General features: G+C 41.4%; 1 protein-coding gene across 4 annotated transcripts; it reads left to right on the top strand.

Annotated features, from left to right (window-relative positions):
* The first annotated feature begins 22,110 nt into the window (after positions 1 to 22,110).
* On the top strand, positions 22,111 to 122,380 carry col18a1a (collagen type XVIII alpha 1 chain a). Of its 4 annotated transcripts, none has more exons than XM_034187061.1 (40): positions 22,111 to 22,701; positions 25,511 to 25,594; positions 31,328 to 31,381; positions 57,177 to 57,255; positions 58,457 to 58,519; positions 63,449 to 63,579; positions 67,685 to 67,711; positions 70,140 to 70,346; positions 71,082 to 71,108; positions 71,243 to 71,305; positions 71,391 to 71,468; positions 72,769 to 72,819; positions 73,029 to 73,151; positions 73,300 to 73,362; positions 81,860 to 81,904; positions 82,450 to 82,572; positions 87,379 to 87,450; positions 88,478 to 88,504; positions 91,248 to 91,346; positions 92,399 to 92,434; positions 92,690 to 92,770; positions 94,935 to 94,970; positions 98,771 to 98,830; positions 104,746 to 104,823; positions 105,037 to 105,072; positions 105,227 to 105,280; positions 105,549 to 105,620; positions 106,596 to 106,670; positions 107,090 to 107,120; positions 107,470 to 107,523; positions 107,607 to 107,641; positions 110,105 to 110,236; positions 110,412 to 110,559; positions 113,550 to 113,614; positions 118,179 to 118,307; positions 118,476 to 118,508; positions 118,613 to 118,963; positions 119,790 to 119,987; positions 120,098 to 120,213; positions 121,232 to 122,380. In XM_034187061.1, the coding sequence occupies exons 1-40, from the start codon at positions 22,126 to 22,128 to the stop codon at positions 121,443 to 121,445; spliced, it is 4,026 nt and encodes a 1,341-aa protein (XP_034042952.1). In that variant the 5' UTR covers positions 22,111 to 22,125; the 3' UTR covers positions 121,446 to 122,380. The 4 variants fall into 4 exon arrangements, with proteins under 4 accessions (XP_034042952.1, XP_034042951.1, XP_034042954.1 ...); XM_034187060.1 differs by having other exon boundaries at positions 31,328 to 31,399; XM_034187063.1 differs by lacking the exon at positions 58,457 to 58,519.
* Positions 122,381 to 141,429: the final 19,049 nt, after the last annotated feature.

The following is a 141,429-nucleotide window of genomic DNA, read 5'->3' as shown; positions in this document are numbered from 1 at the left end:
TCACACATAACACGAAAGACGCAGAGACCAGAAGAAAATCCGCAAACCAAAAACGAAATGGGGAACCGCAAAACATTCCACCTGCTGTCAGGAGGGACGCACGGTCAGACAGGTGTGCACGATACTGTGGCGACAGTTTCATGCACGCTCGTGTTCGTGCGCATGAACACAGTGCAAGTACGTGGAAAGTCGCACACAAAGCAGCGGAACACAAATTAATAAAACACCATAATTTATAAGACTTAACCCTCTGGAGTCGTTTGACGCGGATCTGTGTCAAAAGTCACATGACCGAATAAAGTGTTCCTGCCACCAAATTCCCCATGCTTTCAGTTTCAATTTGAATGTTTGTTGAAAGTGCAGTATTCAACCTTTAAACCAGTTTTTAAATTTTGTTGATTGACTCAGTAAAACTTGAATATGATAATAATTTTCGGAAGGTTTTTGCTTCGTTATTACGGTAATATGTGTGGAGCTGGACTTCTCTCTCTTTCTGTCTTTGCTTTTCTGCCTGCAGCAGTTTCAAGGTGAAAGAAACCATGATGGTCCCTTTATGATTTGGTGTTAAACGCATGCTCTAAACTAAACCAAACGTATTTGATTACAGAGGGGCTGCATTCACCGCGCGCATGTTTTCCTAATTTCTCTGCTGTGGCTGGGGTTGGGGTGGAGGGTGAGAAAAAACATATTCTCCTTTATCATTGGTGGAAAAACACATGACGTAAACCAATCAAAACCACCATTTCCATGTGGATTGTTGGTGGACCCCACATGGGATTGTTCTTGAGGAAAAAAAAAGCCATCCATCATCCATTTTCTTCCGCTTTATCGGGTCGGGTCGGGGGGCAGCAGCTCAAGCAAATCCCCATCCACACACACCTCCCCCAGCTCCTCCGGGGGAACCCCAAGGCGTTCCCAAGCCAGCCGAGAGATGTAATCCTTTCAGCGTGTCCTGGGTCTCTCCGGGGCTCCTCCCAATGGGACGTGCCTGGAACACCTCTCCAGCGAGGCGTCCAGGGGGCATCCGGAAAAAGATGCCGAGCACCTCAACTGACTCCTTTCGATGTGGAGGAGCAGCGGCTCGACTCCGAGTCCCCCGTGTGACGAGCTCCTCACCCTATCTTAAGGGAGCGCCCAGCCACCCTGCAGGCAAGTTCTCGCACTTAGAAATCATGGAGGGTCTGAAATCTTCATCTTAGGTGTATGTCCACTGTGAGAGACATAATCTAAAAAAAAAAAAAAAAAAAAAAAAAATCTGGAGATCACAATGTATGATTTTTTTTTTTAAATAATTTATTTGTATGTTACTGCTGCAAAAAAGTATTTGAACACCTATGAAATCAGTGTTAATATTTGGTACAGTAGCCTTTGTTTGCAATTACAGAGGTCAAACATTTCCTGTAGTTTTTCCACCAGGTTTGCACACACTGCAGCAGGGATGTTGGTCCACTCCTCCATACAGATCATCTCCAAATCTTTCAGGTTTCAAGTTTCAGCTTTCTCCTAAGATTTTCAGCTCAAGTCTGGAGACTGGCTCGGCCACTCCAGGACCTTGAAGTGCTTGTTACGGAGCCCCTCCTTAGTTGCCCTGGCTGTGGTTTGGGGTCATTGTCATGCTGGAAGACCCAGCCACGATCCATCTTCAGTGCTCTGACTGAGGGAAGGAGGTTGTTTGCCAAAATCTCACAATACATGACCCCAGCATCCTTCCTTCAATATGGTGCAGTCGTCCTGTCCCCTTTGCAGAAAGCACCCCAAAACTTAAGCTTCCACCCCCATGCTTCACAGTTGGGATGGGTTCTTGGGGTTGTTCTCATCCGCTAAACACGGCGAGTGGAGTTGATACCAAAAAGCTCTATTTTGGTCACATCTGACCACATGACCTTCTCCCATGCCTCCTCTGGATCATCCAGATGGTCACTGGTGAACTTCAAATGGGCCTGGACATGTGCTGGCTTGAGCAGGGGGACCTTGCTACCCTGCAAGATTTTAAACCATGACAACATCATGTGTTACTAATGTAATCTTTGTGACTGTGGTCCCAGCTGTCTTCAGGTCATTGACCAGGTCCTCCTGTGTAGTTCTGAGCTTTCTCAGAATCATCCTCACCCCACAAAGTGAGAGCTTGCATGAAATCCCAGATCGAGGGAGATTGACAGTCATCTTGTGTTTCTTCCACTTTCTAATAAATAATCATAACAGTTGTTGTCTTCTACCAAGCGCCTTGCTTGTTGTCCTGTAGTCCATCCCAGTCTTGTGCAGGTCTACAGTTTTGTCCCTGGTGTCTTTAGACAACTCTTTGGTCTTGGCTATGGTGGACAGGTTGGAGTGTGATTGATTGAGTGTGTTGAACAGGTGTCTTTTATACAGGTAACAAGTTCAAACAGGTGCAATTAATACAGGTAAAGAGTGCGTAATAAGAGGGCTTCTTAAAAAAAAATTAACAGGTCTGTGTGAGCTAGAATTCTTGCTGATTGGTAGGGGTTCAAATACTTATTTGCAGCAGTAACATACAAATAAATTATTAAAAAATCATACATTGTGGTTTCCGGCTTTTATTTTTTTAGATTACGTCTCTCACCGTGGACATGCACCTAAGATGAAAATTTCAGACCCCTCCATGATTTCTAAGTGGGAGAACTATTTTATATATATATATATAAAATCTTTGTTACAGCCTTACTTTAAAGCCAAAAGAAACACGGCATCAGGCCAAAACATGGAAGCGTGTAGAAATGTACCTGAGTCAGGGCCAATGCGCCAGGTTCCAATTGCGGCCTCTTTTGGCTACCCTGGATCTGTTCAGTAATTCTGCCCTTCAGCATATTTGTAAAATAAAAATACTACTCTATCATTCTGGGAGGGGGATTTGTCCGTGCCATCAGTCTTATAGCCATCATTATTAACTACCAATACTTCATTAATTTGTCATCAAATGTCAATATAATGCTAGTATTAATATGTTGCATAACTTGACAATTAGGTAACAGTTCAAAAACTGTTTTAATAACACTAACCCAAAATCGTTATCAGATCAAATCGAAATGGATTGAATCTAACTGAATCGAAATAATTATTTCTGAATCTTAAGAATTGGAATGAAATCAATTCCTGAAATTTGAATCGATCCCAGCTCTACTTTTGAAACTTTATCAACTCATATGAATTGTTTTTTGAAATAGGAATATAAATTCACATATGTATGTGTGTGTATAGTTCTACCTAGAATTTTATTACTTGTAGTTCGATAACATTATCAGATGGACTATGCACATTCACCCTCATCTGAATCAACCTGCACTTATTATTTTCACAGACCATGGGTGAACGTCCCACTGCTCTATGGGATACATTCTGTTGCTAGAGCCTGTGCATGCACAAATACAACTGTTAACTGATAAACAATGATTAAAAAGTGCTAAACATAACTGGCAGGTATCCCAATACCCGCCCACTGTGCATAAAGTGATAATGTCATATCATGCGCAACCCAAGAACTGTCCGCAGACGATTACAAGAAAGGCGAGAAGTGTGTGTTGGTACCAATATGGATATTCCGGATGATTTTATCATGGATAGTCCGACAATGAACAGCAGCCAAAGCAGCCAGCTTGATGAGGACACACTGCCGAATTTGGAGAGCAGTGCGGTACCAGCCAACACGGCAAAGTTAAAGTGAGCCAACTTTTTATGTATGCATTTGCTGAGTGTCGTGTGTTTTGAAATGACACTAAATATTGTTAATGTGTTGTGTATCTCAGTAAGTGATAATAATGCAAATAACATGCAGTTGTCATGCAGTATGCATTTTTAGTCTCTCTGTCCATGCCCAGTCACCCGCAATGACAGATATTCGCCCGCGTCTAACTCGTGCGAATATCCGTCATTTTGGGTGACTGGGTATGGATGTTGGGCCTCTGAAAATGCATACCGTCCTCCAAAAGCATGTTATTGTATTAGTATTGAAGAAAAGTTACAGTACCATCCCCAGCCACATATTCTATTTTTTTCTTTAATTCCAGTTTTACTTTTCCATATTTTGTATATTTCATTCCTATTTGCCCACATATTGGGCCTCATTTTTCTCCTTGCAGTTGCTACCGTAACCTGTTAGCTGTTGCATGAAGTCAACCTCCAGTGAGCAGAGTGTGCCAACAATTACGTGACATGTCTAGTGTTCAGCAGGTGGCAGTCAAACTAAATATAAATTCATCCACAGCTGTTCATAATTTTCTATAATCTGTTCAGCATCCTTTAGTCATCCAGCAGGTGGCAGACATGTGTATGGGATGTTACATAAGCAAAACAAAGTTGCTTTTCTAAATGATTTGGTGTGTCAAAGTTCACCACAAATCAGTTAGTTCATCCTCATTATGCTCTATGTTTAATTTGGTGAGTTACAAAATAATATTTGTTGTTTCTGAATTATTGTTTCCATAAGCTGGTTGGAATGGCCCAAACTACTTACCACTCTCATTTACTTATTTGTTGTCCAAGCTTTCACACTGTTACAGTACAGGAAAATCAAATATCAGCACTAAACATTTGTTTGAAATAAGCATTACAATACAATGCATATAGGAAAAGTTGACCCAGAATGCATTGTTTCATCAGCATCCCTTTTTTTTGCATGCATCATGTGTGCAGATGAGTTCATATCAGTCTCTGTCTGTGTGTGCATAGAGTCTGGAGTGGCTATAGGGAAGGGTAGATGAAGAGGGAGCCACATGCTTCACCAAGGCCGTTGAAATCCTTCTGGAGGAAAAACAGCGGGGCATTGTGACCTTCGGTAGCTCATAAGGCTGCCATGATTAGGTTAGGCAGAGAGACACAGAATTCCAATATGGCCTCTCTTTAACCGTCCAGATCCAATTGTGAATATTCACTGGTGTCCCACATCAATTCCTTTGCAGGGCAGGCAATTGTTCTAAGATGGTTTCCAACTTGTGTTTAAGTTCAAAAGTTAATGCAGTCTGAGATTGTACCACCTTGCCCACCTCGTTAATCATGACGGACAGATGTGGGGTTGTGGATTTGGTAGCAGCCGTCTTGCCAATTTTCTGGTAGGTCAGGGTAGTGCATAATCCAAGAAGCAAAAGACCTCCTACCATAAAGGCAAATAAGAATAAATCCTTGACGTCTTCCACAGAGAGTGGTGCCAAGCATGCGATGCGCCATTCCCAAGCGCTGAGAACATAGCCCACAGGATAGGTTCCATCTGGGCACGTAGAGTCCCCCAGCACTGATTCATTGTTGAAAAAATGGTGTCAATAGTGTTGAGAGACCAGCTGATCAATTCCATGGTTATTCCAAATATAGTTCAAAGAATACACAGTCTGGTGAAGTTGGGACTTTTGAAGGTTGGGCCAGAGGGAAAAACACAAAATTTGAGGAGAGAGGAGGAGATGTGACCGCCCTCTGGGATGGTATGGGGGTGTGTTAGTGCCCATGGCATGGGCAACTTACACATCTGTGATGGCACCATCAATGCTGAAAGTTACATCCAGGTTTTGGAGCAACACATGCTGCCATCCAAGCAACATCTTTTTCAGGGACGTCCCTGCTTATTTCAGCAAGACAATGGCAAGTCACATTCTGCACGTGTTACAACAGCGTGGCTTCATAGTAAAGAGTGCGGGTACACAACTGGTCTGCTTGCCATCATTGCCCCATTGAAAATGTGTGGCACATTATGACACGCAAAATACGACAACGGAGACCCGGACTGTTGAACAACTGAAGTCATACATCAAACAAGAATGGGAAAGAATTCCACCTACAAAGCTTCAACAATGTCCTCAATTCCCAAACGCTTATTGAGTGCTGTTAGAAGGAAAGGTGATGTAACACAGTGTTAAACATACCACTGTCCCAGCTTTTTTGAAACATGTTGCAGGCATCCATTTCAAAATTAACAAATAATAATAAAAAACAATGTTTATCAGTTTGAACATTAAATATCTTGTTGTTGTGGTGTATTCAGTTGAATATAGGTTGAAGAGGCTTTGCAAATCATTGTATTCTGTTTTTATTTACATTTTACACAACATCCCAACTTCATTGGAATTGGGGTTGCATATTATTTGCTAACCAGACGAATGACTGACTGAGTGCAAATCTCAAAATATAATAATAACTTCAGTCAAAATAAGACTAATAATAAGGCAAAGGCTATATGCCCAACCGTTGGGCAGATAAATATAATGTCTTATCTTATTCGCCCAACCATGATCGTGTATTTCACACGTTTTGTGCATCTAAACTATGTTTTTTACACCACTTTTTAAGGCTCTATTGCAGCGTATGTTTGACACATTTAATGGCGCCATCTTTAATTACTGTGAAAACACCGCAATGGAAAACAGACAAACTTCATAAGCATTTTGAATGGAAGCCTGTTAACAACGACGGAACAGTTTTTGAACAGAATGCTGCTTGTTGGCTGTAAGATGGTGTTAGTTTGACACTGTTCCCTGGGTGTGATGGGCCAAACAGAACCACTTTAGATCACAGCTCCTCCGCAGGCTGTGAACCCTCCCGCAGCTGGCGAGAAAATATCCGCCTTTTTTCCCTCCCGCGTTGAAACCGGAAGTGATCTTACAAGCGCACTCATTGGTCTGTTGTGGTTGGGTGTATATGCTCGTGAATTTACTTTATTGACCCAACAGTTGGGCGTATAGACACTCCGTAATAATGACCCCTGCAGTGGCCTGTATGTGACCATATGTGGTAGGAAGAATTGGTTCTATTTGACCATGTGGGCATTACTAAACGCCAGATATTTCATGTCTCACTAGGAACAATTTAAGGATTACAGATGTTGTTTCAGTAGACCTTAGTCATTTTTCTGTCTCTCTTCAGTCTTGTAATGATGTATTTTCAGCATAACATTATTTTAAAAGTAGGATTGTTGACATTTTTCGCAATCATGATAATTTCACCAGTAATTTATGGAACTTGTGTGAACTTTGACGCTCTACTACACATATCCTTTTTTTGTGTGTTTGTTGAGTTAAAGACGTGTGCCCTTGGGGATTATTTAAATTGTGATGGTCTGTTGTCACAAGCACACATTTTCTGGGGCTGTCCAGATGTCCAAATGTATTCCCATGTTTGGTGCCGGATGCTGCGCTTTCCATCATTATGACTACTCTCTCCCACTGTATATAGCTTTATCAACTGGTCTGACTCCCTTACCTGGAATCTCAGTGTTAGGAAGTAGGGAAAAGAGATCAAACAAAAACTGTGCATTCTTGGAAATTACAGTTTTGCTTGTTTTCATGGAGGCATTGGTTTTTGGAAGGACAATGTGTAGTGTTTTGAGAATATTGTGTACCTGTATCCAGGAGTCAAATTATCACCTTTTTATTTTATTTTTTCTTTAAAAAAGAGCATCTTTGATAAAGTATGCCAAGAACTCAAAACTGTACTTATTCTGATAAACATAGGATTGAATGTGTGCTACATGACAAATTGTACTTCCATTATGATCCATATAGAGATTCAGCTGGCATATTGCTGGCTCTTTGACTGACATGTGCACCCTTTTGCTGTTGTGTGCAGTTCAAGTTTGATCGAGGCCTGCTTTACTAAGGGTCCTAGCTCACTGGGCTGCGACAGCCTGTGAACGGCAACTGCAAGGGAAATTGCTTGGTTATGCGTGACCTTTGCTGGGTGGTGCTCTTCCCTCACTTCACTCACAAGGTGTCGCCAGTGTTGCGCCTGGATTTTGAATTTCTCACAGTTGGCAAGTCAACAAGACTCTTCCCAGTTTGCTCCCAGAGCCATCACTGCTATCGTGCAATCTTTTGAATGTAGTCGCTGCGACACCTAACATGAGAGATTCATGAGAGGACTGTGGGAGGAGTTGTGGTGGCGGTGGTGGGGTGGTGGTGTGTGTGTGTGTGTGTGTGTGGGGGGGGGGGGGGGGTGGCCACATGCACAAGCTTTGGGGGAGCATGCCACATAGCTGAGATGGTTGGGAAGGAACAGCCGCTTCTGGAAGTGGCCGAGCTGCTGTCTGCTTGGCCCAGTTGCTGGACACCAGACAACACACATGTAATGCCTTTTTTTGGGGGGGGAGCACAAGTCATACAGTAGCAGAGCGCACAACACTAGGTCATTTTGAATCCATTTTGGTCTTGAGCACTCTCATCTTTTCCATCTCTGTCTTCCTCGCTCTCTCATTCTCCCTCTCACCACTCTCCTCCCCCTCTCTCTCTCTCGCTCTTTCTCTGAGGACGTGCAGTGGGAGCCTTGATGTGCTTGTTGTGAGGAATGCCAATGATAGATATCTTTCATTAAACAAGTACACACTCCTCAGTTCCACGCCATAGTGCGCATATGTCTTTAAACCGGAGAAATTCCTTCTGCTAAATGCTGTGCTCATGGATATATGACGTCATATGTCCACCAGAGCCAAAACGCAGGAGGAGGAGAGGATGTCTGTGCCAAATCAATGTGCAGATTTACCTTGGACCTGGTGTGGAGACTCCAAGTGAAAATAAGGAACAGCCAAAGGGACTTAGAATGTTATTTGAAAAATAAATGAAATTAAATGAAAGGACACACACCCCTGAAGTGCTGCTGGATCACAGATCAGAAGCTGTCCCTGAACAATCACTGTGCACAGAATTGGAAGCCAAGGACAAAAGGAACATATAAACTGTAGATTATATGTTGGACATGGAAGATAGGACACAGATCCAGCAGGGACAATCGTTCTGCAAATCGTTGAGTGTGCTGTTCTATATTATTATTATTATTTAAATTTATTATCGTTTTATTATTATTGTTTTTATTTTGCCATTATTGGGAACAGTGGAGGGAATTTCCACAGTCTATTCACATGGATAGCAAGATAATGCTGCATACAAACATGTCATTTGTGTTCAGCTGCAAGTGGTCGCTTCACTAAGATACTAACTGCGACACATACTCCACCAGGTGATAACATGACATTGAGCAGGTGAAATCACCTAGTGGAGTGGGTGATTTCACAGAAAACCTGCACCCTCTTGGCCTTTTCTGGAATCGGTTTGAGACCTCTGCATTAACAGAATGTAGACGAGGATGCTATATATGAAGTGTCATAGCTTTAGGAGGTTGAGATGTTGATTTTGTGAATAGTTTGATCAAGTCCTCAGTTGGATTTTTGGAGCCAACCTTGAGATGCAGCAACACTGTCAACTTATTGCTGATTCTTACTAGTGCCGGTGCTTGTCCCTGGATTCCTTAGCATGAAGCTGATGAGAGTCTCCAACTCACCGTAGATGGGACCACTAGTCCCATGCAGGTTACTATGCAGGAGATAATGCAGGGGAATTGTCTTGTCCAAGACAAAGAGAATAGCATGACTAGCAATCAAATCCCAGTTCTACATGTATTACAGGTCCTGTCCTACTGAGGTCCCTCTTCTATTATCACACCTTAAAAATTGATCTGCTAACCAAATGTTTTATGACCAGCTGTGTATATTAAAAAATAAAGAATTACACAGAGTAATTATTTTTCTTCAGTACATAAGTTGCAATAGGGGGATTGCATGTGCCAGTGCACATTTTTATTATTTTTATTTAACCTTTATTAACCAGGTTAGTCCCACTGAGAGACCTCTTTTGCAAGGGAGACCTGGGCAGTTATAAAGTTTCCAATTCACCTAACCTGCGTGTCATTAAATGTGGGAGGAAACTGGAGCACCGGGGGTGGGGGCACACAAACACAGGGAGAACATGCAAAACTCCACACAGAAAGGCCACAGGTGGGAATCGAACCCATGACCTTCTTGCTCTGAGGCAACAGTGTTAACCACTAAGTCACTGTGCTGCCCATGCCCAGAAGTAGCCGTCGCACAATGCATTTTAAATTTTGGACCCAGAAGATGTACCTGGAGCTGTTATTATTTTACCACTTGAGGCAGTAACAGTAGTGGACCTAAAAAGATGGTTAAACTGCAGAATTGCAAATTTAAAGGCAAGAAAAAGGATCTGATAGGTTTAAGTTCTGACTAAAGGTGTCTTGACACTTTATGAATTTGATCTGCACACTGGTGCGCAATCTGCTGTGCCAAAGAGTAAACTCGCTGTAAACCATTGTAAACTGTGAATGGCTGCTTGCAAATGCACCAAGAAAATTAAAAAATGTTCAAAATCTCTGTCACGCTTTAATTTTGTGAACTACATGTGAACATTGCAAAAACTATTCAAAACACTGAGTGTTTTTGAGTCTTTGCTTTAGCGTATCACCTCACAGCACACTGCAGCACATCTGAACGATTATGGCGAGATGTTAAATCTATCATAAACATAATTTTACAGACACTAAAAGAAGGAAGGGAAATCCAACTGTTTTACCAAGCCATTGCAATATAAATATTACAAATTACCTTTTAGATGATTGCAAATGCGTTCTCCACATCATGAAGTGCAGCTGTGGGAAAATTCCTCTGTGATCCAGAGTAATTACAGGTGGTTTCATCAGCCAGCTCTGAGAGCAAATGATTAATCCGCTGCAAAGTAATTATTTTATACAACGCAGCATCCAGCAGCACAAAGTGCAGAATCCAGTGGAACACAGTGGGTCGCATTGGCGTAACGAATTGCACGGTAGTGCAGGGGTTAAATGCGTGCAAGTGTCAAGGTGCCTTAACTTGCTTCTACAAGTACCTTATGAGTGATGGAGGTAAATTGCATGTATGTTCATAAAATGCTTAATATTATAATACTGGGGAAGTGATGGTCTGGTGGTTAAGCGTTATCATCTCACGCATTATGAAAATTCAGAGCAGGTGTGAATGAAGTTACATGTAGCTTTAAAAGAGCTTGTCAGTTTCATTAGGTCATGTTACCATCAACATCACCACTGTTTGTGTGGCATGAAGACCTTAATTCTTCATTCTTTTTGTGTTTTTTTTATTAATATTTTGGTAACAAAAAAATTCTGTGCTTCATGACAGTATTTCAGGATGTGTATATTGTCCTAAATTTAAAGCATATCGTGGCTTTTCACTTTGGGGAACGTGGCCCAACAGTCAGCTGAAGAATTCTGCAGCATTCTTAAAAATGGGAAAGACCGAAGTAACTAATATAAGCAGCAGTCAAATCAGAGGTGTAAATGAGAACTGCTACATGGTAATTTGTGGTGTTGTGCAACATATGTCACTCTCTGTAGGGTACAACGCAGCAGGGCGAGTCATGGTGAAACAACTTGTATGATTGAACCACAAAACATTGCTGAAGGGCAGGCATGATCCTGGTGTGACTGTTCGTGCATGCGACAGTCTCTTTCGACCAGGAAGGACTGGGTTGATATAAGTAATACATAAAAGAGGACGCAATACAGAAGCAGGTGGTTAAATAAAAAAGAAAAAAATGCCACAGGATTTGAACCTGCACGCTCTGATTACCATATGGAACGTTACCACTGCACTACAATCATTGTCTTGTAACAGGAGCGTGAAATGGCTAAAATCAACAAGCAGATAAATGTATTTTCTAAAAAAAAGAAAAAAATGCGCTGTGATAACTGAGCACACAGCGTTTGGTACAGCGTATTTCTGCTGATACATGACTGAAAGTGGCATATTTGTTGCACTGTTGGCTTGTCCTGGTCTGTTCATGGCCCGACACGTGTGTCCTGTCAGACATGACATTCAGATCGCCTGCTGCATTTCCAATGAACTGACAGTCCATTTCTCCAGCCCGTCTCAAAAGTAATATATGTTTTTATGTATTTCCATACAAGCACACACAAGCGTCTGTCTGTCAAAACATGGGATGTGTGCTGCAGGTGTGATGTCCAGAGCCAGAGATGTCTCAACAGCTGTGGGCAGCCAGCCCTGCCCCCTGTCCTGTCAGCGCACAGACCAAGATATCACTCTGTGATCAGAGACGCCTTGCCTGCAAGGGGGGGGGGGTCGTGAACCACATGCACACGTGTTTTGGGGAGAGCCAACACTCTGGCACGCCACATGTGCACTCAGCAACTTCACAGTCATGGGACACTTAGACAAATTTCACTGCCAGCTCGACAGTGATTGTCTGCAGACTGTTTTCATGATAATAGTACCAATGGACACACATTTTCTAAGTGCTTTGCAAGTGGTGCATAGAAGAACAAGAACAACCCCAGGTTTCTTTTCAGCACTGTAGCCAGGCTGACAAAGAGTCAGAGCTCTATTGAGCCGAGTATTCCTTTAACTTTAACTAGTAATGACTTCATGACTTTCTTTGCTAATAAATTTTAACTATTAGAGAAAAAAATTACTCATAACCATCCCAAAGACATATCGTTCTCTTTGGCTGCTTGCAGTGATGCCGGTATTTGGTTAGACTCTTTCTCTCAGATTGTTCTGTCTGAGTTATTTTCATTAGTTACTTCCTCCAAACCATCAACATGTCTATTAGACCCGATTCCTACCAGGCTGCTCAAGGAAGCCCTACCATTAATTAATGCTTCGATCTTAAATATGATCAATCTATCTTTATTAGTTGGCTATGTACCACAGGCTTTTAAGGTGGCAGTAATTAAACCATTACTTAAAAAGCCATCACTTGACCCAGCTATCTTAGCTAATTATAGGCCGATCTCCAACCTTCCTTTTCTCTCAAAATTCTTGAAAGGGTAGTTGTAAAACAGCTAACTGATCATCTGCAGAGGAATGGTCTATTTGAAGAGTTTCTGTCAGGGTTTAGAATTCATCATAGTACAGAAACAGCATTAGTGAAGGTTACAAATGATCTTCTCAGACAGTGGACTCATCTCTGTGCTTGTTCTGTTAGACCTCGGTGCTGCTTTTGATACTGTTGACCATAAAATTTTATTACAGAGATTAGAGCATGCCGTAGGTATTAAAGGCACTGCGCTGCAATGGTTGAATCATATTTATCTAATAGATTACAATTTGTTCATGTAAATGGGGAATCTTCTTCACAGACTAAGGTGAATTATGGAGTTCCACAAGGGTCTGTGCTAGGACCAATTTTAATTTAAAATTATTCTTCTTACTTATAAGGTTTTGAATAATCAGGTCCCATCTTATGTTAGGGACCTCATAGTACCATATCACCCAATAGAGCGCTTCGCTCTCAGACTGCAGGCTTACTTGTAGTTCCTAGGATTTGTAAGAGTAGAATGGGAGGCAGAGCCTTCAGCTTTCAGGCTCCTCTCCTCTGGAACCAGCTCCCAATCAGATCAGGGAGACAGACACCCTCTCTACTTTTAAGATTAGGCTTAAAACTTTCCTTTTTGCTAAAGCTTATAGTTAGGGCTGGATCAGGTGACCCTGAACCATCCCTTAGTTATGCTGCTATAGACTTAGACTGCTGGGGGGTTCCCTTGATGCACTGAGTGTTTCTTTCTCTTTTTGCTCTGTATGCACCACTCTGCATTTAATCATTAGTGATTGATCTCTGCTCCCCTCCACAGCATGTCTTTTTCCTGGTTCTCTCCCTCAGCCCCAACCAGTCCCAGCAGAAGACTGCCCCTCCCTGAGCCTGGTTCTGCTGGAGGTTTCTTCCTGTTAAAAGGGAGTTTTTCCTTCCCACTGTCGCCAAGTGCTTGCTCACAGGAGGTCGTTTTGACCGTTGGGGTTATGTGCAGACGCGAGTTGAGGAGCGCGACCAGCGTCTGACTGAACCCAGCGCTAAAATAACCAGAAAGCGTTCCAAAAACAAAACAAATTTATTTCCCTTCTGTGCAATAACTGTGTACAACATAAATGTGCGTTGTCTGGCAAGGTGAAGGACAGCGCGCTCCTCGGCATCGCCCAAATGGATCGAAGCCCGATGCTTCTGGACCCAGACTCACCCGCCGAACACCCCCAGGTGGACACGACAAACTGACTTCTGTGAGGAGGGAAAAGGTGAGGTAAGTCAACAGCTACAAACAATATCCTTCAAAGGCATACACTATCAGCAAGCACATTCAGGTCTGAATTTAAGCTTTATGTAAATGAGCAGCCTCTCACAACAGGTGGAGGATCATCATTCCGTACGCCACGGCAGTGAGAAGCGAGCTGCACAATTCTCATCAATGTTCAAATTACTGCGTAACAAATACCAAATTACTGTTAACATTTATTCAGACAATCATCAACCTCTGATGTGTGCTGACAGCATGTGTCCCTCACCCGTCCTCCTTCACAGGCACGATGTGTCAAACCCAGGCGCGGTCCTCAGCGTCTCACAAACGAACGTCACAAGTCGAGTTCCCGGCAATTCTGCTCGAATCACTCATGGCTTAAATCAGAACGCCATCTCATTATCTGCTTCAGCTGAAAGTCTTAAGTTTGCACGTGAGCATCATCCACAGGTGCTGCAAGTCATTAGGCCTGCACGTGAACATCCTCCACAAGTGCAGCCAATAATGAGGGTGAAGGACTCTTCTGCCAGCAACTTCTCCACAGACAAAAAACCAGTTTGCATACCACCTGAGAGCAAGAAAGAAAACAACACCAAATGTCCAGCCAAACCCCCCAACACAACAACAGTTGGGGTTTTTTCCGTAATTATTGTATGGCTTTGCCTTACAATATAAAGTGCCTTGGGGCAACTGTTGTTGTGATTTGGCGCTATATGAATAAAATTGATTTGATTTGATTTGATTTGGTGTTAGATGATCGTGCATGTCAACTGGAATTTGGCTGACACCTGCCGCGAGAGGGTTCAATGGGCTCACACAGCGCACACTGTGTCCTTTCAGCCACTGGTGTGTGCAGATAGTTGTAGCAACAGGTGTAGAGGCGTTGGGAGCAGCTACAATTTTACATGTTTGCATACAGGTCGTGCTTCATGCGCACTTTATGTGCAATTCGACCAAATTCACCCTATGTGTGAAGTTGCCCTTAACATGTCTTAATATCAAGCACAGGTGACTTGGCTATGAGAATAATCTTAAATATTAAAATATTTCAACCACCAATGTTGTGGTACATCAATATGCTTAAATCGTACCGCTTGTATTATTATTATTGTTTGGATATTAAGGTCAGGAAGACATGCCATGAACAGCCAGAAGGGTTTGGGGCATGGTTGGTTGTTCAGACTTATTGACTTTTGGGCCAGACAGAAATGATTTGATCAGGGTAATCATCTTGCTAATCTGTTGGATAGGAAGTTACTATTATTATATTTTTTTACTCTCATGCATGCAAGCCAGATGCTACAGCTGTCTTAGATGTTATCACCCTGGCACCTGTTACATGTTGGACTGTGGTTAACATAGAGGATTGAAGCAAAAGCCGTGTTGTTTTAGTAGGGTTTGATCAAGGGATATTTAAGAGCTGTCATTTTCTTTTTTATACTTTGGCAGGACTGATGGAAGCATATATCTCACCTCTCCATGAATGACTTAATCATGTATATTGATTTTTAGTATTTTTCCACATATAAGTTTATTAAATTATTGCAGTCTTCCTCTCTGCCATTTCCTGTAATTTTTTTCTTTCTGATGTTGGCTAATGATGAGATATAAAATATATCCTTATTATTCCTGAATTCTCAGGGTGTTTGGGTAACGGTTATCCTTGTGAACCCTGGACGATTTATGTTGTGATTTAGTAGGATATAAATTTAATTGAACTGAATTGAATACTTTCTTGATTTTTTGCTGGATTCATACTTCTTTGTAATATGTTTGCTCGTTTAAAAAAAAATCTAGTAGACTCTGTCATAAATCTTCACAAATGTCGGTGGTGAGTGGAACAGAGGGGGTCTGCATAATTAATGGTGGAAGTATTTTTATTGCCGCCTTGTGTACAACTTGACTGGGTCTTCTCTTTGCTCAGATTTTGTAGAAAGCATTTGCCAGTCCTCACGCAGAATACAAAATGTTCAGACTCGTGTTTATGGTTGTTCAGCAGGCAAGAGGACTGCGAGTTCAACTGATTGCCTCGTGTTTTTGCTCTCAACATAGCCAGCTGACAGCCAGTGCTCAGGGCAGTGGGGAGGCTTTGAACCCAGTGATAGAACTTGTGTGTGAGTCACCAGGTGGTAACCCAAAGCATTTCTTCAAAGATTTCCAAACTATGTCGCGTGTTCTGCCAAAACAGTGATTTTCTTTTTCAGAAAAAAAAAAACAAAAAACATAATTGATGGGAACCTAAAAGGTTCAGTTGAAGAAAAATCTAAAAAAAAACAAACAAAGCAGCTGAGTATCACATTGCTCTTTGTGTTGCTTTTATTTCCAAAATGATTCAGATTTGAATGCCGTGATCTCACCAGTGTTGCCAAGGGTGATGGCCTAGCTATTGGTTCTAGTATGTGTGGAACCATGATCTATAGCAGCTGGCACAGGTCTCAAGGGATGTCTTCAGGGATATTATTTATTGATATTTATCTCTACTGTTGTGCAGAAACCATATTGACAGATATTTTTGTATTTTTAAAATATATTTTTTCAGTCACATAATACTCTGCAAAAACATTTTTACACGTTTAATGTGTGCTCACCTCAGTCACTCAAGATAAAGGGGAAGTTTGACATTTTTCAACATTTGCAATATTTTTAGCCATTTTGAGTTACATTTTCACTTGGGACAAAAACAGAATTAATCTATATATTGTTGTTCTATATATCTATATATTGTGCAAGTTGTTCTTCTGGAATAAGTTTCATTACTGGCACATTACTGAGTTACACTGTCACAGGCTAAATGGTTAATTGATGTAATGACATAGGTCAAGAAGAAAACATTCTGTAACCACTTCTTGTTGCCATTGAATAGATAAAAGTACCATTCAAAAGTGTCCGGTAGCGTGGAGTAGCTCCCTATGGAGGTAAGCATGTGCAAATTTACGTCAATATTGTCAGTTAACTGTTTAAAATGTCCAGTTCTACAGTTTGTTGCTTACCTTAGCCGAGCCATCCTCTGCAGTGATGCTGTACACTGTGACTGCAATTCATCTGCTGTGTCTTATGCCGCATTCTCACCAGACCGACATGAGCGACGGCGGAGGACAGGTTGCCATGTAATCCCTATGGAAGGACGCGTTGTGGCCCACAAAAGTCGAAGCCATGCAATGGGATGCGATGGACGCGAATGAAGCGACGCAAATGAAGCGATTGTGAGCAATAGGGGCGTTTGTGGCGCGATATTGCGTGCATTGCGTCGCGTCGCTCTCTTCCCAAGTTGCAAAAATCTGAACTTTTTCATAATGTCATGCCGCGATGACCAATCAGGGACTGATGTAGTGACGTGGAGATGTCTGGAGTTTATACTTGGTGTGGACATGTCCTGTCTCTGGCAGCCAGCCTGTGAGCAGGACTTATGTCCCTTTTGTCCTTTATTTCACAATTATGACAGAGTTTGAAGGGAGAGCGAGCAGCAGTACCGCAGAAGCAGCAGCCAGGTTCTTTTTTTTTTTTACGTGCACGCACGAACGAATTGTCCGTGAAGATAATTTTATTAACTACACAGATGTATAATAAAACAAATGGTGACTGGTTTATAACACAGTTATGACAGAGTTGGAGGGGAGAGCGAGGAACTGCAGTGGCAGAAAGTTTTTTTTTTTTTTTTAATTGTTCACATGTGTGCATGTGAATGGGACAGGAGGTCCTCAAACTGGGTCCTGGAGAGGTGGACGTACCGCTGAAAGCGGCAATCATTGAGACGCAGCTCCTGCAGCAAATAATGAAACTACCTAAATTGGGAACATCTCATGAGGATTTGTGAACCCAGGATGGTGCTGCTGTGACGTATGGCCCCCCCCCCCCCCCCCCCCCCCAGCTGTTCCACAACAAACAGAGCACAGCATGTTGTGAAAGATGTAGTGACACGGACCCACAACAGGGGGCGTAAATGAACGGACAATAGAAGGAGTTAAATGTTGAACACTTATCTGTTGTGAAATGCCACAACCAACGAAGAAGGAAGCAGAGTTAGTAGAAATAAATTACAAAGTCAATGGATAAAGGTGTCGTTTGGGCATGCTCCGAACGATAGGAGAACCGGCCCGTCTAGAGAAAGAACCGTAACCAGTCAAAAACGATTTCCTCCGCCACCGACCCGAAGGATACGGGAGCCGGCCAGGTTCCCGAGTCACCTCATGTGGCCACCGTCTCCCGCAGGTGTCAGAATCTGGTACTGCTGGCGAAAGAGCAAAGACAGATCAGTGTGGTTGGTGGTGTACACCCAGTAACAACCAACGAATGGGAAAGTCCACCTCCACCGTCAAATCACCAGACTCGTGCAGCTCCTGTTTAACCAATTATCTGGTTGGGGTGTGAGGCGAAGCCGTCGCTAATCACACCAATGCCAATCCAGCAGATAAGGAAACACCACAGGAAACGGGCCTGCAAAAAGAGCTCAGATATTTGTCAGAGTTGACGATAGCTGAGAAGTTACCTCGTAGAAGAACGATATCTCGGTGACGTGGTGGAGGTGTCTCACTGCTTTTAATCCGGGTGAGTGCAGATGATCGGTGACAGCTGTCATAGTTGATGAGTGACAGCTGTCACCTCGGCTGTTCCTGTGAGACGGCAGCGCCCCTATCGTGCCTGAAAGCCCACATTTCAGGCAAGGCGCCCTCTGGTGGTGGCCAGCAGTACCTCACTCTCTTTGGCGGCCACACAACAACAGCAACTCGCTTGTGTGATCAAGGTCCGCCATGTTTGCTTCATGGCAGGCGGAAATGAAGCTCCTCCAATTGTTGATCCATTGGGGCAAATTTTTGCAGTGAAGCAGAGCGATACACCGTGCGATGGTGGCGCGTCCATCGCCAGGTGAGGGAGGCGAATTTGTGGCGGTTGCGTGGCGTCCGGTGTGAACGCGAGGAATTACAGAACAAGCATAAGTACACTGCTATAAAATAATATAGTGGTGCCTTGTTGGACATTAGAACTAGAAATTGAATATAAAGACACTTACACCAAGCTCATTTCAAGCCATAAATAACTTCAAAACCACATGTATGTTAAGAGCAGAGTTGCCCATTTTTTGTTTCATTTGAAGGGTCACAGGTAAATGTGGATGGAGGGCTAAAAGTAAATATTCTGTGAATTTTATGTATTGTGTTTTATAGAAAATTAACTTTCTAAATATACAATCCAAAATCAGAAAAAAAAATGCTGATTGCATTTAGCACTTTGTCATATTGCTATTCCATCTCACAACAAACACTTCAGTCATTTTGGCATGAACACTAAGCGTTGAAGTTTTTGGGTGTTATTTTGTTTCATTCCTTCTGTAAACACATTGTCAGTGTTGCCTTTATATCATTTTAAAATTCCCCACACATTCTATATTAGGGACAGGTCAGGACGGCAGGCAGGCCAATACAATATCTGTATTGTCTTTTCCGCAGCCATGTATAGGCTTATGGGCCCTTTTATTCTAATGATGTACACGATGAATGCTTTTGTTGTTACTGTGTTAAAGCTATATGGCCTTGGAAAGGTACATACATTTTCAGAAAGTTCACCAAATTAGAGGGCAATCATTCAAATTTGCATATGTTAAAAGCAAAACCTTAAAAGCTGCTCTTACTACATAGCCAGTGTTTATTCATGATAATCTAACATTAAATGCAGAGGTGTTGTTGCTTAAAGCTAAAGGGCCTTTCAAATTTCATAAAATGGAGAAAATTTTGTTTCTACTGAAATCCAAGCATATAATATCTATGTTATAATAGCCAAGTGTCCTCCGTGTGCATGTATGCGTGCATGTGTCTGTATGGCTTTGATCACAAATAAACTGGGAAACAACCGTTTGGTATGTTTGATGTATTTTGGGTCAAGGATGAATGCTGCAAAAATGGAAAATTGATCGGACTAAGATTTTTGGAGAAATTGGGGATATTAGCTAACAACAGTGAACAATAGACGTTGTGCTGCAATACACCAGGGGAATTCTGGGTTTTGGGGTTTTAAATGTTTTATAAAATGGTTTCATGTTAGTTTAAAAGTGTTGTTAGTGTTACTGATTTATTGTGGTTTTGTAGTTCATTGGGTTTGTAGGTTTAGTTAAGTGTCATGTTACCATTACCATGAGTGGGAAGTGCAGTGCGTTTGATGTTTTCGACCACTGTCCTCTGTTTGTTGGTGTTCTGCATTCTACTTGGGGCAGAATACAGAAAAGACAAAAAAAGTCTGGCTCGGTTTTGTTCTTCTGCGCAGCTTGCCACAATATATTAAAAGCGAAGTGGTGTCCTTGTACATGTATGCATGCATGTGTTCAACTTCAGTCACAGACAAACTGGGGAGAGCTGACATTTGTCTTTTCGTATTCTTTTGAATTTTGGGTCAAAGATGAATGCCGCCAAAACAGAATGTTGATAGGACTAATATTTTTAGACAAACTATGGATATTAACCAACACTGAAAAATGTGTGTTGATAATTACATTCTGGTCTCACACGCCATTCCAGCAGGGGGCGGTAAATCATCTATATATTAAAAACGAACTGGGGTCTGTGTATGTGTATGCATGCATGCATGATTTTTTTTTTTAGTAAGTAATAATTGTAAACATGTTAAAAATACATTGATGACACAAGAACGTGAAAACACTTATTTCCATTGTGGTCCATTCAAAAATCAAATGACAAAAGTAATAATAAAATAAGCAATTCATAAATACATTAAGACAGTAAAATTAAGATTAACAAATTGCATAATTAACAAGAAATACAAGGGTTGAGTTCTTCCTCTAAAATCTAATCTTACATTAACATAAGATTTCATGTAATTCGCTTTCAAATCTACCAAATGTTGGTCATAGCATGTGATCCCTTAAATTTCTCCAACTCAAGGACAGTATCATATTATGAATCTATTATCTAAATCAGGGGTATTCAACTCATTCCAGAAAGCGCTGAGAGGGTGCAGATTTTCTTTGCAGCCACCCATTCCACCAGGTGATTTCACTGATTAACTGATTCCGTCTGCTCAATGTGATGTTAATCAGTGAAATCACCTGCTGGAGCGGGTGGCTGCAAAGAAAACCTGCACCCTCTCGGCTCTTTCTGGATCGAGTTGAATACCCCTGATCTAAATGACAAGGAATAAAATTATGGTGGTGCCAAAGAAAACTGTTTTTATGACTTAAATCTTAACAAACCCAGTGAGCACAATACCTTTAACAGACTGCAGGGAGTGGACTCACATATTTAGGCTTTTTTCATGTCTATGAATACGTTCATTCTATCTTTTATTATTTTTTCAAAGGTTTGTGTAATTTTAGTTACTGTTGTTTTTTGTTATTTTTGTTTTGGATTGATTTGTTTTTTTGGTTGGGGTGGGTCATTTTTGGAAAAATACTGCAAAGGCATGAGAAGGAAGGTGATGGGGACAAACACCTGGCCTGGCAATGAATCTCTTGGGTCATAGTGAAATGCTCCTTGCAGCATATGTTCATTGGCCTAGCTTGTCCAACACAAATGTTCCTTGAAAAGCTATTATCAAAGGTATTAAAAATTTGACAAGTGCTCAAAAATGGTTTTTATTTTGATGTGAAGGTTTTCTCATGTTCATCAGGGGCAATTGAGAAGGTTTTAGCCTTACCCAGAAAAAGTATGATGTGGTTGGGGGAGGTGATGGTCTAGTGGTTAAGGTGTTCAAATCCCAGCCTGACTGGAAAATCACAAAGGACCCTTGGGCAAGGTCTTTAATCCCCTATTGCTCTTGGTGTGTAGTGAGTGCCTTGTATGGCAGCACCCCCACATCAGGGTGAATGTGAGGCATTATTTGTAAAGTGCTTTGAGCGTCTGATGCAGATGGAAAAGCGCAATATAAATGCAGCCCATTTACCATTTATTTTTCCATCATTTGAATTCTGAAAAACCACCATTTCTCCAATGAGTGCCAAGGTTTTGGCTCACTTTGGAGAAATGTTGGTATCTCAGAATGCATGCCCTGCCTATCCTGCGTCAGACTCAAACTTCTAAATCACTCCTTGTACTATGAATTATGTGTTTATTTTGTATTTATCTTGTCTTTTGCAAACCGTGTCACTGATATGAGTGTACTACTAGTGCAAAGAGAACTCAAAATAGAATAGTCTTATACGAGTTACAACCGTTGTTGTTGCATCCACTAGACCTGTTCAATCAACCACCAAAACCTATTAATGCCTTGTCTAACTTCAGTCTATGACATGCTGCCCTCCCTTTTAACACACATTGAATTATGTGGTCTCACATCATGTTTCTCTTCCATGTAGAACAAAGTGGAGTCTCCCTGCTGCAGCTGATTGGGGATCCTCCACCAGATGAAATCACTCAAATCTATGGTCCCAACAATATTCCAGGCTACGTATTTGGTCCTGATGCCAACACAGGACAGTTGGCCCGCACCCACCTGCCCAGCCCCTTCTATCGAGACTTTGCACTCATCTTCCACCTGAAACCAACCACTGACAAGGGTGGCATCATTTTCTCTATCACAAATGCCGAACAGAGAATCATGTATGTGGGTGTTAAACTGTCAGACGTTCAGGGTGGCAACCAGAATGTCATCCTATACTACACAAAACCTGACTCGCAGCAGTCTTCTGAGGCAGCCAGGTTCCTCGTGCCCTCCATGAGGGACACATGGACTCGTTTTGCCATTGCTGTGAAGGATGACAAGGTGATGTTCTACCTCAACTGTGATGCAGACGCTCAGGTGATGCGACTAGAGCGGAACCCGGATGAGATGGACCTAGAGCCCGATGCTGGGGTCTTTGTTGGGCAAGCTGGGGGCGCTGATCCTGATAAATTCCTGGTGAGTACACAGTTTGACTGTGTAAAATCAGCCTATTAAAAAATAATGGGAACAAAGTATAATGTAGAAAACTATACAGTACTATATTTGAAATATCAAAGCTCTGCCATGGTAGTTTTGCAATGCAGCCAGTATTCGGTTTCACAAAAATTCTACCCCCTAAAACCAAAAAAAAGGTGGTGTTGGTGGGGCAATATATACAGGGGGTATAAGAGGAGGTAATTAGAGATTTTAAAACTACATTGTATTTGTCAATTATGTGGTTGACCCCACTTTGTTAATTCGGGTAGTTTTAAACAAAGGATTTGCTACTGCCGATATATAATACATCAAAGCCATTAGTATGGCAAAATGGGTGGTATCATCTTTAGAGTTTGCTCACAGATCTCTAGTTTTGAACTGTCATAGACCCGGAGCTCCTACAGTGTCATGTTTGGGGAAAGCTGAGCATGTTTTGCTGTTTCATAGTCAAACGTGAAACAGAATCTGTCATGCCTGACTCACTCTTATGACTTGATTGGTCAAAATTGGCCTCTCTAAACCATAATATAAATACCTCTATTGCCTCATGATCTTGTTGGCCATAGTCTCCAAGTAACTGGAAGGCCTGACCACTTGGAAATAATTGCTGTCCGTTGGTTTTACTGCCTCAAATCCCAGTAATTGAGCAAAACTAATGACCCTAAGCAGAAAATAGATGCTCACCCACAATTTAACTGACCTGTGAAACCAAGCACTTAAATAATGCCCCTCATTATTTTGTGCATACAACTAATTATTTTGAAAGATGAAACATGTCAAGTAAGATAATGTCATTTCACACACACATCTTCAACCCGCTTTTCTAATATCGGGTCACAGGGGGCTGGGGCCTGTCCCAGCAGTCATAGGGCGTGAGGCGTGGTGCACCCTGGACAGGATGCCAGTCTGTCGTCAGTCTGTCGCATTCACACTCGCACTCACACCTATGAATAAATTAAAGTTTCCAGTTCACCTAACCTGCATGTCTTTGGATGTGGGAGGAAGCCGGAGCACGCGGAGGGAACCCACGCAAATGTAGGGACAACATGTAAACTACACACAGAAAGGCCACAGGTGGAAATTGATCCCATGACTTTCTAATAGTGCTAACGATTAATCTACAGTGCTGCTCAATGGCATTTGACATTAAATAAAAAAATCAAATGCAAAGATCCAAACTGATAATAGTTAAACATAAGCTTTGTCACCAGTCTTGGTGGAAAAACGTGTAATAACTCATAATTGCTTGGGTACTTTTCAGGCTTAAGTGATTATTTGCCTACCTTTAGATCAGCAGTCACCAACCCTGTTCCTGGAGAGCACCTACCCTGCATGTTTTCCACGTCTACCTACTGAAGTCACACCTGATTTTTAAAACTGGGGTTTTACAGCTCTTGATTGGCTGACAACACCTGATCAAGTTAATTGCCTGGAAGTGGAACAGGGACAGTAAAGGTACCTTGACCCTTGCACAAACTTGATCCCTGCACTGGCATGCAATCTTGAGTAAACTCATCATAAACTGTTGTAAACTGTGCATGGCTGCATGCCAGTGTGCAAAGAAAATTTTGAAATGTTCAAAATTTCTGGCGTGCATAAATTTCTCACCACTTGAGTGAACTAGCTGTGAACATTGTGCAGCCTGTTCAAAAACACTGCATGTCAAAGCGTCGTGAATACTTTCTAAATGCACTTTATGATTATGATTTACTGATAATTTAACCAAGTGATAATGAAATAATCATAAAATAATCAGTCAACTAATAAATAATTGCTACATAACAGCCTAATTAATGAAACAAAACTGTAATCAATAGTTAATCGATAACCAAAAAAAAAAAATCATTACTTTCTGCCCAAATAGTTTTACATTTTAATTTTGTCCAAATTGCTTGTCTTGCTTTTGGAAATTTCACTTTCTTCCCAGCTGAAGTTTTCATCTTATTTTTCCACTCTCTATTTGTTTTGATCCTTTGTATTACAGAAATTTTCCAAAGATCCTGTTGTTTGATGTTTTGTCAGTAAGATGTAAATGATCAAAGATTAATTTGAAAAAGATCTGTTCTCTGTGGTTTGGACTGTTATGTGCATCTGAGTGCATGGCCCAAAGTTAAATAGTTCTGTTGATTAAATTTTTCACCTAACTGAATCCCCAGCAAGACAGATTTGTATCTACATATTTGCACAATGCATTTATAAAACAGGCTTTATTTTTCTTTGCTTCTCAACCATCAAAGTCTTGAGCACTAAAATAAGCAGCACTGATATTTTGGTCGTTTTTTTGGTCCTAAATTGTATTTGAGACCAGACTGACTTTGACTGTGAGAACATCAACATTTAAAGCTCTCAGTTCCAGAGTGATCATAACAAGCTGTCTCAATAAATTAAATGTTAAAAGTGGCAACATTATAAGGTCATTGAGCCTTTGCTGTTTATCATCAAAGTTTAAACAGAAAAAGTTTGGAATATTTTTCTCATGACGTAAATGTTTTAAGAGTCCTCTTCGTGCCACATTTGTGGCCTTTCATGCTGCCTGTGAATCTCCAGTATGGAAACATACATCAGATAATGTGTGTGGGACAGAGACAGCAGCACTTCACAGGCAGACGCTCAAAGCAGAGACATCAATAAACCCTCTGATTATGGGGAATTCCCTGAAAAATGTTAACAAACTCTATCAGCAAGATTTGAGATAAGTACTTGATACTCATTTGTGAACACATACAGTTCCGGTGTATTAGTCAGTATATCACAAATGCCAAAAGACCATGTCTGTGTTTTGTAACAGGGGGAGATTGGCGAGCTCAGGGTGGTGAGAGACCCCCTCGCTGCTGAGAGACACTGTGAAGAAGATGAAGATGACTCAGATATAGTGAGTATCAGCTGTAACTATTGTCATATTTTGGAAATAATTGGCCCCTTGTAATTTAATTACCATAATTCTTCTATGTGGGAAAACCTTTTCAAAAAAATCCACAAGGCCGCTTAGTTAGACTTCATTTTTATGTCATTAATAAATACAAATATTATAGTGCAGTATGATAAACCCGTCCTTTGTCTATTGCATCATAAGTTATACAGCTTTATGGTGAAGTGGAGCAGAAAAGGGATTTCTAAAAACTAAGATGTGAAATTTCAACTAGTTTGCTAGAAGGCACATGGGAGACTTCAGCCTCGATTTGATCTGAGTTCTGTTAAATCATTCTTGGTTTCACTTCAATGTGACATTGGTGATGCAACAGACAAATTTTGCACCTTTCCCAGTTCCTCCAGTTGCAGCCACAGAAGCCTGTAACTCCTTGTCTGGGTGTCTTGATGACTCCTCATTCATCTCTTTCTTGCACTTTATTTCAGAACTGCCTATCCCAAATAGATTTAACAAACAGTACCATGTGGTTGGTATGTCTTAATGATGGATATAAATGAAGTACAAAACACATTCAGTGAATGGAAAATGTTCATGTATCCATCTCCTGACTTGTCTAAAGAAAACTGGGGCTGGAAAAGTGACCATTTTGTGTTGACTGCATGGCATCAAATAGTCTTTGTGTACGTCATCAGACTGTGTGTGCTTGATACCTTCATGATGTACAACTTGCTTTGACATACTGCCTTTTTACTTACTATATTTAAAATTAGTCTGACCTTAAAGAGATTAAAAAAAATTCTTGCCATTTTTTTTGTGAGATCTACTATTAAATATTATCTATAATTTATTGCTGCCAGTTACATTATTAATGAGTTGTCATTATTTTTTTTAACAGATACTAGAGAATAGCCATTTAAGAGCTGATTCTGACTACCCACACTAACACAGGTGTCTCACTGCAGCCCACCAGCAGCCATCACTGTTATTTGGCAAAACATCATCTTCGCAGCTGTTCTGTCCGCTCATGATCAAAGAACCACAGTCTCATTCTTCCAGACAGAATATGTTTTAAGATTTTACTTCTTGCTATCAACATGTCTTCAAATGCTGTTTGGATAAAGTGGAAAAATACATCCAAAGTGGAAATGACAGGTTCCTGATCTGTGGTTGTGCCTTTCATCTCAGATAATAATCACACACAGTTGTTTTCCTCTATAAAGAAACTGTTAATGTACCAGGTTGTCTCCTGTCCTTCAAAGGACTCAAAGAAAATGTTAGATATAAGAATTTTGTATTGGAATTAATGCAAAGTTGTTACATATTTCCCGACTGACCATCTAGCATTTGCTTCCTACTTCATGGAAGTAATGCCACTATGCCCTACAACTAGTAGTTATTGGTCTTTGTGAATTTCCATGTAGCATGGCTTCGTCTTTGGTGCCATGATCCACTGGAGAAATGCACAAGTAAATGGACAGGTCAAACACAATGAGAACCAAAGAGAGGAAACACCATTGATTAAACACAACAAGGAACAAGAGAAAATAAAGTCAGACAATGACTAGCAAATAAACAGACATAGCACAAACTGACACAGCAGGAACAGAAACACATGACCACTTCAACAAAAACAGCACATATAAGTCAGCAAAAGCCATGGCAATCAAAGAAGAAAACAGACATGAAAACCATGTTTGGTTCCTTTATATTGTAGCAAGCAGAGGAATGTTTCATTCTGAAGTAGAATCAACAAGTGCAAGAACTTCAGGACAATTGTAAATAATTCTGATTTACATTTTAAAGATGCAATTTTTGGGGGCTTTGTGTTTATAATGTGTGGTGTTAAAATGCAGAGATGTGTAAATGGTAAATGGACTGCATTTATATAGTGCTTTTCCATCTGCATCAGACGCTCAAAACACTTTACACATCAATGCCTCACATTCACCCCAATGTCAGGCTGCTACCATGCAAGCACCCACTACACACCAGGAGCAACTAGGGGATTAAGGACCTTGCCCAAGGGCCCTTAGTGATTTTCTGGTCAGGCTGGGATTTGAACCTCAAGCCCAACACTTAACCACAAGACCATCACCAATGTGTAGCTTACACATTGGCATTAAATCGCACCTGAGTGAATGTTTACTTGTTCTGGTGTATTTTCTGTCCGTTGAGGAACAAAGGCCATACTCTTGGTATCTCTTGGCGTATGAGACGTGAATCAAACCCCCTGTCCACATGCCTCCTGTTGGGTTACAGTTAGCTTCCCAATAGAAAAAAATAGCAAAACAACAAACTCACGTGATAATCACCAACTCCAACCCAATCCATCTGCAAGGATACATGGTCATCCTGGAGTGCATTGCCCACCATCCTGAGGTCAGCATCATCAGGATAATCTGGAACACAATTTTGGACGGTTCATAATTTTGTTGTTGCAGAAGGTCATTATGCTTCTCCTAGAAGTGGGATAATCATCCATACATTATAAACAACAACACTCCACAAACCAGCATCAAATATGTTTAACATCCTCATTGAAGACAACTTTGGATGCTGTAGCTCCTCTGAAAAAGAGAGCTTTAAATCAGAATTGCCTGACTCCGTGGTATAACTCACAAACTCGCAGCTTAAAGCAGATAACCCGTAAGTTGGAGAGGAAATGGCGTCTCACTAATTTAGAAGATCTTCACTTAGCCTGGAAAAAGAGTCTGTTGCTCTATAAAAAAGCCCTCCGTAAAGCTAGGACATCTTACTACTCATCACTAATTGAAGAAAAAAAGAACAACCCCAGGTTTCTTTTCAGCACTGTAGCCAGGCTGACAAAGAGTCAGAGCTCTATTGAGCCGAGTATTCCTTTAACTTTAACTAGTAATGACTTTGTGACTTTCTTTGCTAATAAAATTTTAACTATTAGAGAAAAAATTACTCATAACCATCCCAAAGATGTATCGTTATCTTTGGCTGCTTTCAGTGATGCCGGTATTTGTTTAGACTCTTTCTCTCAGATTGTTCTGTCTGAGTTATTTTCATTAGTTACTTCATCCAAACCATCAACATGTCTATTAGACCCCATTCCTACCAGGCTGCTCAAGGAAGCCCTACCATTATTTAATGCTTCGATCTTAAATATGATCAATCTATCTTTATTAGTTGGCTATGTACCACAGGCTTTTAAGGTGGCAGTAATTAAACCATTACTTAAAAAGCCATCACTTGACCCAGCTATCTTAGCTAATTATAGGCCAATCTCCAACCTTCCTTTTCTCTCAAAAATTCTTGAAAGGGTAGTTGTAAAACAGCTAACTGATCATCTGCAGAGGAATGGTCTATTTGAAGAGTTTCAGTCAGGTTTTAGAATTCATCATAGTACAGAAACAGCATTAGTGAAGGTTACAAATGATCTTCTTATGGCCTCAGACAGTGGACTCATCTCTGTGCTTGTTCTGTTAGACCTCAGTGCTGCTTTTGATACTGTTGACCATAAAATTTTATTACAGAGATTAGAGCATGCCACAGGTATTAAAGGCACTGCGCTGCGGTGGTTTGAATCATATTTATCTAATAGATTACAATTTGTTCATGTAAATGGGGAATCTTCTTCACAGACTAAGGTTAATTATGGAGTTCCACAAGGTTCTGTGCTAGGACCAATTTTATTCACTTTATACATGCTTCCCTTAGGCAGTATTATTAGACGGCATTGCTTAAATTTTCATTGTTACGCAGATGATACCCAGCTTTATCTATCCATGAATCTAGAGGACACACACCAATTAGCTAAACTACAGGATTGTCTTACAGACATAAAGACATGGATGACCTCTAATTTCCTGCTTTTAAACTCAGATAAAACTGAAGTTATTGTACTTGGCCCCACAAATCTTAGAAACATGGTGTCTAACCAGATCCTTACTCTGGATGGCATTACCCTGACCTCTAGTAATACTGTGAGAAATCTTGGAGTCATTTTTGATCAGGATATGTCATTCAAAGCGCATATTAAACAAATATGTAGGACTGCTTTTTTGCATTTACGCAATATCTCTAAAATCAGAAAGGTCTTGTCTCAGAGTGATGCTGAAAAACTAATTCATGCATTTATTTCCTCTAGGCTGGACTATTGTAATTCATTATTATCAGGTTGTCCTAAAAGTTCCCTAAAAAGCCTTCAGTTAATTCAAAATGCTGCAGCTAGAGTACTGACGGGGACTAGAAGGAGAGAGCATATCTCACCCATATTGGCCTCTCTTCATTGGCTTCCTGTTAATTCTAGAATAGAATTTAAAATTCTTCTTCTTACTTATAAGGTTTTGAATAATCAGGTCCCATCTTATCTTAGGGACCTCGTAGTACCATATCACCCCAATAGAGCGCTTCGCTCTCAGACTGCAGGCTTACTTGTAGTTCCTAGGGTTTGTAAGAGTAGAATGGGAGGCAGAGCCTTCAGCTTTCAGGCTCCTCTCCTGTGGAACCAACTCCCAATTCAGATCAGGGAGACAGACACCCTCTCTACTTTTAAGATTAGGCTTAAAACTTTCCTTTTTGCTAAAGCTTATAGTTAGGGCTGGATCAGGTGACCCTGAACCATCCCTTAGTTATGCTGCTATAGACGTAGACTGCTGGGGGGTTCCCATGATGCACTGTTTCTTTCTCTTTTTGCTCTGTATGCACCACTCTGCATTTAATCATTAGTGATTGATCTCTGCTCCCCTCCACAGCATGTCTTTTTCCTGGTTCTCTCACTCAGCCCCAACCAGTCCCAGCAGAAGACTGCCCCTCCCTGAGCCTGGTTCTGCTGGAGGTTTCTTCCTGTTAAAAGGGAGTTTTTCCTTCCCACTGTCGCCAAGTGCTTGCTCACAGGGGGTCGTTTTGACCGTTGGGGTTTTTACGTAATTATTGTATGGCCTTGCCTTACAATATAAAGTGCCTTGGGGCAACTGTTGGTTGTGATTTGGCGCTATATAAATAAAATTGATTGATTGATTGATTGATTGAAATATGAATAAATAACACTGTAAACCCCATTTATTTCCCCGTTATTTACAGTTCTTCAAGACATTTGCACTTGCTGGTTCTTGGTGAATTTGTCTTCTGTCCAACACAATATGGTTTGGTTTAAGGCACCAACTTACCAACAATATTTTGTGCATTTATGAATTACAATATGCCCATTCCAGTGTGTGTGTGTGTGTGTGTGTGTGTGTTTAGGCTAGACTTTGTCAGACAGTACGTGGGCAATATGCACTTAAAATGTGTGATTTTTTTAATGCCTCATAAATCAGAAATTTAGACTTGTAGACATGCTAAATGCATGTCTACAACAAGTCTAAATTTCTGATGTGGAAAGAAAGTCTCTAATGTGCATAATATATTGCTTCAGTGTGAAGATATTGTGAGCTCCAAATTTAGAAAGAATTTTAAAAATACAATTTCTAGCAAGGTCTAACTCAGCAAATATGGAACTGTAAGCCAAGCAGTTAAAGACAGAATGGCTTCGAACCATGCCTGAAATTTTCAAGCATTTAGTATTTCTAAAATCTGACGATTAGACATGGAAGTGCCCTGCTTATAAAACATAACAGTAACTACAAAGAGTTTATGATCATTCAGTTGAACTAAATTTTTCAGATACTACAGGTTAGCAGCTGTCTCCATATCGGATAAAAAGTGGAAGAGCTTGTGGAAAGACAAAAGCTTTGGAATTAACTTTCAGTGTGTGACTGGTCTCTTCAGGCTTCAGGGGAAGGAAGCGGCTACAGAGAAATAACACCTGCAAAACCTGCTGTGGAGAAACATGAATGGACGGTATGTAACATCTTCTCTATCATTTAAGTTAATATTTTAAGGATTTGAAGAAAAATCACATGGTGCTCTTCTCACAGTTAAAGCCCTGTTTTAAGGAATATATAGTTTCAACAGATTTGTCATATCTGTGGGTCTTTTTATTTGTACAGGCACCAAATCATAGGTGCCTCATTCATAAAGTGATACAAAAGCATGATTAAAATTTTGGCAAAAGATAATCAACTTTATTAAAATGTGCACATCAACACAGGCATATAATTTATAATGTCACAATGTACTTGTCAATATGTGTATATAGAAAATCTTTAATCCTACTCTCAACACTGGATGATTGGCTGTAAGTATGCAATGCAAAACATTGAAAGAATATGTGAGGAAATTACATATCCAGCTGTTCCAGTGTGACTGAGCTCCAACTGCAGCCTTCTTCAGCCTTTCAGTGGTTCTGTAGTGTGTGCCACATGTTGGCGTACCAAGCAAAGGCATTATTTTAATGGCTCTCCTCGTCACTGTGGGTGCCACATGGCTTACAACAGAGATATCATATTTTCTTGACTATACTTTGCATTAATTCTACATGTTTGGATGGTTCTACAACTTGTATTTCAAAAGCATACTCTACGAACACAAAATGGCACCATCTAGCCTGCTCCCGTACACTGGTCTGAATGGGGAGGAGGGGTTGGGTCTGAGAGAGGAGCCCCTACTCAATACTCAACTTCTTTGCACTTAACAGGACATCTGCCACAGAGACAGACAGCATTTATTTAGGGCCCCATCACACATAACACGAAAGACGCAGAGACCAGAAGAAAATCCGCAAACCAAAAACGAAATGGGGAACCGCAAAACATTCCACCTGCTGTCAGGAGGGACGCACGGTCAGACAGGTGTGCACGATACTGTGGCGACAGTTTCATGCACGCTCGTGTTCGTGCGCATGAACACAGTGCAAGTACGTGGAAAGTCGCACACAAAGCAGCGGAACACAAAATTAATAAAACACCATAATTTATAAGACTTAACCCTCTGGAGTCGTTTGACGCGGATCTGTGTCAAAAGTCACATGACCGAATAAAGTGTTCCTGCCACCAAATTCCCCATGCTTTCAGTTTCAATTTGAATGTTTGTTGAAAGTGCAGTATTCAACCTTTAAACCAGTTTTTAAATTTTGTTGATTGACTCAGTAAAACTTGAATAATGATTAATAATTTTCGGAAGGTTTTTGCTTCGTTATTACGGTAATATGTGTGGAGCTGGACTTCTCTCTCTTTCTGTCTTTGCTCTTTTCTGCCTGCAGCAGTTTCAAGGTGAAAGAAACCATGATGGTCCCTTTATGATTTGGTGTTAAACGCATGCTCTAAACTAAACCAAACGTATTTGATTACAGAGGGGCTGCATTCACCGCGCGCATGTTTTTCCTAATTTCTCTGCTGTGGCTGGGGTTGGGGTGGAGGGTGAGAAAAAACATATTCTCCTTTATCATTGGTGGAAAAACACATGACGTAAACCAATCAAAACCACCATTTCCATGTGGATTGTTGGTGGACCCCACATGGGATTGTTCTTGAGGAAAAAAAAAGCCATCCATCCATCCATTTTCTTCCGCTTTATCCGGAGTCGGGTCGCGGGGGCAGCAGCTCAAGCAAATCCCCATCCACACACACCTCCCCCAGCTCCTCCGGGGGAACCCCAAGGCGTTCCCAAGCCAGCCGAGAGATGTAATCCTTTCAGCGTGTCCTGGGTCTTCTCCGGGGCCTCCTCCCAATGGGACGTGCCTGGAACACCTCTCCAGCGAGGCGTCCAGGGGGCATCCGGAAAAGATGCCCGAGCCACCTCAACTGACTCCTTTCGATGTGGAGGAGCAGCGGCTCGACTCCGAGCTCCTCCCGAGTGACCGAGCTCCTCACCCTATCTCTAAGGGAGCGCCCAGCCACCCTGCAGAGGAAACTCATCTCGGCCGCTTGTACCCACGATCTCGTTCTTTCGGTCATGAGCCAAATCTCATGACCATAGGTGAGGATCGGAACATAGATCAATCGGTAAATCGAGAGCTTTGCTACTCAGCTCTCTCTTCACCACGATGGTCCGATACAGCAACCGCATCACTGCAGACGCTGCAGTGATGCAAAAAAAAAAAAGCCACCAGAGACAAATGATGCCTCCAAATGGCCAGCAACAGGAATGACAAAGTATCAGGCTATTCCAAAGCCAATCAATACTAGACAATAGTTTTGCTTTGGACAGGAATTGTTTATCTGAGTGGCACAAATATAATTTGTGTGGCATGTAAATTGTTGTACAAAAAAAACACCTGAAGCAGTCGTGCATTCTAATGCAAATATATGTATATAACTTTGTTTTGCTACATTTTTACACATTTTTGAAATTTACAATTTGTATTTGCATTCTAAGTTATAAAAAACGTTTTACATGAATTTAGGTTCCCTGTGTTAATATAGAATGTCAGAATGGAAGAAAAACTGTAAAGTCACACAGCTGAGGTTGTGATGAAAAAAATTACACCAAACAAGGAAAAGTTTACATTTTTTTTAAGTTGAATTATGAAGGTAAAACCAAAAGTAGTCAAAGTCGCCCAAATATACCCAAGACTCCAGAGGCTTAATTCCTGTTATAAACAACAGAGTTAGCCTCCACCTAGATGTACACCAGGAAGTAATGAAATAACGTGGATCACTGTTCTCCCTTTTATGTTTTACATAAATTATCTGATGCGCTCCTCTCATGAAGACATCAGCCGGGCTCTTGTCCCCTCAAGAGCTGGCGCTCATGTCATGAATGCATCAGCCGGAATGGCGTGTTCAGCGCGCAGTGTTCTGCTGGTGACCGCGTTGCAAATGTGATATCTGTTTTAATTATTACAATGTGGGGAAATCCAGCAGTGACGTGCGCCTTGTGGTGATTCTCAGCATGGCACAATATTCACCAGCGTTGCGGTGCGCTGATGCAGCGGTCAGCTGAAGCGATATGTTTTAATTTATTACCATATGAGGAGAGTAAGCTGACATCCGCGCTTCTTGGTGTAGTTATGCAATGTCATATTCTACCAGCCACTAGAGGTGTTTTCCCCAGCTGTGACTTGTGAGTACAGATATCTTAACAGCTGCAGGTCGCAGGGGGACATGCTCCCCCTGCTTTGTCTGCGGACGTTGCTGCTGTGGGGAATAAAAAAATAAAAAATAAAAATAAAAACCACACACCATAAAAGAACACCGCAATTTATTATATTTAATTACTCTTATCGAGCAGACAATAAAAGTATGAACCTTCTGTTTCTCTGTATATTATCATAGATGTACAGTCATGAAATGACATGAATGAAGCAGTGCGCTCTTATCATGTCCACATATGCTGGTCCAGCCGGTCCCGCGTGTCCAGTCAGCGGCGCATCATGTGGACCATAGCAGACATGACATAGACATGACATTCAGATCACCAGCTGAGTGTATACATGATCTGATGGTCCATTTCACCTGGCACAGCCTGTCGAGGTGCATGCTGTGTGGTCGCTGCAGCCTGTCGCAAAGCTAATATATGTTTTATGTATTTCCACATGAGGACAGCAGGTAGACACACGTGCCTCATGGAGGACAGTTGTAAGGTCATGCCCTTCAAAACACAGTACGTGTTCTCCAGCTGTGATGCCCTGGTCCAGAGATCTCAACAGCAGCGCCTTGCGCAGACACACCCATCTGTACGTTCAGCCCACAGAACAAAGTGTCACTCCCCTTTTCTTTGCTCTGTGATTATTTATTTTAGTTATTTGTTATGTAATTGTCTATGTAGTTATTGTAGTAATTATTTATATGTCTGTCCTTCCTGTGGTCTTTGTGTTTTTAATGTAGCACATCGTTGTACAGACTGACCCGTCATTTGCAGCTGTCAGTGAGTGGCTGGGCTGCAATCAGCTGAGAGGCGCTGTGCTATGCTGTGCGCACTCAGACGTGGCTGGTCGGTCCCTATGTGATCATGTCTGTACTTATCAGCATTTCATGCAGGGGGGAGCAGACACTCTGGCACCCTACATGTGTGTTGCTAGGTTATGACACACTTGTGTGTCACTTAGATACTTTTCACAAACAGCTTAAATGTGGTCGCCTGCTGTCTACTATCATGCCGGGAGTGCAAATACGCCATCTTTTCTAAGTGCCCGTCGAGTAGTGTTGGATGTTCATGTGTTCATGTGAATTTGGCAAGATACCTGCCGAGAGAGGGGTCGAATGGGCACTCGCACGGCATTCACTGTCTTTTGGCTGCATGTGTGCATGAATGGTTGTGGCGACAGCTGTACGAGGCGTTTGTGGTGGCTCAGGTTTTTCATGAGTGGCAAGCAATTTCTCCTTTGTGCACCAGTCATCATCAATTGTGTTATGTGTGAAGGGGCCCTTTGTGAGGTAAATATCTACTTATTTAATTCTTGGTGCCTCAAAAAATAGTTGCAACATTAATTACATCGTTAGCTACTGCTTGCTAATGCAGAGTTTATGTCATAAAAGTAAGTCCATTCAGCTGCTCCCTTGTTTGCACTCGGGGTCACCACAGCAGATCCAAGGTGGACCTGCATGTTGATTCTGGCACAATTATTTACGCCGGATGCCAGAGGTGGGTCGAAGTCACCGTCAAGTCATTCTCAAGTCACCAATCTGCAAGTCCCATGTCAAGTCTCAAGTCAGCCAAAGGGCCGGTTATGGCCCGTGGGCTGTAAAATGCTCAGGTGTGCTCTCAATTGGCTGTAGGTGTGAATGTGTTTGTCTGTCTACATGTGTCAGCTCTATGAGAGATATTCATTGTCCATGGATTCTTAGGCTGTCATTATTACACATTTTTTTTAATGTCTTATTTGAAAATGTATCTGAAGATCATATCAATTGAGAGTGAGATTGGCAGAATGGCAAATCAGTGTAAATCCCTTGGTTTTTGGTTTTTAAGAAGCAAACTGAATACATCCATTGTTGTAGATAGCAAGACACATGCTCTCCTTAAGTTACTCAGCACTTTTAACAAGTGCAAACCTATGCCTCAAGGGAGATTAAAAACTGCTGAGTTAAAATCTGTAAGTTGAGCTGCTTCTATCTTATTCATTATTGGTAAAGGCATTTTAATAAAGCATTTCTCCCTTTTCACACTAGTAAAGAAATTCTTTTAAGAGCCTTGTCCCGCTCAGATGAAGATCATCAAAATTCCACTGCATACTGAAAATGTTGATGAATGCTGTAGGAGCATGGTCAAAATGTTTTCAGGTCCATATTTCCTCTTGATTTATGTCCCTGCCATGTTCTCACAGTGTCTAATTTCTTAGCGTGCACAATTTCAGATGTGTACTCCACCCAATTCAGTCTTAGAATGTTCTTACTATGAACAGTCACATTGCACTATGCGTGTACCATGTTGTCATTCCATCCATCCTGTCCTTAATAATACTGCACCATATGCTGTGCTTTTTCATTCTCTCTGCAAGTTTTCTTGTCCACAACTAGAGTTAGAAAAACAGCTTTTCTGCCAAATGTGCCCATCTCAGTTTAAACACACACTCAAATATGCATGTCTGTGCAGGCAGGTATGTGTGCATATGATTCAAAGGGAACCTCATTTTGTACAAGGAAATCAGGAGATTTCTTTTTATTGCGGTGTTTCAGCAACATGGACAGCGACTAAAATACTGTGTCACAAGCATTCCACACATTGCTGCTGGGCTAGCCCATTAGCGCAACACTTGTACAATGTCATTGAAGATCCTACTAGGTTTATTTATGTCAATGCAGTCATTACTACACCCTTATTCAGTGCTTACTGCATCCTGATTCAACCAGGTCCTCATTAGGTATTTTTTGAACATTGTCAAAGTTTCACCACATCCTTCATGTTCAAGGAGACAATACCATATCTGTATTGGTTTCCACTGGGCTCCTACTATGTTTTACATGTTGTTACTGTGCTCACTCATTTTTTTTTGTGGCCATAGTGGAAACATGGCTGAGTGTGAAGGGCTTTACTTATAATATGCACTTTTAAAGGTTTTAGTTACTCAAACACTGAGGCAGTTTGAATAATGGCTGTTTATAAGGCTTATTGTGAGGTTTTGTTATTTTTTTTTTTTTTTACAAATTTAGTAAGTAACCATATAATGAAATAAGGACCAATTAAAAAATGATTTTATTTTTAGTTTAGCTTTTTTCACTTCTCTCTTTTCTCTGTGCACCCTGTCTAGCTATCTATTTTTTTTCAGCACCTTGCAGATGACTCTTGGTGTATTTGGAGCTGCATTAGCTGCACACACCTGCACCACTGGCTGTTCTGTTTCCAGTACTGCAGAAAACCCTATTTAATATACTAAGAATTTCATTTATTAAAGGTTTGCATGTATAAGAACATGCTCAAATGCCATTACACTCAGAAATGCACATGCTTGCTGATTTAAAAACATTTGCATTTCCCTGTATGAATATGTAATTTGGGTTGTGTCCACATGATAGCACAAAATTCTGGGAGGGAACATGCAAATAGGTGAAGTTTTGCACTAGCAAAACATGATTTTTCATGGTTAAAAGGAAATTTAGCAGGTACTGATTGCATTTGACAGACAACTGACAGACTGCAGCACAGATATACCACCTACATAGAAGAAAAAGAAGAAAAAAAAAACATTCATTGCAGTTGTTGGACATATATAAAGATTTTTTTACTTTTTAATATTTTAAATAATGTTTTGCTTCATGTTTGTTTCTTTAAAAGTAAATGCCTCCATGTGTAACAGGTGGACCAAAGTACATTTTGGGGCAAATCGCGGTCATTACAGTCAATTATGTTTCATGCTGTATCACACAAATAAACATGCACATTCCAGGGTGTATGAGAGATGATGCACACACATATGTGTGTGTTGCATGTGCATTCTACAACTGAAGCACACACAGACACCTGTGCACACAGAGCTGTGCTTTCTGTCAGCACACAGCCACCTGTCTGTGCATTCTACCACTGGGTACAGCTACCTATGTGCACGACACAGCTGTGCCTTTTCCCTCACAGACTCGGAGCTGTGTGTGCAGCATGCACAGGTAGATGTGTGCAGTAGTAGAATGCATAGACAGCTGTCTGTGTGCTGGCAGACCACACAGATCTGTCTGTACAGTTGTCAGTCTGTGCTTCACAGGCAGAACAATAAACACACACACACACAGACATATATGTTGGGATCTACTGGCCAGTAGATGGCAGTGTTCATGGCAGCTAAAAGTGATGAGTCACTTAAGGCCCGGTCCCACTGGCGTTTAGGAGGATTTGCGTATGAATTGCGCACAGAATTGGTTCATATTCGCTAAATGTCCGCAATATCCGTGAAACATGCTTGTATGAGTCGGCCGACACCCGCACACATCTGCAATTATCCGCAGAGGCACATTTTTCTGTTGCCAGGATTTTTGAGCTGCAGAAAATTTTGGCTGCAGATGACATCCGCCTTACATACTCAATACATACTCAATCTATGCGCTGTATATCCGCCGTTATCCGCTGATATCTGCAACTGACGGGGTATTGCGGCTTGGCAGCGGACTGGGACAGTGTGTAAAAGGGATATATTGCGTCCCTATCACGTCCACATCACAAACTAAAATAAGATATAGTGACTGCATACAAAGTGACCACGAATAAAGCCGTTGTATTATGTCAGCTTTGCATCTGATTTGCGGACAATTTGCGAATGCACAACAAACACTCCACGTAAACCCAAAGTACCATGGCAGACATTGACATACCTGCCAGTCAGTGCCAGTCCAGCTGTGAAAACGTACAGATGTTGTTATGGATCCCCAAAAATGCCACCCAACAACATAAAGGCGCACTGACATGAGCATGTTTTGCTTCACGCAACAGCATGACCTGTGGCCTGATGATCCCACCCGCTGTGTTCGCAGCCGGACGCCGTTCTTTGTTCTACCGGCTGCCACGCGCTCTGCACTGGACGCAGCGTGTATAAAACGATTATTTTGTGGCGGATTAATCATGTTTTCTGCAAATTCGCCATTGAAAAGGGCTCTAATCACTTTCTGAAAGACAGAGGAGGCTGCAGCCCGAGCTGTTCGCATGCGCGCGCACGCGCGCCTGACAAGCTACAGAAAGCATTTTGAGCCGTCTCAAAAGGTAATTATTTGACTTTTTACATTGTCAAGGCTTGATAAAACAGTTGTGTGTTTTTTCCTTCTTGTCTGCAGCTGTTACAGTATTTATTCCTATGTTTATAACAGATTTAACTTCTTGTTATAGTCGTTCAGACAAGCTTCGCTCTGATGCCATCCGCTGACATCACCACTCGCCCTGTTCACTGCTTGTTTACTCCAATCAACTTGTCCAAGTCCAGCAGTTGCTCCAGAGGCTGTGGTGTTTTTGTGAATAATGATGCCGAAAGGCCCGAGCGCACTTCATTTATGACCGCAGTGCACATGCCGTGCATGTGCAACATTTGCGCAATGCATTGTCAATACATCTTCAGCTGCTCCCTTGTTTGCACTCGGGGTCGCCACAGCAAATCCAAGGTGGATCTACATGTTGAATTGGCACAGGTTTTACGCCGGATGCCCTTCCTGACGCAACTCCACATTACATGGAGAAATGTGGCAGGGGTGGGATTTGAACTCGGAGCCTTCTGAACTGAAACCAAGCCACTTGGTCACCACCTCTGCTGTCAATACATCTGTAATACCTCCATGATAATCACAATGTGTCCGATCCGTTTCCTCAGTACATGCGTTTTATACATCCGTGACTGTCATATATTCGCTGTACATTATTAATATATCTGTAATTCTTACTGAGACATCTGTCATTTTTGGCCACTTTTGTTGCGGACGACAATGAACGTCCAACATTTGTATACTCAATTCATGCGCAATTAATCCCCTCCCCAGGCCTTTAGCAAACACAATTTTCAGTTTTCAAATTGCCTTTTTTTACAAATGAAAAAAAAAAGACATATTTACACATACAGATTTATTTGTATAACCCACCAGTATATGGTTATACTGGCCAACCAACCACTGATGTCACAAAACTAATGTTTCCATAATGCATTACGGCGTGTATGTCTAAACGCTAAAACCTTCAAAATTAGTGCATTATTTTAAAACTAAAACATATAGCTGATATTTTCACTTTGTAAAACGACAGCCGTGACATTAATTTCAATAACTTGTCTGGAATTAGTTTGTTTGAAATTATAACCATAAGACAAAACTGTCTGCCTGTGCATGACTCCAGTGATATCCTGGCAAGATAAAGCATCTTTCCTTTCTCTCTGGTAGTCAGCTCTCTTCTGCCTGCAGAGGATAGAGCTCTACCATTCATGGCTGACTGTCTGCTATAAAACATATAACAGGCAAGCACTAAAATCTTTGATTTCAGACTTTACAAATGTTATTAACTGTTAAGCTTTATTCCCTACGCCCGCAAAAATATGTTAGCGGTCTAAAAGTTATCAGAACTAAATTCATCGGAAGCTAATTGGTCCACTGATGGTTTTCAAAGTTATCTGGAAAGCTAATCTGCTAATGAAATTATTAGCTTCAATAATTAGCAGTGAGCAGATTAGCAGAACTGTGCCCACCACTGTGGGATGATGCACACACGTCTGTATATGCTATGTGTGTGCATTTTGGTGTGCGTTACTGTGCAAATGGAGCACGGGTAGAGAGACAGGTGTTGTTAAGCCGGCAGAATGCAGTATAGCTGTTCAGCACTTTGCTTAAATACTGTGGATGGAAGATTAAGTAAACTTTGGAAATAGGGGATTGCATTTTCTTTTCTTTTTAATTGCCAATGTGTGAACATGTAGTTATATTACACAGATCGAGTGTAATGATGTGCAAGACATATGCCTACAAGTGAACGTACTCTTGAGCTACAATTATTAGAAGACAACACATGGGGTCACATCTGGATTTAAGGAAATTCTCATTTAGAGTGAGAGCGGTGGATACATGAAACAGCCTGCCAGAAGATGTAGTAACAGCACCAAGTGTCATCAGGTTTAAAAATACATTGGAGAAATGTTGATGGTAAATATAATATAGACAGCTAAGCATTAGGTAAATCAACAAAATAAATAAAATACAATCTTAATTCCAGTGAAATTGGGACATTGTGTGAAATGTAAAAAAAAAAACAGAATACAAAGATTTGCAAATCCTCTTTAACCTATATTCAATTGAATACACCACAAAGACAAGATATTTAATGTTCAGACTGATAAACTTTATTGTTTTTGTGCAAATATTTGCTCCTTTTGAAATGGATGCCTGCAACACGTTTCAAAAAAGCCAGGACAGTGGTATGTTTACCACTGTGTTAGGGCCCTGTCCCACTGGCGTTTAGGAGGATTTGCGTATGGATTGCACACAAAATTGGCCCATATTCGCCGAACATCCGCAATATCCATGTAACATGCCTGTATGAATCGGCCGTCATCCGAACACACCTGTGATCATCTGCAGAGGCACGCATGTCCGCAGCCAGGATTTTTGAGCTGTTCAAAAATCTGAATGCGGATGACATCCGCCTTACATACTCCATATATACTCAATTCATACACAATACATACTCACTGTATGCGCTGTATATCTGCCGTTAGCTGCTGATATCCGCAACTGACAGGGATTTGCAGCTTGGCAGCGGACCGGGACAGTGTGTAAAACAGACATACAGTATATCATGCCTATCATGTCCACATCACAAACTAAAATATGCTGTAGCGACTGCATACAAATTGGCCACGAATAAAGTGTTTTTATTACATCTGCTTTGCAGCTGATTTGCGGACAATCTGTGAATGCATAACAAACACGTCATGTAAACCCAAAGTATTATATGTGGCAGAAAGCGACATACCTGCCAGTCAGTGCCGGTCTGGCTGTGTAGATCCACAAAGACGTAGCTGCTGCAATTGTGTCTCCCCCAGGACTTTTATATAACTCCAACAAAAGGAAGATTTGCTGTTTAGCCACAAGTCCCGCTGAAGTCTGTTTTCTGTGACACGCTCAAAAAAACAACAAAAAAACACCATCTCACACCCTGAGTGGCTTCCCCCCTCCCGCTCCCCAAACTCATGAACAATTAACCCTTGCATGACAAAATGAACAATAACTCTGTGATCAACTTGTGCAAGTCCAGCAAATACTCCAGAGGCTGTATTGTTGGTGTGAATAGTGATGCCGAAAGGAGCGAGTGTGCTTCTTTTATGACTGCAATGCAGATGCCGTGCACGCGCAACATGTGCGCGATGCATTCATAATACACCCGTAATACTGCCGTGAAAATCTCAATGTGTCGGATCAGTTTCCTCACTACATGCGTTATATAACCGTGATTGTTCATAATATATTCGCTATATATTATTAATACAACCCCTGGCAATAATTATGGAATCACCGGCCTCGGAGGATGTTCATTCAGTTGTTGAATTTTGTAGAAAAAAAGCAGATCACAGACATGACACAAAACTAAAGTCATTTCAAATGGCAACTTTCTGGCTTTAAGAAACACTATAAGAAATCAGGAAAAATAATTTTGGCAGTCAGTAACGGTTACTTTTTTAGACCAAGCAGAGGGAAAAAAATATGGACACACTCAATTCTGAGGAATAAATGATAGAATCACCCTGTAAATTTTCATCCCCAAAACTAACACCTGCATCAAATCAGATCTGCTCATTAGTCTGCATCTAAAAAGGAGTGATCACACCTTGGAGAGCTGTTGCACCAAGTGGACTGACATGAATCATGGCTCCAACACGAGAGATGTCAGTTGAAACAAAGGAGAGGATTATCAAACTCTTAAAAGAGGGTAAATCATCACGCAATGTTGCAAAAGATGTTGGTTGTTCACAGTCTCACAGTCAGCTGTGTCTAAACTCTGGACCAAATATAAACAACATGGGAAGGTTGTTAAAGGCAAACATACTGGTAGACCAAGGAAGACATCAAAGCGTCAAGACAGAAAACTTAAAGCAATATGTCTTAAAAATCGAAAATGCACAACAAAACAAATGAGGAACGAATAGGAGGAAACTGGAGTCAACGTCTGTGACCGATCTGTAAGAAACCGCCTAAAGGAAATGTGATTTACATACAGAAAAGCTAAACGAAAGCCATCATTAACACCTAAACAGAAAAAAAACAAGGTTACAATGGGCTAAGGAAAAGCAGTCGTGGACTGTGGATGACTGGATGAAAGTCATATAGAATAGAATAGAATAGAATAGAATAATTCTTTATTGTCCACCGATGTGGAAAATTGTCTTCGGCTCACCAGCACAAAAAAGACAAAAAAAAAACAGTCATTAAACAGTCATACAAACACACGAATAAAACAAAAATCAGATACATAAAATACATGGAAGTAAAGGAAGAAGTAGAATAAGACCTAGTAAGATAAATAAAACGTACAATAAGATCTAATAAAATCAAATAAAACAGAAGTAAAGCAGTTCAGGTTTTATTTGTGGAGTGGTCACTTTTTTGAGTTCATTATGGTGACGGCATTTGGTATAAAAGATTTTTTAAAAGAACCTTTGGCCAGAGGAGCTCTGTAGCGCCTCCCAGACTTCAAGAGCTCAAACTGACAGGACAGAGGATGAGAGCTGTCTGCCAGGACTCTCTCAGCTTTCCTCCTCATCCTGTCAGTGTAAATGTGGGCCAGAGTCTTCTGGGGTTTTCCCACAATTTTCCCCGCCATTTTTACAATTCTATTTAATTTGTCCTTACATTTACAACTCAAGTGACCAAACCAAACACAAAATGAAATGTTAAAATACTCTGAATATGTGCAGAATACACAAGCTCTAAAATCTGCGAATTAACACCAAGACAACTCAATCTTCTGAGAAGACTGAGTCGCTGTGAACATTTCTTAAAGATAAAATCAGTGTTTTCAAAGAAGCTCAAGTGACTGTCAAGAACTGTTCCAAGATATTTAAAAGTTTCAACCGTTTCAACAAGCTGGCCATCGAGTGAAACTGGCTGCACGGTCAGTTCTTGCTTTGTGTGAAAAACAAGCTCCTTTGTCTTAGACACATTGATTTCCAGCTGGCTGTCGAGACACCAAGCTTCAAGAGCCTTAGTGTGGTCAAGATAGGAGGCTTCGCCAGAGGAGTCACATTTCTGTAGCAGGCCGACTAGGGCCATGTCATCCGCGTATTTAATCAGTTTACGAGGGCTGTCCATAAAGTATAGGTCCTTTTTATTTTTTTCAAAAACTATATGGATTTCATTCATATGTTTTTACGTCAGACATGCTTGAACCCTCGTGCGCATGCGTGAGTTTTTCCACGCCTGTCGGTGACGTCATTCGCCTGTGAGCACTCCTTGTGGGAGGAGTCGTCCAGCCCCTCGTCGGAATTCCTTTGTCTGAGAAGTTGCTGAGAGACTGGCACTTTGTTTGATCAAAATTTTTTCTAAACCTGTGAGACACATCAAAGTGGACACGGTTCGAAAAATTAAGCTGGTTTTCAGTGAAAATTTTAACGGCTGATGAGTGATTTTGAGGTGATACTGTCGCTTTAAGGACTTCCCACGGTGCGAGACGTTGCTCAGCGCTCTCAGGCGCCGTCATCAGCCTGTTTCAAGCTGAAAACCTCCACATTTCAGGCTCTATTGATCCAGGACGTCGTGAGAGAACAGAGAAGTTTCAGAAGAAGTCGGTTTCAGCATTTTATCCGGATATTCCACTGTTAAAGGAGATTTTTTTAATGAAAGACGTGCAGACGGGTCCGCGCGTTGGGACGCAGCCGACGCGGTGCGGCGGCACAGGAAAAACACCTCTGTGTTGATAACCATTTGTAAAATCCAGGCGGCTTTTGATTGCTTTCAGTGAAGTGAGTATATGAGAAATTGTTTAACAGCTGGACGTCTCGCACCGTGGGAAGTCCTTAAAGCGACAGTATCACCTCAAAGTCTCTCATCAGCCATTAAAATTTTCACTGAAAACCAGCTTAATTTTTCGAACCGTGTCCACTTCGATGTGTCTCACAGGTTTAGAAAAAATTTTGATCAAACAAAGCACCAGTCTCTCAGCAACTTCTCAGACAAAGGAATTCCGACGAGGGGCTGGACGACTCCTCCCACAAGGAGTGCTCACAGGCGAATGACGTCACCGACAGGCGTGGAAAAACTCACGCATGCGCACGAGGGTTCAAGGACCTATACTTTATGGACAGACCTCGTAAAGTTTGTGTCATTAACTGCAAATTTGTTTGTAAAAAGAGAGAAGAGCAGAGGTGAAAGAACGCTACCCTGTGGGCAGCCAGTGCTTATGATGAGCTCTCCTGACAGAATGTTGTTAGCACAAACTCTTTGAGGGCGACAAGACAGAAAGTCTCTAATCCAGAGCATCAGGCCCTTTTCAGCATTTAAGTCAGCCAGCCTTTTCAGAAGAATATGTAATTTTGTAGAATTAAAAGCTGCACTGAAGTCTACAAACAAAACCCAAGCATATGCTTTAGCAAGTGAAAGCTGCTTTGAGATCATGTCCAGCAAGATCAATCCGGCATCATCAGTACCTCTGTCCCTCTTATAGGCAAACTGCAGAGGGTCTAGTTCACTGACCACTGTGGTGGTCAGGACGTCAACTAACACTGTCTCCATAGTTTTACATAATATGGAGGTTATGGCAATGAGCCTAAAATCTTCAGGTTTGCTTGCCCCTGGCTTTTTTGGTATAGGCCTTATTATGGAGAATTTCCAAGATTTGGGCACTCCTGTGACAAGAAGGGAATTAAACAATCTGGAAAAGACTCCTTTTAATTGAGGAGCACAGTCTTTGAGTAGACGGGCTTTCAGGCAATCTGGGCCAGTGGCCTTGTTTGGCTTCAGTTTAGAAAGACTTTTAGCCACGTCATCCTCAGTGATGGCTGTGGGGGCTCCTGCAGGAAGATTTTTACAGATCTCATCACATTTCTGTTTATCATCCACGAGAAACGGTTTAACTCATCAACAAAACATTGATTAATGGTTGTAAGAGCATCACATTTCTTACTGGTTTTGCCCATCAGTGTATTTAGACCTTCCCAGGCTTGTTTTATATTGCCACTGAAAAATTTACTTTCTACTTTATTCTTGTACTCAATTTTTGCCTTAAATATATTCCCTCTCAGCTGTCTCCTTTTTTCCTGCATTAATTGCACATTACCAGAGCAAAAGGCTGCCTTCTTTTCATTAAGACAGATTTTCAATTGTTTGGACACCCAGGGTTTGTTATTTGGGAATATTTTCACAGTTTTAGTCTCTGACACGTTATCCTCACAGAACTTAATATAAGATGTGATGGTGTCAGTGAGTTCATCTCCATCCTGACAGGATTCAAAGAAAATGTCCCAGTTTGTTTAATCAAAACAGTCTCTGAGTTGCTCTTTGCTTTCCTCGGACCACACCTGTACCTGCTTATTAACTGTTTTAATTCTTTTGACCACAGCTTTGTATTTAGGCAAAAGATGAATCACATTGTGGTCAGATTTTCCAAGAGGCGGTCTGCATACTGCTTTATAAGCCTCTGGGATGTTGCCATAGCAACGGTCAAGCGTCCGATGCAGACGTGTCGGACAGTCTACATATTGCTGTAGATTGGGCAAATAGTCAGACAAATTGCAGGAGTTAAAGTCACCCAGAATGAAAATGGGCTGGTCAGCAGAGCAGGTGAGTGCATTATTATAGCTCTCTGCTATTCTCTCTCCTGCTGCGTCGTCATTTGGACTGGGCGCGTATACGAGAATGACAGTGATCTGTCCGAACTCCCGCGGAAGATAAAAGGGTCTAAAAGATACAGTCAGTATCTCATAGTCAGGTGTACATACTTGCTCTTGTATGCTGTGTTGAGTGGCCCAGCTGTTATCCACAAACAAACACAGACCCCCTCCGATGGATTTGTGCGCAGTGCGCGCGTCCCTGTCTGCTCTGACAGCGGTGTAGCCTGACAGGCTCGGTGTATCGTGATGATCTTTAAGCCATGTTTCCATCAAACACACAAGATTACTCTGTCTAAATTCACTGTCATGCTCGACTCTCAGCACAAGTTCATCAAGTTTATTGCTTACCGAGCGGACGTTAGACAGAGTGATGACAGGCAGCGGGAATCTGCTGCGGCGTCTCCAGAGTCAGTGCCTCACGCCTCCCCTGGAGCCACGTTTTTTCCTCTTCCCCAGACATTTAAGAGGCTGTCGGATTTCCTGACAGTCCGCAGGTAGACAAACTGAAGGAACCCCACCAGGTGAGCGAATTGACAAAAGATGCTCTCTGGTGTAGGTAAGGAAGCTTTGCTGGCTTGTGAGGCAGCTCCCGTGCACAAACGCTGATAGGCAGAAAATGATCCACAGCAGTGCGATTTTCATTGCGACGATAAGGTCCAAAGTGCAAAGTGCAGTGAAGTTCTGACAGATCACATCCACATTAAACCAATGAACTGCTTAAAAAAAATACGTTAAAACAAATTTAATAACGCTAACAGACAAACAGTGAAAGAAACAGTGAGCGCAGGGTCAGCAGCAGGCCGTGCCCCCGGAAGTAATATACATATACATATATTCAGTGTTGAATCTCGAATCTGCATTGGGCAAGGTGATGATGCTGGAACTTTTGTTTGGTGCCGTTCCAGTGAGATTTATAAAGATGACTGCCTGAAGAGAACATGTAAATGTCCACAGTCATTGATGATATGGGGCTGCATGTCAGGTAAAGGCACTGGGGAGATGGCTGTCATTACATCATCAATAAATGCACAAGTTACGTTGATATTTTGGACACTTTTCTTATCCCATCAATTGAAAGGATGTTTGGGGATGATGAAATCATTTTTCAAGATGATAATGCATCTTGCCATAGAGCAAAAACTGTGAAAACATTCCTGGCAAAAAGACACATAGGGTCAATGTCATGGCCTGCAAATAGTCCAGATCTTAATCCAATTGAAAATCTTTGGTGGAAGTTGAAGAAAATGATCCATGACAATCCAACCTGCAAAGCTGATCTGGCAACAGCAATCAGAGAAAGTTGGAGCCAGATTGATGAAGAGTACTGTTTGTCACTTATTAAGTCTATGCCTCAGAGACTGCAAGTTGTTATAAAAGCCAGAGGTGGTGCAACAAAATACTAGTGATGTGTTGGAGCATTCTTTTGTTTTTCATGATTCCATAATTTTTTCCTCAGAATTGAGTGAGTCCATATTTTTTTCCTCTGCTTGGTCTAAAAAAGTAACCGTTAGTGACTGCCACAATTTTTTTTCTTGATTTCTTATAGTGTTTCTTTAAGCCAGAAAGTTGCAATTTGAATTGACTTTAGTTTTGTGTCATGTCTGTGATCTGCTTTTTTTCTACAAAATTAAACAACTGAATGAACATCCTCCGAGGCCAGTGATTCCATAATTTTTGCCAGGGGTTGTATATCCATAATTCATACTGGGACATTTGACATTTTTGACCCTTTTTGTTGCGGACGACAACGAACGCCCGTAATTTGTGTACTCAATTCATGCGCAATTGATCCTCTCCCCAGTGGGACAGGGCCATTACATCACCTTTCCTTCTAACAAAACTCAATAAGCATTTGGGAACTGAGGACACTAATTGGAAACAGGTGAGTGTCATGATTGGATATAAAAGGAGCATCCCAAAAGTCTCAGCCATTCACAAGCAAAGATGGGGTGAGGATCACCACTTTGTGAACAACTGCGTGAAAAAAATAGTCCAACTCTTTAAGAGCAATGATTCTCAATGTTCATTGCAAGGAATTTAGGGATTCCATCATCTACAGTCCATAATATAATCAGAAGATTCAGAGAATCTGGATAACTTTCTACACTTAAGCGGCAAGGCCAAAAACCATCATTGAAAGCCCGTGACCTTCGATCCCGCAGATGGCACTGCATTAAAAACCGACATCACTGTGTAAAGGATCTTACCGCATGAGCTCAGGAACACTTCAGAAAACCATTGTCAGTTAACACAGCTTATCACTACATCTACAAGTGCAAGTTAAAACTCTACCATGCAAAGCGAAAGCCATACAGTAGTGTGCAGAATAATAGTAGTGCTATGTGACTAAAAAGATTCATCCAGGATTTGAGTATATTTCTTATTGTTACATGGGAAATAAGGTACTGGTAAATTCAATAGATTCTCACAAATCCAACGAGACCAAGCATTCATGATATGCACACTCTTAAGGCTATGAAATTGGGCTGTTAGTAAAAAAAAGTAGAAAAGGGGGTGTTCACAATAATAGTAGTGTGGCATTCAGTCAGTGAGTTCGTCAATTTTGTGGAACAAACAGGTGTGAATCAGGTGTCCTCTATGTAAAGATGAAGCCAGCACCTGTTGAACATGCTTTTCTCTTTGAAAGCCTGAGGAAAAAGGGACATTCACGACACTGTTCAGAAGAACAGCATAGTTTGATTAACAAGTTGATTGGAGAAGGGAAAACTTATACGCAGGTGCAAAAAATTATAGGCTGTTCATCTACAGTGATCTCCAATGCTTTAAAATGGACAAAAAACCCAGAGACGCGTGGAAGAAAACAGAAAACAACCATCAAAATGGATAGCAGAATAACCAGAATGGCAAAGGCTCACCCATTGATCAGCTCCAGGATGATCAAAGACAGTCTGGAGTTACCTGTAAGTGCTGTGACAGTTAGAAGACACCTGTGTGAAGCTAATTTATTTGCAAGAATCCCCCGCAAAGTCCCTCTGGTAAATAAAAGACGTGCAGAAGAGGTTACAATTTGCCAAAGAACACATCAACTGGCCTAAAGAGAAATGGAGGAATATTTTGTGGACTGATGAGAGTAAAACTGTTCTTTTTGGGTCCAAGGGCCACAGACAGTTTGTGAGATGACCCCCAAACTCTGAATTCAAGCCACAGTTCACAGTGAAGACAGTGAAGCATGGTGGTGCAAGCATCATGATATGGGCATGTTTCTCCTACTATGGTGTTGGGCCTATATATCGCATACCAGGTATCATGGATCAGTTTGGATATGTCAGAATACTTGAAGAGGTCATGTTGTCTTATGCTGAAGAGGACATGCCCTTGAAATGGGTGTTTCAACAAGACAATGACCCCAAGCACACTAGTAAACGAGCAAAATCTTGGTTCCAAACCAACAAAATTAATGCCTCGCAGATGTGAAGAAATCATGAAAAACTGTGGTTATACAGCTAAATACTAGTTTAGTGATTCACAGGATTGCTAAAAAAGCAGTTTGAACATAATAGTTTTGAGTTTGTAGCATCAACAGCAGATGCTGCTATTATTGTGAACACCCCCTTTCTACTTTATTTTTTACTAATAGCCCGAATTCATAGCCTTAAAAGTGTGCATATCATGAATGTTTGGTCTTGTTGGATTTGTGAGAATCTACCAAATCTACTGGTACCTTGTTTCCCATGTAACAATAAAAAATATACTCAAAACATGGATTAATCTTTTTAGTCACATAGCACTACTATTATTCTGAACACTACTGTACATCAACAACATCCAGAAATGCCGCCGCCTTTTCTGGGCCTGAGCTCATTTGAAATGGCCAGACGCAAAATGGAAAAGTGTGCTGTCATCTGATGAGTCCACATTTCAAATTGTTTTTCGAAATCATGGACGTTGTGTCCTCCAGACAAAAGAGGAAAAAGACCATCCAGATTGTTACCAGCACAAAGTTCAAAAGCCAGCATCTGGGATACTATGGGGGTGTGTTAGTGCCCATGGCATGGGCAACTTACATATCTATGATTGCACCATCAATGCTGAAAGGTACATCCAGGTTTTGGAGCAACACATGCTGCCATCCAAGCAACGTCTTTTTCAGGGACGTCCCTGCTTATTTCAGCGAGACAATGCCAAGCCACATTCTGCATGTTACAACAGCATGGCTTCATAGTAAAAGAGTGCGGGTACTAGACTGGCCTCCCTGTAATCCAGACCCGTTGCCCATTGAAAATGTGTGGTGCATTATGAAGCGCAAAATACGACAACGGAGACCTCGGACTGTTGAAAAACTCAAGTCGTACATCAAGCAAGAATGGGAAAGAATTCCACCTACAAAGCTTCAACAATTAGTGTCCTCAGTTCCCAAACGCTTATTGAATGTTGTTAGAAGGAAAGGTGATGTAACACAGTGGTAAACATACCACTGTCCCAGCTTTTTGAAACATGTTTCAGGCATCCATTTCAAAATGAGCAAATATTTGCACAAAAACAATAAAGTTTATCAGTTTGAACATTAAATATCTTGTCTTTGTGGTGTATTCAATTAAATATAGGTTGAAGAGGATTTGCAAATCATTGTATTCTGTTTTTATTTACATTTTACATAACTTCCCAACTTCATTGGAATTGGTTTTGTATAAATAAACAAAATCAATAAAACATACTGCTCTTGAGTACTGAGTTGTCATCCATGTATATTAGATTTAGGTAAAGACATGCCTTGCACCTGCGTCCAGTAACTTAAATGGCTGATTTAATTTAATTGTGCCTTACAGCCATTAACAGGTGTAAAATCCTCATTTACGTACTGCTGTCTATATCACATTACCACCCTCTATCAGTTTCACATGTACTCTTCATAAATCACTTGCAAAACTGTCTCCACCCCAGTGTACAAAAGTTTGGATTGCCCACACAAATTACTTTATAATTGCATATAAAAGAAATATTAAATTAATACAGGTACATGAATTATAGAAAGTACCGCACTTTGTTATACATGCATGTATGCAAGCACAGTACACCTCATCCATGAATCCACATCCTCTTTAGAAAATACTCACAAGTTACATTTTATTCGCGTAACCCAGTGAAGGACTTGTTCTGTCATTTTTTATTAATTTAAACTTGAACCAAGTTACAATTAAACGTGAAATATGCATTTCATATGTGTGTAAAATGACAAATTCATAACCTACTTTATTTATTTATTTATTTACTTTTTAACTGTCTGTACACCAACAGGAAACTCAAGTGAAATATATTTTCCTTGTTCTGTTTACATTTTAGTGGCCTGGTTTCTCCATCTTATACTTTCCTTGTTGTAAATAGCACATAGTCAACCTGAGTCTTGAGAACATTGCGAGCTTCAGAGCAGTCTTGTTAACTGTTCCCACATAAATCAAATAACTTCAGCTTTTGTTGCATTTCCTAAAAGGAAACAGCCACATCACCAAACATTAACTGGGCACGTTATACGTACAAATATGTACAGATGGAAAAGCATAGTAGCTTTTCTTCTTATACACATTCCTTTCCTTTCTGTGTAATCTTTCTCTCTTCCCAGTGTTGTCTTTTGCCATTTCTGTCCTTATCTCTCATCTTGTCACTCAGTCTTCCTTCCTCTCAATCTGCTTTGTCTCTTCCACACTCAAACAAAATCATGTTCTTACAATACTTCTTCCCACCCTCAGAAATAAACATGTGGATTGTAATGCTCCACATCCTCCCTCTTGTGCCATTGTGCACACATGCACCCACTGCACACCCACTAACAATTACAGTGGTGAGTTGGAAAAACCAGATGTCATTTGAATTTGATTTGATCCACGTCAGAGGTCCCTCTGCCTCAAGGCTCTGCTTTGTTATTCTGACTGGTTTCTCAATTACTAATGTGCAGGAATGGATGGGGGTGGAAGGAAAGTTAGAGACAGAGAGGGCGAGTTCTTGGTACCTCAAGTCAAATATCTCCACTGATGTCCTCACTGACGCCCTGCCACTTTTACGTCTGCTCAGTAGGCCTTGATTAACAGCTGGCATATAATGTCTACTTGTCTGTGCTTTTCCAGCTGATGTCTGCACACAGGTAGTATGTAAACTGCACAGTTGTATGCCCTGTGTAATTGAAGCAAGTTTGGGCAGATACAAGATATAGGGAGAGTTGTAAACAAGGAACTTTCCGTTTTGTCAGCCTGCAATTCTGTTTCATTCACGATACAACTCAAAGAAAAAAAAGTTTCTTGTGCAGAACTTCTATCATGATGACATTCACATGGTTTATTGATGGCTGCTGCAACTACAGCTTCTTGTCAACAGTTGTTTTCAAGCGTCCGCAGTGTTCAGAAACGACTATGAGGCACCTGAAATATAAGCGTGTGTAATTTTACAGCATGGAGATATTTAGGAGCTTTATATGTTCATTAGTGTTGTAACAGATAAAAGCTGCATAAATTATTAAATTAATTGCCAGCTATTTTGGTAATTAGTTAATCATTTTGGGTCTCTTTTTAAATGTCCAAATTGTCTGATTTCAGCTTCTTAAATGTATTTTCTGTTATTTTTTATTTATTTATTTTTTTACTTGTTTCTTGATTACTCTGAGAAAAATAACTATCTTTAGATTGTGAACTTTTTTTTTGAAATAATAAGTTCAAAAGTAAGGGCCCCTTCACACATAGTATGAATGTGGTCGAATTGCGCATGAAGAAGTGTAAAATCAGAGCTGCCTCTAATACCTCGTACATCTGTTGTTACAACTATCTGCGCACACCAGTGGCTGAAAGACAGAGTCCATTCGATCCCTCTCATGGGAGGTGTCGGCCAAATTCCAGGTGACACACACGAACATCAAACACCGCTTGCTTGACACTTGCCATTCACACTATTAGCACGACAGCAGTCAGCAGACAATCACTTTTAAGCTGGCGGTGAAATTTGTTTGCGTGACCCCATGACTGTGGAGTTGCCGAGTACACATGTGGTGTGCCAGAGTGTCAGCTACCCCCACAACATATGTGCGTTTGGGTCGCGCGCTCCCCCCCAAACACATGCGTGCATGTGGTTTGCGCACCCCCGTGCAGGCGAATCAGACATTTCCACATCAGCATCTCAGGTGACTTTGACCTGCTGTGTCCTTTGCAATTTAGACCAAAGAGTTTTAAAATGAAGATGGGGTATTTTTCTGTTTGTAATTACATTAAACTAAATATAGAAATGTCTTTGATTTTATTAATTCCCCAACTGTACATCATAAGTGTATTGACTTGCTTATTGGCAAAATTGCTGCAGAGATGGACTTGACTTATTGCAGAGGGGGCTGCACACTCGGTCATTGAATCAGGTGGCTGCATAGTTCAAATCCATCAACGGGCCTCCCACCCGTTATCTCTAGCTGTGGTGCACAGATGAGTGAGTGGACAAGCAAGGCATTCTTACCATATGAACAGATACATCAACTTAGAACAGCCAATAATGGATCTGGCCAAATTCATCACATTTTCAATGCTGTGCAACACAGCAGGTAGGAAAACTTCCCACAGAGGACAGTGGTTAATTATTAATCACAGCTGCCCCCCTGCATTCCACCAATCTGACATTCTCCATCCCACTACTCCCACACTCTCAGGTGACAAATTTGAGGCATGTCTCTGCTGAAGAATGAGTAACTAATGGGTGGTGCAGAGGTTGATATTATTAGAACCCCCCCCCCCCCCCACACACACACACACACACAGTGCCTCCCCCCTTTATATTTTTTTTAGCACCGAAGCATTTTTGAAAAACGGGAATGACCTCTTCTTCCACCTCCCCCACCTTTACTCTCTTCTTTGGTTCTCTCAGACCTGATGTGTTTTGAAGTTATGGAAGATCTTTTACAGACCTTTGCCTGTCTTTATTTTGTCACCACATGCAGATCCTCATACAAGTGGTAATGTAGCAGTAGATATGATGCTTATCTTCACTTCTTATTCAGAAAACCAAAGGGGAACAGCACACAAGAAAGACACAAACCTCCAAAAGGAGAATGTGATCAGAAGTTAGGTGGGTTGCGGTTGCCGAACATATAACCATCCTGTTTGTAGTCTTGTAAGCTCAGTTTTATCCTAGATCACATTGTAACTGACTGTGGTGTTACAGCTGTGCAAGGACATTTTGCATCTGAAATCTAGATGAATATATCTGTGGTGAAGCGTGAGCACGTTTTACCCTCATAAAACTACAGGTCTATCTTGATCTTATTGCTCTGGTAACTGATCATCTTTACATGTTCAATGAAAAAAAGGATCTTTTACTCACGTGGCACACATTTTACTGAGAGTGATAAAAGTAATAATTTACTGTGTGTGTACTCAGAATAGGTTGCATTTGATTGAGATACAAAATAAAATATAGTTCAGACAGTTTAATAGTTTAATAATTATGAACCTTTGTGTGTGTGTGTGTGTGTGTGTGTGTGTGTGTGTGTGTGCGAGAGAGAGAGAGAGAGAATTTTATATTTTATAATTGTAGTTCCTTTTTTATTTTTCATCTTGGCAATAAAGGAGAAAAAATTCAGTTGTTTTCCCCCAGTATCACATATTTAGTGGAGCACAGCACTGATTTTGTGAATGTAAAAGACTTTAATGAAACAGTAAAAAACTAAAAAAAAAAAATGTTGAAATGAACAATAGTCTGTTCAGCCAAAGAGCTGTAACAGATAGAAGCTGTCTGGGAGACATTTAAACAAACCATAATTCCTGGGAATAATAACCTGTCAAAAAACTTTATTACATCCGCCAAGGATGTAATAAAATTTGTCTCTGCCTGTCTGTCTGTCTGTCTGTCTGTTAGCAGGATTACTTCCAAACTACTGCACAGATTTTGACAAAATTTTCACCACAGATAGATATTAGGCCAAGAAAGACTCCATTAAATTTTGGAGGTGATCTGCATTCTGGTCAAGATTTCACTTTATATAGGCTTTTAAGGATTACCTCATAACTACTTCATGGATTTTCACCAAATTTTCACCACATATAGAGATTAGCTCATGGAAGACTCCACTGAATTTTGGAGGTGATCTAGATCTGGATTCTGGATCAGGATTTCAATTTGTATACTTCACTTTGTCAGATTTTGAGTTATACGTCAAAACTACTTAACAGCTTTTCACCAAATGTTCACAACACACTGGTGTTGAGCCTTGGACGACCCCATTACATTTTGGAGGTGATCTGGATCCAGATCTTGATTCTGGATCACAATATCACTTTGTAGACTTTTAAGGATTACATCAAAACTACTTCATGGACAGGACATCATGATATAAAACCAAGATCAGGAAGACACTATTTTGTTTCATCTTGTAAATGAAATTTGACATTGCAACATCTTGATCGGTCAGACCATTCTGGATCAGTATGCAATAAGTGCATTGTGTTGTGGAATCTGGAACCAGGTAAAGTCCGGGTCACGATGTGAATCACATATCTTTTATTCTGAGTCCTCGTCAGCTCTTGGGGGATGTCAGAAATCTCGAATTCTTCTTGTTTCTAAAGGGATGCAGCTACATGTATGGAACATGTCCGTCCAGTGGCACTCTGACACTGTGCGACAGAACCGAGTCACATCACATGGTCATTAACATGGTGATGCACATGCTACGTGCTTTTCTACTAATGGTCCAGAGTTGGGAAACAAAATTGTTTGTTGTACTTTGTATAAACCTTTAGTAAATTCCACTTTTTCTCATGCAGGAACACTGATTTCAAGATTTTCCATAAAGCACAGACTCTTGAGTGTGTGTTTCAGAATGTCTAGCAGAAACGACAAATGCACACTGTAGATGGAGACTGGCTGAGTGGAGAATCGATACAGGATCAGGCTTGTTAGAGGAGGTTGGCCGAATACAGCGAACCCACAAGGAAGTAGGGGGGAAAAAGTGACTGGAAAGAAGAAATTAACTGATAAGGCTTTTCATACTCATGTGGAGTCATTTAAAGAAAATCTTTAGTACATTACTGCTTTTCTCTCCAGACTACTCTTCCATCCTCTGGACCCATTCCCCAGCCACCAGTGATCAAGACAGAAGAAGTGCCAGTCATCAAAGACACAGGTGAGACTGTGTACAGAAAACACATCCTGAAACAATCCCATCTGAGAGACTGTGCAGGCAGAGCAGTGAGACTGACTCTCAGATGGAGAGTTTATTTATTGTTTTTGCAAGCCAGCGTCAGTGTTTTCACAGATGCGCTTGAATCAGCCCCTTGCTGTTCTGTGATTGTTAAAAGAAATTCACCTTAAAACTGAGAAAACAGATGCTGTATTTTCTACAAGCTGACACAGGACTTTGCTATTCTGACTGATAAATACTAAGGGAATATTTTCATGTGTGTTGTTCTATTTGGTGCTTGCAGTGAAACATACTCTCACTTATGCTTCCATCTGGTGGACAAGTGGAGTAGAGCTCATAGGCCAGCCTTAAATTAACAGTCTGAGATTGAGTGAATTCCATACACTTCATTTCTAGTACAAACGCGTTCATATTTTTTCAGTTTTTAACATTTCTTTAAGAAATACAGTTGATGCAATAAGGTAAAAAAAAAACCTTCTAACTGAATTTTCACTAACTCCAACACATTTCATGTTTTCAAAGAATACGTGTTGAGTCGATTACAGTGTCTACTGGTATTTCTATGAGTTTTCATTTTAAAAAATGTGAAAATTATTTAAACTTCTAATAACTATCAAATTTACAGGGGTTTAAATCAAAGCTTAGTTTTCTGGTCAATTTCCTGAGATGTAGCTTGAAATTTTCCAGCTAATACTCCATCATCATGATGCCATTGTTTGTTTGGTTGTTTTTCGAGGGCACCAGTCCCTTTACTCCCCTTAAAATACCAAAGCTCACCGTAAGTTTTTGCTTTTTCACAGTGAAGAATAACACACAAGTCCAGGGTTAACATTAGATGATCAAATTGATGTCTTGTTTCTCACAGGACCAATGACTATCATCTCAGTCACATCAGAATTTAAGAGTAAGAAATTGCTAGACATCCAGTTTTTCAGAGTTTGATGACAGTATGACAATGGTGAGATGTGCAGGAGGAATGACAGACAGCTTCAAGGTGGAGGGAGGATTACTTTGAGGGTCAGCTCTGAGCCCTTTCTTGTTTGCAGTGGTGATGGACAGGCTGACACATGAGATCAGACAGGAATCTGTCGACTGCGTAAAAATCCACAGCATTGAAATTATTGATAATAGTCATAACAAGATTTAGGGTTTAATTTATCATTGTCTTTTGCACATTTTTCAGCAACTAGCTCTCGGACAGGTTCACTTTCTGTGGAGCTCCCATCTATAGGTTCTGGTCAACCAGGTAGGTCACAAGCAGACCAGTATCCATATTCCTGTGCTTTCCTGGCCATTTATTTGTTCTGTGTCATGGTGTTCTGTCTGATCCAAATGTAGACTTTCATCCAGCATGCTATTGAGATTTTAAAAAGCATGACAAATGCGCACATCTTTTCCACAGTTTTACATTCTTGCAGGGTGGTGGGCAGGGCTGGACTGGCATCTGAAAAGGGCCCGGGCACTTTTTGATCACCTGAGGGCCCAGCACCGTTATATATACAATATATATATATATAGGCCTATATATGATGTCTGGAAGCATATGCTAAAGAAGAATGTATCTGAAGTTCTGTGTATGTATGTTTTTGAGGGTGAGAGATAGAGAGAGAGGAGGATAAGGTCACTAACTTTTTTTTTCCTGATTATGAGCCCTGGTATGAGTCCTGATATGAGCCCTGGCCAGTGAATCTCAATGTGAAAAAAAAAATAAAAAAGAAAAAAAAAATATATATATATATTCATACCATTTTCCTTAAGCAAAAACTGAAAACAGGTCCCACAGACCCAAACACCTTACGAGGGTTAAGCAAAGCAATATTTCACTAAAACACACAACACTGTAAGTTGGACACCAAATCTAGTCAGAGCATTATTTGACACCAAAGCTAAGGCACCACACACACACACACACACACACACACACACACACACACACACACACACACACACACACACACACACACACACACACACACACACACACACACACACACACACACACACACACACACACACACACAGGTGCTCCAACTCTTAATTCCCTAATGTATTATGTCCTTAAATATAGATGGTCATATGAATAACATGGAAACAGTAGGGAAATTGTGCTGCATAGGCCATGAGGTAAATATGATTTCTGTTAATATACAGTAAGAAAAGGGCTGTGTTGTGCACAACTCCATCTGGGCCGCTATTGTATGTTCTATGTCTTACTGAATAAAATTAATCCCTTAGTAATAATTTCCTAGGTTAAACATTTTCATACTTTCAGCTTACAATTGCTCCAGTCGAGAGATACTGTCAGTGAGCTTACTGAATGGAATGTTAATAACAACCAAAAATATTTTATGCCAATTCCACAGCGTATCACACATCTTTCTGCCCCTTCTCACCAGACTGGCAGTAGCTACTCCACCTTGGAACGGCTACCAGCGATTGCTAAACAGTAGCACAGCTAGTTGGCTTCTTACCTATCCATCTACCATGCCACGAGGCAGCTAATACTTAATACGAGATGTCTTGATAATGACATGGCATGCCATTACAGAAGGAATAGATTACAAAAATACATTTTGTATAAAATCATAGTTGCACAACAAACGACAAGCAGTAGAGCAGAAATAAGATATTAGCTGGATTTGAAAAGTGAAAGGGGGGGATGCCATAACTAACACGCACTAGCAATTACTTTAGACACACAACACAGGTCGTCCTTGTGACAGCTCAAGACAAATGGAAGAGTTCTATATGCTGGAGCAATAATACAAGAGAAGTCAAAGTGTATGAAAATAAATCAAATGGTTACATGTTTGTGACTGATTTGAGAAAGTCAGGATGATGACTTAGTCTTAGTTTCAGGCAATAAATGGGAAACGAAGCGATGAATAGCTACACTGCATTGGCTAGTTACTAGCAAGTGATGAGATGAATTCTAACCTCAATCTCTCCCTGCCTGGGTCACGTCTCTCTCCGTCTCCGTCTCCTCCTCCTCCTGCTCACTCTCCACCACCTGTGCTCTCGATGCCGGCCTCGGGTTAGGTTGAAATGACGGACCGACGGCCCCACTACCAGAACCCGAGGTCGAGCTTGTGGTTTTAAACATACGAGGTCTATTAGAAAAGTATCCGACCTTATTATTTTTTTCAAAAACCATATGGATTTGAATCACGTGTGATTGCGTCAGACAAGCTTGAACCCTCGTGCGCATGCGTGAGTTTTTCCATGCCTGTCGGTTGCGTCATTCGCCTGTGAGCAGGCTTTGAGTGGGGAGTGGTCCAGCCCCCTCGTCGGATTTTCATTGCCAAGAAATGGCGGAATGATTTGGGCTTTTTTTCCATCAGAATTTTTTCAGAAACATTTAGAGACTGGCAGCTGGAAACCATTATAAAAATTTGTCTGGCTTTGGGTGAAAATGTTACGGGCTTGGTAGAGAATAAGGAGTGTTACTGTCGCTTTAAGGACGGCCCCCAGCGGCTGTGGGGCACGCCGCACTCCGAAGCCGCCATTGACAGGCTGAACAACCATTTCATTTCTAAACGGATGGCTGTCTGGATCCGTGACCATCGTGTGCCATTTCTCTGGTTATCACAAGAGCTGGACATCAATGATTTTCCGGCAGATTTCACTTTTAACAAGAGATTTTGTCATGGAAAGCCGAGCGGAGGCTTCGCGTGTCACGATGGATTTGCTACTGGAGCGAGACAAAACCACCTCCGTTTTGGTCTCACAGTACGGCTTTGAGATGGCGTTCAGACAGCTGTCGGTGGTTTTTCCATCAAGTGATTATCCGAGAAATTGTGGATGTGCCTGGACATGCCAAATGTCCCGTGAGGCTTCATCACGGCATTGCTTTGCGCCATGCGGCACCACCGCGACGCGCGAAGCCTCCGCTCATCTTTCCATGACAAAAACTCCTGTAACAGTGGAATGTGCCGTTCATTTCCAAACTGGACGCTGTGTTTTATCCGGGACGTCGTCTGACTAGCACAGGAATTGTGAAAAGACGTGGACATCAGCACTTTTTCGGCACATTGAGACAGACGTGCGGAGGAATTCCGCGCAGCGCGGCAGTGCCGCCAAAAATGGGTTTTTGTGTGACTAACTGACCACTAATGTCAGCCTCTCACACAATACCAACTTTACACCTCAGATTTATGGGATGTTTGATGGCCGTGTGGCATTGGAAGGCCCCGAATCACCACAGTGCTCCAGGAGAACCGTGTTGACTGTAAAAGAAGCAAAAGTCAGCACAAAAATGAAACGGCATTTGTAACTAAATGTCACCCAGAATTGCAACACTTGTAGAGTACTTGTAAAAAGTGTTAGTAACCTATAATAATGATAATAATAAAGACATGCATTGTTTATTACCTCTACCAGTCCACCAAATAAAGTTGGAGGAGGTAAAATTACCACCCCTGTTTGTTTGTTTGTCTATTTGTGAACAGCTTGAAGCCCACAATTTTTCATATATCGTCATGAAATTTTTACTGAAGATTCATATCCCGATAGGCAAAAAGTGATTCAATTTTCAAGGTCAAGTCAGGAAAAATCTTGGAAAATTTGAAAAATCCCTATCTTTAACATTGAAGGAATTTTCAAAAATTCAAAACTCTGTCAAAAAAGATCAAATTTCTTTCATATTTAAGAGCATTATGTAGGATGGTATCCTTTATCAACTTATAAAGTTTGGTCCAGATCTGATCCAGATTACAGATTTTGTGACCATTTAAATTTAACATTGAAAACTCAATTTAATATACGAGGTCTATTAGAAAAGTATCCAACCTTATTATTTTTTTCAAAAACCATATGGATTTGAATCACGTGTGATTACATCAGACATGCTTGAACCCTCGTGCGCATGTGAGAGTTTTTTCACGTCTGTCGGTTACGTCATTCGCCTGTGGGCAGTCTTTGAGTGAGGAGTGGCCCACCCTCTCGTCGTTTTTTCATTGTTTAGGAATGGCTCAGAGACTGCTGCTTTGTTTGATAAAATTTTTTTCAAAACTGTAAGGCACAACTGAGTGGACACCATTTGATAAATTCAGCTGGTTTTCGGTAAAAATTTTAACGGCTGATGAGAGATTTTGGTTTGGTAGTGTCGCCGTAAGGACGGCCCACGGTGCCTGACGGCGATCTGCGCTTCGAGGCGGCAGCGTCTCGCCGTTTCAAGTTGAAAACTTCCACATTTCGGGCTCTGTTGACCCAGTAAGTTGTCAGAGAACAGAGAACTTTCAGAAGAAGTCGGCATGAGGAGTTTATTCGGACATTCCATTGTTAACGGACATTTTGTAATGAAAGAACGTGCAGGCAGAGTCACATGTCGGGCCGGACCCGACCGCGGGGGGTCGCGACAGGAAAAACACCTCCGTTGGAAACCTTAACGGGCAAGTTGGAACATGCCCAAGCTGTTAAACAATTTCTCAGTTACTCACTTGTTGAAAGCCATCAAAAGCCGCCTGAATTTTACAAATGGTTTTCAACACGGAGGTGTTTTTCCTGTCGCGGCGCACACAGATTCACCGAGTCGTCACGGAAAAGACTCGGCGAATTTGCGCGCACGTCTTTCATTAAAAAATGTCCTTAAACAGTGGAATGTCCGCATAAAGTCCTCATGCCGGCCTCTTCTGAATCTTTTCTGTTCTCTCACGACGTCCTGGGTGAATTAAGCCTTAAATTAGGATGTTTTAAGGTCGAAACAGGCCGACGACTGCGCCTGGAAGCGCTGCGCGACGCCCCACTCCGTGGGAAGTCCTTACACCGACAGAAACACCCCATAATCTCTCATCAGCCGTTAAACTTTTCACCGAAAACCAGCTTAATTTCTCGAATAGTGTCCACTCGGATATTCCTCACAGGTCCAGAAAAAATTTTGATAAAGCAACACGCGCCGTCTCGAGCAGCGTGTGAAACAAAGGAATTCAGCCAAGAGGGCAGGACCACATCTCACTCAAGGCCTGCCCACAGGGAAATGACGTCACCGACACGCATGAAAAAACTCACGCATGCGCACGAGGGTTCAAGCATGATTGGTGTAATCGCACGTCATTCAAATCCATATAGTTAAAAAAAAAATAAAAGTGTCGGTTTCTTATCTAATTGACCTCGTATATTATTTTTGAAGGTCCTTTAATGAAAATATGAGCAACTGTCTTTGTTTGTTGTTTTCCAGGATCAGTCGGGCCTAAAGGAGAGAAAGGTGACCGAGGAGAAAGGGGAGAGAAAGGAGATGCAGGACCTGTTGGGCCCAAGGGAGACCCAGGCTCCATCTTCAGTTCAGGAGGTGGAGTTCGCGGAGAGAAGGTTTGGACCCTTTTATACTTGTGCAGTTGGTATAAAAATCTGTTTGTCATGGAATAAATGTTTGGGAAGAATTCATGACATATAACCTTGAAGAGGGCTGCACTGACCGAGTTATCTCTATGCATTGCTAAGGGCAAAAGCAGTGGTTGTATTTCAGCATCATAGATTTTAATGAAATTCTCAAACTGAACACCAGAGGGAGATGTTAGTTATAATTTCATAAGGTATGCAGTACAAATTGATATTTTAAACGCTACCTTTCATTCTCTGCACAAGATGCCATTGTGCCAAGGAATATTTATATAGAAAGTCAATACTAACATGTAAAATAACATATACAGCACATTTAATATTTTTATTATATTAAATTAGATTGGTACCTTTTGTGAATATCATCACAATTATACATTCATCAGACAAAAACATGATTTTTTCACATGACACAGCTGAAGGAATGCATGGGATTATAGTTAAAAAGCTTTTATTTTTCAGGATGACAACAGTCAAACTGCTTACTTTCACAAAGATTTTGTGAAAGTAGTATGATCCCTTACATACACCGACAGAAGCTTTCATCATACTGACTGTATTATCCTGTCAACAAATAGGACAGAAGTAGCAGCTTGTATATGCAGCTCTGTTTGCGCGGAGTATAATTACCGCTGCTGTCGCCCTTAATAAATGGCAAACACTCAATCATCCTCCTGTAACCTGTGTCATTAGCTGTGCTTGCCTAAACTCAGTCATCGTGTAACCCTGTCCAGCATGTTTTCCATGTCTCCAGCCTCTGCCGCCATAATTAGCTGGACTTTTCACTCATTCAGCAGTTGACTCAAATGTGAGCAGTGGAAAACATGGATAACATGGGTACACGAGGAACAAGTTTGGAACCATCGACTTGGGCCACATTTCATTCCAATCATGTTTAGCCTGGATAGTAAAAAATAAACGAGATCAAAAGTGATCAGTGAGCACAGTACCGTCATGCCTGCTTTTCAAAGTATCACCTGTATTGGAAAAAAAAGAAAATTATATATATACTTATATATCTCATTGGCTTTTCACAAACAGTAACATTTCTGGACTCATTTCCATAACTGTAGCCTTTTTCATGTATCAGCATGGGGTCTGATTTGATCTTGTCCTCTGGCCTTGATCAGTGACCAATTCTATTAAAAATGTCATCACTTCAGTGGTGGGCACAGTTCCGATAATCCGATAACAGATAATTATCAAAGATAATGTTTTCATTATCGGATTATCTTTTTAGATAACTTTAAAAAACATTATCATACTAATTATCTTCCGATACATTTTTGTCCGATAACTTTTAGACCGATAACATAGTAAACAAAGATCAACAGTGACAAACACTTTTAAAATTTAAAATCAGTTGAGCACCTACCTGTTAAGTTTCCTAACAGATGCATAGTTCTACCCTCTGCAACCAGAAGAGAGCTGCTTCCAGAAGAAACCACTCTATCCTCTGCAAGCAAAAGAGAACTAGTCCCACACACACACACACACACACACACACACACACACACACACACACACACACACACACACACACACACACACAAGTTATTTAAAATTACTGTCATGTCTGACTTTTATAAAGTGAAAATATCAGATATATGTTTTAGTTTTAAAGTAATGTGCTCATTTAAATGTGCTCAGCAGTACATTATGGGTAGGATAGTCTAATCTCAGTATGTTCACGACAGGACAAATGCCTTTCAGACACTCTGTTCAGGCTCCACGGACAGCAGCATTAAACTCTAGTGCCTTAAACTCTTGTGAATATATTCTCTGCATTTATTATTATACGTTATTGTATTTGCGTTTGTTAAATGTAGCAGACACGGATTATCTGGGATTTTGTTTTGGCAAGTTTTTCAGGCCTCTACTGCCATCTACTGGCCAGCAGTGTTCATGGCAGTATTTGCCCTAAGTACTAAGCATCTGGGCACCAGTAGATGGCAGTGTTCTATTTATTTTTACCCCGGTTATATCAGATGGTTGTCAAAACAACTTTTTGGCTTTGCAAATGGCTTTTTTAAAGCAAATTAAGTTTAAAAACAAAACAACAACAAAAAAATAACATTACAAGACAGTTCTGCGGTGTTTGCACAGGCACAGTGCGAGCGGTTGGAGGCTTGTAGCCCCTCAGCAGCGGATGACCTCTTGACGGCCGACCAGAATAATATCAAACAGGTTTGATTTTCATTCGACCATACGATCAGCAATCAGAAGGTGGTCGTGAGATGTTAAACGCAGCTTGTTACTCCATGTACACTACACGATGCAGGACACGTGATTAACCTGAAACTCGGTCCAAAAAATTCTCACACGAATGAAAAATCATCTGAAAAAGGGCCAAAACTCGCACAGTGTAAAGCCAACATTTATGTGGCAAGACTATTGAGTGCACGTTTTACAACATCATCAAACGTGCGCACGGCACTAATAAAACATGCGCACATTCTCTCCACATGCAAAACATTTTGCGATGACACTTCCAGGGCTCCGTAAAAATGCCTGTTTTTACAAATAAAAAAGTAGTAGGGGGGCAAAGCTCTCGATTTACCGATCGATCTACGTTCCGATCCTCACCTATGGTCATGAGATTTGGCACATGACCGAAAGGGCCCGGTTCCGGACATGGCTGTAGCAGACGGCAAACCCGGAAGTAAACAAAACTCTCGCACATTGGAGGTGTTTCGTGGCAGTGGCATTCACAACGCCGCTATGCCCGTGAAAATCATTAACTAACGTTAGATGGCTAATCTACAAGTTTAGCCATCATACATCATACAAAAATACAATTACATAGAGATCAAGATGATCATAAGAGCATACATCTCAGGTATGTTGCTAGTTGAGCGCTGTTCTAGTTCCAAAGCTTTCCAAGAGGACTGTGTTTGTGTATGTGAATCTTATCACTGACAATGATTCATATGCATCTCGCTACACTACCAGTGATATGATACATGTAGTGATACATGATGATATGATGCAGTACAATCCACCGCTGTTCCCGATTCGATACTATTTGATATGTATTTGATGCCGATTCAATTCCTCACAATGCGATATGATGTGATTCAACATGATGCAAAGAAATTATACCAAAAATTTAAATAGAAAATAAGAAGCAGCAATTCAGTATGGTACTATGGTATTCTTCTTCTTCTGATTCTACTAGAGGGAGAGAATTTGTTTTACTCCTTATAAGCAGAAAATCTACCAGATTCAACATTAAGGAACGGGAATTGGTTCCCTCAAATTTGGAACCAATTTCATCACTCTGTCAGAACTTTAACAGTACAGTAAACAGTAAGACATTGCTCTAAATAAGTGACTTAAAGTGAGTCACTCATTGACAGAGTACTGCCTTGGCAAAAGTAATTTGAGATACTTTCTTACCAGTTTTGTCAGCGCTCAGTTTACAATCTGTGGCCATGTTAATACCGTTTGGCAGCACGACATTCTTTACAAATGACCTGTGTCTTGTCAAGTTTCCCATCTTTTTAAAAAAGCCAAAGTATCTCCAAACGCTTGATTTAATTGTTTTAGGTGCACCAAAAATGTCTCCCAACTGCTTGCAGTTGTTCTTGTTGTGGTAGAAATGTGCTTTTCTGGCTTCCGTCCATGTTCAAAAGACACAGAGCAGTGATGGTGCATTCAGTGTGCCTCGGAAAAAAAATGGATGCAAGCACGCAGGGAGCGATGCATCACGATTTCACCCATCAATTGAATCGATGCACACTGAATGAATCAACACACTTGCATAGCTCACGTTGGTATCTAGATAGCGATTCATATCAATTATCTTCACATGCCGAATACACACACACACACACACACACACACACACACACACACACACACACACACACACACACACACACACACACACACACACATATCATCTGTGTGTATTTTGTTATTTTGGGGGTACGGTTTTTGATATTAGTAGATAAGAGTGTATTAGCTTGTTAAGCTATAAAATATGACCAGATAATAGACACAGATTATTGAGAAAAAAAACTGTTAAAGCAAAAATAGAAACCACCCATGTTGTTTATTTCTGTGTTTCCAGGGAGATATAGGAGAAAAAGGAGCAAAGGTAAGTCGTAAGTCAGCTTTTTAAATAACTGAATGCTAATTTGAGCTTTATAGAAGTAGTTATTAAAATATGTTCAGTACCTAAAATCAGAGTTGGTTTTTGCCGCGATTCTTCACTACCATTTCATTTAGAATTTTCCAAATAGAACTATTGAATATCATGGCAGATGACAGATGTACATCACTGAAGGCCCCTTCACACATAACACGATTGAGGCAGAATGGCACACGAAGGCAGAGACAAATGGCACTCGTGGAAAATTGGAGCCGCAGTGGAATGCCTCATACAGAAGTCACCACATCCATTCGGGCACGGCACATACACTCTATATTCGCGTGCTGCTCATGCTGGAAACCCATTCGAACGGTGGGAAAGATGAGGTCGTACTGCCATCTGATGGTGTTCGCAGCATTTGCACGGCACAATATGCTGCACCAAATCATTGACCATGTTGAACCGTGGCCGAATGGTGAGATCGAGGCAGTCTTCACACCAGCGGCCGACATTCGCGAATGCCATGCGAGTACCCATTCGACCCACTCTCGGCCGGCATCAGCCAGAGTCCAGGTGCCATCCATGAACATCCAACACCACTCGTAGGGCACTTAGAAAAGGCGGGGCCATTCGCCCTTCCAGCATGAAAATAGAGCGCAGGCAGACCATTTTCAAGCTGGATGTGCAAATGGCCCTGCCTTTTCTAAGTGCCCCATGACTGTCTTCCCACACAAATGGCGTGGGACTGTGCATGTGCCCCACCACCACCACAAATGGCATGCAAGTGTACGGTGTGCCCCACCACCCGCAACACAGGTGGCTGTGAGTGTGTCATCATCCCCCCCCCCCAAGGTGGCCGGAGTGCGATGCGCATGTGGACGGCTGGCATGTCCATGCCGGAACAGCTGTCCGCTGTGTACAGTGCACATGTGTGGGCGGGCTCTCATGCTCTCATGATATGCTGCTGATTACATACAGACAAGATCACAGCCACGTCTCGGCATGCATGGCACGGTTTGAACTGTGTTATCAGCTGGCCAGGCTAATGTCATTCCCACCACGGGGAAAGGTGTGAACACATTCATGTGTGATCGCTTTGCTCATAGCGCCAGGTACAGAGGGGGCATCTCAGCTGTCTGCTGGCCAGCGGCTCACATCAGCTGCAACTGACAGAGTGCGCACGATGTGTTAAATTAAAACAGAGAACAGAGAAGAGTAGGCAAATAATCACAATAAATAAATATTTACATAACAAATACATAAGGTAAATAATCACAGGACAAAGGGACAGAGGGTGAGCCTTTTTTCTGTGAGCTGTGAGTTGTTCCAGACAGGTGGGCGTGTCAGCGGCAAGCAGCAGGTGCTGAGCCCTTTGTACCCACAGGTCAGAGAACACATATCGTGACCTGCAGAATCACACCTGCAGAATCACATCTCATGACACTCCACCATGAGGTGCGTGCTCTCCTCACGTGGAAATAAATAAAACCACATATCACATTTGCAATGCATCGGCAGCAAATGCCTCAGAGCACACTGGACAGAGGGACTCGTGGAGCAGGCTGATGTGTTGATGAAACGGGCACATCAGGACAGTCATGTAACAAATAAAAGGCAGTAAAAGTCATCCACGTCAGTTCATTACTTCCTTGTTCTCTCATTATTCTGTGCTTACACATTTTGTTGATTTATGTACATTTGCTGATGTTGTTTGTACGTGATGTGGTATCACACCTTCCGCATGCTTGCACTGTGTTCATGTGCATGTGCATAAACACAGTGCCCCAGCCTTCAAAGTCCCAACTTCACCAGACTGTGACGTCTGTCCGTCATAATTATCGAGGTTGGCAAGGGTGTACAATCTCAGACTGCATTAACATTTGAACTTAAGTGCAAGATGGAATCCATCTCAGAGCAGTTGTCTGCCCTGCAAAGGAATGGATGTTGGAGACCAGTGAATATTCACACAATTCCATCTGGACAGTTAACAGAAGCCGTATTGGAGTTCCGTGTTTCTCTGCCTAACCCAAACACGGCAGTCTTATCAGCTACCAAAGGTCAAAATGCCCCACTTGTTTTTCCTCCAGAAAGATTTCAACGGCCCTGGTGACGCATATGGTTCCCTCTTCAACTGCCCTTCCCCACAGTCTGCGATTGTCGTCAAGGCCACTTCAAACTCTGCGCATACATGGACAGAGACTGATATGAACCACCTGCACACAAGGACACGCACTCCCCACTATATGTGCAGTTGTTTTAATTCTGATGTGTGCCATTATTACATTCAACTAGTAATAATTGTGGATTAATTGCTGTATTTTGTCCAAGGTAATTGAGTGTGAAGATGACTTTCCCTTCAAGGGATCAATAAACTTGTCTAAAATCGAAATTCAAGTTGCTGCCTTAATGAATGCTGATGTTAATATCTGTCCAGGGCAGTGCAGGATTTGGATATCCAGGAAAAAAGGGAGAGCCTGGACCTCCCGGTCCTCCAGGACCTCCTGGTCTACCAGGGCCTGTACCCGGGTTTTCACGAGGCAGTGATGGATCAGCAATCCAGAATGTCCCCACAGCCCGAGGACCACCCGGAGTACCAGGTACCCCAGGCCCACAGGGACCACCAGGAGCTGATGGAGAGCCGGTTAGTGGATTTAACCCTGTACTTGAAACAAAACTAGCACAAAACTGTTAGGTAGATGACTCAATGAACTAAAAACAGAAGAGCCAACATGCCACTGTGTATGCCAGGGTGTACTCACACTAGGCACTCTGGACCATGATCCCAAAGTTCAGTTTGTTTGACTAACTGGTGTGATCTGGGTCATGGCACAGGGGCCCTGCTGGCACCTGTCTAGCCTGACTTGCAGAGGTAGTTTGGGGTGCGGCCCATCTGGTGTCAGACACATGTAGTGTGATCAAAAATTATGCCAGAACATGGAACTCAGATGTCACATCACTGACACCACTGTTCAATTTAAAAATTTGACAAATATTGTTATTACTATTATTATTATTATTGTTACTGTTACTTGAATAATGCAGTCTTCAATTCATTTAACAACATGTTCATGCTTGGGTACAGTCCAAGGCACCTGGGCAAAGTGTGAATGTACCCCAAATCTTTTAAGCTCCCAGGTGAACTGTGGTTAAAGTAAAGAAAGATCACCTGAATCACACCTGGTTGTTTACTAATCAACCAGATTATTTTGCAACATAGCTTTTCTCTTAAATATAGTATCCTGTTGAGAAAGCTGTTGTGAGTCTCATTATCCTTTTATACATTAGATTGAATGATGCACCTTTGGATATTTAAATGATCACATTTAATTTTATTCCTGCTTCTTTCAACCTGTTTTCTTTCCTGATTTCACCATAGGGTGATCCTGGTGAGGACGGCGTCATGGTAGGTTTTGTATCTATTTGAACAATAATATCAATTAAAATGAAATATATCATGAAAATATGGTGTATCTGTTTAGAATGCCTTGCCTATAGTAGTCTTGAGAGTTAGCTAACTTTATGGCTTCGTCTTTCCAGGGTGCTGAAGGGCATCCAGGCTTCCCAGGAAACCCCGGAGATCCTGGACCTAAAGGAGAAAAGGTTAAATGCACGAATCAGGCAATAAAAGAGCAAAAAGTGCTGGAAAGAAATAGAACATGCATTTCATTGAGTCCTGTATGTACAGGGAGACCGTGGAGAAGGCCCCCCTGGGCCCAGAGGTCCCCCAGGCCCTCCTGGACGTCCAAGAGAAGGATTCAGATCTGTGAGTCAGTCTTGTCCACAGTCACATGTTGTTCAATGCCTGTTCAAATCTTGTTTTGATTACAGCTTGATCAGTTCCTCAATTAATTGATTCAGAGAAAGGATATGAGCAGTTGTTTTGATCATCATATGTCAGTTTTCTAAACTGAGAAGCTTTTTCCATTTAAGATAAACTATCATTCACATAAATTTTAAAACCCTGAAATCATTGTAAGTGGTTTTAGCTGACTTTATAGATGAGCTATATTTTTTTAAATTTAGATCTAAATATCAATATCAAAACTGATAAAGTGAATTAAATTTGATTCATACAGGCTAAGTTTGAGAATCTGGTTTTCATTGGTTGATCACATAACTTCTGCCCTCCTCTGTTAAGATATATATATATATATATATATATATATATATATGCCTCAAGTGTAGGCGTTTAAGTATCTCGGGGTCTTGTTCACGAGTGAGGGACGGATGGAGCGTGAGATCGATAGACGGATCGGTGCAGCATCTGCAGTGATGCGGTCGCTGTATCAGACCGTCGTGGTGAAGAGAGAGCTGAGTGGGGGGGCAAAGCTCTCGATTTACCGATCGATCTACGTTCCGATCCTCACCTATGGTCATGAGATTTGGCTCGTGACCGAAAGAACGAGATCGCGAGTACAAGCGGCCGAGATGAGTTTCCTCCGCAGGGTGGCTCGGCGCTCCCTTAGAGATAGGGTGAGGAGCTCGGTCACTCGGGAGGAGCTCGGAGTCGAGCCGCTGCTCCTCCACATCGAAAGGAGTCAGTTGAGGTGGCTCGGGCATCTTTTCCGGATGCCCCCTGGACACCTCGCTGGAGAGGTGTTCCGGGCATGTCCCACTGGGAGGAGGCCCTGGGGAAGACCCAGGAAACGGAGGGATTGCATCTCTCGGCTGGCTTGGGAACGCCTTGGGGTTCCCCCGGAGGAGCTGGGGGAGGTGTGTGTGGATCGGGAGGTCTGGGCGGCTTTGCTTGAGCTGCTGCCCCCGCGACCCGACTCCGGATAAAGTGGAAGAAAATGGATGGATGGATATATATATATATATATATATATATATATATATATATATATATATATATATATATATATATATATATATATATATATATGTGTGTGTGTGTGTGTGTTTGTGTATAGCCTGGCTATTACTGATGGCCTGTCCATGATGTACCCTGCCTCTCAGCCAATGACTTCTGGTATATTGTCTGGCCCCCTGTAGCTGGAATACACAGGTTTACAAAATGATGGATGCATTGCTTTTAACCATGGTCAAATACTGCTTTTCAGACCTTCATAGACATGGAAGGTTCAGGATTTCCTGATCTGGAATCAATTCGGGTGAGAACCATTTTTCTTTCAGTCACATAATTTGTGCTTTATCAAGTACTGTCACTTCTATTGCTGTAGGATTATTACAAACATTGTTAGCTGACAATCAAATTCAATCGATGACTAAAACAAAACTTTAATTCTTACCTCTTTGAACTGCAAGCTATGATAGATTATGGTATATATTCAGTAAACAGAGGGTTTCTTTTTCTTGACAGGGATTGCCAGGGCTACCAGGTCCCCCTGGTCCTCCTGGCCCTCCTGGGCCTTCTTCAGCAGGTACATCATTGAGCTCTGGGGCATTTGGACCACCAGGAAAAGATGGAACACCTGGTCAACCGGTAGGTTAAAGTGTATTTTTCTCTCAATAAAACCTCTCATACATATACACTTCTTAAATTGTCAAATCAGCTGAATAATGACAATAATTGGGGTATCTAAACAAATCAGTTATTACTATAAACTTGAGCCAAATGTTTTTGCTTGTAGGGCTTGCCTGGTTTGCCAGGTAGTGATGGCCTCCCAGGAGCTCCTGGTCCTAAAGGAGAGAAGGTATGGACTTCTTGATCACAGGCTGCTTCTTGATGACATTGACATTGAAACAATACAATCTTTGATACCACTAAAATTTTCAAAATTCTGTTCTGGTTGGACCACCATATTGACTGCAGTTGTTTAAGATCACCTCTCGTCATCAGCTTTTATTTATTCATGGCTTCCCAGACAAAACGATTATGGAGCATTCGAAGCTGATTTGACTTTTTTTTAAATAGATATGTGCAAAGTGTTATTGAGCTCACAATCTTTTACATCAACTCAACTGTTGTTGCAGCTTAATGTGATGATCAATCAATCAATCAATCAATCAATTTTTTTATATAGCGCCAAATCACAACAAACAGTTGCCCCAAGGCGCCTTATATTGTAAGGCAAGGCCATACAATAATTATGTAAAACCCCAACGGTCAAAACGACCCCCTGTGAGCAAGAACTTGGCTACAGTGGGAAGGAAAAACTGTTATGTGTCGACGCGAGTTGAGGAGCGGACCTGCGTCAGACAGAACCCAGCACTAAAAATAACCAGAAAGCGGTTCCAACAACAGAAACAATTTATTTTTCACCTGTGCATAATAATGTGTACAAAACTAAAAGAACGTCCTTCTGGTGGAGTGACTGTTGGCACGCTCTTAAGCGCCCAAAAGGATAGAAGCCTGGCGTTCCTGGACCTACTACCACCAGACAAACACGACAAACTGACTCTCTGTGAAGCAAAGAAGAGGTGAGGTAAGTCAGCAGTTACAACAATATCTTTCAAAAGACACACGCTATCAGCAACACATTCAGGTCTGTATTTTTTAACTTTATGCAAATGAGCAGTTTCTCACAACAAGTGGAGGATCACTTATCCTGCACGCCACAGCAGTGAGAAGCAAACTGCACAATTCTCATCACAATTCCAGTATACTGCGTAACAAAACACCAAGTTACTATCAACAATTAGTCGAACACTTAATCACCTTTAATGTGTGCTGCAAGTGTCCTCACCCTTCCTTGCTTCACGGGCTCGATGTGTCAAACCCAGGCGTGGTCCTCAGCGTCTCACAAACGAACATCACAAGGTCGAGTTCCCGGCAGTTCTGCTTGAATCACACATGCCTTAAATGCAGAACGCTATCCAATTATCTGCTTCAGCTGAAAGTCTTTAAGGTTGCATGTGAGCACCAGTCACAGGTGCTACACATGATGTTGATGAGGGTGAGGACTCTTCAGCCAGCACCTTCTCCACAGACAAATCAGTTCTCATGCCACCTGAAGAGCAAAGAAAAGAAAAGAACACCAAAACATCCAGCCACACCCCCCAACACACAACAGTACCCCCCCATCAACGGGAAGCCTCCCGGCGACCGAACAGACCAGGCCCGAGAACAGCACCTCCCTCCGGGGTCCACGTCAGGAAGCAGACAGCACCACGCTCCTAAGGTCCACCACAGACAGCAGGACAAGCACCGCAGCTAGAAGGCCGGTTGGAATCAACAAAAGCCCCAAAACATTCCCCAGTACAATTCAACACACAGAAAAAAACATAAAACCCACCCAAAACCTCCCCAGGGGACCGTCCCATCAAACCCCGGGAAGAAAAGAAAAACTCCCAAACGCAAAAACCCAACACAGCCCCACAAACACAATACAAACGTAAATGCATAAAAGAAAAATAACAAACAACCCCCCTAGAATGACCTGCAGAGTCCAACCCCCCCCAGAAGGCCTTCATCGCCAGTTCCAGGAGGAACAGCCAGAACCATGATCCCACAAAGGTCCCCAGGTGTACATGGAGCAAACGGCGCCCCCCAGAGGACCGTACCATCAACCCCAGGAGGTACCCTCTCCACAACCCCGGAACCCCAGACCCGGTCACACTTGGCTAGTTGGCTCCAAGCCAATTCCCCCCCAGAGGACCGTCCCATCAACCCTGGAGGTGGAACCCGGAAGGAAACAGAACAAAATCAAAAATCAACCCCCGGAGGACTACCAAAAACAACCCCGGGGGGATATAAAACAACCGTAAACCCTGTTACCCTCCCCGGCACCCCGAAAGACCCCGGGTCCCTCCCAGAGCCCCTCGGCGGCTCAACTTTGGCGAACGGCTCAAAACATTAAGCCGGAGAAGGGAACAGGAAAAAACTAACCCAGATCCAACCCCAAGGCGCAGCGGAGAACCGGAAATACGTCCGGTGCCCCAACTCGACCATACCCCAGCCTCTCGGGAGGGGTGGAACTACCGAAATGGCGAACGGCAACAGATCGGCCCACCCCTCCGACTGAGGTAAGTCTCCGCTGCACCACACCCCGGCAACACCAATGACGAACGGTACAAAGGCTCACCGAGGCTGGAGTGGAACCGGGCCCTAACCAAACCAAGAAAAACGCCTCTAACACCCCCCCCCCTAGGTGCAGAGGTCTTCTGAGAATGCTCAGCGTGACCAACCTGCACCACCCCACAACCCACAAGACAAACGGTCTTGGGGCAAGTGAGGTTGGGGTTAGGGATGTAGAGAAATAAAAAACAACAAAATAAAACGACCCAACAAACCCAAACAGAAAATACCTAAAAACACATAAAAAATTAACAATTAAGTGAGCCCAGGCGGACTTCTAACCGCCTAACAATCACTCCACCAGATACGCCTCTGACTCCCCATACAATTATAACCCCTATTTAAAGAAAACAAAACATTTACCCGTGCTAGATTTTTCTTTTTTTTTTTTTTTTTTTTTTATGTGTGTTATTTTGCCTGTCCCAGAACACTTGGAGATACGTCACCATTATTTCTCTTGACGCTTACATGTCGGGGCAATACAGTGATCTCTGCTGGTCCGAGCCGCATGGGCTCGTCAACAGGAGGAGCCAGAGGTCCCGTCGGAGGAGCTTCAGTGGGGTGAAGAAGAGGCGGCCCAGATCTGTGTCGGGGAAAGCCCCGAGACGAAATTAGCTCATCTAAATCGTTTGGATCGTCACGGACTGCTGGCTCGTCTTTTAATGACTCATTTAACCCATCTACAAACATTCCTCGTAAAGCTGCGGCGCTCCAACCTGACTGAGCAGAAACCAGAGAACATTGCATCACCGCACAAGGCTCCGGACGACAAACAATCGGTTCGGACGCCGAATCTCTGGGTGACGGAGTTATCTGCACTAGTATCGATGATGCCGCAGCTGGAGCAGCAGGAAGCGGAGCAGCTTGCGCTGCAAGCTCCGTAACACGGGCGTCTGTTTGTTTAATTTGGTTTGCGAGATGCTGTAATTGCTCCCATATTTTCTCCAAGTGTTCTTGAACTTTTTCGGCAAAAGGAACCGCTTCTGCCGCTGGGTCCATTATGGAATGGCCGGGAACTACTGTTATGTGTCGACGCGAGTTGAGGAGCGGACCTGCGTCAGACAGAACCCAGCGCTAAAAATAACCAGAAAGCGGTTCCAACAACAGAAACAATTTATTTTTCACCTGTGCATAATAATGTGTACAAAACTAAAAGAACGTCCTTCTGGTGGAGTGACTGTTGGCACGCTCTTAAGCGCCCAAAAGGATAGAAGCCCGGCGTTCCTGGACCCACTACCACCAGACAAACACGACAAACTGACTCTCTGTGAAGCAAAGAAGAGGTGAGGTAAGTCAGCAGTTACAACAATATCTTTCAAAAGACACACGCTATCAGCAACACATTCAGGTCTGTATTTTTTAACTTTATGCAAATGAGCAGCTTCTCACAACAAGTGGAGGATCACTTATCCTGCACGCCACAGCAGTGAGAAGCAAACTGCACAATTCTCATCACAATTCCAGTATACTGCGTAACAAAACACCAAGTTACTATCAACAATTAGTCAAACACTTAATCACCTTTAATGTATGCTGACAGCAAGTGTCCTCACCCTTCCTTGCTTCACGGGCTCAATGTGTCAAACCCAGGCGCGGTCCTCAGCGTCTCACAAACGAACATCACAAGGTCGAGTTCCCGGCAGTTCTGCTTGAATCACACATGCCTTAAATGCAGAACGCCATCCAATTATCTGCTTCAGCTGAAAGTCTTTAAGGTTGCATGTGAGCACCAGTCACAGGTGCTACACATGATGTTGATGAGGGGGAGGACTCTTCAGCCAGCACCTTCTCCACAGACAAATCAGTTCTCATGCCACCTGAAGAGCAAAGAAAAGAAAAGAACACCAAACATCCAGCCACACCCCCCAACACACAACAAAAACTCCCTTTTAACAGGAAGAAACCTCCAGCAGAACCAGGCTCAGGGAGGGGCAGTCTTCTGCTGGGACTGGTTGGGGCTGAGGGAGAGAACTAGGAAAAAGACATGCTGTGGAGGAGAGCAGAGATCGATCACTAATGATTAGATGCAGAGTGGTGCATACAGAGCAAAAAGAGAAAGAAACAGTGCATCATGGGAACCCCAGTCTATAGCAGCATAACTAAGGGATGGTTCAGGGTCACCCGATCCAGCCCTAACTATAAGCTTTAGCAAAAAGGAAAGTTTTAAGCCTAATCTTAAAAGTAGAGAGGGTGTCTGTCTCCCTGATCTGAATTGGGAGCTGGTTCCACAGGAGAGGAGCCTGAAAGCTGAAGGCTCTGCCTCCCATTCTACTCCTACAAACCCTAGGAACCACAAGTAAGCCTGCAGTCTGAGAGCGAAGCGCTCTATTGGGGTGATATGGTACTACGAGGTCCCTAAGATAAGATGGGACCTGATTATTCAAAACCTTATAAGTAAGAAGAAGAATTTTAAATTCTATTCTAGAATTAACAGGAAGCCAATGAAGAGAGGCCAATATGGGTGAGATATGCTCTCTCCTTCTAGTCCCCGTTAGCACTCTAGCTGCAGCATTTTGAATTAACTGAAGGCTTTTTAGGGAACTTTTAGGACAACCTGATAATAATGAATTACAATAGTCCAGCCCCAAGATTTCTCACAGTATTACTAGAGGTCAGGGTAATGCCATCCAGAGTAAGGATCTGGTTAGACACCATGTTTCTAAGATTTGTGGGGCCAAGTACAATAACTTCAGTTTTATCTGAGTTTAAAAGCAGGAAATTAGAGGTCATCCATGTCTTTATGTCTGTAAGACAATCCTGCAGTTTAGCTAATTGGTGTGTGTCCTCTGGCTTCATGGATAGATAAAGCTGGGTATCATCTGCGTAACAATGAAAATTTAAGCAATACCGTCTAATAATACTGCCTAAGGGAAGCATGTATAAAGTGAATAAAATTGGTCCTAGCACAGAACCTTGTGAAACTCCATAATTAACTTTAGTCTGTGAAGAAGATTCCCCATTTACATGAACAAATTGGAATCTATTAAACAAATATGATTCAAACCACCGCAGCGCAGTGCCTTTAATACCTATGGCATGCTCTAATCTCTGTAATAAAATTTTATGGTCAACAGTATCAAAAGCAGCACTGAGGTCTAACAGAACAAGCACAGAGATGAGTCCACTGTCTGAAGCCATAAGAAGATCATTTGTAACCTTCACTAATGCTGTTTCTGTACTATGATGAATTCTAAAACCTGACTGAAACTCTTCAAATAGACCATTCCTCTGCAGATGATCAGTTAGCTGTTTTACAACTACCCTTTCAAGAATTTTTGAGAGAAAAGGAAGGTTGGAGATTGGCCTATAATTAGCTAAGATAGCTGGGTCAAGTGATGGCTTTTTAAGTAATGGTTTAATTACTGCCACCTTAAAACCCTGTGGTACATAGCCAACTAACAAAGATAGATTGATCATATTTAAGATCGAAGCATTAAATAATGGTAGGGCTTCCTTGAGCAGCCTGGTAGGAATGGGGTCTAATAGACATGTTGATGGTTTGGATGAAGTAACTAATGAAAATAACTCAGACAGAACAATCGGAGAGAAAGAGTCTAGCCAAATACCGGCATCACTGAAAGCAGCCAAAGATAACGATACGTCTTTGGGATGGTTATGAGTAATTTTTTCTCTAAGAGTTAAAATTTTGTTAGCAAAGAAAGTCATGAAGTCATTACTAGTTAAAGCTAATGGAATACTCAGCTCAATAGAGCTCTGACTCTTTGTCAGCCTGGCTACAGTGCTGAAAAGAAACCTGGGGTTGTTCTTATTTTCTTCAATTAGTGATGAGTAGAAAGATGTCCTAGCTTTCCGGAGGGCTTTTTTATAGAGCAACAGACTCTTTTTCCAGGCTAAGTGAAGATCTTCTAAATTAGTGAGACGCCATTTCCTCTCCAACTTACGGGTTATCTGCTTTAAGCTACGAGTTTGTGAGTTATACCACGGAGTCAGGCACTTCTGATTTAAAGCTCTCGTTTTCAGAGGAGCTACAGCATCCAAAGTTGTCTTCAATGAGGATGTAAAACTATTGACGAGACACTCTATCTCACTTACAGAGTTTAAGTAGCTACTCTGCACTGTGTTATTATATGGCATTAGAGAACATAAAGAAGGAATCATATCCTTAAACCTAGTTACAGCGCTTTCTGAAAGACTTCTAGTGTAATGAAACTTATTCCCCACTGCTGGGTAGTCCATCAGAGTAAATGTAAATGTTATTAAGAAATGATCAGACAGAAGGGAGCTTTCAGGGAATACTGTTAAGTCTTCTATTTCCATACCATAAGTCAGAACAAGATCTAAGATATGATTAAAGTGGTGGGTGGACTCATTTACATTTTGAGCAAAGCCAATAGAGTCTAATAATAGATTAAATGCAGTGTTGAGGCTGTCATTCTCAGCATCTGTGTGGATGTTAAAATTGCCCACTATAATTATCTTTTTCTTATTAGAATTATCTATATAATTATCTTTTAATCTTATTGATTGTGCTGTTCACCTGGCTGCTGAAGATAGATTGGTAGTTTTGAGGGGGTGTGGATGGACTGGTTGACTGCTTGGGTGGTTGCCATAGTGTGCTGGATGTGATGACATGGTGACACCAACACATGGTCCCAGACCTGAACCATTGTTGGTGCAAGGTGAGCTCAAGCATGTGTCTGCTACAATCTCTTTATCTTGTGTGATCCACTTTTCCAACTGAGTGCCCATGCCCTACTATTACTGAATGAACAGGTTGTTAACCCTCTGAGGTCTAGGGGTATATTCTCAATTTTTCCACATATGCAGTAATTCCCCTTTATTTTTACTTACTTTTTAGGTATTTTTATTTATTTCTTTAGTATGCCCATGTGTTGCCTATCAAAATGTTAACTTTTCTATCACAAATAAATAATACAGAGGGATTTGTGATCATTTTTAAATGGTAAGACAAATGTACAAACATAGAAACAGTCAGATGCTCTGATAAATTAGCTGTTGCTCCGTGCTGCACGTCTGCAACAAACATTCACGTAACATCAGCTGTTCCCTTGTTTTTTACACTCTGGGTCACCACAGCAGATCCAAGGTGGATCTGCCTGTTGAATGAGCACACGTTTTACGCTGGATGCCCTCGCTGACACAACTCCAAATTCCATGGAGAGATGTGCGCAGGGGTGGGCTTTGAACCGGGAACCTTCCACACTGAAACCAGGCGCACTAACCACTTGGCCACCACCCCTGTTGAAACTGTCTCTAAATGCTTAAAAAATAAGATAAAATTCTAACATGATTTGACTTAACAACTCAACTGTATGCTGTCTTTCTTCCACATCCATGGATATTGATGGTAAAGCTCTGATGTTTCAGGGTGAGGCTTTCGCTGCGCTTTGCATACAACTGGGGAGGGGAAATATATATTCCACTGCATGCGTTTTTCATATCAATTCATTTAGTGAAAAACTGAATAAAAAATGTAAGTAATTTCCATTAGTTTAAAAAGGCCTTCTTCCAATACTTTTTTATGTGTTCTGTCAGTAAAAATTTAGCACCTTTTTGCAGAAAAATGTCAGACAGACTGAGCACTGTCACTCTGCTGAAAGGAGGGAGGAGGAGGACACAGACACGTGTGATCTTCTCCAGTTTGTAGGAGTTGTTGTGAGGTGCATATTGTCTAGTGTGTGTGTGTGTGTGGGGGGGGGGGGGGGGGGGGGTCTTTTAAAAGCTAGTTTGTAGTTCCAGGAAGTGGTCCAATGAAGTATTGCATGACCTGAGAAGGTTAGACAGAAGAACAGTACAAGATTTATTATTTGTAACTCCTGTGACCTGGCTGTGGGTTGGGAGCCACCTGTTGTTCTCACAGCCTCAAAGCTGTTAATAAGATCCATGATGTTGACAGGTACCTTAGTATGGGTCACTGACTTTATATGTGATAGAATCTTGTTGATATACTAATTGCTGTGAAACCACCTAAACAGGGCAGTTACATTGTTCCATGTTCCTATTACTTGATTTTGTTTACCACTAAAATTACTTTATAAATCCCACTAAAATTGACCAAAGCTGCATATGTTCAGTAACCCAAATGCAGCATACAACAAACTAATGACACTGCACTATCCATGAAGCTTCAGACATCTGAATAAATTTAAGATTTGTCCAATTCATTACAGTTTCTTTTGTTTCCACACTAGGGTGATTCAGGTGAGCTTGGTCTCCCAGGAGCAGTTGGAGAAAAGGTACACCTTAATCACATCAACTGATATCTAAAATTGTATTTTTTGTGACCACATGGTCTCTTTTTTTTTTTTAAGATTTTGCCTTCCCTTTGACTCTTCTGTTTAAGATCCAACTTTTATTTTTCTCACCAAACTCCTCCCTCAGTCTTCATCTTCTACTCTCTTAAGGCTTCCTATCTGCATGTGATTGTTTCCAGAACATCAACTTTCACACAGGTTTTCAGTCTTAGCAATATTCAAATGTTTGTCATATATAGCTGTTTACACATATTGTTTTAATCTGTGCTGGGGTATGGTTTTTATTGGAGATGTGAGAATTTTGTAGAATGTTCACTTACATTACCTAGGTTTAACAGCTTTAGCATTCGTATTGCTGACAAAAATGGAAAAAAAAAAAAACGTGCATGCTTCAACAGCTCTAATCCTCTAATAGCATGTTCAGATGCATTGCACTGAAAAACTGCAAGCATGTTTGACCATCACATTATTTTTTGTTTTTATTATATACTTTGAGGACTTGTTTTACTTGTTATTCCATCATACAGGGATCTCCAGGACTGCCTGGTCCACCAGGTATTCCAGGACAGCCTGGACTTGCTGGACTGCCTGGACCGATAGGACCCATTGGGCTTCCCGGGCCCCCCGGACCTCGTTATCATGTTGGAATGGTAGGTTCCTTGTCACTTAACAGTTTTTGTTACCTTAAGCAAGAATCTCAGAGGGCAAAGATTGAAAAATTGTGTTTGAACAGTTTGTATCTGCATCGTACAAAGCCTTAACGTGCAACTTGCATGTTTTTTTGTTTGTTTGTTTTTGTCACTAGTACACATTATTTTTTGATAGTATGTGTTTTGTTCTGTGGAAAAAAAATATTGAATGTTTGAGGTATGACCTGTTAACCCACAAAAAAAACCATAAAATTAAATCCTTAAACTACTGAAACTGAAAGAAAATATATATCATGAATGATATTCACATTTTGTGATTCACATTTTGTGAGACTTGCGTTCATGTTTTGTGGGATATTTTATTCCCTGCAGCAAAACAGTTTGCGGATATTCACGGGTGATCAACTGGGGAACCGCCATTCACCCCTTAACCCGGTGTCGCAGACCGAACGGTCTGCCCCTAAAAATCGGTCCGCCTTTCGCATCTGCGCATGCGTCGTTTCGGACCACAGCAGCACACCTGAGATGGAATCTCCTCACCCGAAGCAATCAAATGGATTAATGGGATTATTAACTATCAGATGATAATGGTAAAACCTCTTACATCCTAAAGTGAGTTTTAAGCAGAAACGAGGCGAAATTCCGTGATTCTTTGAAATATCTGACGCACAGTGAATGCATCAGCTTGCAGCTCATTTATCCGTGGCGCTCTGATCGCTTCTGCCACCATTTATGATGAAATAATGCTGAATTTATGTAGAAATGATCGTTGTACAAAAGCTTCAGATATCTGTCGCTGAGATAGATGATGACTGGTGTGCAGTTTGTAGCAGAAAGAGCTGTTAATCCGTGAACCGCGTCATGGGGGGGACTGATTTTTAGGGGGACTGTTCGGTCTGTGACACCGGAACATCCCCTGGTGGTAGGGCAGTGAACAAGGACATCTCCCAGTCACTCCCTACAGCTAGCCTCTCACAGGAATTGCTGACTCCTCATATCTTGTCCCGCTTCCTCAACCAGAGCCAAAAGCTTGCTTTCTTTGCCTCTTCTGAAAGCTCCCTGGAAGCTTTCTGTAGTTCCTTACCCTTCAGTCCCAGTTCCTTCAGCAGGTAGGTTGTAGATGTACCCACAAATCCCCTTGTGCCAACCTCCACTGGAAAGAGTCTTGTACTCCATCCACTCTCCCTGCATTCCAAGACCAGGTCAGAGTATTTTACCCTCTTTCTTTCGTGTGCTTCCTCCACTAATTCCTCCCATGGTACAGTCAGCTCGATCAGAAGAGCAGTTCTTTTAAATGTGGCCCACAGCACCACATCTGGCCATAATATGGTGTTGCAGATCTCCCCTGGGAAATGGAGCTGCCTTCCTAGATCCATCTCCAATCTCCAGTCTTCCCCCAATGCTAGGAGCATGGATGTGGTTCTTCTGTTTGTGGCTGAAGACTCCCCTTCTCTAAGGAAATGCATCCACTGATGTCTCCTTGACTTGAACCCCTGGCTTGCTTCTTGCCTTTTTTTCTCCACTACTTCTGACATTTTCCTGAGCACTTGATCATGCCGCCATCTGAACTGACCCTGGGTTAGTGAGGTTTTGCATCCTGCCAGAATGTGATATAGGGAGGCATTGCTGGTTCCACAGAGGTTGCAGGCATATTTTGTGCCCAGCCACTGTTGGAGGTTTCGGGGACAGGGCAGGGTATCGTAGGCTGCCCCGATGAGGAAACTGAGTCGGGCCTGTGGCAGTTTCTACATGTCTGCCCAGTTCATCACCCAACTCGCCACCCCCTCCCATGTCGTCCAATGACCCTGCTGCCCCTGGACCTCTGACTTGCTCCAGTATTCTTCCTCCGCCATCCTCGTGAGTTCAGAAAAAACGAGGTCCTTCCTCTCCTTTTTGCTGGCTCTGGACCACAGGATGGGTGGATCACCCAATCCCAAGCCAGCAGGCCCTGTCTGGCCTCTGACCATCAAAACGTTACCTGTGCAGTGGCACTACATGCCAGCAAAAATGCACCAATCTTAGTAAGATGTCAGAGAGAGGGAGTTTAGCAGGCTTGTTGCACTATTCCTCGGCCACTCAGTACATGCAAATATTTTTGGCCCCCAAAAGAAACTATGATGAAAACGTAATTCTGTCAGTGTCTGAAAGCATATTTCCCGATCTGGAGGACGGAATCTCTGAGCTTTTCAGGGTTTAGAACACAGTATTGATGGATGTCACTGCCTGCTGTGTCTGATGTAAACATGTAAAGTGCTGTGCACACCCGGAACATGTAGAGATGCATTGAAAGCCCTGTTTTGTGATTTTACATGGGTGTGTGAGAGAGATGGGTGGTTAATTTTTCAAGCTGACTGAAATCGCACGTGAATGGGTGGGACCTGACTGGCCAATGACATTCAGAGGCAGATCAAATGGTCTGGAATGCTTATAAGCACCTGAAGAAGGGTAGACTCCTTTTCCAGTTTGGCAGTGTGTGGCCCAAATTGCCTTTATGAATGAATCACCCATGGTCAAGAGCATGCTAAAGCAACAAGTGCTAGGTACCAATAGGCACAGTGGAGAGCTTAGACCCCCGTCACACATAGGCCGATTGAGGCCGAATGGTGTCAGAATGACACATCCACCCACAGTCGGGAAGTGTCAAGGTGTGGTCTGAAGACAGACGGACAACAGTCTGAGAGCAGTCTACATAGCTGGTCCCATTTGTTCGGTTGTCCCAAGTGTGTTGCATATGTTCAAAACACTCTTGGCCTATGTGCAATTTGTGTGCCATCTGATCACAATCAACATGTTCTGATGGCATCAAAACAGCATTTCAAATGATCTGATCGCAGTTGATTGAACTCTGAGATGGGTCAGTCACAGGAAAGCCTGCTAGCATGTCCTGCTTGTGCCACATATGCCCACCTCCATTGGACCCCAGCCAGGGAGGGCAAAGGAAATGTTATTATGTAATGAACATGTATGTGGCATGCATTCATCATGAGCAGTGGATGTGAACAGTGCGCAATCAAACCAAAAGCACCATGTGCCACTGGAGGTCAATGTGTCGCACAGCACCACAGCACCACAGATCTGAACAGGTTCGTATATCCATAATAGACCTTACAGTACAGATACATTTCCATTCCTACCCATGGGCGACATAAATAATGTTAAATATTGTGCCTATTATATCTGTGACACCAGGGGCAGTTGCACCCCACCACTGCCTCATGCACATCAGTGCGTCATTGCACATGTCAGAGGCTCACTAGCTGAACGGATAACACTGCTGTAATATACACATTATTACATGATCACCACGTAACTCTGTAGGAGGAATGACGTTGAACTGTTTCGCCAGCCCATGACAACATTATTAAACATGAATATCACCTCTGGCACAGCCCCTGGAGTGTTTCACAGTGCAGGGTGGACCCTCTCACCCAGTTGTGCTGTACGTGTGCTGGAAACAACCACAGCATAAACAAATCCCATGTGACATGCCACACACTGATAATCCAACCAGGCATCATGGTGTACAGAGTTGCATTGTGCTGCGTATGCTGGAATGGGCAAAAAAAAAAAGGTTTGCTGGAATGGCTGCGTCTGACAAATGTTGTGCGCATGGGGAACCTTGGCCCACTGCCAGAAAAGTTCATCAGTGAAAACAGTCCAGTGGGATGAATAAAATATGGCAATGCAGGTAGTATATACTGTTACAAAAAAACCTAAATGGATATTTCATCAGACTGTAGGCAATCACAGACCATGAAGAGGCAAAATGTTTAGCACTGATCTTTTCCTCCAGCTCTGTTTGACAGAAGTGAGCTTTAGAACTGTCATTTCCTTATGCATTGTCAGCCTTTATGTGCGCACTCTGAATGGAGAGCCTGGGCTCTCTGCTAGCCAGCAGCACACACATGTGCCCCGCATGCACACTCAGCAGCTCGTTCAGCCGTTACTAACACAAACACAGACACAGCTGAGTGATCATTTCATCACCTGTTCTACGTACGCACATGTGACCTCCTGCTGTGAGATCAGTGAGTGTTGGAGCGAAGATGTGCTTGCATGGGTGAGTGAGTGACAGAACCAACGCGGGCTTTGACACATATGGCGTGAGTCCGGTTCATACATTCTGCCTATAATTCCGGCAATTAATAGCTCCTTGACTACACGGATAATATTGAATGACTAACTGTAGTTGACTAAGTAAGTTTAATAGACTGAAAGATTAGATTGCTTTATGAAACTGGTCCCAAAAGTAGCTGTGGGTCTGTACATAGTCCTTTGGAAAGCTATGAATCCTAACGTTCTGTTGTCTCTCATTTGAGTACCTAGCTACAACACACCTATTAGGCATATGTCCATGCTGAATGATGACTTTTCTTCCCAATTTTCTACCTTTTAACGTCTCTGTTGTCAAGCAGACACATGCATCCATATTCAGGTGTAGTCAACACTAACCAGCCATCTTTCCACTTTTTGTAATTGGAAAGCAAATTGGGGCAATGGAGGCCCGGCTTTCATCCATTGTGTAAAGCATCAAAAAACATATCAACAGTGGTCTAACACTTATGTATAATTTATTAATTTAATTAAATTAAAGAAATGTAATTTATTTGTGTGTAATTGCATGGAAACATAGACAAAATGAGGAGAAAACATGTCCAAATTACATATAAAGTCATTTTGTCTAAAATTAATTGAAAGGAGTCTGAGGAGAAAGAAAAACCGACCTTGAGTTTTGTTGAGGTTTTTTGTTGATGTTTTGTTTACTATTCTGACATAAAAAAAAAAATCATTTGTGGGTGTTTGAAGGATGACATGGAGGGCTCTGGTGCAGTTTTCTCCAGTGGACTTCCCGGTATCAGAGGACCAGAAGGAAGACAGGTTCGTAGTCTTTCCTCAACTGAATTATTAAAAGAACATTTCAGCCCCTGTGGAAGATGTTCTTGAGAAGTTTAAAATAAATAAAGATAACTTTTCCTTGACATTATTCCACAGAAAGCAGATAACTTCCATATTCCATTATTGTAACCTACAATGAGTAGCCGATCCCAGATCTGTCATTTTTAATTCTTGTGCTGTATTTTAATAAATTGTGTGGTGACACAAAAGTATTCCTGTAACAGTTAAAAATAACTAAAATATCTGCTTATATTTCTGCAAATACGATCAGCTTCACGAGTCATTGTAATTTCATTAAAATAATTTATTTTGAAATGTTAATTAATACCCTTTTAAAAAAAATGCTTAACCGCTACTGTTGCCTCAAACAATAGCATTGATCTCACCATCACAGACAGCATTTTAGAGCAGCTCCTATGAAGCCTTGTTGGGTATTATCCACAGTAAGTGTCTCTAAATCCAGTAGTTGGCGGATGCCCACCAAGTTTAATATTTAAAAATATGTTTCATCTTGCTCATTTAGTCTGAAAAAGTTACATTCTGGTGAACTGAAAAGCTGGTCTGCTCAACAATTCATTATTTAACCTCTTTGATAGAATGTTGGAACATATGGGCAGTTACCCAATTTGCCCACACACAGAAAATTAATAGGATCAGTCCTGAGTGAGTGGGCTCTCCAAATTTCCATCAGTAAATGCAAAACGTCCTTCATATTCAGCTCTGAAATTTTCAAATTCTAATAAATACAGAGCCTAATACAGAAAATAAAGACTGACTGCAGAGTTCTGGCCACTATGCTCAATGTCGCTTCTATACTTAATGTGATTATTGAGTGTTTCTGTTAAATGTGTCACAGTTCATTGGCAACAAATCAACATAGGGATGTTTTTGGTCAAATTGTCGCAGTCATTGGCACTTTTTTTGGAACAGTCTAAAGTTCTTTTCAAGATTGATTAAATACGATATACAGGAGCATATGAATAACCAAGGAAAATATTTGTGCTTTCAGGGTCCTGCTGGGTTGCCAGGACTTCCAGTAAGTAAGAAAAAGCATCACAAGGTGGTCTGATTTCTATTTTCTATAGCTCCCATAGGTTCTAAAATTTTGAATCACTGGGTTAAAACAACTATAAAAGACAAAGAAATAATGTTAAATTGTTTCACAGTCTGCACTACTGTATTGAATATGTTGGAACAAAGTGTATCATTACCAGAGATTCAACCCAGGTCTTTGCAATGGTCAGCGAGAAATTATGACACCCCCTCAACTGTATCTTAACTTAAATTTTTTTTTTCAGTAATTTTGTTCTTTGTAATATCATCTGCTCTTTCTTTAAAGACCAGAGGTGAGTAAAATGAGATTGAGTTTTATTGATTTTGAAGAGGAACTTGAGAGGTGGTGTAATGGTTTGCAAGCCATGGGCTCTTCTGGAATAAGCTTAGTGCTTTCAATGGCTACCCATGTTAAATAAAGACCTCTTCTTCTTGGATTGTTAGGGGCCCCTTCACATATAACATGATTGAAGCCAACTAGTGCACAAAGGAGGAATTGCATGCCATTCGTGGAAAATTGGAGCTGCCTCAAATGCCTCATACACCTGTCAAGTGGCTGAAAGACAGCGAATGCCCTGCGCGTGCTCATTTAACAGAGACACAGAGAGTGCCCTGTGAGAGCCCATTCGATCCCTCTCGCGGCAGGTGTCAGCCAAATTCCAGGTGCCACACATGAACATCTAACACCACTTGCTGGACACTTAGAAAAGGGATGGCTATTTGCACTCCTGTCATGATAGTAGACAGCAGGCGACCACATTCAACCAGCCTGTGAAAAGTGTCTAAGTGCAACTCGAGTGTGGCGTAACCAAGTAACACACATGTGTGTAACTGTGCTGAATCCCCCCCCCCCCCCACACACACACACAAATGGCATGTGGAGTGTGTTGTCTTCCTCCTACACCCCCCAACACAAATGGCTTGGTGTGGAGTGTGTCACCCCCCCCCCCCCAACATACACACACACACACACACACACACACACACACACACACACACACACACACACACACACACACACACACCATGAATCCAACATTGTCAGCTGTGGCTGAAGGTCCTGGAGTCTGGTCGCTGTCCAGCGCAGTGCGCTGCTGGACCAGCTGACCACTGTGTCCTGCAGCTCAGCTGGAGAACATGTAGTGCACATGTGTGGGTGGGCGCTCACACCCTCATGAGGACCAGCCAGTATATGAGCATGCAGCACGGTGTGAACCCAGCCGGGCCAGCTGATGTCACTTCCACCACATAAATTGTAGTTTACATGACAGACAGAAAGAGTGGAAACTAACTAAATAAATAAGGGTGAAGGTGTGAACTCATTCTTCTTAAAACATATGGCGCATGTCAGTTGACTGCCGACTGACAGCTGGACGTAACCGTGCACACAAGGTGTTACATTACAGCACAAACATCAGACAGATGCAGGACAAACACATAATAATACATACATAAAATTTAAATCACAGAACACAGCAGCAGAGAGTGAGCCTTTTTGTTCTGTGAGGTCTGCCGAGGTCCGCTGACAGAGGTGGGTGTGTCCCCCTGCGACGTGCAGCTGTGCAGATATCTGTGCTCGCAAGTCATAGCTGGGGAACACCTGTAGTGGCTTGTAGAATATGACCTCACGTAACTGTACTGTGAAGCGTGGACGTCGGCATGCTGTCCTCATGTGGGAATAAATTAAAACATATTGCTTCAGCTGACCAGTGCATCAGCGCACCGCTACACTGGTGAATTTCATGCCATGCAGCAAATCACCCCACGAGATGCCCCCGCAAGGTACATGTCGCTGCGGGATTTTCCCACATACCACATTTGCAGCGGATCACTGAGCGATGGACACGCCGTGGTGGTTGATGTGTTCACGATGTGAGAGCGGCTCTTCATGACATGGGAGCTGGCCGGCTCTTCATGACACGGTAATTCATGTAAAACATGAAAGAGAGAACAGCAATCCACATCATTTCATTACTTCCTGGTGTATGGCTAGGTGGAGGCTAAATCCGCTCTTTATAACAGGAATTAAGTATTAGAAATTGTGGTGTTTTATTAATGTTTTGCTCTTGTGCTGTGTTCGCGACTTTCCATGTGCTCGCGCTGTGTTCGTACACGCAAACATGAGCGTGCACAAAACTGTCACTGTGGTATCGTGCATGCCTGTCCGACTGTGCGTTCCTCCCAAAAGCAGGTGGAATGTTTTGTGGTTCCCCATTTTGTTTATTGGTTTGCGGATTTTCTTCTGGTTTCTGCATCTTTCGTGTTATCTGTGAAGGGGCCCTAAACTCTGTTGTTAAGGAATGGGACTCACCAGCATTAATATAAAGAAGTCAATAAATAACTCCAAATAAACAAAAAGTCTCCTGTTCTGTATAAATCCTTTTGACACAGAAATAATAAAAAGTGGCCACATATCTAAAAGTTATAAATAAGTAACATTTGATCACTTTAAACCTTTATTTTTTTTTAGGTGTAAAACTACACAATGTCTTAAGTGGTTGACTAAAAACTACAAAATTCCAATAAAGTCTTTGTAATCATTGTATTAGTGAGTGGTTGGCAGTAACTTGTTTCTTATTATTGAGTACCAGTTTTGACAGTGGAAAGATTAACTCAACAATTCACCAACAATGGAGTTCACTGTTACTGCATTTACTTTAAATTTTAAATTGTTTTTTGATTTTTTTTTTCAGTCTTCATTGGTTTTACTGTTTTAACCTCTGCAGGGTCAACCTGGATTGCCTGGAATCCCAGGTCAGAAAGGGGATGAAGGCTCTCCTGGAAGAGATGGGCAACCAGGGTTAGATGGCTTCCCTGGACCTCAGGTAAAAAAAAAAAAAAAAATCCAGATTTCCTCTGTTGGATGCAGTGCTGTCAGTGACCTCACATGTAATGACAACTAATATTATCATTACACGAGAGGTAATGACAACCAATAATAAACGATGACAACCAAGCACCTTACTACATTATATTACACACACATTTTCACTCAGAGCTGTGTACACTTGACTTATGATACTTCACAGGGTGCCTTACTAACTCTTCAATGATGTTGTATACGATTCATAATATATATTTTTATTTTTTTTTATTTTTTAAGATTCCGCGCTACCTGAAGGATTAGGACAATGTGCTGTAATTAAATTTTTCATGACATACTTTGATCAGAAAGTACAGTAATAATGCTTGTTACTGTGTGTATGTTGAGTCTCTCACAAAAGAGGAGATTCAAAATAGTCGAAGGAGTAAACTCATACTTTTGGTAAAGTGAGGCTTTATATTATATTAATGTTGTTGTTCCATTGTCCAATGGAATTTTACATGAGTTACTGGGAACTTTTTAAAAATTTTTAAAAACATTTTCATACAGAAACAATAGCAGCAAGAATGTTTGCTCAACGACTTTAACTATTTACACACATTGCAGCCATCTCTGGCTACAACGTGCATGTGCGTGCACACGTTTTTGCAGTGAAGACAGACCTGTTGTCAAGACAACTAGCTCTCACAGCTGCAAAGGTCGCTGTTCCCTTTGATTTTCTTTTGTTAGTTTTGGTTTCGTTTCAACCTTTTAAGCGCTCTGCACTCGCAGGCTTTTCGGTGATGGGAGAAGTGGCTCATTCGTCCACTTTTCTCGACAATCTGTGGCTTTTTGACTTTTTTCCTTTGTTTAGCTAACGCAGTGTGCCATGTGACCGGGCCTTAAGGCACCTTTAAAAAAAAAAAATCACATCCTGTTCACAGATAATTAATTAATTTGGGAAGATTACTTTTGATGCTAAGGGTTGTTTGGGCTTGTGCTGGATTTATCGAAATACTGTTGTGTGGTACTGAGCATAAACCGTTTAAAACATCTTTTATTTTAACTTAACAGGGACCAAAGGGTGACAGCGGTGACCGAGGAGAGCGGGTAAATATCCTACGGAATGTTATCATGGGAAATTTCTTATATATCTTCTTTATATATATTGAAACATACAAGCCACATCACGTTATTGATCATTTATAATTAGTTCTTTAATTAGTTCTCTATCAAAACATACCGTATGTTACAGGTTAAAGAAAAGCACTGTACATCACATTAAATGCTTGATTAATTTAGAATTATGTGACAATAGCACAGTAGGCATTTGTCTTTGTTTTTGTGTGTGTAATTTGATATTAGGGAGAACCAGGCCGAGATGGAACTGGACCACCAGGACCACCTGGACCTCCAGGAAACATCCCATATGAAGTATCTAACAATGTAAGCCGTAAAAATCATACGAGGCCTGAATGGTTTCCAGGTGCCAGTCTCTAACAGCTTCTGAAAAAATTCTGATGGAAAAAAAGTCCTTTTCATTCCGCCATTTCCAGACAATGAAAATCCGACGAGGGGGCGGGACCACTCCTTCCACAAGGCGTGGTCACAGGCGAATGACATCACCGACAGGCGTGGAAAAACTCACACATGCGCACAAGGGTTCAATTTTGTCTGACATAAAAACATATGAATGAAAGCCATATAGTTTTTGAAAAAAATAAAAAGGACCTATACTTTATGGACAGACCTCGTACATTAGCAGCATTCAAAGAGCAATATTCAGTATTGCAGAAACAATAACAGCAGCCCTGCTGCTTAAAGAATAAATTAAGAATCAGGTATCGGGTATCATCTTTAATTAGAATATTTTCCATAAATAATGGACTTGAAGTATAATTAAGGTATAAGGTTTTGAAAGCATAATATTAGGCAAAAAGGGTTCACACTGTTAGACAACTCAGTGGACAAATTACATTAGTATCAATGGACGCATTGTCTCTCCATCCCTCTCTTTCTTGTTCTGGGTATCCACAGTTTGTGATACTAATGGAAGCAGTCACAGCCTGATTTATTGTGATCCCAGATATGAAGTGCTAAATTGCATGGGCAATCCAAACTTTTATGCTTTAGGGGTGGAGATAATTTCCCATAGATCAGAGGTCTCAAACCGGTTCCAGAAAGGGCCGAGAGGGTGCAGGCTTTCTGTGCAACCACCCACTCCAGCAGGTGATTTCACTGATTAACTGATTTCACCTGCTCAAAGTGATGTTAATCAGTGAAATCACCTGCTGGAGTGAGAGGTTGCACAGAAAGCCTGCACCCTCTCGGCCCTTTCTGGAACCGGTTTGAGACCTCTGCCATAGATGTACGATCAAGCCCCCCCCCCACCCAAAGCGCTTATCGTGTTGGACTGAAGGCAGCAGTTTTCACATCATGTTGTGAAAACCAGCCTGTACCTATGTGTGTGTCGCGGTTGTAATGTAGCTGTAGCAAAAATTTTACAGCAACAAACCATTTGTTGACCACAAACCAAATTCATTTGCCTGGGCACACCCCCGACATTTGGAAACCACTGCATTACAACATGATGGACGTTTTGAAAATGATGGCCCTCAGGTGTCTTGAACAGAATTTGAGCCGACACAGTCATAGTTGTGGTCAGATTTGTCAGTTGAGTCAGACGCTTGTATGAAGTTTGTGTTCATATTGAAAATTGTCGACTTTTATGCATGCCCTCCTTTTCAGTTCACTTACATCAGTGTTACAAATGATGCACGATCCTGAGTGATTCACATCAAACTGAGAATTACATATACAGGGTGGACACAAAAACACTCCTTGGTTTCAAATATTTGTATATCAAAAGTCACGTGAATAATTTTGCAATTTTGAAGAAGAAGAATCTGCAAAAGAGAAAATAACTTGATGAGTTTCTGCAACTGTTGATACCAAAATTATTCATGTGACTTTTGATATTATAAATATTTGAAACCAAGGAGTGTTTTTGTGTTCACCCTGTATTTTGTTGTGTACTGTTATTTTTGCAATGCTTGCAAAATTAAAGTCAGTAGCCTAATCATTACATGTGATGTGAACTCTGATACAACAGATATGCTTAACCCAGTACATTAGCACATGCCAAAGCTGTAATTACCTGCCTCTTCTGTTTTCATGGGCCTCACTTTAACATCAGATCATATTGTCATTACACAGTGTACCAGTGGCCTTATGTTTACAGTCATACACAAAACCATATTTGGACAAGGACACTTTTGTGTAATTTTGTTTCCGTACATCACTGCAGTGGAGTTCAAATGATACAATCTTAATGTGGATTGAACTGTAGACTTTCTATTTTAATTTAGATTATTATTTCAACTTCATTGTGATGGTTTACAGAGGCAAAATTACAAAATTTTCACTATCCAAAATTTTCACTATACGTGACAGCATATTATTAAAGTCAGCATTGTTTCACTCATCAACAGCCAGTACTGTGAGAAAAATCTTGACCAGCAAAATACATGACACTGTTTTAATGAGGCTATTTGTTTACAGTACATTCATAATAATAACAAAAGTATAATAATTGTGTTTTCCTGTACAGGGGGGGCCTGGTTTACCTGGTCGAGCTGGATTCCCTGTAAGTTTCTATGTGGAATATCAGTAGCGATGTTTGTTAATCTTATTATGAATTTGAACAGTCTGTGATATTTTAACCGCATGCATCTGTTCAAAGCTTCCATTGCTGAAGCAGCAGCGGAGAGCTGTGGCCTAAAGGTCTTTGGACAATCAAGGGGCGGCAACCCTCAAACACCGTGATGAACACCGGTGGTCAGGGAAGCTGTCCATTTTAAGGGATTGTTATCTCAGAGGACTCTGGAGACAGTTGCAAGGTACCAACAGGCCTGAAGGAGAGGAAAACAGGGAACCATTCAAACTGTCTACAGTAAGGCTGGGACGCTCTTGACCTCAACTGTGGAGATAATCAGTCACTGGAAGAAACACTTTCAGGGACTTCTGCATCAGACTGGAGCACCCTCTGTAGTAGAGGCAGAGGTAGAAGCTGATGGGGGATCATTATCAAGTTCTCTGGTGGAAGTCACTGAGCTAGTCAAAAAAACTCCACAGTGGCAAAGCCCCGGGGGTTGATGAGATCCATCCAGAGATGTTGACGGCTCTGTGTGTGGAGGGACTATCTTGGATGAGACCTCTCTTTAACATTGAGTGGAGGTTTGGGACAGTGCTTAAGGAGTGGAAACTGGGGTGGTGGTCCCCATATTTTAAAAAAAAGGGGACCGGAGAGTGTGTTTCAATGATAGGGACATCATAGTGCTCAGCCTCCCTGGTAAGGTCTATTCCACAGTGCTGGAAAGAAGGGTTTGGCTGATAATCAAACCTCAGATTGAAGAGGAACAACATTGGTTCTGGTCTGGCCAGGGAACAACTGACCAGATCTTCAATGTCACAAGGATCCTGGAGGGGAGCTTGGGAGAATGCCCATCCAGTCTACCTGTGTTTTATGGACTTGAGGAAGGAGTATGACCGGGTACCCAGAGAGATACTGTGGGAGGTGTTGTGGGAGTATGGAGTGAGGGGGTCCCTTCTCAGGGCCATCCAATCTGTACTCACAATGACACCGGATCAAATTCCTTGAATGTGGGAACTCACTTGGCAATAAATTAAATTCTAATTCTGATTCTAAATGAGAGAGCTGTGTTCAGGTTCTCAGCAGTAAGTCGGACTCGTTTCCGGTGGGGGTTGGCCTCCGCCAGGGTTGCACCTTGTCACTAGTCCTGCTTGTGATATTCATGGAGAGGATACCGAGGCATAGTCAGGGGAGGAGGATCTTCAGGGTCTCATCACTGCTTTTTGCAGATGATGTGGTCCTGTTGGCTTCATCAGCCTGTGACCTCCAGCACTCACTGGGTTGGTTTTCAGATGACTTTGAAGCGGCTGGGATGAGGATCAGTACCTCTAAATCAGAAGCCATGGTTCTCAGCAGGAAGCAACAGGATTTCCTATTATGGATCGGGAATGAGTTCTTGCCCTAAGTGAAGAGTTCAGGTACCTCTGGGTCTTGTTCACGAGTGTGGGGATAATGGAGTGAGTATGGCTGGAGAATCGGCGCAGCAGGGGCGGTATTGCATTCGCTCTGCTGTACTGTTGTGACGAAAATGGAGCCGAGTCAGAAGGCGAAGCTCTGAATCTGCTGGTTAATGTTTGTTCCTACTCTCACATATGGTAATGAGGGTTGGGTCAGAACCAAAAGAATTAGACTGTGGATACAAGCAGCTGAAATGAGTTTCCTCAGGAGAGCAGCTGGTGTCTTCCTTAGAGATAGGGTGAGAAGCTCAGGCATTCTTGAGGGACTCGGAGTACAGCCAGAGCTCCTTTGCGTTGAAAGGAGCCAGCTGAGGGGGTTCAGGCATCTGGTAAGGATGTCACCTCAGCGCCTCCCTAGGGAGGTGTTCCAGGCAAGTCCAGCTGGGAGGACATCCCGGGGAAGACCCAGGACTAGGTGGAGAGATTCTATCTCCACAGTGGCCTGGGAATGCCTCTGTTTCCTACAGTCAGAGGTGGTTAATGTGACCCGGGAAAGGAAAATTTGGGGTCCCCTGCTGGGGCTGTTGCCTGAGCGGTTGAAGATTTATGTATGTACGTACAGTGCATCCGGAAAGTATTCACAACACTTCACTTTTTCCACATTTTGTTATGTTACAGCCTTGTTCCAAAGTGAATGAAATCATTTTGTCTTCAAAATTTACAAACAGTACCCCATAATGACAATGTGAAATGTGTTTATGACATTTCTGCAATTTTTTTAAAAATAAAAAACTAAGAAATCACATGTATATAAGTATTCACAGCATTTGCCATGAAACTCATTATTGAGCTCAGGTGCACCCCTGTTTCCACTACAGCTTAATTGGAGTCCACCTCAGTTAAATTAAGTTGATTAGCATGATTTGGAAAGGCACACACCTGTCTATATATAAGGTCCCACAGAATAGTGCATGTCAGAGCACAAACCAAGCATGAAGTTGGAGGAATTGTCTGTACACCTTTGAGACAGGATTGTCTCAAGGCACAAATCTGCAGAAGGGCACAGAAACGTTTCTGCTGCTTTGAAAGTCCTATTGAGCACAGTGGCCCCCATCATCTGTAAATGGAAGAAGTTGGGATCCACCAGGACTCTTCCTAAAGCTGGCCGCCCACCTAAACTGAGCCATTGGGGAAGAAGGGCCTTAATCAGGGTGGTGATCAAGAACCCGATGGTCACTCTGTCAGAGCTCCAGCATTCCTCTGAGAGAGAAGAACCTTCAAGAAAGACAACCATCTCTGCAGCAATCCATCAATCAGGCCTGTATTGTCGAGTGGCCAGACGGAAGCCACTCCTTAGTTAAAGGCACATGGCAGCCCACCTGGAGTTTGCCCAAAGACACCTGAAGGACTTTCAGACCATGAAAAACAAAATTCTCTGGTCTGATGGGACAAAGATTGAAATCTTTGGCGTGAATGCCAGGCATTATGTTTGGAGGAAACCAGGCACCATCCCTACAGTCAAGCATGGTGGTGGCAGCATCATGCTGTGGGGATGTTTTTCAGCAACAGGAAGTGGGAAACTAGTCAAGATTGAGGGAAAGATGAATGCAGCAAAGTACAGAGACATCCTGGATGAAAACCTGATCTAATGCTTTCTTGAACTTAGACTGGGGTGATGGTTTATCTTTCAGCAGGACAATAACCCTAAGCACACAGCCAAGTTATCAAAGGAGTGGATTCAGGACAACTCTGTGAATGTCCTTGAGTGGTCCAGCCTGTGCTCAGATCTGAATTAGATACAATATCTCTGGAGTGATCTAAAAATGGCTTTGCACCGATGCTCCCCATCCAATTTGATGGAGCTTGAGAGGTGCTGCACAGAGGAATGGGCAAAACTGCTCAAAGATAAGTGTGCCAAGTTTAGGGCGTCATATTCAAGGAGACTTGAGGCTGTAATTGCTGTCAAGCAAAGGGTGTGAATACTTGTCTACATGTGACTTCTTAGTTTTTTATTTTTAAATAATTTGCCAATATATATATATATATATAAAAGAGCTTTTTATTTTTAATAAATTTGAAAAAAAAATCAAAAAAGATTTTTCTTGTCTTTATGGGGTATTGTGAGTAGTTTTGAGGGGAAAATGAATTTAATCTATTTTGGAATACGGCTGTAACATTACAAATTGTGGAAAAAGTAAAGCACTGTGAATAATTTGTGGACGCACTGTACATATGAAACATTATCATATTTACACTTTAGACGCTCGACTGTACAAAGACAAAGTGGGTTTATCTGAATAGACATCATGGAGCAAAGAAGACCTTTGTGGATCGAGATTGCAGTTATTACGTTACTGTTGGTTTATACATGTAATTTTTCTGTCTTTTTCCTGTCAGGGTCCTATTGGACCGAAAGGTGACACAGGAGAGCCAGGTCTGCCAGGGTTCGGAGTGAAGGTAACAACAAAATATGTGTGAAGTGCTCATATTGTTCACAGTGTTTATTGTGTGAAAGCAGGCATATACTGATAGATATTCCCCAAATCCAATAAAGAATATCACTTTTCATGTTTTTTTTCAAACCTTCTTATACAAACCCAGTTTCAGTGAAGTTGGGATGTTGTGTAAAATGTAAATAAAAACAGAATACAATGATTTGCAAATCCTCTTCAACCTATGTTCAATTGAATACACCACAAAGACAAGATATTGAATGTTCAAACTGATAAACTTTATTGTTTTGTGCAAATGTTTGCTCATTTTGAAATGGATGCCTGCAACACGTTTCAAAAAATTTGAGACGGGGCAACAAAAGTTGGGAAAGTTGATGAATGTTCAAAGAACACCTCAATGGAAACAGGTGAATCTCATGATTGGGTATAAAAGAAGCATCCCCAAACGGCTCAGCCATTTACATGCAAAGACGGGGCGAGGATCACCACTTTATGAACAACTGCGTGAAAAAACAGTCCAACAGTTTAAGAACAATTTTTCTCAACATTCAATTGCAAGGAATCCCATCCAAGGATTCCATCATCTACAGTCCATAATATAATTAGAAGATTCAAAGAATCCTGAGAAATTTCTACACGTAAGCGGCAAGGCCGAAAACCAACATTGAATGCCAGTGACCTTCGATCCCTCAGGCGCCACTGCATTAAAAACTGACATCATTGTGTAAAGGATCTTACCGCGTGGACTCAGGAACACTTCAGAAAACCATTGTCAGTTAACACAGTTCATCACTACATCTACAAGTGCAAGCTAAAACTCTACCATGCAAAACAAAAGCCATACATCAACAACATCCAGAAACTCCGCCACTTTCTCTGACCCCGAGCTCATTTGAAATTGACGGATGCAAAGTGGAAAAGTGTGCTGTGATCTGATGAGTCCACATTTCAAATTGTTTTTGGAATCATGGACGTTGTGTCTTCCAGACAAAAGAGGAAAAAGACCATCCAGACTGTTTTCAGCGCAAAGTTCAAAAGCCAGCATCTGTGATGATATGGGGTCTTAGTGCCCATGGCATGGGCAACTTACACATCTGTGATGGCACCATCAATGCTGAAAGGTACATCCAGGCTTTGGAGCAACACATGCTGCCATCCAAGCAACGTCTTTTTCAGGGACGTCCCTGCTTATTTCAGCAAGACAATGCCAAGCCACATTCTGCACATGTTGCAACAGCGTGGCTTCATAGTAAAAGAGTGCGGGTACTAGACTGGCCTGCCTGCAGTCCAGACCTGTTGCCTATTGAAATGTGTGGCGCATTATGAAGTGCAGAATACGACAAGGGAGACCCCGGACTGTTGAGCAACTCAAGAATGGGAAAGAATTCCACCTACAAATTGGCTTCACCAATTCGCTTATTGTGTGTTATTAGAAGGAAAGGTGATGTAACACAGTGGTAAACATACCACTGTCCCAGCTTTTTTGAAACATGTTGCAGGCATCCATTTCAAAATGAGCAAATATTTGCACAAAAACAATAAAGTTTATCAGTTTGAACATTAAACATCTTGTCTAGGTTAAAGAGGATTTGCAAATCATTATATTCTGTTTTTATTGACATTTTATACAACGTCCCAACTTCATTGGAATTGGGGTTGTAGGAATTAAAAATTTCAGGCATTTAAGTCTTCAGCAGTCGTGGGCACAATTCTGCTAATCCGCTAACCACTAATTAGCGATGCTTACTTTTTCATTGGCGGATTAGCTTTTCAGCTAACTTTGAAAACTATCAGCGGACCAATTAGCTTCCGCCAACTTTAAGTCCACAAACATTTTTTTTGCTGGCATAGTGAGTAAATCTTAAAGGTCAAAAACATCTGTAAATTCTAAAAACATACGTCGTAGCTCCTATTGTGTGTTTTGCAACAGTCAGCTGCTGCTGCAAAAAGTGTAACTTACTTTCACACACAACAACACAGAGTGGTAGAAGAGATCAAATGCAAGGCACTTTTCACTCATTGTCACAACATAAGTCTTCACCAAATTAATTACACTACTTGAACTATGAAAAGACAACAAATCTATAATACTTACAACACTGCTAAAATAATATGTACTACAATAGTAATTAAAAGAGAAACAAACCCGAACTCCCATAATGCATTGTAGCAGTGATCGACAGTATGTCTGCTTTAAAGACAGCGTATACATGTAAATCTTTACTTTTTTAAGTGAAAAGACACTTATTTATGGAGTTAAATTTGTCTCATTAATGCCTGTAAATGCACTGAGGGTGATCAACAAATCGTCCTTGATTTTCACACGTCTTTTGCAATCCACAAACACAAATTTCCGATTTGTAACTTGCGTGTTGGTTTTTACAAATAAATGTGTATTTGTAAAAATGTCATTTTTTTCATTTGCAAAACTTAAAATTCTGTTTGTGAAGTGTAATTCAGCATTTGTCGATCACCGATCAGACAAATTCATTGCTTTGCTTACTTATGCAGTATTGAGACATTCTGAGAGCAAAACTGCATTTGAGATTCACAAAATACAGTGAGGAAAATAAGTATTTGAGCACCCTGTAAGTTCTCCCACTTAGAAATCATGGATGGGTCTGAAATTTTCATCTTAGGTGCATGTCCACTGTGAGAAACAATCTAGAAAAAAAAATCCAGAAATCACAATGTATGATTTTTTAATAATTTATTTGTATGTTACTGCTGCAAATAAGTATTTGACCAGCTGCCAACCACCAAGAATTCTGGCTCTCACAGACCTGTTAATTTTTCTTTAAGAACCCCTCTTATTCTGCACTCTTTACCTGTATTAATTGCACCTGTTTGAACTTCTTACCTGTAAAAAAGACACCTGTTCACACACTCAATCAATCACACTCCAACCTGTCCACCATAGCCAAGACCAAAGAGCTGTCTAAGGACACCAGGGACAAAACTGTAGACCTGCACAAGGCTGGGATGGACTACAGGACAACAGGCAAGCAGCTTGGTAGAAGACAACAATTGTTATGATTATTTATTAGAAAGTGGAAGAAACACAAGATGACTGTCAATCTCCCTCGGTGTGGGATTCCATGCAAGATCTCACTTTGTGGGGTAAGGATGATTCTGAGAAAGCTCAGAACTACACAGGAGGACCTGGTCAATGACCTGAAGAGAGCTGGGACCACAGTCACAAAGATTACATTAGTAACACATGATGCTGTCATGGTTTAAAATCTTGCAGGGCAGCAAGGTACCCCTGCTCAAGTCAGGACATGTCCAGGCCTGTTTGAAGTTCACCAGTGACCATCTGGATGATCCAGAAGAGGCATGGGAGAAGGTCATGTGGTCAGATGAGACCAGAATAGAGCTTTTTGGAATCAACTCCACTTACCATGTTTAGAGTATGAGAATAACCCCAAGAAAACCATCCCAACCGTGAAGCATGGGGGGTGGAAACATCATACTCTGGGGGTGCTCTTCTGCAAAGGGGACAGTATGACTGCACCGTATTGAAGGGAGGATGGATGGGGTCATGTATTGCGAGATTTTGGCAAACAACCTCCTTCCCTCAGTAAGAGCATTGAAGATGGGTCAGGGCTGGGTCTTCCAGCATGACAATGACCCCAAACACACAGCCAGGGCAACTAAGGAGGGGCTCCGTAAGAAGCATTTGAAGGTCCAATTGAAAATCTTTGGAGGGAGCTGAAACTCCAAACCTGAAATATCTAGAGAAGATCTGTATGTATGGACCACAATCCCTGCTGCATCGTGTGCAAACCTGGTGAAAAACTACAGGAAACGTTTGACCTCTGTAATTGCAAACAAAGGCTACTGTACCAAATATTAACATTGATTTTCACAGGTGTTCAAATACTTATTTGCAGCAGTAACATCAAATCAAATCAAATCAATTTTATTTATATAGCGCCAAGTCACAACAAACAGTTGCCCCAAGGAGCTTTATATTGTAAGGCAAAAGCCATACAATAATTACAGAAAAACCCCAATGGTCAAAACGAAACCTCCAGCAGAACCAGGCTCAGGGAGGGGGCAGTCTTCTGCTGGGACTGGTTGGGGCTGAGGGGAGAGAATCAGGAAAAAGACATGCTGTGGAAGAGAGCAGAGATCAATCACCAATGATTAAAAGCAGAGTGGTGCATACAGAGCAAAAAGAGGTGAATAAAAAGAAACACGGTGCATCATGGGAAACCCCCCAGCAGTCTAAGTCTATAGCAGCATAACTAAGGGATGGTTCAGGGTCAACTGATCCAGCCCTAACTATAAGCTTTTTCAAAATGGAAAGTTTTAAGCTTAATCTTAAAAGTAGAGAGGGTGTCTGTCTCCCTAATCCGAATTGGGAGCTGGTTCCACAGGAGAGGAGCCTGAAAGTTGAAGGCTCTGCCTCCCATTCTACTCTTACAAACCCTAGGAACTACAAGTAAGCCTGCAGTCTGAGAGCGAAGCGGTCTATTGGGGTGATATGGTACTATGAGGTCCCTAAGATAAGATGGGACCTGATTATTCAAAACCTTATAAGTAAGAAGAAGAATTTTAAATTCTATTCTGGAATTAACAGGGAGCCAATGAAGAGAGGCCGATATGGGTGAAATATGCTCTCTCCTTCTAGTCCCTGTCAGTACTCTAGCTGCAGCATTTTGAATTAACTGAATGCTTTTCAGGGAACTTTTAGGACAACCTGATAATAATGAATTGCAGTAGTCCAGCCTAGAAGAAATAAATGCATGAATTAGCTTTTCAGCATCACTCTGAGACAAGACCTTTCTAATTTTAGAAATATTGCACAAATGCAAAAAAGCAGTCCTACATATTTGCTTAATATGCGCATTGAAGTACATATCCTGAACAAAAATGACTCCAAGATTTCTCACAGTATTACTAGAGGTCAGGGTAATGCCATCCAGAGTAAGGATCTGGTTAGACATCATGTTTCTAAGATTGGTGGAGCCAAGTACAATAACATCAGCTTTATCTGAATTTAAAAGCAGGAAATTAGAGGTCATCCATGTCTTTATGTCTGTAAGACATTCCTGCAGTTTAACTAATTGGTGTGTGTCCTCTGGCTTCATGGATAGATAAGCTGGGTATCATCTGCGTAACAATGAAAATTTAAGCAATGCTTTCTAATAACACTGCCCAAGGGAAGCATGTATAAAGTGAATAAAATTGGTCCTAGCACAGAACCTTGTGGAACTCCATAATTAACCTTAGTCTGTGAAGAAGACTCCCCATTTACATGAACAAATTGTAATCTATTAGATAAATATGATTCAAACCACTGCAGCGCAGTGCCTTTAATACCTATGGCATGCTCTAATCTCTGTAATAAAAGTTTATGGTCAACAGTATCAAAAGCTGCACTGAGGTCTAACAGGACAAGCACAGAGATGAGTCCACTGTCTGAGGCCATAAGAAGATCATTTGTAACCTTCACTAATGCTGTTTCTGTACTATGATGAATTCTGAAACCTGACTGAAACTCTTCAAATAGACCATTCCTCTGCAGATGATCAGTTAGCTGTTTTCCAACTACCCTTTCAAGAATTTTATATTTACATACAAATAATTATTTAAAAAAAAAAATCATACATTGTAATTTCCAGATTTATTTATTTTTGTTTTTAGATTATGTCTGTCACAGTGGACATGCACCTAAGATGAAAATTTCAGACCCCTCCATAATTTTCAAGTGGGAGAACTTGCAAAATTGCAGGGTGTTCAAATACTTATTTTCCTCACTGTACCTCAGTGATGCTGACATGACCGTATTTATATTTAAACATTAAGTAATTCAGGTGATTCTTAGCACATTGGCCAGTTGCAAGTCAGGTCTGCAATACAAAAAACAGTCAGAGTATTCAGCTTGTATCATTTGTGCTGTGCTGTGTTTAGGGTGAAAAGGGTGAACCAGGCTTCATAATTGGACCTGATGGGAATCCTCTGTATTTGACAGACCTAAGTGGTGTAAAGGTGAGTTTTACTGCATTTTGACTTTGTTTTTCACATGTACATGAATGCAAAAAAAAAAAAGAAGATGAAATCACGTGTGTTTTCTGCATTTTTAAAAATACTGTATGTAGAGCAAATGTTGAAAAATAAAAAAATATATATATTTTTTTTTTTATTTACTGCTTTGTTGTCATGCTGTTGTCATATCTTTTTACACTTGCTTCCTGCATGCAGGGAGACAGAGGACCCGTGGGACCTGTTGGACCTCCTGTAGGTGTTTCAATCTCAAAATATTCAACCTATCCTACCATATTAATTTTAAAATTGTTTGCCATTTCTTATACCATGACATTAATTTTACATTTTTACAAGTGACTCAGACCTTTTCTTATTTTGTTTTGGTTTTGCTTATTCCTCCTTGTAGGGCCCCTTTGGACCTCCTGGATTTAAGGGTGAAATTGGAATGCCTGGAAGACCTGTAAGTCCCCATTTCCAAATCACTGATATCTGTTTAAAAAACATTTTCATACATACATTCCAAGTCTGGGTAGTTGAGCAGGTTAGTGGTATCATGACAGTGCACTATAAATATCCATAAAAATGTATACACACATCCCATTCTGTTTTTATACGTTTCCTATGCTATATTGGCACTGTGTGACCCAATTATATTGTGTTGTAATTGTACTTTCCTCCTGATTTTCAAACACTACAAACACATTACCACTGACTTTTTTTCTCCACAGGGCCGCCCTGGCATCAATGGATACAAGGGTGAGAAAGGAGAACCAGGAAGTGGTGCTGGATACGGCTACCCAGTAAGTCTTTTAGTGTTAGCGCTAATGGATTTGAAAGCTGTGCCCGATCTTGACAGACATTCTAATCAAGGGTCATGGGGGGCTCTGGAGGCTATCCCAGCAGTCTTAAGATTTGGGGTGGGGTACACCCTGGACAGGATGCCAGTCTACCGCAGGGCCACATATAGACAGACAAACATATTCACACACACAGCTACAGTTAATTTAGAGTCACCAATTCACCTACCTTTATGTCATTGGAAGTGGGAGGAAGCCAGAGCAACCAGAGGGTACCTACACGAACATGGGAGAACATGCAAACTCCACACAAGAAGGACAAGGTGGGAATCAATCCCACAACCTTCTTGGGCTAACCACTAAGCCACTTTAGTTGATTGATTGATTTGTATTCATATAAAATGTAAACATGCATAAAATGATACAAAAATGTATTAGCTAAATACATAAATACATCCAATACGGGTAACACAAAAACGCAAAATAAAAATAAACAAATAAAAACAAAATGCTTGTTTCCATTGTGGCCCAACATCACAGACATTATAATGGCATTTTCACACTTGAAAGGATTTAAAAAAAAAAAAAAAGTTATTTTTTTGTGATTTTACTGAGGGCATTTTTCAAAAAAAGCACACACATAAAGTGTGTTTTCAAAATTTAACAGTCAAAACATAAACCATGGCAATCACTGACTTTTGCTTTGCTTTTTTTGTTTGTTTGTTTGTTTTTGTATCACTGTGTGAAAGTTAAACACACTGGCCAGAGTGAGTGTGACGTCTTGATATTTGTGTGTTTAAACACAAACAGTCAAAACACAGTTCATAACAATGCTATCAGATGTTACCTAATTTTAGAGCCAAATTCATCATTTTTTGTGCCATCTTAGCCATATCTTAGCCATCTTGAATCTTCCTTATGAGGCTTCATCTGCAGTGATACACCAGTGAATGAGTGTGAATAACTTGTTTCCATCAGGGAGTTCCTGGCCCACCTGGACCACCTGGTCCGCCTGGACCCCCTGGACCAAACATTCCCCTTGAACGTTTCAATGTAAGTGCAAAAGCCAATGTCAGAGTTTGAGCAATGTTGATTTATGGACATTTGTATGTATTATTACATGCTGTTTGATTGGATGGTAGCTCTAATTGTCTCACCTGAGACCTTGTTTATTTTCACATTTTGGAATGATTGTCTGCTGATTAAAATGTCAGCCGTAAGTTTTGAATAGATTCAAGCACAAGGTCAGGCAATAACATGGTCGGGTTAAACACAAGGGGGAGTTGAGAGAGAGATGAACAGAATTCCTGCATCAAACTTTCCAAGTAACCATTTGCTGTTGTTACAAACTTGTGACTGGTGAAACTAATGGAGTGATTGTTAATTGTGACATTTGACTTGGAAAAAAAGATGGCCATTACCTGTAAATGGGAACTACTTTTGAGAATTTCTTCCCCTTGTTCTTTTTCTAGCGCTATGATGAAACTGCAAGGAACTACCCAGGTATGTTCTCCCAGTGCACAGTTTGATGTTTGAGCACAACACCTACTTTCCCAGGATAGAAGTCCTCAAAGGAAGAGATCAAAAACGGAGTAGTTAAGTAAAAGTGTCAGTCAAAGAACAGAGATTTAGTACAGGTTTAAAGTGTCCGGAGAGATAAACAGTTCTGTCTTAATGTCTGTTTGATCCAGCTGCCTCAGCTTATTGGAGATATACACTTTCGTCAAGAGATTTAGAATACCACTACAGTTAGAACAACATGCTGTCAAATTTATACTGTCATTATTAAATACACATGAGCAGGACCATGTCTAATCCTGTGATGTGTAAAAAATGTGTAATTTTGTGGCAGCAATTAAAGGTGAAAAAGGGGAGCGTGGTGAGAGAGGACTACCGGGGACATCAGGTATATCCCACTAAAACATGACTGTTCAGATGCTGGCATCATTAGACACAGAGGTGCTTAAAAAACTTTTCCACTATTTGCAGGAGCAGCTTCGAATTTTGATATTTATACATTCAAGGTAAGTCTTTTAAAAAAGGCATCATGTTTACATTTTGACTCCTCCTAACAATCTCCAAACAAAATTTTAAGAGTGAATTGAAGTAGCTGCTTAAGTGGCTGGAATGTTACACGTCTAAAGATGCGGTACTCTGGAGTGTGTTTCAGCAGTTTCTTCACCTAGATGAGAATTCTGGCTAAATTTTCCATCAGAATCTGTCTTCAGGAAACATCACATCACAATTCACAGGAAAAGTGGCCAACACTTAACTGTGTATGGCTGCACACTTTATAGTTACATCACGCAAACAAACACCTTTATTTAAGTTCAGCTAATAATCAGATTTAATTAATCAATAAATAATTATGTATTTTCATTCTGTTAATGACTTTTAATTTATTGAAGTGTCATAGTTAAGGGCTGTTTCACACATAACACGATTGAAGCCGACTAGCACACGAAGGAGGAATTGCATGCCAGTCGTGAAAAATCGGGGCCGCCTCCAATGCCCCGTACACCTGTCGTTACAACTATTCATGCACACCAGCAGCCGAAAGACAGAGAGTGCCATGTGAGAGCCCATTCGATCCCTCTTGTGGCAGGTGTTGGCCAAATTCCAGGTGTCACACACGAACATCCAACACAACTCGCTGGCTACTTAGAAAATGTGCTGTTTGCACTGTCAGCATGAAAATAGTGAGCAGACAATCACTTTCGAGCTGGCAATGAAATTTGTATGTGCACCCATGAGTGTGGCATTGCAAAGCAACACACATGGCATGTGCGTGCCCCCCCACACACACACACATGTGGCGTGTGGGGGAAAACGCACTTGTATGACATGCTGATGATATGTATTTACAGACATGATCACATGGGGCCGGACAGCCACGTCTGAGGGCTCACAGCCAGGCTAAAGTGGCTGCATACAGCACATGTCATCAGATCATGCAGCAGGCGATCTGAATGTCACGTGTGTCCGGTAGAATATGCACGCCGCAGGACTATGACAATATGACAAGCCAACAGTGCCACAAATACACCACTTTCAGTCACATATCACCAAAAATACGCCGTAACAATCTCTGTTTTGTCAGTTAATACGGTGCTTTTTTCTCTTAAAAAAAAAAAGTTTATCTCCTTGTTGATTTTAGCCATTTTACGCTCCTGTTATAAGACAGTGATTGTAGCACAGTGATAAAGTTTCCATCTCTTAATCAGAGCTTTTGTAAATTGCAGGTTTGGATCCCGTGAGTGACATTTATTTTTTTATTTAACCAGGGTTCTTAACCGCAGGGTTCTATTTATTATTTATATCAACCCAGTGATAGTCACTAATTATACTGCTGGTTTTTATTTTATTTTTCTCCACTTCAGCAGTACCATGTGGTGCAGCTGCTCGCACTGTGTTCATTTACATGCACAATGGTTTGTGGTTCTCCATTTCGTGTTTGGTTTGTGGTTTTTCTTCCGGCTTCTGCGTCTTTCACGTTATGTGTGAACTTGCGTAAAATGTCCTTTTCCGAATTGTTTTTAGATTTGTTTGGATTTGGGCCATCAAAAACGTATTCTGGCCACCAATTATAGGGGTGTGGTGGCCCAGTTCTTAAAATGTTGTCTGCTCTTGAAAGCCTTCTTGAACTGCTTGCATCTTTTTTTTGACCATTTGAAAAATGTCCAGCAGATATGTATAGAGGTGTAATAGACCTGAGTTTAATTTGACTTGCTGCAAAAAATTTAGCCAACCAAAGCACAGAAAAAGAATTGAGAGAACAGCAAGAAAGCTCGCAGCAGACATGCCATTTTGTAATTTGGACACAATTTTTAATGTAAATTACATACTAATTTGACTAGTAAAGCAGACATTACACCTTGCCATGTTCATCTCTTAATTTGTCAAGCAGCGCTTTTGCATGGCTTGTGTGCATCCCGGGGAGAGGTCAGCATGCTGGAGCAGCTTGGGAAAGCTCACTTAAACCTGCGCCTGTGATGAACATATTCAAAATTTTCTGGACCTTGTGTTCAATTTAATGCAGTCTTCATGCACATCGCTGTCCAATTTCCATGGCAAGCACACAAAGAATCACTGTGTTATCGAGAGTTGTTGGCAAAATGTTGCTGCACATTTCCCTTAGCGACTACAGGTGCAGCTGCCTTTTCGGAACTTTTGCCGAGTGGCGTGCCTGCTCTGGAGGATTCTGCACCAAATGTGGCCAGGCTGGAGCTGCTCTGGTGCAAACAGACAAGGAGCAGAGTTGTAGCTCTACATGTTATGATGCAAAATGGAAGCAAATTTCTGCCAGGTGTAAGAGCAGCAGCTTTATGCATTTAGCACTGATCGTATGTAATTCAAGATATTGCTTGGACATTAACATTTTATTCATCTTGTTGGATCATTCATTAAGGTTCATGAATCATGAGTAACTTGATTATTTTTTTGTGCTGTAGGTGGATAAATTATCATGTTAAAAATGTTGCCAACAGAATGAACTAAAAGGAGAGCAGGGAGACCCAGGTGTGAAGGGTGAAAAGGGAGAGCCTGGTATTGGATATTTTGACCCACGTGTTGGAGGTGCACAAGGACCAACAGGGGCTCCTGGCAAACCAGGTCTACCAGTGAGTACTGACCAGTGTGCCACATTTATGGTACAGAGATGAAAATCAGGAAGTCACAAATCTGAGCCACACTTTAGATTTATATTTGGTTGATTCAGTAGTAGGTGGAAACAACTGGTAATTTTAAAACATTAGCATTTTATTAACTTCCAAAGTTGTGTTTTTTTTATGTTAGGGTCCAAAGGGAGATTCCATACAGGGCCCTCCTGGACCACAGGGACCACCAGGGTCACCTGGGCTTGGTTATGATGGTCGTCCTGGGCCTCCTGGACCCCCAGGACCCCCAGGACCCTCATTTCCAGGACCATACAGGCCCCATCACCGTAAGTGATTTATTCATTTTTTTCATTCCCCCATACTGTAATGTTCTGGATTGCCCTACACCACTCAGGATTTATAGACTATACAAATTAAATAAATCTAGCTTGTGGTGTTCATTTAGGAACAAGGAAATCTGATAGTAGTCCAGTATTATCTTCCCTTCACTGTCTCCCTATTCATACAAGGGCTGGTTTCAAGGTTTTGCTTCAATCATATAAAATACTGAATACTTGTATACTTCCATATCTTATGGAATTTGTTGAGCTTTATGTACCATCATATATCCTGTTGTCTCAAGGTGCAGTTTTGCTAAGGGTGAAGAATAAGTTGGTTACGCTGCGTTTACACATACGACGGCAAGTCACCACGAAGTATACATTCTGTATGCATGGACAAGAATAATGTTCTGCGTGCGATTTAGGCGTATTGTGTTTGAGGCGAATTGTCTCCACACACGCACATCATATTCCTCCAACCGTCAGATGCTGAACAATTCAGATCGCTCCAGTTTGCTCCTCAAAATCCACAACAGATGAACTTTGTGACTGCATGCTTAGTTGGGCTCTGTGCCATGGAGTAGCGCAGAGAGGAGGAGGAGATGGAGATAGCCAGATGTGTGGCTGCATGTGGCTCTTGCTCGTTTTCCCAAACATCAGGCACATGCAGCAGGTGGAACACCTGCAGGAGCACACTGATGAGCATTGGAACAACACTTTTAGCCGACTTGGCATCACTGTCCTTCTTCAGCATACTGCAGCAATGAAACTGAACGCAGTGCAGCAGGGTTTAATTGTGCGCACTTCAGAGAAGAACACTGTCACGCTCTATTAAAGATCACCACTAATCAAGATGGATCAACACGCTCAGTTGTGACCTCAATGACATGAGGCGAAATGAGGGTGGTGCATGACATTCGTGGAAGATTTTTTGACAGCCAAAAACATGCTCCACGAACATCATGCACCAACACGCAGTATTAAGAAAGCAATTCAGATGCAATAAGTCATGTTAAAAATGTCAGGAATGTGCCAAGAATGACGCAAATATGACATTCATAATGCATTCATCCTATGTGTAAACGCACCTTAAGCTGTAGACCTTTTGCTTTTGTTCTATGACTGTGGAATAGGCTATCTGTTTATATCAGACCATCAGATTCTTTTGTGTTTTTTAAACCCAGACAGAAAACATTCCATTTTCTTCCATTTCTGGCTAGTAAATGGCCTTATGCTCAAAATGTATTGATTTATTATTTTATTAAGCATGGGCTTTCAATAAATTCTTGGCATTGGAATTTTTCATTTGTTCCATTTATGTTGATTGTTGTTGCCAGTAGGGTTTGCTGTTTTGACCTTTTGTGCATTTTATTAGGGCCCCTTCACACATAGTGCGAATTTGGTTGAAGTGTGCACAAAGTGTGCATGAAGCAGGAATCGTATGTAAAACATGTAAATTCATAGCTGCCTCGAACACCTCGTACACCTGTTGCTACAACTATTTGCGCACACCAGCAGCTGAAAGACAGAGAGTGTGCACTTGCATGAGCTGCTGATATATGAATATATAGATGGTGTGTTGGTGTGTGCGCTGAACTGACGTGTGTCCGCCCACAGCAGCTCCTGTTGGATCTCTAGTTCTGGATGTCATGGCTGGGAAACACACATGTGTGTCTGCTTGCTGTCTTCATGTGGACATACATAAATACATATATTGCTGCTGCGACGGACTGCGGCGAGCGCGTGCACATTGACAGGCTGCCACAGGTGACCATCAGATCATAACACGCAGCAGGCAATCTAAATGTCACGTCACCCACATGAGCTCTGTTCCACATGGACACGCGTGCGGGGCCAGCTGGACACACCGGACCAGTAGATGTGGACATGATAACAGCGCACTGCTTCATTAATGTTATTTCATGACCCTATGTCTGTGACCATGGGTCATCTACAGAAGAACAGATGGTTCATACTTGATAAGAGGGTGCTTTTATGCTGTGTGGTTTTATTTATTTATTTTTTTAAATACGTCCATCTCTTTGTTGATTTCAGGCATTTTCCCACATTGTTTATAGGCCAGTGACGGTATTGCAGTGGTAAGGTTTCGGGCTGGCAATCAGTAAAGTGCAGGTTCAAATCACGTGGGTGGAATGTATTTTTTGTTTTGTTTTGTTTTCCACAGCATTGGTGCAATGTGGTTCCACACATACCAGCTGGTTTTTATTTTTTAATTATTCCACAGCAACACCATGTGGTTCCACAGGTACCAGCTGGATTTTATTGATTATTTATCCCACAGCAGCGGTGCAATGTGGTTACACATGCTCCAGTTGCTCGCACTGTGTTCATGTATGAAATCTTCACAGCAGGATCGTACATGCCTGCCCGTCGGTGCGATGTTTGTCTGTTTCACATGTTTTGCCCGTAATGCGACCAAATTCGCACTATGTGTGAAGGGCCCTTTGTGTTTGGCACATTTGTTTGTATGCTTGTTTGTGAACAGCTTGGAGCCCAAAATTTTTTCATATATCGTTATGAAATTTTACTGAAGATTCATATAAACAAACATGCCCCAATCACTCTCATATTTGAAAATGAGGGGCAGACTGGTACTCACTATCTCCTGACAAAGTTTGAGCAGCCGAAGAGACTTACTTTTACTAAAGATGTATCTTAATTGTAAGTCCCTTTGGCTGCTCCTTTGTTTACACTCGGGGTTGCCACAACATATCCAAGTTGCCTCTGCATGTTGATTTGGCACAAGTTATACGCTGGATGCCCTCCCTGATGCAACTCCATATTGCAAAGAGTAGCCAGGGGTGGGTTTTGAACAATGAACCTTCAGCACTGAAAGCAAGTGCACTTAGCCGCTTGGCCACCTCCCCCTGTCTGAAAGAAGTAATAAAATGTAAAATGTCAATAAAATGTAGTATTTGTATTAATATGTAATATTAAAAGAAAAAATGCTTACAAGCTTTTATTCCTATTTATAGCTATCAGTGTCCCTGGACCCCCAGGTCCTCCAGGACCACCTGGACCTCCTGGACATTTCTTTGGGGTAAGTGTCACCACTGCATCTAAACTTTCCTGTCACTAAGTAAGTATTTACCTTGATGAGACAGACTGTTTGAGGTAATCAAATTTAAAGCTGCATATCCATGGCTTGTTCAACATGGAAATACATGATGTAAAGGTGCTGGCAAACTTTTTCTCCTGCAATATAGTCCATCTAAGGTATCTCCAGAGTTAATACATCATACTTCAAGGGCATCCTGGGTCTACCCAAAGTGTCCTCCCAAGTGTACTTGAGAGGGTAAAATCAGTACCCCTCCTCCTTCCCATAGATGGGGTACTGAGTTTACTCCAAGCTGGGACTTGAGGTACAAAACGTCTTTAGGGTTGAGAATAATGAGCTTAATGTTCCATCGGGAGCAAAGCAGGGCACAGTGGAACACAAGTTTCACTGGTACTATCCATACTCAACACCCACATTGTGTAAATCTGAGTATAACTGCTCATATGTGCACCCATGGTACAAAATTAGGTGTGGTCATACAGAGTGATATTACATTGGTATCGTGTAAAAGTACAGTGCATCCAGAACGTATTCACAACACTGCACTTTTGCCACATTTTGTTATGTTACAGGCTTATTCCAAAAATAATTAAATTATTTTTTTCCTCAAAATTATACACACAATACCCCATAATGACAGTGTAAAAAAGTTATATATACGAGGTCGATTAGAAAAGTATCTGACCTTATTATTTTTTTCAAAAACCATATGGATTTGAATCACGTGTGATTGTGTCAGACAAGCTTGAACCCTTGTGCGCATGTGTGAGTTTTTCCACGCCTGTCGGTTGTGTCATTCGCCTGTGAGCAGGCTTTGAGTGAGGAGTGGTCCAGCCCCATCGTCGGCTTTTCATTGTCAGGAAATGGGGGAATTTTTTCAGAAACTGTTAGAGACTGGCAGCGGGAAACCATTAGAAAAATTTATCTGGCTTTCGGTGAAAATGTTACGGGCTTGGTAGAGAATAAGGAGTGTTACTGTCGCTTTAAGCAACACGCGGAATTCTTCCGCACGTCTGTCTCAATGTGCTGAAAAAGTGCTGATGCCCACGTCTTTTCACAATTCCTGTGCTAGTCAGACGACGTCCTGGATAAAACACAGCGTCCAGTTTGGAAATGAACGGCACATTCCACTGTTACAGGAGTTTTTGTCATGGAAAGAGGAGCGGAGGCTTCGCACATCGCGGCGGTGCCGCATGGCGCACAGCAACGCCGTGATGAAGCCTCACGGGACATGTTCTGGCATGTCCAGGCACATCCACAATTTCTCGGATAATCACTCGATGGAAAAACCACCGACAGCTGTCTGAACGCCATCTCAAAGCCGTCCTGTGAGACCAAACGGAGGTGGTTTTGTCTCGCTCCAGTAGCGAATCCATCGTGACGCGCAAAGCCTCCGCTCGGCTTTCCATGACAAAATCTCTTGTTAAAAGTGAAATCTGCCGGAAAATTGTTGATGTCCAGCTCTTGTGATAACCAGAGAAATGGCACACGATGGTCACGGATCCAGACAGCCATCCGTTTAGAAATGAAATGGTCGTTCAGCCTGTCGATGGCGGATTCGGAGCGCGGCGCACCCCACAGCCGCTGGGGGCCGTCCTTAAAGTGACAGTAACACTGAGGGTTCAAGCTTGTCTGACGCAGTCACACGTGATTCAAATCTATATGGCTTTTGAAAAAAATAATAAGGTTGGATACTTTTCTTATCTATATATATATATATATATATATGTGTGTGTGTGTGTGTGTGTGTGTGTGTGTGTGTGTGTGTGTGTGTGTGTGTGTGTGTGTGTGTGTGTGTGTATGTATGTATGTATGTATGTATGTATGGAAATTTATTAAAAATAAAAAAAAACTAAGAAATCACATGTACGAGGTCTGTCCATAAAGTAACGGTCCTTTTTATTTTTTCAAAAACTATATGGATTTGATTCATATGTTTTTACGTCAGCCAAGCTTGAACCTTCGTGCGCATGTGTGAGTTTTTCCACGCCTGTCTGTTGCGTCATTCGCCTGTGAGCACGCCTTGTGGGAGGAGTGGTCCAGCTCCCTCGTCGGATTTTCATTGTCAGGAAATGGCGGAATGATTTGGACTTTTTTTCCATCTGAATTTTTTCAGAAACTGTTAGAGACATGCAGCTGGAAACCATTCGAAAAATTTATCTGGCTTTCTGTGAAAATTTTACGGGCTTCACAGAGAATAAGGACTGTTACTACAACTTTAAGGATGGCCCACAATGGCACTCGGCGCGCTGCGCTCCGAGCTGCGACAACGATGCAGAAACCACCAGATCATTTCTAAACGGATCGCTCTGTGGAGCCGGGACCATCGTGTGCAATTTCTCTGGTTATCACAAGAGCTGGACATCAGCCATTTTCCAACAGATTTCACTTTTAACAAGAGATTTTGTCATGGAAAGCCGCGCGGAGGCTTCGCGCATCACGACCGATTCGCTTTGGAAGCGAGACAAAGGATCACCTCCGTTTCGGAGTGTTAGAGGACAAGTTGGGACATGTCCAGCTCTCCACAATTTCACTGATACTTACTGGACTGGTAAGCATTGAAAGCCGAGATAGACATGTCCAAACTTGTCCTCTGACATGCCGAAATGGAGGTGTTCCTTTGTCTCGCTTCCAAAGCGAATCGGTCTTTATGCGCGAAGCCTCCGCGTGGCTTTCCATGACAAAATCTCTTGTTAAAAGTGAAATCTGCCGGAAAATGGCTGATGTCCAGCTCTTGTGATAACCAGAGAAAGAGCACACGACGGTCTCGTATCCACAGAGCCATCCGTTTAGAAATGGTCCGGTGGCTTGTGCCGCGTCGTCGCAGGTCGGAGTGCGGCGCGCCGAGCATCCTTAAAGGGGTCCTTAAAGCTGTAGTAACAGTCCTTATTCTCTGTGAAGCTCGTAAAATTTTCACCGAAAGCCAGATAAATTTTTCGAATGGTTTCCAGCTGCATGTCTCTGTTTCTGAAAAAATTCTGATGGAAAAAAAGCCCAAATCATTCCGCCATTTCCTGACAATGAAAATCCGACGAGGGAGCTGGACCACTCCTCCCACAAGGAGTGCTCAAGGCTGAATGATGCAACCGACAGGCGTGGAAAAACTCACGCATGCGCACAGAGGTTCAAGCTTGGCTGACGTAAAAACATATGAATCAAATCCATATAGTATTTTTGAAAAAATCAAAAGGACCGTTACTTTATGGACAGACCTCGTATTATACGTATACACAGCCTTCGCCATGAAGCTCAAAAAGTGAACATCAGGTGCCTTCCTGTTTCCACTGATCATCCTTGAGATGTTTCCACAGCTTAATTTGGAGTCCACCTGGGGTAAATTCAGTTGATTGGACATGACTTGGAAAGGTACAAACACCTGTCCACATATCAGGTTCCACAGTTGACAGTGCATGTCAAATTACAAACAACATGAAAAACCATAAATGAAAGAAGTTCAGATCCACCAGGACTCTTCCTAGAGCTGGTCGTCGATCTAAAACTGAGCATTCTGTATAGAGAAAGGGCGTGGACTCAGGGACGTTGATCAGAGAACGCCGATGGTCCACATCTGTCAGAGCTCCAACATTCCTCTGTTGAGAGAGGAGAACCTTCCAGAAGGACAACCATCTCTGTAGCAATCCACCAATGGTAGAGTGGCCAGTCTAGAAGCCAGTCCTTAGTAAAAGGCACATGGCAGCCCACCTGGAGTTTGCCAACTGACACCTGAAGATCTGTCAGACCATAAGAAACATGAATGTTTTTCAGCTGCAGGAACTGGGAAACTAATCAGGATTGAGAGAAAGATGAATGCAGCAATGCCAGAGACACACTGGATGAAAACCTGCTTCAGAGCACTCTTGATCTCAGACTGGAGGTGACAGTTCATCTTTCAGCATGACATTGACCCTAAGCACACAAACAAAGATATCAAAGGAGTGGCGGCAGGAAAACTCTGTAAATGTTCTTGAGTGGCTTGATAAATTTGCAAAATAATAATAAAAAAACAACTTTTTTTCATGTCATTATGGGATGTTGAGAATTGAATTTTGAGAGAAAAAAAAGAATTGACTCCATATATAATGCTGTACATATAACAAAATGTGGAAAAAGTGAAGTGCTGTGAATACTAGATGCACTGTCTAACAGACTAGCAAAAAGTCAGACAAAAGGTGTAAATGCAAAAAGAAGAGATGCAAATCTGAGGCCAACATACTGGAAACTGGCACTCAGCTGTAATGAAATCCTGTACATGATAATTGTTTTTTGAAAGTCCAGCACCCACCAAGAACATGTCTGACATTTTTTTGAAAACCTTGGCCAGTGCTCTCACTAGGGCCATACAAGGACCTGTTGTTCCATAATGAGGGCTTCTACTGCCCTATTGTCCTCATAATATTACTTAAAAATAAATAAATAAATAAACAGTATGTTCTCACCATAACGTGTTGACACGTGCTTGCATGCAACCTGAATAGTTTCATTATATAATTGGCAACCATGTTTTTATGTCAGTAAAAGCTAAGTGTCATGTATTTGTTTTCAACAGGTCACAGTTCTGAGGTCATATGACACAATGATTGCTACTTCTAGACGGCAAGCAGAAGGCAGCCTCATCTACATCATAGACAGAGCAGATCTTTACTTAAGAGTCCGGGATGGACTGCGACAAGTTATGGTACAGTTATCTACTACTTCCATTATTAGAGACCGAAGAGTGGTGGCATAGATCTTGAAACAGTACAAATCATAGATTTACTGACTTTTAAAGTACTGTAACAAACTTTAGATCAAATGTACATATTTTCATTTAATGAGTTATCAGCTCTTTTTTCTTCTCTTATAGCTTGGAGACTACAATCCCTTTTTCAGAGATCTGGTAAACAGTCATTCAACAAATATATTTTGCCACTGTTTATGTAGAGAAGTCTTTAAATACCAATTTTATTAATTCCTGACTTATTTTTCCTTTTTCCTTTATAGGGCAACGAAGTGGCGGAGGCTAACCCTCCACCTGTGATTCATTACCCACAGTCCCAGGACCAGTCCCTCAACAATGGAGCTGGCCATTACTCCCAAAGTAGTGCTTCTATGCAACCTGTGGAACCTCCACCACAATCACCTGTAACTCCATCGAAGCCTGGACCACCTCATGAAGAGCCGAGATATCCCCCTCGGTATGGACCTTGGTTCCCAGATCCTCGAAATCCAAGTGAGACAGATGGAAGGTTAGCCACCCGACAGACTGAGAACAAACACTTCATCTCTTCACCACAACAACCTGGGAAACCTGCACTACAGCCAGCTGTGCATCTGGACCCATCGGGACCAGCAGTAAGTTTTCACACCATATTTCTTGGGTGAATGTCTCACCACATTTTTCCAGTCATTTGGTGCATCTGCACAATTGGACTGTCAAATCAAAGACATTATCATAGACATACACGTCACGAGCTGCAGATCCTTCTACTCTCAGTTGATTGGGTTGTAGACAGATGTGCATCTGATGTCAGTGTTTTCAGTTCAGACACATTACAGACCAAATCAATACAGGAGAATGTATGCAGGTTTATTTGAATTCATTTTTTTTCTTGTAATAGTTTGATTCCAGTATTAGTAATTAATTAATTTTTTAATTGATTACAAAGTAGTACAAATTTGCCCATTTTTTTTCACAGTTCCTCCATTTTCAGATCCAATATGTAACTGGACAAATTAAATGGGGTTTATTCTTCACAATAACAGTTTGTTACCGTAATACATTTTTATGATTGTATGATCGATGAGTGAATGAAAGGCCTTTATTGTCATTGTTCATATATACAAACAACAAAATTTGTCCTCTGCACTGAAGCCATCCTAATTACAGTTAGACATAATCTTCATGGAGCATTGAGGTGCTCACATCATTACCACCCCAGAGCTGTCTGATAACATTATACAATATTTCTTCCACCTTGCTTTCCTTCCATTGATAAACATTGTTAGCGTTGGCCGTGTTATTAGCCGAACATCAGCTGCATTTATTTCTGATTTCAGACTATATTAAAACAACGCCTGTGTCCCCACAGTGTGAAGTTGAGGTGGGATACTGGGCGACCAAATAAGACACGAAACTTCAAGCTGCCACTTTAATATGAACTCCTGTTGTCCTCCTCAGCTGCATCTCATTGCCTTGAATGCACCTCAGAGTGGTAACATACAAGGGATTCGAGGAGCAGACTTCCTGTGCTTCCAGCAGGCCCGAGCAGTGGGCCTGAAAGGGACATTCAGAGCTTTTCTGTCCTCCAAGCTCCAAGACCTCTACACTATCGTCCGCAGGTCAGACAGGGACAGCATCCCAGTAGTCAACCTCAAGGTGAAACTCACACAAACTTACCAGCTTTACTAAATGAACTACTCTATGTGCCATATCCTGCTGCCTGCTGTAGAATAGATATTCAGAATTATTATTATTTTTTAATGCAGCACCAAGTGTTATTCAGCAGCTGGGAATCCATCTTCACTGAGAATGGACATAAAATGAGTGACGATGTTTCAATCTACTCATTTGATGGTCGAGATGTCCTCAAGGACAGTGCATGGTGAGTCATAAAGGGCTGGAACACACAAACATCTTTTAATTATTCCAGCATAATGTGCTCTGGACATTTAGCCTTTATCTGACGACCTGAGTAATGCTTATGCAGTTACATCTTGTGTACTCTAATTTTGAGTGCACATATTTTGTAGTGTTCTCTTCAGCAAACATTATGTCATTAAATATGTGCAACACATTTACTCATAATGTGGAGATGGCTGTGGACACAAGGTTAAATGAAAGACATCACTCTTTGACAGGTGCAAACATACATCATCCTCACATTCCCGTAGAATTGTTTTTTTTCAGGCCCAGTGGTAGTCATTAAAACAAAAACTCAAATCACAAAGTACATTGTGTGGGAAAACATCAGAACTCAAAAAAGCAAAAGCTAAAGTAAAGTAATGTGCTCATTACTTATATAATCCTACCGTTGTCCTTTACTGGTTCATTACTGGTTAAAAAGTTACGTCACAGAAAAATACACACACACACGCACACACGCGCGCGCACGCACGCACGCACACACACACACACACACACACACACACACACACACACACACACACACACACACACACACACACACACACATATGTATAGATAATGTGTGTGTGTGTGTGTTTTGCAGAGTATTAGTGCTCCTGTGCTGACAGTCACTACAGATGCACCAAAATGAATGATTTCCAAATTAATGGATATTTAATATTTTTCATCATTTCATCAGTGTTATTTGGAATAAGCAGGTTTAGAAAATGAATGGAGAGGAGAGGGACAGAACTCCTGCAATTGGAATGCATGAAACTATTTTAGAATCAGCTGCGGACAAAGACAAAGATATATAAAAAGCAAAATACCCCCTGTTCCCCCACACACACTTGATTCCACACTGCTTGTAGTCTGTTTGAAGTTGATTAAAGGGGTTGCTGACAGCATGACTAAATGGAAACTGGATTTTTGCCAAGGACACATGGCAAGACCAGCCAGCTAAAATACTTGAACCTCTGTTTTTCTTTTCACAGGCCAGAGAAAATGATCTGGCACGGCTCAAGCAGCAAAGGCCATCGGCAACCCGACAGCTACTGTGAAACATGGCGAGTAGGCGACCGCGCTGTGACTGGTCTTGCATCATCACTACAGAGTGGCCGCCTCCTGCAGGAAATCTCGAGTAGCTGCTCCAAGTCTTATATAGTTCTCTGCATCGAGAACGCCCATGTAACATTCTCTAAAAAATAAATCACATTCTCTGTGCTTTTGCTATTTTGGGCAATAGTTAAACATCATGTTAAAGTCCAACCAAATGTACTTTATTGTGTGATAGAACTTGTGAAAGCATAACATCCAGTGAACTCCCCCTGTGGCTCTTTGCCTGGCAGAGACATTTTACATTGTGTGTTCCTCCCCTCCATAAATGCCAAAGAGTTGGGTCAAACAGGGGTGTTGGTCCTCATTCTCCAGGGCATTGGCACATAATTACTTTGAGGGGTGGAGAAAGAACGGAGAGCAGAAATAGTCTCCAATTATATCCTTTTTTTATTTTGTATATTATGTTTTGTTTTTCTTGGGGCTATTTTGTTTATTTTATGACAACATCAATGCTTCATTTTGTGAACATTTAAAAAAAAATCTGTATCCATAATGTTTTTGTTCAGTTTAGGTATTGAGTTTCAGTTTGTTTTCCAGTTTCTTTTAAGAATGGTTTTATTCTGAATGAACCATGGGGTCCAGTCAATGTTTCGACTTAAATTTGAATAGTTACATATTTATTGTTCAATGAAGTTATGCAAGGACAAAGTTTGATTTGGACAAGTAAAAGAAATGCAGAAATCCCTCATGGATACTGAGCACACACCAGAATCTCAATTTCTGATTAGAACCTGTAACACTATTATTTTGCAAAATAAGCACATGATAGTAATAAACACTTTTTTATGTATTTTTCTAAATTTATGTAATGTTACAGTGGGTACGTTTTTTGCGCCAGACTGTGAATCAACAGCATATTTCACATCATACTCAATATTGTTATAAACCTTGTTGGAGTGTAGTCCATGGTTTCTGGGAAATACCAGATTTCCAAATATGGAATGTATCACTATTTGTAACAGAGGACATTTGATTTATGGGTGGGCCAAAAAAAAAAAAAAAAAATGCACAGAGCGTATTCAGCATTCGTCGCACTTGGTGTATTCACTCTAATTTTGGCTAATGCTAATTGTTAGCAGTAACCAGGGTTACCGTGACAGTATACATTGTCACTATCCATGAATGCATGACTGCTTACCATGTGTATATTTGTGTAATTTCTTGTTAATATTATAATTAAGAATGATAATGAATATATATTATATATTAATTATTCATAGCAATGCTAATAATATATCTAATATATACATTTATTGTGACAATCATAAATTTATTCATTCATTTTGCAAACCCGCTTATTTCAAGGGCCATGGGGGACTGGAGCCTATCCCAGAGTTCATTGGGTACACCCTGGGCAGGCCTCCAGTCTTTCGCAGGGCCACATATAGACAGACAAGCACGTGCAGTCTTTCTCACATATACAGTCAATATAAAGTCACCACTTCCCCGATTCTGCATGTCTTTGGAAATGGGAGGAAGCTGGAGCCCCTGGTGGGGAAACAAATCCAAAAACTGGGAGAACATGCAAACTCCACACAGAAAGGACCGGCTGGGAAGCGAACCCAGGACCTTCTCACTGTGAGTTGACAGTGGTAACCAAGCCAAATCAATTAAGTGTAATTCCAGTTAAAGATAAGGACTTGTTTCAGATAATACATCTTAACATTGTGTCAGGTTTTCAGTCATATCTGAGAGGAATCAAGATTTTATTTTATTTTATTTTATTTATTTATTTGTTTTGGCTCATAAAGTTAAGATGCTACTTTTGTGAGTTTTATGTAAAGGGTTAAAAACACCTTGTTTTCATGTAACCAAAAAAAAAAAAAAAATGCCAGTGGAACAAGTTTTGAAATTAGTGCTGAAAACTCATTTTGAGCTGTATTTTAAAAGTAATATAAAGTGTTTTACAAACAAAGCAGCATCTTTAAATCATAGAGTCAAAAAAGCGTGGTCATCTCCAGTATGACTTTCAATTCTATGACTCTTTGAAGTAAGATTTTTAAGATGTATTATTTAAAAACAAGTCCTTACATCTTAGTGAAAGTTTCCATCTTTGGTGATTTTTATCTTCAGTGTAAATTTAATATTTAGATGAGAAATTACACATACTATATATGCTTGTAAGGTTTTGCATTTGTCAGTGTGCAGTCGCTTCAGCAGTCAAATGCCTGTGGCAACATAGTGTTCTAAGTAATGGTTCACATCATGGAAATCCAGTAATTCCCAGAAAACCTGAGTCACTGATAAACACTAAATGTACTGAATTATCCCTACATGAAGAGGGACAGATTTCGTCATACTGATTAAGTTTCAAATCATGTGAATTCAAACTTATCTCACCTTTTACCACAAATGCTTTCATGTGTAAAACCAGTCATGAAGTGAAAAATAGTAAGTTTGCTGCTAATCTGTTTGCTGACACAAACACAAAACACACTTTAAATTGTGAAAGCAGAACTCAGTATTCTATTAACCAAAATTCCATTGTGGTAGCAGCATGGTTAGTTCAGCAACCCACAGCTGGTTGTTTTATATTTCCAAATACAGAAAACAAAAGCCTTGTGAATATCTCTGAATGTACTTACCACAGGGCTCAAGCCAGCACGAAGACAATTGAATACCATGGTACAAATGACCAGTGAGGGATGCACGAGTTGGCCTGCGTTTTTTATAGTTTTGGAAGCATTTACGCAAATGGTGGATGATGTCAGTGGTGGTTAATGTTCATGGTTACATCAATCTTTCATGTCAATGAAATCAAATAAATTTTTTTCCATAAAAATTCTCGACTGCTGGACAGTTATGGCATCAAATGTGCATTTTACTAACGACAGGCTGCATTAAAGAAAATGGTTTTTGTTAACTTGAATATTACCGGTCAGAAGACAGTTACAGCTTTCATTGGACCAGGTGTTCTGTGGGATAGGAGTTGGACAACCAACATATAGACTGGAGTTTGATTCCAGGTGTCTGCATCTGTTTCTGTCCTTGAGCAACAGATTTTGGCTGGTGAGGTAACCTGCATCGGATTAGTGTGCCCGTCCGTGGAGACATGTCGACTCTGAGATACTTCCCACTACGTAATCCAGGGATAAGCGGTGGCATCAAAGGGCCTCAGGGTCTATATAGGACTTGCATATTCTATTTCTATAGCAGCACTTTCCATATGCCAGCCTATGTTTTTCTTTTTTTTTTTTTTTGTGCCGCAGTCACAATAAAGATGATATCATGGGGTGAATATGTTGCCTTTGTTACACAACTGAAATGAAATGAAAGGATAAGGGTAAGTTTCATAAAAAAAATTCTGCATTAACCATTTTAGAATTAAAGCATTTTTAAACATAGGATGTCAATTTTCAGAGGTCATACATAATTGGACAAACTAAAGGATCATTGTTAATAACAATAATCACCGTTTTTTTCATAGAAGTCAAGGTTGGAATGTGTCTGGTGTAGGTCATTCTTCAAATACTGAGTTAATGTGCTGTAAAAAGACACACAGACAACCGGGACAACTCTGAAGGCTTCTGTGGCTGTGGAAAACTGCACAGTGGTGTAGGGCACAGGACTTGCTAAAAAGTTGTGAAATTTCAACTTCAGTTTGACTGAAGATGCACGAGGAACTCCAGACCTCTTCAGACTCCCTTTTTCTTGTGTGAAAATCTTTATCTGTTCCACTCTTCCATGAAATCTGTGATATAGTACAGCAGACAGGTGAATATTTACAGAGGACTCCTTCAAATGGTGATGCAAGCACTAAATTTTGGCACAAATACACCTTAGACATTACCCAAAAGGGCAATGTGACTGAATGTTATGGAGTTATCAGGTAAAAACTCCAAGAATAGTGACAAAGGTCAATTTCAATTTGTACAGGGGTCAAAAGTTGAAGTTGCTCTAAGTTTAGTAAAAAAGTGGTGCACATTATTGGTTGAGCTAGTAGGATTAATAAATGGAATAGTTTTGTCTGTGTTGAATGCATGTCTGCAAAGTAAAGGATAAACAATGTCGACATCCAGTGGATTCTATGACCTGTGACATATGTTACCTTGTAACATGACGAAGAAACAGGACACATCATGCAAACTATTCCTTTTAAAACCCTATTAACTAAACCAATAATTTGCATGATTTTCTCTCAAATTAGAGCAACTTTAACTTTTGACCCCTGTACAGTAGGAAATTGACCTTTTGTCACCATTTTTGCTATTTTTACCCCATAACTCCATAACATTCAGTCGCATCTTTCAATTTTGACCCGTGTGTAATTCTGTTGACCCCTACCTGGCTGACTATTGAAAATTCAAGTGGACACCCTTTTCAAAAGGGTAATGTCTAAGGTGTATTTGTGCCAAATTTGGTGCTTGCATCACCATTTGAAGGATTTTGTTTCAGTTATCTGCTACACTAATATGACTAGTGGTACCAAAAAAAAAAAAAAAAAAATCCCATCAATCCAAAGAGGATTTTTTTTTCTTGACGGACTTATCATACAGTAACACACTGTTTGGATTTCTGAATGATGGGTTGGTGACTTTAGAGGTTAGAAAGGCAGGCTTATGAGCAGAGGATCTTCAGTCTGATTCCTGTTGGACTGGGAAATAACTAAAGTCCTTTGTCAAGGTCATGAATTCCCAAGTTGCTCCTCAGTGGGCACTGTCATGCATGAGTGAATGTGAGGCATCATTGTAAAGTGCTTTGAGCATCTACATTAAAAATGAGCCCATTTCACTGTGTAAACAAAATCCCAAACATATGGTTTGTTGCACTCATGTGCTCTGAAAATGGAGGAACCTTGTGTAAAATGGCTGTAATTCCTTTATGGAAAACAAAATATTTTTGTTAAACCCCTTGAATTAAAATTGGAAGTCTACACTTCAAGTACATATTCATTGTTTAAGTCATCTCAGTTATGGTGGTGCACATAGGCAAAGTTACAAATATTGTGTCAATGTCGAAATACTTATGGATCTGACTGTTTCTCTAGTTTCACATTTCAACAAAGTTTTGCAACAGTCAGGATTAACATTTGCTGTAGGATGAAATCCTTATTGGCATGTCATTTCTGATCAAGCATAACAGATCGGACCCAGGCCCCCAATTATCCACGCACCCCAACCCTGTAATGATTGTGAGCATCCTCCAAATTATCAGTAAATAGTCACATCCCACTTAATTTCATCAAATCTGTTTGCGACTTAGGACCTCAAACCGCTGAGCGGTCTCGTTACAGCTACCCTGGCTTATATAAATTGACTGGAGGGGCTCAGAGTCGCGGCGGTGTGCCAGCTTGATGGAAAAATGGCTTGCATCATCGCTGCTGCCCATTTCCTCGCTGTCCTCCGCTCGAGTAAATCTTTAAAATAAAATAACACACTGTCGTATTATCCGCATAAGTCTTTTTGACTGAATGAGCTTCTAGTGGAGGCGGTTTGGGGCGTAATAATCTCACAGCTGGCATTTGGGTGACGTGCTGTCACTTGGGCAAGGGCTATATTTAGGGGGTGTGCTAAGTAATAACTAAGTACAGTGAAACAAACCTGCGACGGTAATGATACAACAGGGCGAACAACCAGATATTGTGGTGGTTATTCCACTTGGGGGAAGTGAAAAGCCACGGCTGTCAGATCTGCATGTTTATTTGCTGCTGGTGACTCACCGTCACAGTAACTCAACTTTAACAATAGCGCCTTTGCAGCCTCGCTACAGAGACACTTGGCTTTGTTCTGTGACCTTGTATCCATGATGAGAACAACATGAGTTTTTTTTAAAACAACACAAAAATCAACACGGTGAAACAGTGACTGCTGTTTGTAAACATATTCAAAGACCATGTTTTAATGTTGCCTATAATGGATTCTCATTTCCAATCAAATGAAAAAAGTTGCCTTAAGGCAACATTTGTGTGGCGTCTGAACTACTTGAGGCCTGCTGCACAGATTTTCACATTTCACTGACATTTATAATGATAATGAGAACAGTCTCCCAGTCTTTTAAATTCCCTTGTGAGTCCTCTGGCATTAAGTGTGTTTTTTTTTCATCTCCCTTTAAATATTTGATGAGCAGGATGGTAACTCTGGCGAGTGTTCCTGCCATTGTGAAGACACTGTTGGCTTTGACCACTTTGAGATATACAATAGTGTTCAGAATACTAGTAGTGCTATGTGACTAAAAAGATTAATCCAGGTTTTGAGTATATTTCTTATTGTTACATGGGAAACAAGTAACCAGTAGATTCAGTACATTCTCACAACAAACAAGACCAAGCATTCATGATATCACACTCTTAAGGGCTATGAAATTGGGCTATTAGTAAAAAAAGTAGAAAAGGGGGTGTTTCACAATAATAGTAGCATCTGCTGTTGATGCTACAAACTCAAAACTATTATGTTCAAACTGCTTTTTTTAGCAATCCTGAATCACTAAACTAGTATTTAGTTGTATAACCCAGTTTTCATGATTTCTTCACATCTGCGAGGCATTAATTTTGTTGGTTTGGAACCAAGATTTTGCTCGTTTACTAGTGTGCTTGTTTACTAGATTGTCTTGTTGAAACACACCATTTCAAAGGCATGTCCTCTTCAGCATAAGGCAACATGACCTCTTCAAGTATTTTGACATATCCAAACTGATCCATGATACCTGGTGTGCGATATACGAGGTCTGTTCCAGCCCCCTCGTCGGATTTTCATTGTCAGGAAATGGCTGAGCGATTGGACTGTCTGTCCCGGAGCAGCCATCTGTCGATGGCCGCTGGGAGCGCGGCGCACCCTGCGCCACTGTGGGCTGTCTTTAATCTTTAATTTGTAATGATCCTTAATCTGTGTGACGCCCAGAGTATCTTCACCGAAAGCCGTCTGAATCTTCTGAATGGTTTCCACCTGTCTCTCACAGTTCCTGGAAAAATTTGATTCAGCGCTGCTCCAATCGCTCAGCCATTTCCCTGACAATGAAAATCCGACAAGGGAGCTGGACCAGTGCTCACTCAAAGCCTGCCCACAGGCGAATGATGCCACTGACAGGCGTGAAAAAACTCACGCATGCGCACCGAAGGTTCAAGCTTGGCTGATGCAAGCACACAGATTCAAATCCATATAGTTTTTAAAAAAAAATAAAAAGGTCGGATAGTTTTCTAACAGACCTCGTATAGGCCCAACACCATAGTAGGAGAAACATGCCCATATCATGATGCTTGCACCACCATGCTTCACTGTCTTCACTGTGAACTGTGGCTTGAATTCAGAGTTTGGGGTCGTCTCACAAACTGTCTGCGGCCCTTGACCCAAAAGAACAGTTTTAACTCTCATCAGTCCACAAAATATTCCTCCATTTGTCTTTAGGCCAGTTGATGTGCTCTTTGGCAAATTGTAACCTCTTCTGCACGTTTTTTATTTAACAGAGGGACTTTGCGGGGGATTCTTGCAAATAAATTAGCTTCACACAGGCATCTTGTAACTCTCACAGCACTTACAGGTAACTCCAGACTGTCTTTGATCATCCTGGAGCTGATCAGTGGGTGAGCCTTTGCCATTCTGGTTATTCTTCTATCCATTTTTATGGTTGTTTTCCATTTTCTTCCACGCGTCTCTGTTTTTTTTTTTTTTGTCCACTTTAAAGCATTGGAGATCATTGTAGATGAACAGCCTATAATTTTTTGCACCTGTGTATAAGTTTTCCCTTCTCCAATCAACTTTTAATCAAACTACGCTGTTCTTCTGAACAATGTCTTGAACGTCCCATTTTCCTCAGGCTTTCAAAGAGAAAAGCATGTTCAACAGGTGCTGGCTTCATCCTTACATAGGGGACACCTGATTCACACCTGTTTGTTCCACAAAATTGACAAACTCACTGACTGAATGCCACACTACTATTATTGTGAACACCCCCTTTTCTGCTTTTGTTTTACTAATTGCCCAATTTCATAGCCTTAAGAGTGTGCATATCATGAATGCTTGGTCTTGTTGGATTTGTGAGAATCTACTGAATCTACTAATAAGATCTACTAATCTAATCTAATAAGAAATATACTCAAAACCTGGATTAATCTTTTTAGTCACATAGCACTACTATTATTCTGAACACTACTGTACCTGCACGCTGTTACACTGAACCACAAAACGTTCTTTTCTGCTTTCTGCAATAATAAAATTTAACTTCACCATTAAACCATGTTTCCGTCAAACAGGAACAAAGATCGCAATTGATTATTGGCTGCTGTTACTTATTTGTCAGATAATGAATGCATTTCTGTTCGCGTTAAATTATGATTGCAGTATACTTTATTTTTTCAAGAAGAATGTTATGTAGACAGACTTGTAGATTGATTTTTCCAAATTTGCTGTAAGGCAAAATTAAATTGCATACAGCAGCTTTTACTGAACTAAACATAATAACAGATTTATTTTGCAATACACTGAAATAAATAAATTGTGCAAAGGGAAATGAAACAGCTAACACATGGAAATTCTCTGAAAGTTACATGACTGTGAATACATAAGGTTTTTATTTGATATATATTATCAAATAAAAAATTTCTGGCTCTTCATTGTTGAATGGAAAAAAGGTTCTTTAATATCGTGGTGGTTAAAAGTGCTATGGTAGGTAGACAGATGGACAGAAAAGTTCACTCACAGCATGTAATGAAGATAATATCATTAAAATCTGGTCAACATTTATTCACCAGATCACTCCAAATTGCATTTTTTTGTTTTTCCTAATATGAAAACTGTGTCTGCTATCTGCTGGATCATTTGTGGATGCTGGATTGATGATGGATTAGAAGCAGGTGTGGTTATCAGTGAGACAGACTGCTTTCCCGCAGAAATGCACTAAATCAGAGAAGTAAAAACAAATACTTTCAAATACGGCTGTACCTCCACACAAGCCTGCAGAAGGGTTTTATCTGGAATTGGCAGCAAAAAAAGTGAGGGAGATGGTTGAGTGAGTTATGCAGTGAATTGAGAGTGAGACCATTTTTGCACCGAATATACTAAATCACACAATTAAAGAATGTTTTTTTCCCTCATTAACAGTGATTATGTTCTAAAACTCAAATAACTGTTCACACAATGCTGCCAAAAGGATCTTGTAGCTGAACCAGACACCATTTCCTTCTCTCTTTTCTTTTTCATCTGTGGTTTTACATGTTACTTGAAATGAGCCTGTCAGTTTCAAAGGCCAAGTCTAGTGGCCATCAAGGTTGCCACTGTTTGTCTTTGAAGCATGATTTCAACAACAACAACAACAACAACAATAATAATAATAATAATAATAATAATAGTCTGTGTAGTACATTTACAGTACTGTTATTACCATCACAACAATCATCCTTTTTTCAGCCAACTATCTTTAGACAAGGGATGGATACCAATTAATTTCAAAATTAGCAGTCATTCTCTGTTCCACTCATGAACTTGTACTGGTTAACCCAGAGAAAATGTTATTTGTACATTTTCTCCAATCACAGCCACTGAAGTTAACAACTGCTTGAAATTTGTCGCGTTGACTTGGTGGCTTCCTTGGCCACTTAAGATTACCTTCTCCAGACAAATTTACTACGCCATATGGTAAGTATCACACTGCGTCTGGTTCCTAAATCAGATAAAAACTCAGATAAAACTGAAGTTATTGTACTGGCCCCACAATCTTAGAAACATGGTGTCTAACCAGATCCTTACTCTGGATGGCATTACCCTGACCTCTAGTAATACTGTGAGAATCTTGGAGTCATTTTTGATCAGGATATGTCCTTCAATGCGCATATTAAACAAATATGTAGGACTGCTTTTTTGCATTTGCGCAATATCTCTAAAATTAGAAAGGTCTTGTCTCAGAGTGATGCTGAAAAACTAATTCATGCATTTCTTTCCTCTAGGCTGGACTATTGTAATTCATTATTATCAGGTTGTCCTAAAAGTTCCCCGAAAAGCCTTCAGTTAATTCAAAATGCTGCAGCTAGAGTACTGACAGGGACTAGAAGGAGATAGCATATCTCACCCATATTGGCCTCTCTTCATTGGCTTCCTGTTAATTCTAGAATAGAATTTAAAATTCTTCTTCTTACTTATAAGGTTTTGAATAATCAGGTTCCATCTTATCTTAGGGACCTCTTAGTACCATATCACCCCAATAGAGCGCTTTGCTCTCAGACTGCAGGCTTACTTGTAGTTCCTAGGGTTTTTAAGAGTAGAATGGGAGGCAGAGCCTTCAGCTTTCAGGCTCCTCTCCTGTGGAACCAGCTCCCAATTCAGATCAGGGAGACAGACACCCTCTCTACTTTTAAGATAGGCTTAAAACTTTCCTTTTTGCTAAAGCTTATAGTTAGGGCTGGATCAGGTGACCCTGAACTATCCCTTAGTTATGCTGCTATAGACTTAGACTGCTGGGGGGTTCCCAGTGTTTCTTTCTCTTCTTGCTCTGTATGCACCACTCTGCATTTAATCATTAGTGATTGATCTCTGCTCTCTTCCACAGCATGTCTTTTTCCTGATTCCCTCCCCTCAGCCACAACCAGTCCCAGCAGAAGACTGCCCCTCCCTGAGCCTGGTTCTGCTGGAGGTTTCTTCCTGTTAAAAGGGAGTTTTTCCTTCCCACTGTTGCCAAGTGCTTGCTCACAGGGGGTCGTTTTGACCGTTGGGGTTTTTCTGAAATTATTGTATGGCTTTTGCCTTACAATATAAAGCGCCTTGGGGCAACTGTTTGTTCTGATTTGGCGCTATATAAATAAAATTGATTTGATTTGATTTGATAATGGATTCAGGTGGACCAGCAAATTTTGCCCATTAAACTTGAAATCCGATATATGTATAAAATTGTCAAAATCTGTTATATGTATGTAACGGATTAGTTACAGTCAGGAGATGGTGAATGATCTACGGGGAATCCCCAGCACCAATTAGGTTTACGCATTTCCTTGATTAAACACCTGACCTTGAATAGGGGCCTGCCTCATTTAATGGCCACATCAAAACATCATTTAAAAAAAAAAAACACCTGCCTTAAATAAGTGAATTATTTGCATTATCTGCGTTTAATTGTGTGCATTAAAAAAGGATTACGTTTGGTTGTCACTCTTTTTTCTATGTCACCTGTGGAGTAGTACCTTAAAATCCTAAAGCCTGATTTATGTTTCAACAAATCCGTGGTCATGCAATGATGATCTCGCATGACCGTTTTAAAGTTCTCTGTTGCATTGGTGAGTGTCTTATTGCAAGTTACCACAGAAACAGTGGCTTTTTCTGGATCAATTTGTCCCTCAATGAGCTCAACTTCTTTACAAAATCACCAGTCTCTAAACCAACGTTATGTTTGTGCAGTTTCTCTCCATGAATTGCAAGTCATTTGAGCATCTTTGTTTTGTGACTGTGTTGTAAAGTTGGTCATATTTGCGGACTTTTCTGCCAAACATTCCTCTGTTTGATCCATGATCGAAATGTAATTGGCATGCACACCGCAAAGACTTTTAAAATATGATGGGAGAGAAGTTCACGAGTGAGGGATGGATGGAGCGTGAGATCGATAGACGGATCGGTGCAGCATCTGCAGTGATGCAGTCGCTGTATCGGACCGTCGTGCTGAAGAGAGAGCTGACTAGGGGGGCAAAGCTCTCGATTTACCAATTGATCTACGTTCCGATCCTCACCTATGATCATGAGATTTGGCTCATGACCGAAAGAACGAGATCGCGAGTACAAGCGGCCGAGATGAGTTTCCTCCGCAGGGTGGCTGGGCACTTCCTTAGAGATAGGGTGAGGAACTCGGTCACTCAGGAGGAGCTCGGAGTCGAGCCGCTGCTCCTCCATGTCGAAAGGAGTCAGTTGAGGTGGCTTGGGCATCTTTTCCGGATGCCCCCTGGACGCCTCGCCAGAGAGGTCTTCCGGGCACGTCCCATTGGGAGGAGGCCCTGGGGAAGACCCAGGACACGCTGGAGGGACTACATCTCTCGGCTGGCTTGGGAATGCCTTGGGGTTCCCCCGGAGGAACTGGGGGAGGTGTGTGTGGATCGGGAGGTCTGGGCAGCTTTGCTTGAGCTGCATCACAGCCCTTGCAGTCTCAGTCATTTCAACCGGGCTACAGCGAGGGTTTGCAGCCACACAGAGGGCTGTGATCTAAAGTGGTTGTCTTTGGTTTGCCACACCCAAAGGGATATGTGTGAAAATTAACACCATATTACAAGCAGCATTTTGTTAATAATCGCCAGTCTTGAATAAAGGCCTGCCTCGTTTAGGCACCGGATGTGAGTACAGTTTGAAAAAACAAAAAAACAAATGCCCAGGCTTTTAATCAAGGAAATATGGTACCCATTTTCCTTGACTCGGTGAGTGTTGGTGTTGAACTTCATTTCATACCTCTGTTGCGACTGGACACACAGACTGATCTGTCCAGTACATGTGAAGGGGTTTCAATGGAAATGCATTGCGATGGGATGGGACGTTTTCTTGATTGTGAGCGAAAATCTATTATACAAAATTGGTTATATACAGTGTTTATTAGATGGGAAATCATACAAAATGTTGTGACTTTTGCGTTAGTCCTGTCAGTATTAGTAACCGGTTTATATGATGACGGTTTAGGCAAGTTTTACTGTAGATTATGTTTTACAGATTTTTTGCATGTATTGCCAGGTGAAACATGGATGTCCCCATATGGCTTGCGTAGCCACTGCATTCTTCCACTCAGGCATCGACATGCTGCATCATTCCCACACATCACATGACCAAAATATCATAGCTGATCATACAGTAAAACAGGAAGTAAAGACCTAAAGACTTCATTCTCCTGCAGAGATATTGGCACTATACCTTTGGCCAGAGGCCTTTGACTTCTTAAGCTCTTCCCAGGCGTCTCCTGATCTCAGAAGACAAGGACCCAGAGACACCAATGTCACAGATAAGTGAATGTCTCTACAAGTTCAACATTTTGCCACATACAGATATACTTATGATGGCTGAGTCTAGGAAATCACTGAAAGCAAAGATCTTAGTTTTGATCTAGGACAACTGTGTAAATCCAGACATTCTGATTCCTTGGTCAGCTTCTCAAGTGGTATAATCAAGGTCTCCATTGATTCTGTAATCTTAAGCAACAGTAGAAGTAAGTCTTATATGCACCCACTGGGCTCATGCTTATCCAGGGATACCATAGTCTAAGATGACCTTTGGTCGGGACGCTGGTCCATCACTTCCCCAGGCAAGGCCAGTACCCATTTACATCTAGGTGAACTGGGACAATGCAGATAAAGGGTATTGTCCATAACACTATCAGGCAGCCTGTCGGGCAGGAAACAAACCTGGTCTATACACTGGCACTCCAACTCTTTTCCCACAGAGCTATCTACTCTCATATTATTAAAAAAAAGACGCTAAAGCCCAAGGGTGTGTGGCTCTTCTCTATCCTCTCCTTATTGTTGGGATGTTCTTAGATCAGGTGTACGGTGCAGAGCTGCATAGTTTACACAGCTCACTAACTTCAGCCATCACTGCTGTGGGTTACGTATTTGATGTGACATCTCCTTCCATCTTATTATGAATATTTGATGCTTCTTCCTCTCACATTGACGCGCAGGAAAACCTTGTATCTGCCCTATTCTGTAAAACTATGCAACTGTAAACAATGGTGTTACTGTAAAATCTATGGCTCTTCTGTGAGCTTGCTGTGCCATACAGACTGGATCTGTACAGGGATATTGGTGTCATACTGTATTTATAATCCTGCTGCTAGAAGGCAAAATCATGAAGAAGAAGAAGAAGACAAAAAAACAAAACAAAGGTGGAAATCAGGTCAAACACTGTCATTTTGTCAACAAAAGTGAGGGGTGTTATATGACAAATCTGGTAACTTGCTGACTTTGACACTTGTGCTTTGACAGCTGCGTCAGTCTTCTGTATTGATTAACTAACTGTACTGTGCATTTTTTCCCCTCCGGGTCTCATCTTGAATTTTACTAACATCAGCAATGGCAAAAATCTTTTGTTTTACAGATCAAGTTCTTTAAAAATCATTCCCTTAAAAGTGTTGTGTGTTGGGGGGTGTGGCTGGATGTTTTGGTGTTCTTTTCTTTTCTTTGCTCTTCAGGTGGCATGGAAACTGATTTGTCTGTGGAGAAGGTGCTGGCTGAAGAATCTTCACCCTCATCAACATCATGTGTAGCACCTGTGACTGGTGCTCACATGCAACCTTAAAGACTTTCAGCTGAAGCAGATAATTGGATGGCGTTCTGCATTTAAGGCATGTGTGATTCAAGCAGAACTGCCGGGAACTCGACCTTGTGATGTTCGTTTGTGAGACGCTGAGGACCGCGCCTGGGTTTGACACATCGAGCCCGTGAAGCAAGGAAGGGTGAGGACACATGCTGTCATCACACATTAAAGGTAATTAAGTGTTTGATTAATTGTTGATAGTAACTTGGTGTTTTGTTACACAGTATACTTGAATTGTGATGAGAATTGTGCCGCTTGCTTCTCACTGCTGTGGCGTGCGGATAAGTGATCCTCCACCTGTTGTGAGAAGCTGCTCATTTGCATAAAGTTAAAAAAGATACAGACCTGAATGTGTTGCTGATAGCGTGTGTCTTTTGAAAGATATTGTTGTAACTGCTGACTTACCTCACCTCTTCTTTGCTTCACAGAGAGTCGGTTTGTCGTGTCCACCTGGGGGGTGTTTGGCGGTGGTAGTGAGTACAGGAGCGCCGGGCTTTGATCCTTGCGGGCGCTGGAGAGCGTGCCAACAGTCACTCCACCAGAGGGACGCTGTTTTTGTTTTTACACCTTTTATGCACAGTGGGTGTAATAAATATATTGTTTTTGGAACCGCTTTTCTGGTTATTTGTAGCGCTGGGTTCCGTCTGACGCAGGTCCGCTCCTCAACCCGCGTCGACACATAACAAAAAGACTCAGTTCATTAGGTTTCTCATGCAATTCACATTTCTGGGTTATTCATAAACTCTGGTCCTGGGACATAAGCAAGTACAGTTCTCATTTGGTCATTAGGTTCATCATGACCACTGCTGGGAAGGTTACCTTTGAAATGCAATAGGTTATAGATTACTAGTTACGAGTTAAAAATGGAATAAGTAATGGAATTATTTTAATTACTTCAGAGTAATGTAACTTACCCTTTTTGATTCCTTTCTGATTGCTTTTCTAACAAATTTATAAAATTAGGAAATAATGCTGAAAAATCTATATACATGCATGCACTTAACTGGTGCTCATGGTGCTTGTGCATGCTAAAACTAAATGATGTGGAGCAGAAAACACAAGAGAAATGCTTCATAAGAGGAAAGCAATGACAGATTGTAGGAAAAGTGTTTCCCTCTGCTGTGCATCAATGATGTTTAACACACAGAAGGACAATGAGTACTAGATATGTGCGCCCCTGTGTATATACGAGGTCTATTAGATAATAAACCGACCCTTTTATTTTTTTTTAACTATATGGATTTGAATGACGTGCAATTACACCAATCATGCTTGAACCCTTGTGCGCATGGGTGAGTTTTTTCACGCGTGTCGGTGACGTCATTTCCCTGTGGGCAGGCCTTGAGTGAGATGTGGACCCGCCCTCTCGGCTGAATTGCTTTGTTTCACACACTGCTCAAGACGGCGCGTGTTGCTTTATCAAAATTTTTTCTGGACCTGTGAGGAATATCCGAGTGGACACTATTCGAGAAATTAAGCTGGTTTTCGGTGAAAAGTTTAACGGCTGATGAGAGATTATGGGGTGTTTCTGTCGCTGTAAGGACTTCCCACAGAGCAGGACATCATGCAGCACTTCCAGGTGCCGTCGTCGGCCTGTTTTGACCTGAAAACATCCTAATTTAAGGCTTAATTCACCCAGGACGTCGTGAGAGAACAGAGAAGATTCAGAAGAGGCTGGCATGAGGACTTTATGCGGACATTCCACTGTTTAAGGACATTTTTTAATGAAAGACGTGCGCGCAAATTCGCCGAGTTGTTTCCGTGACGACTCGGCAAATCTGTGTGCACCGCGACAGGAAAAACACCTCCGTGTTGAAAACCATTTGTAAAATTCAGGCGGCTTTTGATGGCTTGCAACAAGTGAGTGAGAAATTGTTTAACAGCTTGGGCATGTTCCAACTTGCCCGTTAAGGTTTCCAACGGAGGTGTTTTTCCTATCGCGACCCCCCGCGGTCGGGTCCGGCCCGACATGCGACTCTGCCCGCACGTTCTTTCATTACAAAATGTCCGTTAACAATGGAATGTCCGAATAAACTCCTCATGCCAACTTCTTCTGAAAGTTCTCTGTTCTCTGACGACTTACTGGATCAACAGAGCCTGAAATGTGGAAGTTTTCAACTTGAAACGGTGAGACGCTGCCGCCTCGAAGCGCAGATCGCCATCAGGCGCCGTGGGCCGTCCTTAAAGCGACACTACCAGACCAAAATCTCTCATCAGCCGTTAACTTGGTTTGTCTGAGGACTGTATTTCTTTAAGAAGGCAACTGTAGGCCCCATACTTGTGTCTTTTCTTAATCCAGGATCTGCACCACAAGCGAGGCTTGTGTTGTTTTTGGCGGCGGCGGCGACGTTCCACCGCAATTACACATATTACTGCTGCAGATGCCCTGATGACTTCTCTCTTGAATTTTGCCATTGTCTCTGATAATTTTTTAGAGGGAAAGTACAAAACATTACCAAACATAGGCATTAGTGTCCCTTTGTTTTCTGTCCCCTGAGAAACATTCCAAGCAACCCCATTCATAGAAAACTGACCAGTTTGTGTGAAATAAAACTTACCATATTTGTCGCTAGTTGCTAGATAGGATTTTTAGTAATGAGGTAAGGTCAAACAGTCACTAAATTTAGCAACAAAGTCGCTAAATTGGTAACAGTGAGACATAGATTGCTTAGGAGACAGGATGTGGTGGTACAAATTCAAAATAAGGACCAATCAAATATGTGTCTCAGCAGCTTTTGGTGTTCAGAAATATACCATTACTGTACAAAGTAACAGGCTGAGTGAATATTTTATGCATTAGGGTTTTTTTTTAATTATATCCAAATGTAATCCCTTTGTAATTACATTATAACACTTTGTCATGTAAAAAAAAAAAAAGACAGTAAAGATCTGGCAGCAGGGTTGCCATTATCTTACTGTAATTTTTATTTTTTTTTACTGTCACCACAATTTACAGTTTTATTTCCAGTAATGAAAAATACAGTATGAAGTTATTTTTGTTGATTATTTATAGTATTTTATAGCTAACTGATGTGTGTAAATACACTTTATATAGCTGTTTTTCTTTTGCAGTATTCTACAGTTTACTGATGTGTTAAAAATACATTATTTTGCTGTTATTTTTTTAATTTTACTTTTACAGTATCTTACATTTGAATGATTTGTTTTGATGCACTACTACTAGTTTATATTTTTTAACATACATTTTAGTATACCTTTTTTCAGCTTAAATGAAAATGGGCTTCACAGCAAAGGCATTTTTGTGAAGTAGAAAAAGACCACATTAGATGTCAGTGATTGTCAAACCTGTGCATCTCCACAACACACAGCCCCAGACAAAATTTTGCATGCCAAAGAAGAAGAGAATAGAATAGTCTCCCGCAGAGCTACTGTACACCACAAAAAAATAACAAGACATCTTATACACCACAAAAAATGTTTATATATGTTTAAATATTAAATATGTACTGTATACTGATATATACAGTGCGGCAAATAATTATTTGATCCACTGTCAAGTTAGCAAGTTTTCCCACCTACAAAGAATGGAGAGGTCTGTAATTTTTTATCATAGGTACACTTCAAATGCAAGAGACAGAATCTAAAAAAGAAAAAAAAAAAGAAAATCACATTGTATGATTTTTAAATAATTAATTTGCATATATATATATATATATATATATATATATATATATATATATATATATATATATATATATATATATATATATATATATATATATATATATATATATATATATATATATATATATGTGTGTGTGTGTGTGTGTCTGTGTGTGTGTACTGTATGGAGTAGTGGAGTAGTGCAAAAAAACTTCATCTCAAAGAAAATTCAGCTTTCTGAGAGTGGCTGGAACACTGCTGCTGACAGAACTAAATAGTACTGCATCTGTGCGCAATTTATGATCCGTCATTAGTTGGCGATTCGATCACTTCACTGCGCTGACTGAGGGGACTCGTGGCCTGCTTTCCACTTCACAATCTGACAGTTTGCCATGAGCCATTTATCAAACTGGTTGCCTGCCAGAGCTATTGATTGAGAAGAGGAAATAAAATAAGACTTCTGGAAGTGAAGTTTGAGCCATACTTTATTCATCAAATACCACACATACTGTATATTGAGAGAGAGAGAGAGAGAGAGAGAGAGAGAGAGAGAGAGAGAGAGAGAGAGAGAGAGAGAGAGAGAGAGAGAGACAGAAAATACAGAAGTGCCTGCGTTGGCTACATTCAAACAAAATCCTTTTTGCCGAGTTGTTTATTTCTATTATTTATTACTGGAAAGGACAGACTCATTCATTCCTTCATTTATTGACTCACTCTTGTTGGGAAAGTGTCGTGACACGGACCCACAACAGGGGGTGTAAATGAATGGACAATGGAATAGCCAAAAGTAACAATTTACTGTTGTGAAGTGCACAACGAGATACAAACAATTACAGTTTTTGGAGTTACACAATGTACAACGGTGACGTGTGGGCAGGCTTGAGGATAGAAGACGTCTGTCCAGAGAAGAGCCGGGTTCCACACGATTTCCACTGCCAACGGATCTGGAACACCGGAGCCGCCAAGTCCTGAGTCCCCAGGTGGCCACCGTCTCCAGCTGTCAGATCTGGTACTGCTGGCAGGAAGCAGAGACAGTTAATGGTAGGTGTGTGTGCACACACCCAGTAAACAGTCAGCAAAATAGTTCCGTATGGAGGGCAGACACCTCCACCTCTAAACAACTACGTGCAGGTCCTGACTCTACTTATCCTTAAGGAGAGAGATTCGTCGTCTCCTGAAGGTTCCACTATTCCAGCCTCCAGCTGTGGCATGGTCCAGGAACGCCTGCGAAATACTCAAACAATTGTGCAATCGGCACCAAAACTTGCTGAGAGGTTTACCTGTAAGGTAGACTGATTTCTCAGCAGCGAGGTGGAGTTGCTGCCCGGCTTTTATGGTGATCGTGATAATGATGAGGGACAGCTGTCAGGTGGTGACGAGGAACAGCTGTCATCTCCACCTGCTCCGGTGAGACGGCAGCGCCCTCTCGTGCCTGAAGCCTGCCATTCAGGCAGGACGCCCTCTGGTGGTGGGCCAGCAGTACCTCCTCTTCTGGCGACCACACAACAACTCTCTCACTAAATTTGAGAGGATACATGACTAATGCCGCATTCTCACCGGGCACGACCAGACGCCACAAATTCGCACCACCATCACCCGGTGTGTCGCTCTGCTTTCGCTGTGAAAATTCGCCCCAGTGCATCATCAAATAGGAGGAGCTTCCATTCTGCTTGCCGGCTCTGGTTGTCAGTCAAGTGACGGACCTTGATCACACGGAGCGAGTTGCTGTGCTCTTAATTGTTGCAGAAAGCTGACAAACGTCGCCAGCGGCGCTGTCCCTGGGTTCACAACATCCTGATGAGACGTTCCCAATTTGGGGAGTATCATTATTTGCTGCAGGAGCTGCGTTTGGATGACGGCCGCCTTCAGCGGTCCTTCCGCCTCTGCAGGACCCAGTTTGAGGACCTCCTGTCTCGTTTACGTGTGCACATGTAAACAATAAAAAAAAAAAAAAAAAAACTTTGCTGCCCCTGCTGTGGGGCTGCTGCTTGCTTTTCCCTCAAACTCTGTCATAATTGTGTTTATAAACCAGTCACCATTTGTTTTATTATACATCTGTGTAGTTAATAAATAAAATAATCTTCACGGACGATTCACTCGCACGCGCACGTGAATGAAAAAAAAACTCCGCTGCCCCTGCTGTGGTGCTGCAGCTCGCTCTTCCTCCCAAAACTCTGTCATAATTGTGAAATAAAGGACAAAAGGGACATAAGTCTTGCTCACAGGCTGGCTACCAGAGACAGGACATGTTC

This window comes from Thalassophryne amazonica, chromosome 14, assembly GCF_902500255.1.
Source record: "Thalassophryne amazonica chromosome 14, fThaAma1.1, whole genome shotgun sequence".
NCBI classification, from domain to species: domain Eukaryota; kingdom Metazoa; phylum Chordata; class Actinopteri; order Batrachoidiformes; family Batrachoididae; genus Thalassophryne; species Thalassophryne amazonica.
Note: the sequence above shows the minus strand (reverse complement) of the source record. Positions and strands in the feature narration are given on the sequence as shown.

Excerpts from the sequence above, each read along its gene's own strand:
- col18a1a (XM_034187060.1), top strand. The coding sequence starts at position 22,126 with ATGTGGTCTCACATCATGTTTCTCTTCCATGTAGAACAAAGTGGAGTC. Across the intron at positions 67,712-70,139 it reads TAGGAGAAAAAGGAGCAAAG|GGCAGTGCAGGATTTGGATA; the intron begins GTAAGTCGTAAG and ends ATATCTGTCCAG. Across the intron at positions 107,121-107,469 it reads AACTGCAAGGAACTACCCAG|CAATTAAAGGTGAAAAAGGG; the intron begins GTATGTTCTCCC and ends ATTTTGTGGCAG.